This window comes from Carassius gibelio, chromosome B8 (genome assembly GCF_023724105.1).
Source record: "Carassius gibelio isolate Cgi1373 ecotype wild population from Czech Republic chromosome B8, carGib1.2-hapl.c, whole genome shotgun sequence".
NCBI classification, from domain to species: domain Eukaryota; kingdom Metazoa; phylum Chordata; class Actinopteri; order Cypriniformes; family Cyprinidae; genus Carassius; species Carassius gibelio.
In genome coordinates, this window is record NC_068403.1 from 23,647,912 (window position 1) to 23,792,090 (window position 144,179).

At 36.6% G+C, this 144,179-nt stretch overlaps 5 protein-coding genes across 8 annotated transcripts; 1 reads left to right on the forward strand and 4 right to left on the reverse strand.

Annotated features, from left to right (window-relative positions):
* Positions 1-704: 704 nt before the first annotated feature.
* Positions 705-6,054, reverse strand: LOC127963419 (uncharacterized). The gene is made up of 8 exons (XM_052563326.1): positions 5,831-6,054; positions 4,991-5,133; positions 4,725-4,890; positions 4,571-4,631; positions 4,380-4,492; positions 3,730-3,805; positions 2,724-2,883; positions 705-2,301 (listed from the first exon to the last, which is right to left on the reverse strand). Exons 1-8 carry the CDS (start codon positions 5,833-5,835, stop codon positions 2,165-2,167), a joined length of 861 nt encoding a protein of 286 aa, XP_052419286.1. The 5' UTR covers positions 5,836-6,054; the 3' UTR covers positions 705-2,164.
* Positions 6,055-6,402: 348 nt separating this feature from the next.
* Positions 6,403-25,687, forward strand: fkbp15b (FKBP prolyl isomerase family member 15b). Of its 4 annotated transcripts, XM_052563322.1 has the most exons (30): positions 6,403-6,611; positions 9,556-9,662; positions 10,433-10,511; positions 10,759-10,828; positions 11,611-11,685; positions 11,757-11,855; positions 11,940-12,089; positions 12,693-12,761; positions 12,841-12,984; positions 13,174-13,301; positions 13,391-13,439; positions 14,143-14,268; positions 14,423-14,513; positions 14,685-14,761; positions 17,058-17,100; positions 17,249-17,358; positions 17,437-17,535; positions 17,738-17,832; positions 17,966-18,068; positions 18,982-19,014; positions 19,341-19,512; positions 20,334-20,470; positions 20,562-20,717; positions 20,863-21,015; positions 21,449-21,541; positions 21,901-22,008; positions 22,204-22,311; positions 22,423-23,051; positions 24,515-24,647; positions 25,203-25,687. In XM_052563322.1, exons 1-30 carry the CDS (start codon positions 6,562-6,564, stop codon positions 25,281-25,283), a joined length of 3,567 nt encoding a protein of 1,188 aa, XP_052419282.1. In that variant the 5' UTR covers positions 6,403-6,561; the 3' UTR covers positions 25,284-25,687. The 4 variants fall into 4 exon arrangements, with proteins under 4 accessions (XP_052419282.1, XP_052419285.1, XP_052419283.1 ...); XM_052563325.1 differs by lacking the exon at positions 24,515-24,647; XM_052563323.1 differs by lacking the exon at positions 18,982-19,014.
* Positions 25,688-25,711: 24 nt separating this feature from the next.
* stambpb (STAM binding protein b) lies at positions 25,712-32,428 on the reverse strand. Its single transcript, XM_052563327.1, has 6 exons — positions 31,784-32,428; positions 31,199-31,359; positions 30,735-30,804; positions 30,548-30,643; positions 26,962-27,032; positions 25,712-26,856 (listed from the first exon to the last, which is right to left on the reverse strand). The coding sequence occupies exons 2-6, from the start codon at positions 31,240-31,242 to the stop codon at positions 26,805-26,807; spliced, it is 333 nt and encodes a 110-aa protein (XP_052419287.1). The 5' UTR covers positions 31,243-31,359; positions 31,784-32,428; the 3' UTR covers positions 25,712-26,804.
* A 1,736-nt stretch (positions 32,429-34,164) lies between these two features.
* On the reverse strand, positions 34,165-41,418 carry tgoln2 (trans-golgi network protein 2). The gene is made up of 4 exons (XM_052563744.1): positions 41,177-41,418; positions 39,104-39,957; positions 38,938-39,021; positions 34,165-35,724 (listed from the first exon to the last, which is right to left on the reverse strand). Exons 1-4 carry the CDS (start codon positions 41,223-41,225, stop codon positions 35,722-35,724), a joined length of 990 nt encoding a protein of 329 aa, XP_052419704.1. The 5' UTR covers positions 41,226-41,418; the 3' UTR covers positions 34,165-35,721.
* A 10,446-nt stretch (positions 41,419-51,864) lies between these two features.
* On the reverse strand, positions 51,865-118,655 carry tcf7l1b (transcription factor 7 like 1b). The gene is made up of 12 exons (XM_052563741.1): positions 117,820-118,655; positions 117,640-117,712; positions 116,652-116,779; positions 77,058-77,141; positions 61,492-61,624; positions 61,281-61,383; positions 61,106-61,189; positions 58,456-58,596; positions 58,008-58,167; positions 55,446-55,553; positions 54,659-54,710; positions 51,865-52,753 (listed from the first exon to the last, which is right to left on the reverse strand). Exons 1-12 carry the CDS (start codon positions 118,003-118,005, stop codon positions 52,302-52,304), a joined length of 1,704 nt encoding a protein of 567 aa, XP_052419701.1. The 5' UTR covers positions 118,006-118,655; the 3' UTR covers positions 51,865-52,301.
* Between the last annotated feature and the right edge of the window lie 25,524 nt (positions 118,656-144,179).

Here is a 144,179-nt window from a genome sequence, read left to right on the forward strand (position 1 = left end):
TAATCCATTTATGTGCCTTTCTGTAGATCAGCTTTGATTAAGGCATCCAGTACATTACTACTTTTAACAACAAATGATGTGCCTATACATAAACACATTGTACTATAAAAAGTAACATTATCCTTATATCTGCACGATTTCTCTCTTAGGATAGCCTTTAACGCCTTATTTAGTGCCTTTCAGGTACTTGACTTGATGCAGACTTTGTAAAGTTGTTGAGATCTCTTCTAAAGCTTTACAGGAGACAAATGTGAGACCTCCAGATTATTAAGCTAAAGAGAAATATCTGAACACAGTGTGTGATGAACCTGAGATCTCTTCTAAAGCTTTACAGGAGGCCATTGTGAGATTGTTAGAGTTTTTCTCTCAGGAGACAAGTTTGAGAAGCAGGAGACTCAAGCTAAAATCAACATTCAATCTTAAATTAACCTCATTTCTGTCTAGGAGAAATATTTGAGATGTTAAAGAGATTTCACTTTTGATTTTTCTTTCCTATGGGTACGTACTGTACATCATATGAACCCAGAAAGCATGTTTCCATTGGTTGCCAGTGAAAAGTAGTTATGTATTCAGATTATTATAATGTTTTTTTTTATTGCAAACAACAAAGGCATTTGACTAATTATAAGTAACTTTGACACTGCATGTCAACTAGCAGCCATCACAGTGGTAGAGTAGACACTTTATTTTGAAGGTCCTAACAGTCTACTTAAACTCTAATGAGAATTAGTTGACATGTAGTTGTAAAGTAACTTATAGAATAGTGGATTATTGAAATAGATCATAACCCTTTATTATGCTGTAGCAGATGTTTCACCGATGTAGATTATTACTATTATTCATATACTACTATTCACAATTGTGAAAACACAAAGGGGGTTGCACCATTAAGGATTTAATGAAACACAGTGGAGATAATAAAAGATTGGTTGATCTAGTTTTAGTTCATTTTTGTGATTAAAATCTTCATCTGTGTTTAACAGGATTAAAATTGATCTATATTAAAAGGATCAGAATGATGATTTAACCTTAACTGTCCCTCACATTTTTGAACATAGACATTATAGTGCTTGATCCAAACTTACATTTGTATAATTCATGAATTAAAACATTTTGTAACATGACATTGATGTACAATTTACATGGTAATACAATGTCTGATTTTAAAATGGGTTTTAAAGGAGGAATTTTGAGATTTTATGTTTTCAAGTGATATATAACTTCTGATGATTTCTAAAATGTGATAAAGAAAAAGGCAACGAAGAAGTCTTAATTTTAAACGAAGGTCAAAACTCCTTTTATAATGTAGATTTTTGAGGGTGCACTCTTGTCATAAATTAGTCTACTACTTTTCCTACATAATTTTAACAAAAAACATTGGTAAAATATATATTCGGGAATCTTAGATCTTTCCAACGATATATAGTTTGTCAGGATTAGATTAGATTTAATTGTAATATTGTGAAGTCAATCTAGGAGTCCCGTATATGGGACGGGGTGACAGTTAAAGGGTTAAATGCAAGTCTGCTTATTTTTGGTGCAACAGAATGATTTAATCTGGATTTAACCTTAGTTTTTGTTGGTGCAAAAAAAAGTCCTTCTGTTCACAAATGGTATTTAAAATGCAGTAATTTAAAATAAAGATACTCTTTTAAAACAGCTGTTTTCTATTTTTATAGAGGTATTTTAAATCTCTATTTTTATACATTATAAACTATCTGTGTTGGCACAGCACTATTTTTTAAAAGTCTAAAAAGCAGTGATCAAAACTGATCACAGGTAAAAACATGATTTTAACTACATAGCCTACTAAATATTCTCTGGTTGTACATAAGTATTGATTTATTTTTAAAACATTTTCCATAACCAACATTTAAACAATAGTGCATATTTGTTGATAATTGTTGATTGCAGTTTTATTCATCTAGCATATATGAGTTCAGTTAGGATCTGAATCCCTCTGCTGTTTATCATCATAATGCACATTCCTGGCTACATTTTAATTATTTGTTGTCTCTGTTAAAGTAGGAATAGACTTTCCAGACAAAGTGCACTGAATCATTGGACACAAATAACTACTTATGGAACAGACTTTCCATTAACGATTAAAACCCTTTTTTTTCTTCTTAATGTGGCGTAAGTATGAGATGTGTTCAGGTCTGTGTCAGTGGCCTCCCCAGCACTGTACTGATCCTAAACTCAGGCTCAAGGCTGGACTGACACTGCTGCTCTTTGGGTTTGGGTTTGGGTGTGGTGTGGTTAGGCTCGGCAGTTTCTGATCCACTGATCCCCACCCAATATCTGTGGACAGATGAGGGGGAGAGACAGAAAGAAACGGAAGAAAGAAATAGACACACTGAAATACAATATGCTATATCATATTATATATGAAATATTATACTCACACTCATGTCATTCTAGTATAAACCTGTTTGACTTTCTGCTAAACACAAAAGAAGATATTTTGAAGAATGTTGGTAACCAAGTTGTTTCGTGTCCCATTGTCTTCCATTGTCCGATGTGGATAAAAATAGTCAGTGGGACCAAAACGGTTTTTAAAATATCTTCTTTTGGGATCCACAGAAGAAAGAAAGTCATAAAGGTTTGGACAGACATGAGGGACAGTCCCATCATTTTTGGCTAAACTATCCCTTTAAGTTTGTAACTGAGAAATTATTTTATTTAACATGGGTCAGTTTTTCCCAAAACACATGTATGCTCACGTTTGAACGCCAGGCTGTGGGAGAGGTGATGTGGGGTGGTTTTAGGAATGGGATTAAAGCCAATGCCCACCCACCGTGGGCTGCCAGCGCCCTCTTGTGTAGAGTTCATTCCTCTCTTCCCTCTCTTTTTACGACCATTCAATTTCTTCCACTGGTTGGCCTGAATATAAACAATCAAAGACAGCAGAATTATGCTGGACAAACACACTTCTGCGTGTTCCATGATTATCCATATAATTAATCCAAAAAATATTTAAAAATAAAAATGTAAATAAATCACTTACAGTCAAACCAAAATTTATTCAGACATCTTCAACATTTCTCATATTGTCAGTTTATTCGCTATATTTTCAAAAATAGTAATAAAATGTTTCAAGAACTCAGAGTTAAACTGTGTCAGAACAAATTCATCTTGATGATAGAAAGGTATGAATATGTAACACAATTAAATAATACCAATTTAGCTCGACCAGTTACCAAGCAATGCTTCATTTGTTCAGTCTGTGGTGTAAAAAGGTTGCATCAGCAATTGAAGAAAAGTCAGGTCAAAGTGTCTGAATAATTTTGGTCCTAAATTTGACTGGTAGTCCACTGTATGAAGAATTTTTGGGTATAATATGTCACAATTTACTTTATTTTGCTATCTTCACTTACATAAATGCACTATAGTGTCCTGCACCCACTAGTTAAAAAAATAAATAAAACAAATATAACTGGCGTCTGAATAATTTTTGGTTTGACTGTATTTTTTGAATAGACATTTTAAACAAAAGTAATAATTATACAGAGAGACAAATCTATGTATTTATTGTTAAGGAGTTGAATATATACAAAATTAAGTATTAATAAGTATTAATACTAACAATATATATTTTAAATGACATACAAAATCTTTATTTTTTCTTAAAACTTTATATACAAAGTTTTGGCATCTACCAATTACTTTTATTTTCTTCACATTATTATGGCTGCATAATTATACCAGAAACCTTGCCTGGTCACTCACCGCTATGGACGGCTTTGTCATTTGACAAGATGGAAGGCAGACTAACTCTTTTATAGAGATGTTTGGAGATCTAGACCTTCGTAGTGAAAAACAGATTCCACACATCAGTTAAACGTCAGTATTAAAAAACAGTGTACATCTGACTATTGAACATAAGTTTGCAATTTCTTTTCATGTAGCCATACGTTCTATTATTCCCAGACATGTCCTGGTCAGGACTTTCTTAAATGGCCTAAGATGACCAGGTTTTGAATTTGTATTCCTATGGACCCTTTCCACAGACTGATAACATGTTTTAACGGTCATCAGATCACAATTCCTGCAAACCTTTTTAGAACTTCAATTAAAAAACATTAAAAACAAGTATGTACACATTTACAATGCTTTAATTTTTCATACATTTAATGCATGAGGATTGTAGAGAGAACATCAATAGGAAAACAAAGCCAAAACACAGCCTTTTAAGGCAATTTAGAAACCCCGGACATGCCAAGACATGTCCAGGAAAAAGAGGACATATGGTCATCACATGTTTGATATCAATAACTCATAAAGGTGGTTTAAAAACACTATAATATGCAGTGCTACTTTTCTGATTTATAAAACCTTGTTGATACAATGGGAAGCACTTATTGTCGGGTCAGGCCTACTTGTTTTGAGGGAGCCACTGAGGCTCATGCTGCGGGTTGGGAATCCACACGACCACTGGACACTGTGGCAACTCAGAGCGGCCCATCAAAGCACTGATGTCAACTGGATTTAACTGCAATCACGAGTCACGATTTGCATAATTCAGATATGATTACTGATATTTTGTTAGTCAAGTGGAGCCTCTACATACCTTGACCATGTTGTTGGGTTTATCGCTGGGCAACATGATGTCTGGGAAGGAAAGATGTGCCCTGCCAAACCATAACCAGAGACTGTGAGTAGTAGGATTGAACAATACTAGTTCTGATCACTTTTGTATTAATGCAGTGATGTATTAGACTTACCTCTTAATCTTCTGAGTGTCTTGTGTCTGTTTGCTGAGAGAAACACAAGAGACATCATTCAAAGACGCCTCAGACGTGTCAGCACCGTACAGTGGCCTTTCTTTAATCGGTCTCCCCCGTCCAGCCCATTCAGAGACATTCACAATACTCAGAGACGGAAAGTCCTCTGCTCGTATTACAAGAGACCAGAACAACAATATGGCATTATACAGACAAACATTGAATGAAAAAGGGACTGGATGTAGATGACTGGAATGGAAACGCACCATTTTTGGGAGAGTGTTTCCTCACACGTGCTGGAGTGTGGCGTTTGATTCCTCTGGTGCAACGGCGCTCGGTGTCCCAGCAGCAGGGGTGCGAACACAGCACCCTGAAACAATGGGCTCCATCCACACTGGCCTCAAAGTCCCTGAAAAATGAAGGGAAATAGATGAGATTTCAAAGAACTACAATGAACCTGATCAGATTTGTGAGTGGAAAGACTTAAAGCAATAGTTCTCCCACAAATGAAAACATACAGTACTTTACTCATCCTCAGGCCATTTAAGATGGGTTTGTTTCTTCATCGTAACAGACTTGGAGAAGTGTAGCAGTACATCACTTGCTCACTGAATGGGTGCCGTCAGAATGAGAGTCCAAACAGGTGATAAAAACATCACAAGAATCCAGACTGTGCTGCATTGGATCCACTGGTGAGCAAATTATGAAATGCTGAATTTTACCAAATCTATTGGAATGAAGAAACTCATCAACATTTTGGATGGCCTGAGATTGAGTAAATCTTCAGCAAATTTACTTTTTGGGGTGAAATACTCCTTTAAAGTGTATTTTTTGGCCTATTAATATTCGAGCATATAAAATATTATTAGTGAGAACCGTTCGAATAACCACACATGCTTTTATTAATTTAACTTACTGAATAAAAGGACAATGTGAAAATAAAAAAAAATAAAAAACAGAACAACCCTTTAACGTCCTATTATTGTGATAATCATTTATTTCCTTTAAGAAAAGTGCTTAGCTAACGCTTTATTTGAACTGGATTCGTTTTCTCCATTTGGTGTAATTGTAATATAATTATATAATATACATTTATATACACTTACCTCATTTGTAAAAACAAAAATTAGAGCACATCCTCGCGAGCGTTAACAAACGCGTGTCTTCGCTTGTGTAGAGTTTGGTTGCTTAGCAACAGGAGAAGTTCACTGGCCTACTTTCACTGTAAAAGCGTTATTGCAAATCATATAATGATGCTGCTATGGTATTAGTTATAAAAATCTAACTGTCGGATCCATAATACAAATGAAACAGATTCTCGAATTAAGATTATGAAACATTTCCGCTAAAACTTATATCAGTTTTACTATAGTTTCACAACAGTTGATGCATCATGGAATAAATGTAAATAATAATATGAAATATAATAACATAAATAATAATTAATTATGTAAGTAAAACGTAAGTAGTACACGAGGAATAAATAAAGGAGATCCATTTTGCTTAATAACTTATTTTAAATTAGTTTCGTATTATTAATAAATCTAAACCACTCAGTACAATAACTGTAAACGCATTAAAAAATATTTACATTTTTTAAATGTGATTTAATCACTTTTTAGTTCTCGCGCGCGAGTTTGCGTAGAAGTGCCGACGTAAGTGCGTGCGGTCAGGTGACGCCTCAGCTGACACCAGCAGAACCAGGAAGCGTCTGGAGAGAATTATTACACGTTAATATTCACTCGCCGCATGCAGGCGATCATTACTTCACACCTGGAACAGAAGTACATCTGGCACCTCAGTTCGCCTCGTGGTTTGAATAAGATCAGTCAGAGCCATGTTCGCAGCAGACGACGAGGACGGAGACTTTCTGTCTCCCGCTGGAGGGTGAGTTCCTGCCAGACAGACACTGTCTTCGTCAGACAAACCTCTTTCACTGTGTAAATCAAGTTGGGGTAAATGTGTAACACAGAAACTGAAACGAAGCAACGGTATGGGGAAGAAAAAACAGTTCTGGTGCCAAAGAGAAGAGAAGTGTCACTGACTGGCTAATAATGAACATAAATGTAACATTAGCAGATATAGTGCAGCTTTTTATGTCTGACAGATCAACTTGAAGACACTTTAGTTTCAGAGCACATAAACAGACAAGTGAGTCGTCTGAAATGACATTCAGCTCTTGAATGTTACATGTTCTCCATGACGTCCTTGATCATGTGATCTTCAACAGTTCTTCTGTTTGAGGTGTTGATGTGATCAAGTCCAGTCCACTACAAACATCTCAGCCTGTGAAGTATTTCAATGCCAGATTGAACTCCACAGTGTCACAGCCCACTTAAACATCACTAGTGACACCAAAAACTACTGAACATGAAATAGCATTAGTCTCAAAGAAATTGCAGAACTAACTTTAAATTATGTAATTTAAGGCTTTCAGACATTTTGAGTGTTATCTATAATTAGTTTCTATGTATGGATTATGTGATACCCTGCTGTATCATATTTGATGCTTCTAATACTGTTAAAGTATTAAAGTTACTGTTATACTGTTAAAGATTTACATTACCGGCTATCAAGATTTAATTTAGCTTTTTGTCTATATAAATATCAGCAACTGCACCATAATTCATATTTTTGCTCAGTTTGGGATAATAACACTCAGATGTTTTTTCTTCCTCGAGTATGAGCTCTATATTCGCCTGTATCATGATACTGTAGAAGCCATAAAAGTCTAATCAACTTTTTTTTAAACAAATTTTGAATAAAATAAAATAAAAAGTGGCTGTTATTTAAATGTCAGGCTTTACATTACTTTATGACATAGTTTTTTGTACTAATTATTAGGGGTGTCACGATTCTCCAAATCCTCGATTCGATTGCATTTTCGATTCTAAGGTCACGGTTCGATTCGATTCTCGATTTTTACATTTATTCTCTTTAAAGCACAGATTGTCATTTTTCAAACTAGACTTTTATGTAATATAATATCTGACCTTTGTTTGCAATGTACCACATTACACTGTCAAATTTAAAACTTTTATTAACAACATAATGTAACAATAACTTATATCTTTAGTCAATTGAAAACTTAAAATAAACTGCCATCCAGTTTCTCTTTTGTAAGTGCAGTCTTCTTCACAAAAGATGACATTCAAGTTCATAACAAAACAAACAAAAACAATAAAAAATGACTAAACTAACCTTCAAATATTACGATGTATCTATTTAAAAGATTAAAGATAAAACACTTGTTAAACACTTCACTGTCATTCATTTAGATGTATTCATATATATATATATATATATATATATATATATATATATATTATGTATGTATGTACAGTATGTGTGTGTGTGCATCATTACAGTCTGTAAAATATGTGTATCTCTTATTACAAGACTGCAATCACTAGCAATCAGAAGAATTCCAGTTAATCAAGTATCTACAAAAGATCTACTCTATAAACAATGCATTAAATTACATTAAAGACAAAAATAAATTAAACAAGCAAAAGAAATGATTACTTGCATGTATCTGGTCCACTGATTAAGTCATGGGTCAAGTCAAGTGAATTATTAATCATTTTCTAACAGGCATCGAATACTGACTTTAGGAAAAGGGGAATAACCAATGACATTTGTGATAACAACTAAAACAGCAAGCCCCGCCCCACGACTGACAAAAATAAAATTGTTCGCGCGAGCAGAGGTGAGATGATCGAGCGCGAGGATGTGGGGAATGAGCATGCGCGCGCGAGTGCTTTTATTGCGCGCAGAGTACATGTCGCCAGCATCAGTTTAATGCTCGGTTATTTTTGTCATTGATTTGCCGTCATACAACATGGGGGCGTGGCAGCATCGACGATTCCATTTTTTAATTCGAAGTTCGAGACTGTGACTTAATTTCGATCGATTTCGATTTAAAATCGAAATCGTGACACCCCTACTAATTATAGTACTGTACTGATTAATTTATTATTTAAATGTATTATTTATTTACTTATTCTTATATATTTTTAATCTGATCATTTATTTATTTACATTTTATATTTTTATCACTAATTTCTATTGTTATATTTAATTATAGCTTTTTTAAATCATTTATTTAAAGGACATACAAAAATGCCCATTGTTTAAAATTTTTCTCTAAACATTTACACACACTACCTAAACCATTTTTGTGGCCCCCAGACCCCCTTTTTAAACCTCTGTAAGTGTCACTCAATTTTGGAGCCACTACATTTCTTCTCCCTGGTGTTATATCCATAAATTAAATTCCACGCTGGCATCCACGTGTGTTAGTAGCGAATATGAAGTTGTTGAGAAGGATTGTAGAGAGGTGGAGAGTCGGCGTGTTAATGCCGCTCACATGCTGCTGGTTACACGTCCCGGATCAGAGCAGGGGCGCTCACAGTCACGCGGAGTAGTCCCTGCCAGAGCTGCTAAAGAGAGCTGATATTACATGCAATTGGAAATGTGGCATTAAGCTCATTGACTGGTTATCAGTGCATATCTTCCGGCTCAGAAGCAGGTCAGCTGAGCATGGCAGGACAGCAGGACAATGACTACAGCTGGAGACAGATCCATGGGTCAGTGGCGTACGTGTTATAGCTTCCTGATGATATCGTGGAAGTCTTACTTGTTCTGGTTTCATACGTTGTTGCAGGTGTTCACTGATGTTCTCCGTTTAAAGTTGAATCAAAAAGTCATTCGAAGTCAAAACTAGGTTAGCTTTAATTTGAGAATTGAGCGTGGTTCAGAGACTCATGTGATCTCACACAAGTGGAGCAGTGTAATGGTGGGCTTACTTGCTGCTCTTTTGTGACTCCAGAGCAAAGTTAGCCTCTCTGTTTGGACTGGACCAGGCAGCAAGCCAGGGGAACGAGTCTTTCCAGTACACAGCTCCCAAACAGCCCCGCAAGAACCCCACCAACCCAGGTAAGACTGCAGGAGCCTCTGCGAGTGTGAACTGATGCTTAAAAAAAAAACATTGGTGAGGAGTTAGAAACTCCTTAGCATTTATAATTACAAACTATATCTAACACAATAGCCAATCTGCAAGCACAGCACCAAAAACCTTCCAAACGAAAGGGGGGTTTCTAAAGGTTCAACAGCAAACAACGGACAATTGATTACCAGGATCCAAGAGAAATAAAATGATTTCTTCATTTGCACACGCTGAATGTGTTAGTTTAGTGCTTGATTTGCTAAAGGAACAGTGTAAATCAGCAAGTGGCACAAACACACATGTGAATTTAGCACTGATGTCAGTTTGCATCGGGCAAAACATATTGACACAAACCTACATATAAATAGTCTCTGAAACTGTGAAACAATAATGGCACCACAATATTGTAAGAATGAACTGCATCTGCTAAAACGGTGGAAGTGCACTCAAACATCTCATATTGATATAGCCTAGGCTGAAAATGTTTGGGTTGATAAGATTCTTTTGTATTCGTTTTTTTGACTTATGAAGGCTACATTAATGTGATTAAAAATACAGTAATATTGTGAAATATTATTATAATTGAAAAGATCTGTTTTGTGTTTAAGTGTAAAACATATTGTGAAAATATATTTACTATCACTTTTGATCATTTTAATGCTTACTTTTGCATGCCTTTGAACTGTAGTATAAGAGAAGCTCATAGTGAAAAATAATAAATATAAAAGAACGATAAAACTTTATATGTTTTGTTTTACAGGACCCATAAACCAAAAGGGTGCACCTCCACCAAACTCTCCTGCTGTTCTCTTTGCTACTGCAGTCCATGCATACAGATAGTAAGTTGGAAAAGACGCAGAAGCTTTTTTAATTTTGTGTATTATTTGTTGTTTAATTTGAAGTGTAATGAATAAAGCATGAAACATGACCTGATCTGTAGTGCTGCACATTTTACTTTCTAAGTCTTCCGAAGCAAAGTGCCATGTACAGTGTTTATCTTGAGCGCTGGTTGTCTGAAGTGATGTACAGTTTGCAGACTGATGTTATGAATCGAGATAAGCAGTGATCACGGTGTTTTCTGTGCAGTGTTAACGGACAGTACGTGAAACAAGGCAAGCTTGGAGCTGCAGTGCTTGGAAATCATTCAACTAAAGAGGTTAGAATGATAACGTTTTTCTTCTTTTGAATGAGTCATTCTTAAAGGTACAGGTTGTAGGACCTGCCACTAGAGGGCGCACTATCAAAACAATAACAATCGCGTGGTTTGATGAGGCTAAGAAGGAGCGTGGAATGATGGGATTTGTTGTCTTCTACCCAACCACTGACGGCCATCAGACAGACGGAAAGATAAATCATGGATCTAACGCGAGTTCAACGATTTGCGCGAGTAGATTACATACAAAGTCAATGCAAAGATGCGATCAGAAGATGGATCAGATGCGTCCTCGCACGGGTCTAGGGACGCGATGCCTCGCGTTTGGCGTGTATGCCCCATAATACTAATCTTGTTGATCGTTATAATAGCATAGGTTTTCTGTAAATATACGATTCAAAACAACTCACCTGTCGAGTAAAACACAAGCGAGATCGGCATCTCTTTCTAGTTGAAGTTTGTCGCAAAGCTACTTCCGCATTTGTCAACGACACTGTTGTCACCATGTGATTTCCAATACAGTAGGTGGCAGTATGCACCTGATAAGCCTTGTTGTAATCTGCCATAAAACTAAGAAGAATAACTAACGTCATTGACAGGCGACTGCACTGCGCCGTGTCACTGTTTAGAGTGTGAATTTACAAGTAGTTGAAAACATTAGAGATATTGTTAGTAATCAGCTGGACAAAATATATAACACTAGCCTAGTGGTTTTGGGATATTTTACTGCTAATGTTTTACAAATTGTACATTTAACACGTTTGCATGTCTGCGCTCTTTTTCAGTACAAGATCCTGCTGTATGTCAGTCAACAGAAGCAGGTGACGGCCGCCAGGATCCACAGCGGCTTCGTCCTCACCGTGAGCTCTTATTCACATAATTCATGTTAGACAAAGCTTGGTTGTTTTCTAATCGTCTCTCTCACATTCAGGTCCAGCCCAGTAACTACTGCACGTTTTACGATGACCAGAGACAGAACTGGTCGCTGATGTTTGACTCTGAGAAAGCAGCGACAGACTTCTGTAAAGAGGTTTGTATTTTATGGGTTCTTCGTCGTGTGGTGTTGCATGAGCAGCTTCTTGTGGTTTGTCATTCTTTGTTTTATGGCTTTCAGGTTTGTCTTGCCAAGGTGAACTGCAGCGGTGCGTTCGACTCGGTCCTGATCCAGGATCTCGTTCTCGGTGAGGGTCAGGCTGTGGAGAACGGAGACTCTTTAGAAGTGGCCTACTCTGGCTGGCTACTGCAAAACCACACCATTGGACAGGTAAAGATGTTTTATCAATAACCACATTTACCGGTGCACAGTGTCCAAAATGGCTTTGGTGAGTAAATAAGAGGCCATTATGATCCAAAATGTAGTATGCGCTAAGCAAGTCAATGTATTTGCATGATGCATATATTATGAGATTATACTTGAATTCTGTTTAAAATTCTGTTTAAAGTGTAAACATGTTTTTTTTTTTTTATGAGAATTGTAGAACAACATTAAGGTTCCGTAAGTTCACTTTTTAAAAGAAGTATCTTGTGCTCACCAAGGGTGCATTTATTTAAAAGAAAAAAATTTTTTTCAATGTTTTTCCAGGATTCTTTGGTGGGTAAAAGTTCAAACGGACAGAGTTTATTTGCTATATATATATATATATATATATATTATAAATGTCTTTGCTGTCACCTTTGATAACTTTAATGTGTCCTTGAATAATAAAAGTATGTATCTTTATATATATAAATACAAACTTTGGGACTGTAGTTTATGTGCATTATGAAATATATATTGATAAATTATTTTATTTGAAGTAATGTGTAGATAAATAGTTTTATTTGTAGCTATCTAGCTTTGTAATATACTCTTTCTTTTCTTCTCCAGATGTTTGATTCAAATCTGAATAAAGACAAGCTGCTGAGGCTGAAGCTCGGGGCTGGGAAGGTCATTAAGGTGAGGGGGAAGTGGATTACATGTGTTATTATCACTCAGATGCAGTCTAAAGCTCTCTCTCCATCTGTCCGTCTCTCAGGGCTGGGAGGAGGGCATGTTAAATATGCGGAAAGGTGGAAAGCGACTCATGGTGATTCCACCCAGTCTGGCGTATGGCTCTCAGGGCGTTGCCAACCGCGTCCCACCGGACAGCACGCTAATCTTTGAAGCCGAGATTCGTCGGGTACGTCATTCTCACATTCAGAGCTTCCCTTTATTCGTGTTTGACTGTATAATGTACATTGTATAATGTCAATTCATACTAAAGGTATGTGCTTGTGCATCCTCGACACAGTTTATAGTGTTGTAGAATATGTGAATTGAGATCCAGCCCGGCTCTCTTCATCTGTATTCTCTCTTGATGCATGCTCAGGCTAAGTTTGCAAAGGATGGAAGCTCAAGAGATTCGGCGGCTCCGTCTCCTGCTCCCAGCGTGGAGAGTCTGACCCCCTCCGAGCTCAACCAGCCCCTCAGCACTGTCCCACAAGCCAGCAAACCCAGGTGTGTCCCACAGGCCTTCTGTGGCAGCTTGACCGGAGATTACTGTTCGCATTAATATTATTTGATGGAGGTTTCCTCTTTGTTTACAGTGAATTGCCTCTTCGAGCGAAATCCGACTCCCTCAGTGAACAGCTCGGTGTAAGATTTGGCTCTTTTCAGTTTAACCACACTTTGAGTTTTAGCATTTTGTTTTATTAAGGCATATTTTTATTGTAAATAAATACTACAATAAAAACACTTAGTGGTTAGTGGAGAACATATGTATTCGTAACAAATAGGTGTGCAAAGTATATAAGGAATGTAATTATTGGCCAACATTAAAAATTATATTAGCCTATCAAATCAGTATCTGTCAATATTGATGTGTTTGTAATTTTTCAGGCCTATATTTTCTATTTTAACCTTTGTTGACTTAGCTTTAGACTTACTCTTTTCAAAAGTTGAGGGGAAGATGGCACAACTGTGTTCAACATTGATGATAATAATAAGAGATGTTTCTTGAGTATCAAATCGGGATCACGTGACACTGAGGACTAGAGGAATGATGCTGAAAATACAGCTTTGATCACAGGAATAAATTACATTTTAGAAAACCATTTTAAATATAATCACAAATATTTAGTACTTTACTGTATTTCTGATCAAATAAATGTAACCTTGGTGAGAATAGGAGACTTTCGAAAACTTATTTTATAGTCACTTTATTAGTAATCAGTCATAGTAAGAAAATAATTATTGACTAGAATTTTAATATCAGTGCTTCACTGATAATAATAATAAACCTTCTGCAGTGGAATGAATATGTCTGTGTGTTGTCTGACATATTCTGCAATGTCTTCAGAATCCTGACGCCACTAAAGCTAAACTGATTTCTCGCATGGCCAGAATGGGCCAGCCTCTGCTGCCCTTCATGACCGGCCCGGCCCCGTCGCCCTCACAGCCTGACTCCAGCGACTCCGAACTCGAGGCAAGGCTTTTGTGAGACATTCTTTGAGATCTTCATTACAGTGGTCTCCTAACCAGACACAGCACAAACATCTGCTACTGTAATCTATGTTTGTGTCGTATAATAAAGAGATCTAGTGTGATCCTCATGCGCTCTGATCCTGTTATTACTGCAGGACCCGAGTGTGTCCAGAATCAAGGAACACAGCAGTGCACCATCACCGCAGCCTGTGCACATCTCCTCATGCCCGCCACCTTCACTGCAGGGTAACTCCTATATCAAATCAGTCTAACATAGTGTAAAATAATGCACTTTTTCAATAAGATATACTCATAATGAAATTTAGCGTAAACCTACAGAGCCAGCGGACAAATGCTCTTCTGCTATACAGTTCATTTTAGTTTTATGACATTGTATTCACTCTCTCTTCATTCCAGCTTCGGCCCTTCTACCGGCTATTATGGCAACAGCCAATCCCCAGCCCATGAATCCCGGAGCACTACATGCCTTTCAGGTGGCTGACTCACCAGTGATGTGAAAAATCATTCTGTCATCATTTACTCACCCTCAAGTTGAGCCGAGTTTCTTTCTTCTGTTGACTTCTAAGTCAATGGGGACCAGAAACCGTTTGGTTACTGACATTCTTCAGAATAACATAGAAACTCGTGCATGTTTTGAACAGGTTGAGGGTGAGTAAATGATGATCACTACAGGTGCTGGTCATATAAGTATAGTTGATTTATTTCACTAATTCCATTCAAAAAGTGAAACTTGTATATTATATTCATTCATTACACACAGACTGATATATTTCAAATGTTTATTTCTTTTAATTTTGATTATTATAACTGACAACTAACGAAAATCCCAAATTCAGTATCTCGGAATATTAGAATATTACTAAAGACCAATACAAAGAAAGGATTTATAGAAATCTTGGCCAACTGAAAAGTATGAACATGAAAAGTATGAGCTTGTACAGCACTGAATACTAAGTTTTTTTTGCTTGAATTACTGCAGCAATGCGGCGTGGCATGGAGTCGATCAGTCTGAGGCACTGCTCAGGTGTTATGAGAGCCCAGGTTCCTCTGATTAGTGGCCTTCAGCTCTTCTGCATTCTTGGGTCTGGCATATCACATCTTCCTCTTCACAATACCCCATCATTTTTTCTATGGGGTTAAGGTCAGGCGAGTTTGCTGGCCAATTAAGAACAGGGATACCAAGGTCCTTAAACCAGGTACTGGTAGTTTTGGTAGTGTGTTCTGGGGCCAAGTCCTGTTGGAAAATGAAATCTGCATCTCCATAAAGTTGGTCAGCAGCAGGAAGCATGAAGTGCTCTAAAACTTCCTGTTATATGGCTGCGTTGACCTTGGACCTCAGAAAACACAGTGGACCAACACCAGCAGATGGCATGGCACCGCAAACCATCACTGACTGTGGAAACTTTACACTGGACCTCAAGCAACATGGATTGTGTGCCTCTCCTCTCCTCCTCTAGACTCTGGGACCTTGATTTCCAAATGAAATGCAAAATTTACTTTCTTCAGTGAACGTAACTTTGGACCACTAAGGAGCAGTCCAGTCCTTTTTGTCTGAGAGACACTGTCTGTTGTTCAAGAGTGGCTTGACACAAGGAATGCGACAGCTGAAACCCATGTCTTGTATACGTCTGTGTGTAGTGGTTCTTGAAGCACTGACTCCAGCTGCAGTCCACTCTTTGTGAATCTCCCCCACATTTCTGAATGGGTTTTGTTTCACAGTCTTCTCCAGGGTGCGGTTATCCCTATTGCTTGTACATGTTTTTTCTACCACATCTTTTCCTTCCCTTCGCCTCTCTTAATGTGCTTGGACACAGAGCTCTGTGAACAGCCAGCCTCTTTTGCAATGATCTTTTGCGTCTTGCCCTCCTTGTGCAAAGTGTCAATGGTCGTCTTTTTGAAACTGTCAAGTCAGCAGTCTTCCCCATGAATGTATAGCCTATAGAACTAGACTGAGAGACCTCACCATTTAAAGGCCTTTGCAGGTGTTTTGAGTTAATAAACTGATTAGAGTGTTGCACCAGGTGTCTTCAATATTGAACCATTTCAATTTTCTGAGATACTGAATTTGGTATTTTCCTTAGTTGTCAGTTATAATCATCAAAATTAAAAGAAATAAACATTTGAAGTGTATCGGTCTGTGTGTAATGAATGAATATAGTATACATTTCACTTTTTGAATGGAATCAGTGAAATAAATAAACTTTTTGGTGATATTCTAATTAGATGACCAGCACCTGTATTCTTGCTCCTGCTGTTAGTTAGTGATCTGCTGCCAGTTGCACCAGCTGTGTAGAAAATAGCTTAGTTGCAACCCGAAGAGGCACAAACTCGTGCAGTATGTCTATTTGCATTGTACAGTAAAATTTGAAATGTAACTCCGCATCAGTAAGCTCATGTTTTACCAGACAAACTTCAATTCTTTAGACATAGTTTTTACGCTCACCTGCTTTTTGAGAGAGGACATGTAAATAAATGATTGTTAGCATCTCTTTAACACACACTTGATTTATTAAACCGTGCATGCATGTCAAATAAAATGTAATGTTTCGTTTCAGTATTTCATTTTTATATATATTTTTAATGCGGTTTTTAATGCATTACTTTAGTAAAGTGCTTACTAGCTACACATTCTGCCTCAAGAACAAATGGTGCAACCAAATGAATTACAGAGTTTGTTATTACAGACTAACTAGTAATTCATTAACGTATATTGTACAAATGGCTGGTGCAAGTATAAAACCTCAGTTGACTGTGATTTCCTCTTTTCAGCCTGTAAGTCAGATGTACCCCACACAGGCTGTGCCTTACCAAGGTAAAGATCATAACTGTGCTCTACAAAATCTATACAACCTACGAAATCTTCCTGCTTTGACGTAAATATCACATTTATTTGTCGCTTACCAGCTGCAGATGTGAATGTTTTAAGGTTGAGATTGTGAATGATTGTCTGTGTCTTTAAGGAACTAGTGATGTCACATCCTTCTTGATGACAGAGGCTCGACAACACAACACTGAAATCCGATTGGCTGTTGGGAAAGTAGCAGACAAACTGGACAACTTGTCTTCGAAGGTTGGTATAATACAAGTCAGTGTTTCTAAGTAACTGTTACATTATACACTTTCTGAGAAATCTCTCTCTTTTTTTCAGATTGATGACCTACAAAAGCAAGGCAGCGTTTCGTTGGGCTTATCGAACGTATCCATGGAAACAGCAATGATCATGCACAACATTCAGAGAATCATACAGGTAAATGAATCGGCAGGTGAGCAGTGATTGGCCGATCAAACCCTCATTCATATTTTTCAGTACTTGCCGTTTTTGAGGGAACTACAGTCGGGTTATGAGTTGATGGAAAGCTAATGAAAATGTCAAATGAAAATAAATCAAATTTCAGTCAATCAAAATGAAATGCTTTAAAAAGCAGAAATATTTTGTCGTGTGACTTCAGGAGAATGAATGTTTGAAGAAAGAGGTTTTTGAGAAAAGCTCCCGCATCGAGGAGCAGAACCGTAAGATCGGCGAGCTCATCAATCAGAACCAGAGGTCAGCACTCTCACTTCATATTTGACTTCTTACTTTTTTCTATCTTTCCATGTTTTGTATTTTTACCTAGTTACCTGCACTTATCCCCGTCACTTCTTGTCCTGTTTTGACGATCATGTTTGTGTTTGTGTAGGTATGTGGAGCAGAATAATCTGAGGATGGAGCAGAGAAACGACTCTCTAAAGAACAGCAGTGAACAGAATCAGGCCAGAATACTGCAGGCAGAGCAAGACAAGGTAACTCTATTAAACAGTCCAATCCCTTACACACACACACACACACACACAAAAACAAACTAACACCAGAGCAACACTGTTTCAAGCTTCAGTGAGCTGCCATGCTTTATGCTGCCTACATGAGCTGATGACTACACCAGGTGCTTGATCGGAAGTGCTCTTCTTAGGCAGCATCTTCACATGGCATACAGTAGACTCAACTCCCAGCGTGTTTTTAATAGAGTTGCTCCAGGATGGTGCAAATTTAACTCGAAATCCAACAAACTCTACACTTTCGCAGCAGGTTATTGTGTAAGTTTGTCTGAATTTCCACCATTTTTAAGGAGTGGCGAAGCAGTATAATGGACAGAGTATATATAGCGCTGGGACTTTGACACCATCAGGTTTATAAGTGTTGGAAAGGAAAGAAATGTTCTGATATGGGTAGCGCTGGGCAACGATTAATCGTGATTAATCGCATGCAAAATAAAAGTTTTTGTTTATATAATATATAATTGTGCACAAAAATATTCCGATTATTTCTCTCTTACTGTCACTAACGCTAATTATGTAAGTACATCATGATTATTGGTGGGTTTACACTGTAATAATCAGTCATTTTTGAGCAAAGCTGCAGTACATTCAATCATTTTAGGCGTTTTTTTTTTTCTTTTTTGTGAAGGATATGCATGATTCTGCCTTAGTTTTTGACCTGAACAAGGCCTAACCATTTGGGAAAGCCATTATAGTCTCTCTAAAAGAGAATCTGAGTTCCTGAATTCCTGTTTTTACCACAAAAACCACTCTCTTTACACACTCATTTTAATCTGGCGTTCATGAAACAGCCAAAACTCCTAAATAGCTCTACCTTTAATCATGTATCTCTGCTCTGATTGGCTGAGAGCCTTTAGTGGTGACTGCTCTCTTTTCCCAGCATGCTCTGCCACAGGAATTGAGTTGGGATCAGGTGAGCAAAAGCGCTGTCTCGCCTCAGACATTTCTTCATCGTCTTCACTCACTGTTTCCCATCACTTATTTCAGTGAAGCATTTCCCTTTTCTCTTTCTGTTCACTCTTTGTTTTAACAAGCACCACTCACTGACCAATCAGCATTCAGCTTTCAGCAGAGAGAGATAGATAGGCCTACCACCATATTTGACATATCATCTTGTCACCGGTTGTGTTTCCCTGTATCTTTTTTTCTTTCCATTACAATCCCATCATCATTTCATCAGAGTAGTTGTGTTGTAGCATGAGTTAAGGATGAGCTGGTTTCATGTGGTCTCTCTGGAAGGCTCGTTTGACGGAGGAGCTGGCGTCGTCCACGGCTCGCGTCTCGGAGCTGCAGCTGGAGTTGAGCTCTCAGCACCAGAAGGCCGCAGTGCTGCAGACCAAACTCAACTCGGCTCTGCAGGACAGTCAGCAGCACAGCACACACGCCACAACACTGGAGGCGCAGATACTGGGTGAGAACCAGCTAACCATGCAAAATCTCTTGTCCAAAATCGAAATCTGCAAAAATATGTACTTAACAATAAATATGTGGGTGAATTTCACAATAAACATATATAGGTCACATTTCACAAAAAAAATTAAAGAAAAAAAAAATAATGATTTGCGTATTTGTACATTATTTTTAATTAAGCATATTCTCATTACCATAATAAATGCAAATGTTTTACCTTTTATTTTTTTAAATTTTTTTTCACTATTCTCAATTATTCTTATTATTGTATTACTGTATTCTTAAACAGAATTTAAATACTTAAACAATTTATAATTAAAGGCAATATCATAAATATTGTCATGATGCATAAATTAATTTGTGGGTAGGTTTTATGAAAATTATCATTCAAATAATGATAAAAGGCAAAATTGTCTCAAGTTAAAATATGCTTTTATTCTTATCTCTTTTTCATTTTGGGGTGAATTTTTTTTGTTTCCTGGTTAATTTTTCTTTTTGTTTTCATTTTTCTTCTGTTTTATAGTTTGTTTACAATTTATTTTGTTTTGTTTTCTTGTTTATTTTGTTGATATTCTTGTTTTTCTTTCATTATGTATTTTGTTTTTTCATTTGCTTTGCTGTTTTGTTTTCATTTTTGTATTTTGTCTTGTTGTTTATGTGGCCTTTTTTAAATTATTTTTGTTTTGTCTTTTGTTTGAGTTTTTTGTTAGGAACTAGTTTTGCTTTTAGTAAGGACAAATTAGTCAAACATTAGTGACTGGTACTAGCATGGAAAACAGCTGGTTAAGGCTTGATGTAAGTGTCTGTATCTGTGTGTTTCAGAGCTGAAGGAGACGGCAGACAGAGTGCAGGGTCAATACAAGATGGAAAAACAGAAACGAAAGGAACTGGAGCACAAACTCAACAACTTGGAGGAAGAGCTACAGGACTTGAAAACCGAGAAAGACAATCTGGAACGAGTGAGTAACTCACTTCTGACTGTGTGTACGTGTGTGAGGGGAAAACAACAAATAATTGAATCCTCATCTTGTGCATTAAACTCTGATTCAGACTCTCTCTGAGAGGAAGAGGAAGTGGCAGTTGGAGAGACAGCGCTGCGATGAGGAACTGGAGGAAGTGAGGAGGGTGGGCCAGCAGGAGTTAGACAACCTCAGGAGCCAATTACGTAAAGCCAGAACAAGCACAGACCAAGCTACAGCTGAACAGGTACATGATGACAAGAACAGATCCATGCTGAATTCACGGCACCTTTCCTTCCCTGTTCCTAACAGTAACTGAGTGTTTAAAACGGTTGACACTTGATACATGTTTTCTAAGTAAGTAGTTTGATTGTGTGGCTGTGTGTGTGTAGCTGTCTCAGCTGCAGGCCGATCTGGAGCAGGAGTGGCAGGTGAAGTGTGACCAGGCTCTGGCAGCGGCTCGTGAACAGCAGAGGAGAGAGATGACTGAACTCTCCGAGCACAGAGACACACTGCAGCTCAGACTCACACAGCTGCAGGACAAGGTTCACACACACCTCACCATGCGCCCAATCAAATCCAATACTCCTTTCTCACTCACTCTGGGGAGCTGATTCCAAAAGAAGTGGCTGTTTTGCTCGAGCATACCAAGCCTTCTCACGACATATGCAGCGTTTTGTAGCATTTTTTCTTTCGACAACCATTAGTACCATTTATCAGCCAAAAAAAAACAGGATTCCTGTCTTCCTCTGAGCAGATTGCAACTAGTTTTTCGTTTCTCAGCCCATTTTCACATGGATGTGTATTTTTTTTTTCATGATGCACACACATACACAAGAAAGTCCACGGTTGTTTATAATACTTTGGAAATGAAAAGCCTTCTTAAACTCATTCGTATTTAGCCTTTTGCTTAATCGGTTGAACAGACAATCACTTATCTAATCAAAAGGTTTTTATTGTTTGATCTCCTGTCCGTAGTTTAATACACTCAAGCAGTCCCGTGAGTCAGAGGAACAGCTTTCACTACAGCAGCAGGACCAGAGAGAAGAGCTACAGGCCTTGAGAGAAAAGGTGAGACGTTGAGAGAAACCAGATTCACCGCTGTCTGGTTTTCTAGTCAGTATGAAAATACTTTATCAAGTCACGCTTGTTTAAAAGACTACATTTTTCTTGTTTTACATGGAACTTCTTTCATTCTTTTAATGTTAGTCTGTTGGTTTTGTGATGTTATTTTTCTTGCACCGAAAATAGTCTTTATTTAGTTTTACCCAACTCTCTGACCCTTTTTCTACTCTGTCTTCAAGACTTCTAAATATAAATGACTTTTAAACAATAAAAATGTGTAAACCATAAGTCAACAGTTGGCGAAGTGCTTCAGGTCTTCAGGACTTGTATGGGCTGTGTAACATGTCGAGAGCGGTGTGTTTCAGTGCTCTGCGCTGGAGCAGAGAGCGGCGTTGCTGAAGCAGCAGGGAGAGACGAAGGTTTCTGAGCTGGAGAGGAAGCTGACGGAGCAGCAGACAGACACGGCAGAAGAGGTGAGACTTCTACCACTGCAACTGTATCACATCAACAAAATGTGTCATTATAATTGAGAATAAGAAGAAGGTGGAATATGCTGTATTGTCAGTCTCAATATGATGCTTCAGAGCCTCCCAGTTTGGAGCAAATCCTATGAGTAAGCATAGTCTGCGTGGATCACACTTTCTGAGCGCAGATGTGTTTGTTTTCAGGTGAAGCGCGTGATGAATGGAGTGTTTCAGTCTCTCAGAGGGGAGTTTGATCTGAGCGAGACCTACACAGGAAGTGATGTACTCCGAGTGCTGGTCAGCACTATCAAGGTCTGGCAAACCTCTGTCCAACACAATGTCAGCTTTGTGCTCCCAATCTCAAAACACTTCATTCTGCCAATAAAAGATGCCACAAAGTGTGTTTTTCTCCTCCAATCACAGAATGTCACCCTGCAGCTGCTCACAAGAAAAGAGAGATCTTCATCTGAACACAGTGAAAAAGAAGAGGAAGACGAGGATGAGGAGGAGGAGAGGGAGACTGACGCTCAGCCTAGACGTGAGCTGCATGTAAACGACTCCGGGGAAAAGGAGGAGGAGCAGAGAGAGAGGGATTCTGCAGGCCTGGATGAAGATGCACCACAGCAAGTGGAGAAGAAAGATGGTCCACCAGCAGAGGAGAAGAAAGACGAAACAGAGGAACTCGAAAGAGAAGAAGACAGGAGTGAAGAGGAAGTTGTGGAAGAGAAGAGTGAAGAGAAAGTTGTGGAAGAGAAGGAAGTGGAAGTTACAGAACGCAATGTGCAAGATCAGGAGAACAGTGAGAGCGGCGTAGAAACTAAACACCAAGAAGAGACTGAAAGAGACGTCACAGCCAAACAGGAAGTGACCACAGAGCCACCTGAGGAGATTCGTCCCACACAGGAAGTGAAGGTAACTGATGAGAGTGTTTCAGGGCCTTCAGATGAAGCAGAAAGCACACACATGACATTAGGTGGACCTCCCACGAACCCGCCGCCCCCTCCTCCAGCTCTCCAGGACGAGTCCAGCGATACGTCTGCACTGCTCTCCAGGTACACACTCACCCGCTAACACGATCTCTGGGGACAGTAGATTCATTTTCCAGATTGTTTAAAGAGGATGCACCCAAAAATGAAAATCAGCATTTACTCATCTTCACATTGTAAAAAAAAAAAAAATCTAAACCATATGAAACCAGCATAAATGCACAATTATTTTTCTCTTGACCTAGATATTTCGCAAAGTGTTCAAGCTGTTCTTTTCCACACAATTAATCATAGGGCCCTATTTTAATGATCTAAGTGAATGGTTTAAAGTGTTTCCGAATCCACTTTGCTATCAGTGCTTGCGACATGGTGGATTCGCGATTTAAACGGCGCAATATTTAGGCGCAGAGACTGAACACATCTCTAGAGAGAGAACGGATCTGCTCATGCACGAGCAAATAGTTAGACTAAGTCTGATACACGCAATGACTATCCATTATGACATGAATGACCATTTTATAGTTATGTGGCCTACACAATAATATTCTTGTACACTGTAACCCTTTTATTTTTAATATTTGGCCTGTTTGTGTGCTGCTGTGCGTCCCTCTGTGTAATAAGCAAAGTGACCGCGTGTTGTTGACCCTCCCAGAGGTGCATTTTCTATTCACATGCTCTTTAAATAACATAAAATGCATGTATATATTGCGCCATTGACTTCAGAATAGGTTTGAGTTGGTCTATGGTGCAGACTATTTTCAATTCCTCAAAATAGCGATGTGCCAACATTGCACCTGAAGGACTGAACGCACCTCTTTTTTTTTAGCGTTGGGCTGAAACTAGCAAAAACACTCAATGCGCCGGGTGTATGATAGGGCCCATAGAGTGATCAGGGGAGGCTTCAAGCAGGACAGAAAAGCTCCATAAAAGTTCTCAATTTGTCTTTGTATGCTTTAATCAAAGTCTTCTGAAGATCTAAGGGCCTTGGTGGTAGGAAAAATGTTGTGAATAACTTGCTTTTGCATGACTTAAGAAGACTTGGAAAAAAAGTGCACACATCCTATGAACCACTTTCATGGTATGTAATTTGTCACGTTTGTTTGTACTCATGATCGTTGTGCGAAAGAGCAGCTGGAACATTCTTCAGAATATCTCCTTTTTGTGTTTCACGGAAGTCAAAGAGTATTAGATTAAACTGAAGGTGAGTAAATGAGGCCTGCGTTTTCATTTCACAGTAAAATAGGCCTAACATTTATGTAATGGATCATCATCTCATATGTGAGAGAAGATGCACCGTCTCATTCCCACAAAATCACATGGCGGCACAAACAGTAAACAAAAAAAAAATAGTTTTGATTGTTGGTAAACCTCAGAAATCTTTGTGACTGTATAACACTGTAAATTAACGTAAGCGTATCAACTAACAGAATCCCGCTTAACCTTCACTGTGAGCATGTGTGTCATCCAGACGCTCTGTCCTGTTTCTCTCTGTCTCTCGTCTCATCTGTGCTCACCTGCTACTCTCTCAGTCCGTCTGAGAGGGTAGAAGAGGAAAATGGAGAGGAACCATTTTTCCAGAGTCCCGCCCCTTCACAGCCCCCATCCGCACCCGCACACACACCCGCAGCGGCCGATGAAGAGGAGGAGGAGGAGGAGGAGCTGGTGAGCATGCCTCTGTCTCTCTCACACACACACACACACACTCCACATCCATCTGCTGCTCTTCTGCTCTTCATTCTCACAAACTGTTTGATTGTCATTTAAAACTGAAAATGTACTTTCTAGACAAATCAGTCGTTTAGAAGATGTGTAATTAACCTCATTAACTATGTGTCATCATTAAAGGTCTAGATTCTCTCCTAATGTTGACAGTTCCCCAGTATGCTGCTTCTAGTGTGTGAATGAATGCGGTGTAGTGGTTTAGAGCTGGCTACCAGAAGATTGTTGGTTTGATGCCCACCATGAACGCGCTGTGACTCCAGATCTTGTGATGCATTGATTCCATAATAAAAATTCAGTGTTTCTATTATAGTACTGTGTAATGCATAGTACAACTGAGGTTATGAAAACATGCACAGAGCTATAACCAGGAGTGTGAGTTTGGGGGCTGGACTCAAAGGCAGAGATTATTAGTCAGTAAATGCCATATACAGTGTTTTTGTTCAGGAACTAAAATGAACGGTGAACTGTCTGATGCTCTTGTGTGAATCTGCTCAGAGTCTGAAAGGACGCCCCCCTCCCGCCCCTCTGTTCGGTGATGACAGTGATGATGCTGATGACCTGGACTGGCTGGGCTGATGGGAACCTCCTCAGTCCAGTGTTAAAAACCAGACCACTGCTGGCAACAACACCAGACAGGAGGAAGTGATGTTTGTGTGCTGGGACGGTCCCGGGAACAGAGAGTAACCTCCTGTCCAAAACCTTCAAAAGCATTTGAATGAAATCTCTCTGGCAGTATGGATCGACTGCTGCTCATAAACTGATTTACTGCACGTGCTTTAAAAAAAAGAAAAATCATCTTTAAATCTACAAATACTGACTCAAAAACGGTTGATTTTTATTTTTTTCAATCTTAATTTATGATATCCCCATCTTTAACAGGGTTTTGATGTGTAATTCAGCTTGCTGTCTCTGTTATTAATATTTATACCTTGTACTAACCGCAATTAGTTGCATATTAATAAAGAAATGAGACTGTCTGTTTATAGTTTCTTTAGTGTTTGACTGATTTCTTTATCAGGTCATACTTTAAAAGAGGGAAAACTGTAATAAACAATGTGACATGATAGAAAGTTACCAGTCAAATACATCAATAAAGGGAAGTAGTGATATGGGATACAGTAAGAAAGAACACACCAATGAATTAATGATATTAATATGTGTGCGTTAAGTATTAATAATTCAGTAGCCTGACATCAATCATTCAGCCTTTATCATCTTCACCACATATAACATAAAACACTAGCTGGGGGGGATTTTTCTAATTTAACCGCTTCCTCCTTTCCCTGATATGAAACTGTACAACTGTTTGTATAAAAAACAAGCTTATCAAGCCGTTCACAAAGAACGCATTTTTGCATTCCATTGCACTGCTTTTCCATATTTCTTTATGTAAATATGTGGTAGATGGGAATGTTTGACAGTCACGCTCGCATGTCAAGACACGTGGCGAATGACACACTTCTACATTCACAAGGCTCAAGTTAAAACTAGTTCTGTACACTATAGAAACGCGTTTCCACCATGAGAGAGAAACACCCTAACTGCTGCTTTTAGCATTTTTTCTTGTAATTCTGATTTAAACTGATAATTCAACATCATGGAGTGATTGTCACCAAAACTGAAGCTGCTTTTACAAAATATATAAGAAATGAATTAGGCTGATAATGGCTGGCATTTATGACAGGTGCAGCCCTGCAGGAGTGACCCGTTCAGCTCAGTAGCCTACTTTATAAAAGCCTTTGCTCTAATGTCGTTTCTGCAGATGTGATATGTTAGTGTGTGTGACGTCACTAAGAGCATAAATAAACTTGGTGGGCAACAAAACGTTTGTGTAAGGCTCACTAGATCATCAGGACAAAGCAAACTGAAACTAGGATGCGCTGCAGTCCTGTGGAGGTGTTTGCATTCCTGAGCTCCCAAGGGATATCATAAAATAACTAGTTTAAAAAAAAAAAAAAAAGTGCTAGTTTTAGATGAGTGTCTGTCCGTTAGAAACCCACCACCAGTAAAAGCTGCTGTCATACGAGAGCGAGTCCATCAGAGGAGTTAGCGAGGACAGATAAAAAAAAAAAGCTTTATGGTGCCACTGTGTGAACATCAGAGATGGATCATCGCAGGTCTGGCATCGAGACTATATGTGGCTCCCACCCTGAGGGGGAAAAAACAAGACAAAAACTTTATCATATATGACTCACGAAACAAAGCTTATGTCCTTTCAAACCACGGGTAACTAACAGAGGTTGATGTCACTTACAGTAAAAAGAGGAGGTTCTTTGGGGTGAGATCTCCTCCATGTCTTAGTCTGTCAGTCTGAAGAAGCCCGTCCTGTACAGGTGCACAAGTATTGGAAAGATATTGACATCCCTTAAAATGTATCCTCAATACAGAAATATAGAAACTCAATATAGGATTATTAATATCCATGACTTTTCCAACTTAAAAAATCACAGGCGACCTAATATATTTATTTTTAAGATGTAAAATTCAGTGGACTTCCAGTGGAATGCCATGCGTTCGATCGGCATGATAAGAACTGACTCTGAATATCCTCATTCATGAGATCATTTGGTTTTTTTTATTTTTTATTTTGGGACCTCCTAAGATGATTGTTTTGATATGCTACTGAGATCTGGAGTAGAGATGGAAATAAAGAGCAAAGAAACAAAGCAGGAAAAAAAAAAATGGCTGAAATGGCTATAAAAGAATTCATTGAACTCCTCAAAAGAGTTGTTTATGTTGTTCCAAACTCATGAAAGCTTTGTTCGTCTTCAGAACACAATTTAAGATATTTTGGATGAAAACCGGGAGGCTTGTGTCAGGGTCCAGAAAAGTATGAAAGACGTCGTCAGAATAGTCCATCTGCCATTATGAAGCAATGAGAATACTTTTTGTACTCAAATAAAACAAAAAATAACAACTGTAATCAACAATTTGTCTCCTCTGTGTCTCTCCACATGGGTATGTGATTAATGACAAAATGTAACCCTTTACGTCATTAAAAGATGAAATCATGGAATTTAGAAGAGAATTTCAAGGTTTTTCCAAGGATCCTAGACAAGAGATCAGGAAGCTGTGGAATGATGTAAAGGAGTTAAAAGGAACTTTTGGAAATTTGCGATTTGTTGAGGTAGATGAAAAACAGCAGCACTCAGCGCAAACTGTAAGCTTTCTTATACAACAAAACAAAATGCTGCACAAAAGGACCGATTATCTGGAAAATAAATCTTGGTAAAATAATATACGGATCTATCGGATTAAAGAAGGAAGTGAAGGAACCGACATTGTGGGATTTGTGGAATCCTTTTGAAAGAGGTCTGTGGTATCACTGAACACCTGACAACTGCAGCAGAAACCGCTCCTCTTCATTCTCTGTGTCACAGTAATCTGGACCTCCACACTGCTTCTGTGTCACTGTGAATGAGTTCCTGGCACACAAACACTCTCCAGCAAATATCAAGTCTTTCTGTGACAGGTCTCACAAGTACTAAACTGCTATGCATCTTCTCTATGCTACACTTTAAATAATATATTTAAAAAAAAAGTAGAAAAATAAGAAATTTATTGGATAAACCAGTTCACCAAATCACACTGAACCATCAGAAACCATTTGCAGCTCCAGCAGCACCGATCTAGTTTACTCAATCAAAACTAAATTTGGGACGCCTGACAGTCACTCTGACTCGAAATGAGCCGTAACACCGGCGTATGATCCTGTGATGCCGGGTTTGCCAACTCATTCAGCGCTCCAGTTCCTCCGAAAGTCACTGAATTGAAGAACTGATAAGCTGCTGTTACAAACATGAATGAACCAAGCACTTGAAAGAAGAGGCAAAATGACAATTTATGGTTTCTCATTATGTAAAAAGGTGAGTTTATTAAGACTAGTTCATTTATTTTAACTGGTGAAACAATTGTGAACCAGAAGCAAACTGTCCAAGAGAACCTGTTCAAGCAAAAGAACTGGATTACAGGTAATAATGCTCAGTTTCTTGCACAGACTGATTGTTTCACTTCATAAGATCCCAATTTATCATCAGGGGCCACTGGTGTTAATTTTGTGCTGCCTGTTATGCCTTTTTGACTCTCAAAGTGCCGGCAGCTGCTGACCTACATATGAATCACCAAAGACCTTGGTTTCAGCTAAACATTTTCTTTGCTGATCTGCTGAAGAAAAAAGTCACAGAAATTTTTTACAGCAAACATTCATCTTGGTCTGAAAAGTCTTTAGGGAATCACTTTGAGTTTGATAACAGGCAAAATTAGGTGACTCGGAACATTTAATTATGGTAAAAATCATAAAGTAATGATGACTCATGTCACAAAGCCATTTCAAAGCCATTCAAAGTCGTTATAGATTTCAAATCTTTTGCCCATCTCTATGTACGTCACTAGGAACACTTTGCATAATAATCTCCGCCTACCGTCTCCGCTTACCCCCACACAGATGCTCTGGCTGGTGTGATAGCATCATGTCAAGGAGACCGTTTGTTTTATTTTCACTGCCAAAGAATGAAGATCAGAAGAACCAATGGCTTTTGCTGTGTTCACAACATTTCACTGATGAGTTTTCGAATCTCGGGGAGTTCAAGGCGGGATTTTCAAAGCGTTTGGCCATACAAGAGGGTTCATTACCAACTTTATTTGGACCAACAAGCATCTCCGAATAAACAACCTGTAAGTATGATTATATAGTTATGTGTTTGTTTTCTCCCGAGCGTCTTATCAGTATGTGTGCTGTCTGCAGCCTGTCTGCGCTGATCGTCATGTACAAACACGTCATTAAAATGAAGTGTAACTCTGTGAATACTCAACGAAGAGACATGAGAAATCTTGACATGTCTACTCTAAAACTAAACAAGTGCTGCCGAAAACAGATATTCTGTGATAAAGTAATCCATATGAAAACAACGCGATGTCTCACGTCTCCCTTCGTTATATCTAATGTGACCACGCCCCCGCGCTGAACGCGCTATTCAGATTCAAACTGAAGCGCGCGGCTTGAATACACCCACACAGAAGAAAAAGCAGCGAGACTGTTCAAGTTTTTTATTTTACTGTTTGCTTCGCGGTGAGAGGAATAAGACATAATTCACCCCAAACAGATGCTAACGCATTGTTTACCGTGACGTTGTGTGCGGAACAACCAATCAAAACTGACTATGTTAGTTGACCAATCAGAACATAGTATGCTACCGAAAGGTGGGGTTTAAGGAAACTGAATCTTTTGAACAGCTTCGCGCGAACCGTTTGGGGATCTCTGAGAATTGAGGTAATTTTAAAATGATATTTTGACAAAATGACAATGTTTTTTAACCTTGGATGGATTTAAACCTAATGTACAGGACTTATAAACAGTGATAGGAAGCTTAGAATTTTCATCTTACTGGCTCTTTAATATAGTATGTTTTGTGTAAAAAGTTATTTTAATTTTCTGATTTTCACAAATTGTGAAAAACATTTACTACTACTACTACTACTACTACTACTACTACTACACACACACACACACACACACACACACACACACACATATATATATATATATATATATATATATATATATATATATATATATACTGTATATATATACACAGTATATATAGAATGTAACTTTTTATGGTAACTGGGTATTTGGGGGCTCTTGGGATTTCCATGGTAATGAACCTAGAATTCCTAGAATTATAATAAAATTACAGGAATTTGAGGGAAAAAAATATCTAAAAAGCATTATTTCAGAATTTGGGAAATGTGTTAAACGGTCATAAAAACAATGTGAAGGGGAAAAAAAAATCATTTTATTCCATGAAAAGGTTTGCCAATGTTTGGAAAACATGTCTCACCTTTTTGCTGATGATCTCAGCATATATTTTCTCATATCTCCTTGGTAAATGTTTCTTCAGCTGCTCTGCTTGAGGAAAACCGGTCTCCTTTAGCTTCTGTGTGAGGAACAACATCAAAACTGAGGCAACTAATATGATATGAAGTAAATTTGAAATTATCAATCTAGAGTTCACTAGACTATGTTACCGTCTGTTTCTTCTCAGGAATGTTAGACAGTTTATATTCTGGATCCTTGGGGAGCTTTTCCATAAAAAGCCTGGTGGGTTTAAAAGAACCAGAGTGAAACTGAATATTATCAACACTACACACATAACGGAGACTCCCATTAAAGTTAAAGAGATACTCCCCCAAAAATGAACATTATGTTGTAAATTACTACTCGCTCCCAACCCATTTTAATTTCTTTCTTTTGCAGAAAAACCCTTTTTCAAGTCTCAGAATCAGTGATAAAGTCACACAAGTTTGGAACGACATGAAGGTCAGTAAATGATAAAATACCTTTTATTTTCAGTTAAATGTCTGTTTAAAATGCAACAGATAGACCTAGAGCATCATTTAGGTCTTCTCACGTGACGTATTTTTTTGTTTTATAGGACAAAGGCATGCTATGTGTTGCCCTCCTCGGCGTACACATGGGTCATGCACATCACCTCCATGCCCGAGCAGAAGTATCGGCAGAGGGGCACTGCTTCATCCATGTCTAACGCACTGCCCTTCTTGGTCTAGGCCCGCACCCGTTCATCTGGGGTCAAACTCACATCGGCATGGTCCAACATCATGTTGCCAACGTCCTCAAACTACACCTCCAACCCTGTGATACAAACGAGTTACAAACAAAACTGGATTTCTCTTGCACTTCGAAATAATTCAGCGTCATACAGATTTACTATGCACATATATCAACTTAATGAATGACACATTCGTTTATGTATAAGTCTTAAAGGTACAGCAAAAAAAAAGAAAGAATTCTTACTAGTGAGCATAATCGAAGACATTCAAAGTATTCTATTATCTTTGGTATAATATAAACTGCTCAGTGAACAAGTAATACTATTGGATCACATAAAGATAAAATAAAGTGTTACATCTCCAAACAAGTGATAGATCACTTTACATTATTTTGTATCATATCACACAATATCCAACAGCTGGGGCCGCATTTATTTATTTTTTAAATAGGTGAATTGTTATGATACAGTGTGAATGTGAACTTTATAAGTTTTATAAAGTTTTACCGTGATAATAACGACAGTCTCTGTTTTCCAGATCACAAACACATTAACTGAGGAAACTCGTCCATCGCCTTTAACTCTATTTCAATGAAATAAAGGCACATTCAATTGCATTATATGGATCTGTATCCATCCTTTTGGCTTTAATCTCCACCACTCACTCACTTCTTCTTCCCGTATGATGCAAACAAACATCAGGTTCTGTATGGAGCCGCTCTCACATCGGTTTGGTGTTTCTCTGTTGACAGACGCTGCTGTGTTTCACCATCGATCAGATTCAAGGTGTTTCAGTTAATATGTAACTGATCAACTTGTTACTGTTTACCTACTGTCAATAAACCAGGACGCATTCTTAAAGAAGTTATATTTTTGTTGTTACTATTAGTAGTAGAATTTTGGATCAAATAAATGCAGGCTTGGCGAGCATAAGAACAATTCTGAAAAAAAAAACAGTAAAAAAAGTAAAAAAAAAACTCTTACTGTTCAAACCTTTTGACTGCTAGTTTATAGAGCCAAAAGAGTCTCAATAAAGATAAATGCACACACTTCATTCACATATGCACACATAGGATTCATACATGCACACACATAATTCATAAATACACACAGAGGATACACAAATGTGCACAAAATTTACAAATGCACACACAAAATTTAAAAAGCACAGAACATTCACAAATGCATACAAAATTCAGAAATGCACACAAAATTCAGAAATACACACACAATTCAGAAATGCAAACAACATTTACAAATGCACTCAAGATTCACAAATGCACAGGACAAGATTCAGAAATGTATTTCTGATGCACACACACATATATCTTGATTTACAAACTGCTTGCGGTCTGTGAACTTCACTGCATTTTTTTAAACAGGGAATTGTCAGCAACCAATCAGATATCTCCCTTCTTTTAGCCAATCACAAGAACGCACTCCACGTGGGGGATTGTTTACTTATGAGCCAATCACATGAATGCTTTCACACAGCATGATATGCCTGTGGTGCTGCATATTAAAGCCAATATGAAATTGTATGAAAATACAGATGTTTAGATTACAATTCAGGTTTACTTTTTTATAATTTTTATATCAATTTATAAATGTCTCAATACATATAGCCCAGTGACTGCAGAAAAAAAGTTAACCATGGATTCATAAATTTGCAATAGGAAATTATTTAATTTTATTTAAATATTTTAATGAAAGAAAAAAAAATACACCTTTTTGAATATTTAAATACATCTAAATATACTTTTGGATGCAATATAGAAGTCACTTTAATTATAATAATTCGGTCCCTACATGAAGAGAGAGTTAGTGGTCCACTGCAAGAGGAAAGTGACTCTCCGGCTGCGCAAAGTGAGTCACCGGCTGCATGAGGAAAGTGAATCGTTCGCTGAGGAAAATGAGTCGTTCGCTGCGTGACTCGTGAGGAAAGTGAATCTTTCGATGAGGAAAGTGAGTCGTTCGCTACGAGAGGAAAGTGACTCTCGGAAAGTGAGTCTCCTGCTGCGCAAAGTGGGTCGCCGGCTGCGTGAGGAAAGTGAGTCGTTCGCTGCGCGAGGAAAGTGAATCGTTCGCTGAGGAAAGTGAATCGTTCGCTGCGTATGGAAAGGGAGTTGTTCGCTGAGGAAAGTGAGTCGTTCGCTGATTGGCTCATAAGTAAACAATCCCCCACGTGGGGTGCATTCTTGTGATTGGCTAAAACAAGGAAGATATCTGATTGGTTGCAGATCATTCCATGTTTAAAAAAAAGGCATTTGTGTGTCGAGCCAAGTCAGGGGAGTCTCAAAATTCACACACGAATGCAGTGAAGTTCACAGACCGCAAGCAGTTTGTAAATCAAGATATATGTGTGTGTGCATCAGAAATACATTTCTGAATCTTGTCCTGTGCATTTGTGAATCTTGAGTGTATTTGTAAATGTTGTTTGCATTTCTGAATTGTGTGTGTATTTCTGAATTTTGTGTGCATTTCTGAATTTTGTATGCATTTGTGAATCTTCTGTGCTTTTAAAATTTTGTGTGTGCATTTGTAAATTTTGTGCGCATTTGTGTATCCTGTGTGTCTATTTATGAATCATGTGTGTGCATGTATGAATCCTATGTGTGCATATGTGAATGAAGAGTGTGCATTTATCTTTATTAAAACTCTTTTGGCTCCATACTAGTTTACATATTAGTTTTTAGATGCAGTCGATTTAATAAAAAAATTTATATTTCAAAAGGCTTATTTAGCTTTATTTTAGTACTTCAACTTACAATGTTGAATTAAAAAATTCTGAAGTTTATTTTTAATTTCATGGAATGTTTATTCAAGTTTTTAGTTTCATTTTTTAGTCTCAGTTCACAATAATAACCCAGGTGACAAGAAGACACCAGTCAGAGGAAAAGTCAAACCTTTATTCCATCTCTTTTCATTGTAGAAAGAATATCACTTGTGAAAAAGATTCAGAAGTGATAAAAGATTGACCACAGTAAATAGGCAAGTTAACCCCCCTTCATATATGTTTACCCACTCATTAATTCAAAATAGCTCAAGAATTTCAAGAAAACCGGTTGTGCAAAGCCACTGGTTCGATGTCAAATCATCAATCACAGGATTAACAGAATACAATGGGAATTACAGTAGGCACAACAGTGTGTGACCATGTTTGAAATCACACCAAATAAAACATCCACAATATTTTCCACTTATAGTAAAAGAGAGGAGTATGGATGTCTATCCATTTGTTTCTCATTCCTGGGCATCATCTAGATTTGGCACAGAAATCTTGCTTCATAAATCAAGCGTGGGTAATTATAATCCTACTGTACACCAAAAACAATCTTCTTTCAAATGCACCATTGACTGCTGCGAACAACAACGGCAGTTTCTTCATCAGCTAAACAGTGGACTGACTCCAGAGCTGGATGGCTTCTTTCAACATTAAAGTCACTGGAGTCAAAGCTTTCAGAAGAATGAAAAGTGCAAAATCAGGGCTGTAGTTTTTTTCCCTCAACGACTACAAATGCAGAAAAAACATTTGGAAAACCCCAAATGAACCACTGACTGACAGATTCAAATACAATATAAACAGACTCAAACCCCTCTCCAACACCTGCATTCAATTTGCAATTAATATCCAGCTTTTATTGCTTTAACCCCTTATAAATTATAGTATGATTTGCTAAATTCGAATGACATTTTTCTCTGACTCATTAAATTAGTTTTGTTCTCTGCCTGTGAAAAGGGCAAATATGAATCTGAACTACTAGTCTAACTGGGCTAGCAAATAAAATCCTTTCTGCTGAGCTCTTCAAAGCTAATTTAGCATTCACAGAGCAATTAAGATGTTTTCATGGTGCTTTGAACATCTTCAACATAAGAACAAAAGCTTGCCACTCCTTTTCTAATCCACACCTGTAGAAAGAATTCACCCGTCCCAAAAAAACGAGAAAGGAGTGTTACAACAGCCCTCCGAACATTTTAAAAACTCAATCATTCCCAATCTCCCATTAAACATCAAGAGCAGCCAACATTTACTTTCAAAAATATACATATCGGTTCCTTCTGTATTACACATTTCGCCCAGCAATAAATTGAGAACAAGAAAAAAAAAATAAAAACTGAAAAACAACCACGTAACTAACAAAAAAGGCTCGGAAATTAAATTGAACAAGAGGCCACAGAACAAAATGTACCGCAGTTTTCGTAAACACGCTAAACCTGACTGAAGATCCTGACCCCAGACGTTTTAGAACTACGAGAGACACTGTTTTCATATACCTGACATGCTACGGATGGATGACTGTTTGTCATTATTAATATAATTTTGGATGAGTTAGTGACAGTTTCGCTGAGTGGTGATATAAGTCTCATTATGGATCATTCAAGTTTCAAAATCACAGTTGAAATATTTCGATTCATCCACCGCTGACTCATCTGACTGGGTTTCCTCACTGGAAAAAGAATACAGAACACACAGTTACATTTCAATTCAAATGTAAGAGAATTGATTGATTTAACAACTAGACTAATAAAAACTATAATAAAGTGGCAATAACTGCTTTTCCACCATCAGACAGAATGGGATCGAAGAACGATAAGGAGTTCAATTTCGGCTGACGGTGGAAAAGATGCAAAATCAGAGTGTTGTTCTCATGATTTCAATTATATTACATTATATTGTAGCACAACATAATCAGGTTACATTCAACTAGCGAGCTTTTTGTTTAGTTGCATAATCGAGTTTAACTTGAATTTGGGTTAGTGCCAAATAAGCATTTATAACAGAAAGCATTTAAAAACACAGCTTAAAACATTTTTTTGAAAACCTTTCATAACATTAAGAAACCTACAATTTTCTAAAATTCAGGGCTCTCTCAAAGGGTCACGTGGTGTAACAATAAAAAGTGAAAACTAATAATTTTTTCCTTAGACTGATTTATTATAAAACTTAAAATGTACTCTCATATATATTCAAGATGTTTTTTTACAAATATAATAAAAGTTTTGGGGAGTTTTCACACCACGTGACATTTTACTTTCTGAACGAACTTTGTCTCGTCATAAAAGGTCAAACGAGGGTCTACACAGCTCCTCTCGATGAAATCATGTCCTGTTTTATGTTTTTCATTTCATTTCCTTTATGTTGGTCACACAACATGACTGTAAAATTTTAAAAACTTAAGTCCGCTAAAATCAAAGTGGTTTTGTTCAACATATAAAAGCTTTATTAAGGCGGTCATGAACTTAGAAATCGGAATTCTCTCGATCGTCTGAAATACAAGAGGTTGAGGTTTGAGTCATAAAAACATTCTGTACGTTTCAGAACTCAACAAACGCAGGTCTACGCAGAAACCATGCGATGAAACGTTATTTTTAATGTAGTTCCAGACCGTGTCGGTAAGAAAGTCATCCTTTGTTCTGGTCATTCTCGTAATCACTATTGCATTATCTGTCTTTACAGATGCACTGAGCCATGCGTTTCTGACCTGCGTCACTGCAGTGTCCATCTATAATGAACGTACGCTGTCAAACATACACTTCATAACTGTTAGTCAATCAAAGTTGTGCGTTTTACTTCCAAATCTTCGATCTGCAACTCTATTCAAACTAGGGATGTCAAATTTCGATTATTTCCATGATCGATCGTCGTTTAAATTAACGATCAATTAATCGATTAATCGTTAACCATAATACTGCAAAATGCATCTATTGCAGGCACGCAGTCAGCGGTATGACAGGATGTGCAAAAGCCACACACACACACAAAACGCTTTCTCACTTGAATTAAAGAGGTTTTAGTCTGAATAAAATGCTAGTAGCAGGATTATAAAATGAATAGATGCGATTATGATCATTTGATAAAATGAAGAGAGCGCGCCATACTTTTGAGGTCATTTTACTTTGTTGACAGTTTCCAATCCCGCACGGAGAACGCTGAACGCGCATCTTTAAATGGTTTTGTGGTGCTCGTTGTTGTATTTTAAAGCACAATTGCAATGTTTTCAACTGACATTATTGTATAAAATTATCCGAAATGTGGAGCGCGTGTGACTGCGCTGCACATTAAGTGAACTACATCGGCGCTGCTGCACCAAAATACAGTTGCTCACATTAATTTGATCCTGCTGGATTCTGTCCTAGAAAATGTCAGATTTTTAAAAATCCGGCATACAGCGCATTAGATCGTGACAGTGCATGCGTGCAGACGAGGATGAGCGAGCGCGGCTTTGGCTAGATTTATTTGGAGGTTATTGCTCATGTCTCATTCGGCACAAATCGAAATGTTTCCATATTCGCAATGTATTTGAATGTTAAACTATTATTTATAATGTAAACTAGGCTTGTACTTAACACGCATTCGCATATAGACGGAAAAGATGATCCTCTTCATATGAGCAAAAACGTCCTTGGCATAACAGCAGAGTGGACCGGTATACTACGGTCTATTTAAACTGAATGCTCCAGGATTATGTCGGTCACAGCGCCTATTAATCGCTGTTTTGAATCCAGCAATTATTTATTTAGAAATGATAAGATCTGATTATGACAAGTGTGGTATAAAAGCTTTGTTTATTAGAGGAATAATAGGTTAACTGGAAAATGTTAGATCGCGACCATGCTTTTGGACCCCATAGTCTTCATTTACGCGGCTTTTTTCTGGTTTGCCGGTTGGTCACGAATTTCCACAAATTCAGTATATTTAGGCATTGTTTCTTTTCCTAAATCTTCATAGTCTAACCCTCTAATTTCCCAGGTTTATTTTATTATCTTTCGCTTTTAATAACTGTTTTCGCATCTCTTACTGTGGTAAACATGGGAAGGGAAATTAAAGATTTCATGAATTAAGAATTCGTTCAATTTATTAATTTGTTCCCTTATTTCACTTAAATCATGGGTTATTTAGGGAACAAACTTAATGAAACATGGACAATTGCCACATTAATAATTCGTAGGAATGAATTAACAAGTTGTAGGAATGAATAGACTACCTGTCCTGTCACTGTGTCCCGCAGCCCTGCAAAGCGCACGATATAAAACAGTTATCTGATGAAATGATTAGTAACTACATTTCTATTGCATTTAATATTGAAGAACTTTTATGTTGTTTCTATTTTAATGTACTTTAAAGTTTAAATCACATTAAAAGCTTAATTTGTACATTGTGAATGAATGATGATGCTTTTATATATCGTCACCGTCACTCACAGCCGCTCGCACGTGTTGAGTGCGCATGAGCCGCACGCAGCCCAACATTGAATCGGTTAACCGACCATCGATAGCCTTAATCGATTGCATCTCTTATCGACAATTAATCGATCATCGATTAATCGTTGACATCCCTAATTCAAACAGTGCGTTTTGATGAGGTGGGTTAAAAACAAGACTGGAAATAGCCTATTGCTTCTTAATTACGATGTTTTTTGACATAAAATCTATATAACATTATAAGTGGCCATCAGAGAACAAAAAAAAAAGACAGTTCATGACGCGTTTAAACTACTTCATTTTATATTTTTCCTTCAATATGATATCATGACAGATTTATCACCATGGAATGTTTTACTTTATGCTTAATAAAGACATCATAAAAAAAAATCCTATTAATGTATGATGTATTGTTCTAATATTTTTAAATAAGATGAATGGATAGGAGTCTTATTTACATTCTGGTCGAGTTTGTGGTAATCGGATGTCTTGGGTCTCCGTGTGCCTCTTGATCTCCGGCCTTCAACCACGAAGGCAATGATCTGCCGGCAAAATTAAAGAAATGACGGTCATTTAACTGCCATTTGACATCTTTAAAATACACAAGCAAACAGAGCCACGGACCTTGCGCTTGTTGTGACTGGCGATATACAGCACAGCCACCAGTATAACGGCACACACCAGATAGGCAAAGAAGTGGCTGTTCTCTGTATTCTCCTCTTGTTGATAAACGTTCGCTTTATTGTCCTTCTTTTCTGTTTTGCCCTTAACTGTGTCCTGTTCATTTGATTCATCAACCCTAAGGTCATCAACGTCTCCATCTTCTTCAGGTCCAGGTGAGTTCTCGGTCTCATCTCCATCACCTTCAGAAGGATCAGGGCTGTTGTCGTCGTCGTCTTCAGGCTCATTGTTTTGTTCAACTGTGGTCAGTTTCTTGTCACTTTGCTCCTCTTGACCGGTTTCATCATCTTGGTTTGGTTGTTTTCCACTGTCTTCAGCAGGTTTAGTGCCTGCTTGTCCATCATCTACTTTATTTTGTCCTGCTGTGGTCGTCTTCTCTTTAGACTCTTCTTTTAATGCAGCTCCTTCAGATTCATTGTTGTTTTCTTGCTTGTTTGTTTTATCTTGGGTATGTGTCTTCACGTCGTCTTCATTTCCTTCATTTTTTGATTCACCTTCATCTTTTTTAACAATTTCCGGGGCGGGGGCTTCTTTAACATCTTCAGTTGTGGTTACACTCTTTTCATCGCTTGCTTTATTAGTTTTGCTTTTAGTTTTTTCAGGATTTTCAGGGCCATCTTCCTTATTGCTGGCAGGTGGGCTCTCCGGTTCTTCATTTATGTTTTTATCAATGCTGTTACCTTGATCCTTTGTAATTGAAGCCTCTCCTTCATTACTTTTTAGCTCATTTGCAGCTGTGCTGGGTGAAACAGTTGTACCCTCTTCTGCATCAGAATTCTTCACTGGTTTGGAGTGAACTGGAAAATATCACAAATCAGAAACATCACAATCAAATTTTGGTCATAACACACACAGTTTAAGTTGATTGTTTTATCAAAACCTTAAAGGAAAGAATCGTGTCCCTTGTTCTTAGCAGGGCTCGACAGTGTGAGCAGTACACTATAAAAATGCAACTAGAGATACTGAAAAACAATAAATAATTATATTTTGATTAGTCAACATTAATAAAGAACTAGTACAACAATTAGCTTATTGCATATTGTTAGTTAATGTTAACCTGCTTTAACTAATATTAACTAATGGGCCCTTGTTTTAAAGTGTTACCTATTGTTCTTCCATACTTTTAACATTAACCTTTTGTACGCTAATCTTGAAACATTTGTTTACTTCATATTTGTGTGTGTTTCTTTTTAAATAAATAATTTCTTGAATAAAATATTTTTTTATAAAATTATTTAACCTGTTAGGAGGACAACACTTTTTTTTCCACTAACTAAATTATACATTGTGATACCGTGACAAAAGCTTCAACGATTATTGTGAAAACCTTCACATATATAATGTGACTATACATCATTTATTAAATAGTCTTGAAACAAAACTATTGAACCTTGTGTACTTCCTGTATTCTGATCAATTTAATAATTGTGTTTGTAAATGTCTCCTTATATCCCTAAAATTAAGCTAAAACACATAATTTGAAAATTTGATTATTTTAATGCGCTCCTAGATTTGTGCGCTCTTTGAGGAAAAGCTTTGGGTCAGGCCCAGCTTACACTTGCAGGATCATTGCCAAGGCGCCTGTAAGCTTTTCTGGTGGCATATCACCTTACTCATAGCCTCCATGTTGGTTTTCTACTTATTTTGTTCATCTGTCTTTATGTTTTCTTACCGATGTATTAAAAGATTACGGTAAATAGGACACACGCACTCAGATATGGCAACATGTGAACAATGGCGAGCACAACCAGGAAGTCAATCCTATTTACATACATTTCGAAAGCAGGAATGTGCCTCCAAAATTGTTGCGTGTTACACAAAGTGGAAAAAATGTCGTACTTTAGCCAACAACACGTAGAACAGTAGCGGAGATATTCTTTTTATCTCCAAATACTGTGCGCACCAGGACGATGATTTAGAGGTAAACATGTCATGAGATTTATCAATCTATATTGTCTCCCAATCCCACAAACATCATGCGAATATTACTATAACTAATGCAATACACTAGCTTACCTTGATAGAAGCAGAGGACAACGATAAACAGCGTTGATAAGCGCATCATGGCTTCAGACAGTGACACAGTGCCACGAGTTTCACAACGCGTCGACGAGGACCAATAATCCTTTATCTCGATCCTGACTGTGAAACCAAAGGCTGTGTCCTAAAGTGACGTGCGCACACTCCGGAGTGCGCATTTGAAGTGCGATCTCGTCACAGCGGCGCGACGAAGGCTGTCCCAAAGTGAAGTGCGCGCACTCCGACGTGCGCATTTGATTTGAAGTGCTATTGCGTCACGACTCAAGAGGAGCTCTTCAGTATTTTTTGTGCATGTCCTGCCGTGTCATATTTTCTAATGTTAAGATTGCACCCCTATCTTCATAAGTGTTTACATTTCCTCTTGTTTTAGGACTTTTCTTTAGAAAATGAGCCTGCTGGGGAAGGACTTACAAAATACAAATTAAGCAAGTTAATACACACATTTTTTTTTCCTGAAATTAATTGTGCTGTTGTTGTTAAAGGGATAGTTCACTTTAAAATAGAATTTTGGTATGTTTACATTGGTAATGGTTACCTCCAGAACGGTTTGACCTAAAAATATCAAAATGGGAAATACTGCGGAAACAAAGAAACCTACATCTTGGATGCCCTTGAGGTAAGCTAAAACATATCAACATTTTATTTGAAAGTGAACCATCCCTTTAACAGGCATGATTTATTTGCTCTGATTTAAGATTGCAAGTGTTCTGGGACAGGACAGGTGAGGGAGTGAGGGAAGACGTCAATATTTCAGAGAGAGAACGAGGAGAGAATAGACAGACTGTTTTCTCATCTTGAGATAATGGTTACAAATTGGGAACATTCAATTTCGGTAACACTTTAGAATAATGGTCTATTATTTAATGTTACTTAATTTATTAATTAACATGAACAAATAATGAACAGTACATTTATTACAGTATATTCATTAATCTGTGTTAATGTTTGTTAATGAAAATACAGTTATTCCTTGTTAGTTTTCATGCTAATTCACTGTGCTTTAACTAATGTTAACAAGCACAACTTTTGATTTGAATAATGCATTAGTAAATGTAAAAATTAACAAACTTAATAAATGCTGTAGAAAGATTATTCTTGCTTAGAACATGTTAACTAAAGGACCATTATTTTAAAGTGTTACCTCATTTTCTGTATTTTATTTTTGTGATGCAAGTTAAAAATTAAATTAATATGTTGAATTTTTGTAATGCCATTTATTGGTGAATAAGCCTGAGTATTTTCTGTACATTTTGTATTTTTTGTTGTGCAACATTAAAATAAATTGTTCAATGAATTACTGAAAGTACTTTTTATGACTATTTACAACATAGCTTATGTCACGATCATCAGCTGGAGTACCTAGGAACTCCTATAGGGGGCACTCCACTCAGGACTCTGGCATTTAGTATTTCCATTCCCAACTCCATTTCCCATAATCCTGTGCTTAGGGCTAATAACCAGGCAGCAAGGAAGTCGACTGGAAGATGAAGTCGGGTGGGGGCTGCCATCGTTTAGCAGAACTTCACTTGCGTTAGCATTCCCATTGACTCCTATTCATTTTGGCGTCACTTTGACAGCGAATAACTTTACATCTGAGGTGTTTAAAGACTCCGTTTGTCCATTATTTATTTCTAAAGATACACAACAATGTATAAAGGGATCCATTACCTTCTATGTTACATTATGGCCCCGTATAAACAGTTTTGTAAAAAATAGGCTAACGATTGCGTCATAACCACTCGACTCTCTGCCGCATTACCGTACAGACAAGAGGAGAAGCTCGCAGGCAATTAACTTAATATGGCGTACTGGCGTTACATTTTAAAATACTATACAAAATAATTAATCGGAATACTTACTCCTGCTCACTCACGCTAAAAAACTCTCCGCTCAAGCTCACCGTCTCTGCAGGATTAACGATGGCAGTTTGCACGCACAGCTACTAGAACATTTACATCTGTCAGACAGGTTGCTGACGTCATCAAGCTTCGTTTTGAGTCTGCACGTCAGAAACGGAAGTGCTAAAAAACGCTAAAAATGGGCTTCAATTGTCTCAGTTGAGTTCCAATGGGGTTCCAATCCACTATGTCCATTTCTTTTACTGTCTATGCTAATAACCACCAGGTGTTCCCCATTACCACTCCCCTATATAAACTGTGTTTGGACTCTATAGAGCAAAGTCTTGTTTAGTTCTGTCTGACATTTCCGAGCGGTTTCCTAGTGTTTGTTCCTTCCTTTCTTGTCTGTGACTCATATAATGGAGGTCTATGGTCACCACCTCAAAGAGCATGCACAGAGGAGTCCAAATTAATCAATTCCCCATCGTAATAACACATTGATTGCAATCGGTTTGTGTAAGAAAACGTATTTATATTGTTTTTTACCTTTTGTGCACAACCACGTCCAACTGATCTGAGGGTGCACGTGCTTTCTGTTTTCGTGTGACGTTTGCGCGTGCTCTGGCTTAAGGGGCGGTCACATTAGCCTTTGAACATGCGAAATTATTTCGGACGCCGCTGCAAATATGGGCGGGAGCAAGATATAATGGTGTGTGTGGTTCTGTGGGCCGCGAGTTGAAAAAGGTCAGGAACCACTGGTCTATAGAGTCATCAAATTAACATTTAAATTAACAATTTTTGACTCCCCCCCCCCCCAAAACTAAAATCGCTATTATATATAATTGTTTTCGAGCATGAGACTTATAAAGTATTCAGAAAATAATAGTGATGGACATTTTTGATAGCCTTATTACTGAACATGCCACATTAACTATTTAATAGAAATAGAGAAAATAAATATTCTATATAGTAGGGATTACATGTTTAAAGCACGGAGACTCGAACCTGCGCCCTTCAGGTTACAAGTCCAACTCTCTAACCATTTATAAATGTATGCTAGATGAACAAAATGTCAGTCCAAATAATTATAATATAAAATTACATTTAATAAAATTGTAAAATATATGTCAAATTTAAATAAATATTTAAAATAACGAAATTTTTAATTCTATCAAAATAACTATTTAATAATTATGTATAAATAATAATAATGTATATATCATATTAATAAATATTGTTGTGAAACGAGGTGGAAGTAGACTCTGAGCTGTAGAGGGCAGTGTAAGTCCACGAGTTTGTCAAAAGTCTTTCGTTCACTGGATCATTTGTGTAATTCTGTCTAAATTACATCACCAATTCAGCTTTTTTTTCCAATGCAGCTCTCCTCTTTTTCTCTTTCCCTGTCTCTTAAGAATAAACCCCTTTCATTAAGGCTGTACTAAACTTCAAATGCATCAAGAACTATGAATGTGATCTGTCAGTTCATTTTATGTGAACACAATGTTAGAGAGAGTGAGATGTTTTTAAGACTGATTGAAGTTCAGCTCAGAACTCAGAGCATGCATCGACGGGACTCTCCAGAGACGGACTGGAGCTCGTGCTCCAGGAGAACAGAACAGACTCTGAATCTAGAATGAGCAGATCGAGACTCACAAATATGGCTTGAGCGTGCTCCTGAAGACGACCAAATCTGAAAAAGCAGAATGGTCCAGCAGATTTATGATGCTTCTAGTGTCTCTTTCACAGCAGATGTCCTCTTTAAATTTAATAACAAAACTCAGTGCTTGATGTTTCTCCAAGTCCTCTGTCTGGGTTGCTCACCCTCATGCGGTCTCAAACCCGCATGTCTCTCCGCCTTCTGTGGAACACAAAGATTGAGCAGATTTGTCATGTTTTGCTTTCGTTATGTGGGAAAGCGCAGCATGAACATTCTGCCTGACATTTTCTTTTGTGCTCCACACTGAAAGTTATACGGGTTCGTTACAACATGAGGGTGAGAAAATGACTTCTTTTTTTGGCAAAACTGGCTCCCATGAAATAAAAAGGCCTTTGTTTTATGTCAGATCACGTGTGAGTGATTATCTTTCCAATGTAAATATGTTCTACAGCGAAACGATTGGCCTAATCTTTATTATCATGTATGACCTTAACGACTGCCATGAATAATTTGTTACGGCGGCCAAAGATCTTGCACAACATGCAAATCGTGTTAATGTTAATCATTGTTTTACTCCTCAGCTGGAGACAAAACCCCTGCAGCCTCAGATACTCCACCAGGTCTAATTATAGGCCTGACATTTAGTACTGAAAACCATCGCTCTAATTCCTCATCTGCCTTTCCTTCTTTAAGGTCAAATGGTGGTCAATAAAACATTAAGAGGAGGTTTTGGGCACGCGGCCAGGTGAAACCTGTCTTCACAAGGAGCCAGCAGAGACGCTGCCAGAAGTAATGAGAGTGTTGATCAAACAATCAATGAATATGTTAACAGGACCGCACGTACTGTAAGTGTCCATCACCGAACATGGAACAAGACTTTGGCGTTTCCTACAGGTGGAACAACTTATGGAAAATATTTTAAGGTCAAGGAGCTCCAAATATGCCTTTCCACTTATGAGAAACCCCCTTTCAACATGATAAAGGCAGCTCAATATTTTCATTTCTAAAAATCCATTTGTATTGTGTATTATATTTGATAATAAAGAGACTAAATTAATTATTATTATTATTACAAATTAAATTTATATTTTTAAAAAATCTGTAAAAAAATACGGTACAATGTTCGGCATTAATTTGAACAATAGTTTTTACAGGTATTTTGACTTTTACCACATTGCGTTGTGTTTTAAAGTTAACGGAAATGTTTGTAAAATAAATCATGTATCGTCCTGTGTAATGAGCTGTCAGTTATTTTTCAGCTTTATTTTTACATTATTTGTAAGAATATATCATAATGCATATTTATGTGGTCACTAGGTTGTATTAAAATATAATATTTTGTGCAATAACCCAAAGAGAAACATTTTCAGTTCAGTCCAGAGAAGGGTTATTATTAACTAATAAGCTAATACCAAAACCATAAAAAAATAAATGTTGCGAATTTTTTTTTTTTTTTTTTACTAAATTCAGATTTAAACCTTAAACTTATTCCATTTCAGCTATTTCTTATTTAGTTTAACTTGATGTACTAAAATAATTAAAACTGAAAAAAATATTAAGAAAAATATTATAAAATACAAAATTACAAAATTTCTTAAAACCTAAAACAAATTCTAAATATTAACAAAAGAATATAACATTATCCCATAATGTAAATTCTTTTCACTGTAATGTATTGTTCTAAAGCAGTGTTATAAAATATTGTATTATATTGACTGATTGATTTTTGTGTGTTTGTTAACACATCAACATTAGACAGACCTTGTGTGAAAATCTGAAACCCTGTTATATTGATATTTGCTGTGGATTCTTATCACACACAGAGTTTATACACACTACCAGTCAAATGTTTGAACACACACGACTGGATTTATGTTTCTCATGAGCTTAAAGCTTCAGCTTAAAGGTATATATGCAAAGTAATTTGTTATTATATTTATGTATTTATTAAATGAGTGGTAAAGGAAAATCAGCAACAAGTGTGCAGCATACACGTGATCACTGAATGAGCTCCAATCCGTCTAAAGACTTGACATTGCTCTCCCTGTGCACCGTTTCAATGAACCATCAAAGCATTCAGTGAGTTCAGGTTTATTGATAAACTCCCTCGCAGAACATGAAGTCTTATTCATGTTCGGTATTCAGTTCCAACCGTTTTCATCAATCGCAAATCCCATCTCTGATTCATACATCAGCAAAAACCACATATGAATCGACCGTTCTGTTAATCAGCGTACTGAAAATGATGACGTTCAGAGGCTGACAATCAGGCCGCCGGTCTATTCACTTGGCCTTGCACTCGAGAGCTCCTCAAGCTGATTTATGTATTCTTTCGTCTTAATATTGATTGTCGGAGTTGAGGAATGTAAACACAATGTCAAGTGATTCAGACACATCAAAAGCCGAACCTGGCACGAATTCAAGATCAAAGCCGGGCCCACCGGCAGACGCTTGGCCAGGGGCCAGTGCGCTCTAATGAGCTGAATTAACATGTATTAATTCTGACCTTGTGAGGAGCAGACAGATGTCTCTTATGAGAGAGGGTCCTTTGTTCAATACACACGTTTAAAGGGGAAGGTCTCCTGCTGTCTCCCGCCGGCCGCATCTGATTATTAAAGAGAGTTCAAAGTAAGAACAAGGGTGTGTGAGGGGTTAAATGTTAACAACAGCAACAACAACAACAATCATAGCATCAAACATTAGGCAATAGAAATTGTACACTATCATGTAAAACTTTGTGGTAAGTACTTTTGACCTTTCTATTCATCTAATAATCTTGAAAAAAAAATTATAATCGTTTCCACAGAAATAGGAAGCAGCCCACCTGTTTTCAACAATGATGATAATAATAAATCTTTTGCACTTTATTTTACAGTACGTGTACTTACATCTACTTATAGTGTACTTACCATGTATTTATCTAAGAATGTTCTGGTAATTCAAGGTAACTACATTGGGTTACCTAGTTATTAAATAGTTATTGTAATTACTATAATAAGCACATAGTATGTACATGAGGAACAGGACTGTAAAATAAAGTGCAAACAATAAGTCTTTCTTGAGCAGCAGATCAGCATATTAGAATGATTTCTGAAGGATCGTGTGACACTGAAGACTGGAGCAATGGAAATGAAGTTTTGCATCATAGAAATTAATAAAATTATATTTATATTACCAACCCAAAATGTTTGAATGCTACTCCATATTAACTAAACATTATATTTTCTAATATTAAATATCAGTAAGGCTCTGATTACCTGCATATATATAAAATTGTATAAATCTACTTAAATTGTATATTTTATTTCAATATTTGTTTTTACATTTCTAAACTAGAATATTGTTTTTATTTAATAATCAAATCTATATATTTAATTATAGTTATCTATTATTTAAATTAAATCGAATTTAAGATTTAAACAAATATATTAGAATACGTCTATTTAAATTAGAATCTTTTTAATATATTATATATATATATTTTATATTATATATTATATTATATTTTTATTGGAGCTTTAATTTTTCAACACTTTAGAATCAATTATTTAACTTCAGAATTAAACAGATTTATTTATTTATAATTGCATAATATAAGTATAATTTATTTATTATATAAATATATACCAATTATCAGTGCAATAAAATATAAAATGTGCAGTTCAAGTATAAAAACCACAAATACCGTTGCTGCTTAAAATACTAGCAAGCTGTAGGCCCTATTCAAGATAGAGTAAAGGTATTGTAGAATAAAATGCTAATGCAACGAAGTGCAACACAATTAAAGAATGTCTGAACTCATCAGGTAAACACAAAATTGTGCTGTGCCTGCAACTGGAAGAGTTAACAAGCACTTTTCCAAGAATTGACTTGGAGAAAACAAGCTGAGAGAATAATCACAGATATCTTTCTCCAGCCAATCTCTCTAACAGGCCAGTCATATTAAAGTCACTCAGCCCGGCTCGCTGTGGGTCGTGTAGTGCTTGCATGTGTGTGTGTGTGTGTGTGTGTGTCGGTGGGCGTATGGAGAATAGGCCAGCGCATCAGAGTCCTATAGCCTTAAGGAGCCAGGCTTTCTCTGTTGTCTGACAACTCATTACCTTTAATTTGGTTGATGGGTCTAGAGCTAAGGGTACACACAGAGACACGGGGCTCCAGAGAGCATCGCAGGGCCTGGGATGATGCAAGCCATATTTCTCGCTCCTCTAATGACTGCCAAGCAAAATAAAATATAAGCTTTTGTGTGCATGTGTGTGCGTGTGACTGACAGGTCTGTACCTCACCTGAGGGCAGAGAGGGAAATGAGCACTCAACGTGTGTCAACCTGTCTATCTGCATGCTCGAGCACGCACACACACACACACACGCGCGCGCGCACACAGCGTGTCACACCGATACATCTGACAGAGGGGGCAGTGCAACCGTACGCTGTTAAAACCGCTCATAGTTGAATCATATGGGAACCAGCACACACTGTAAGACATCATTAAGCAATTAGTGATAATGATGTGTGTTGTTTCCTCACACTTGACGTGATTGGCTGTTGCTGGCAGTGTGAGGCAGCTCTGGAAGGAGTGAGTCTGATTCTTGTTGTGGCACATTATTGCAGCTCAATATTATTCATCCAGTGAACACACACAGATATGTTCATGGGAGCATGGCTGTACCTGCCATTGAGGTCTCCTTTTCCCCCCAAGGTTTCTATAATCAAAATGATAACTAAACAATATTAAGTCTAGTTTGGTGCTGCAAGTCTGGAAAACTCGGCCTTTTATCGCACAATTATGAGAAACTAAACCACAATTGTTAGATAAAAAAAAGAAGAAATTCGCAATTATCTTTCTTGTATTTTATTCTGTGGTGGAAAAATATATATAGTCTAAGCTATAAACTCTTTGAGGAAAAAAAAGTCACATTACATGTGTATGTATCTCAATTACAACTCTGTAAGAAAAAATAGAATTGTGAGAAGTAAACTTAGAATTCTGAGTTTACGTCTGATAGTTCTGTTTTTTTTTCCCTCTCTCTCAGAATTCTAAGAATAAAATGACCAAAATATGAGGTAAGGGGGTGGGGGCAAGAAAAGAATTGGAAGATCTTAACTTAGAAAAAAAAAAAAAAAAAAAGAGTCTGATTTGTGAGATATAAAGTCAGAATTCAGAGGGAAACGTTAAAATTGCGAGATGTTAACTTGTATTGCAGCAACTCACAGTACAATTCAACTGTTAATTTTGTGGCAAAAAATTTAAAAAAGGAATTGCAAGATGCAATCTCAAAATTGAAGATGAGATCATGTTTAAGATGATCAATCAAATCAAAGTAAACAGACTGTTTACCAGGTTGCCAAGTCCCCAGTTTTGTGCTGCTTTGGGTTGATTTCTCCCTGCTTGGAATATTTTTACTAGTGATAAAACTGAACAAGGATGGTACAGTTTGAATAGGAGGACTACTAGTAGGCTACGAAGCCACTGAACTGTGTTTATAACCACTACAATGTGATTGTAAAATAGTTCAGTATGGAAATATAGCTAGAATTCCGGAGTGACGTTACAGTTGAGGTTATTTGGACAACCGTTTTACGAGAAAAGCGTTGAAAGATGACTGAAACGCAAATGAATGTTAATCTCATTTCTCTATTTTGAACTGAAAATATATAATTTACACGATTGGTGTAATGTGCCTTATAAGCAACCTCAATTTAGCTTCAATTTCAGCGTAATTGAGCATCAGCGGGGCTAATTTCACCCCGACTTACTCTGAGGCCTCGCGTTTGTTGAGATGCTGATTTTCTGAGCGGGATTCCTTGGACTTTAAGACTGAAGTGTGATGAGGATACCCCTCAGGAGCACCGGGGTGTCACCTCCGCCCTGTTTCAGCTGAGGGGAAAGTGAAAGGGACTGTTCTTGGCATCTCTGCCCGTTTCCAGAGTCCCTAAAAAGCAGAGGACTCTACCTTGTGTATTTTTCACTAATTGAAAAGCCTAATGAGCTCCCTGGAGCTCCGTCCTGTTCCCGCGCACTTAATTACCGCGCAGCAGCGGAGGAGAGAGAGAAAGAGAGAAGCCAGAGTTTGACCTGCTTTTGTCGTTGTTTTGGGACTTTGCATTCCAGGAAGGAACAGATGTCTATTTCTTTTTTATTTTTTTTAAACCCGTGTTTATTTTTGGCAGAATTTTTTGTCGCTCTGGCTCATCTGTTTATTTTCCAGTGCGGTTTGCCTAAATTCCACCTATTAAAGATTTAACTCTAATTCCTCTTATATCAGCAGAGGTTCTCAAGATGATTATGCGATCATTGTGTGCCGTAGATGTTGTTTTTAGAGGAGCATTACAAAATCCCTGCATTTTGAGGTAGCCTAACATCGTAGCGTTTCCCACGAATACGGTAGACGACACTATTAGAACTAATAATTATTATTTTTTGTCTGAATTATTAGATCCACTTTTATTAATCTTATAAACTAAAAAGTCGAAACATATCTAAATAGTCACTGGCCTGTTTATTTGGAAATGCATGATCTCCTTTTGACTGGATCCATATTTAAACATATGTTGTAGTCTAATAATTGACCATGAACTGATATTCAGCTAGTTGCGTTTTAAACTATCAGTTTAATTAGCAAAACATAATATTCAGCAGTCTCCCACATTTTGCATGCAGTTGTTACTGTCTGATGCCCCCCATTACAAAAGAAATTAATAGGGTGAGAAGACATGAAAATAAAATAGTTGAGCTAATACAATTATGTGTCAAGAGATTTAGAACCTTACACAAGATAAAAGCTGCAGTTTTTAATTTTCTATTAATCAAAGAATCCTGAAAAAGACGTAAAAAGATATATTGCAGTTTTCACAAAAATATTAGGCAACACATCAGTTTCAAGACTGATTGATTATAAGAATTGTTTCCTGAGCATCAAATCCTGAAGGATCATGTGACACTGTAGACTGGATGGAGTAATGATGCTGAAAATTCAGCTTTGATCACAGAAATAAATTACATTTTAAAATATATTTCAATAGAAAACAGGTATTTTAAATTATAATAATATTTCACAATATTATGGTTTTTACTGTATTTTTTTTTAAATCAAACATATGGCGAGCAGAAGAAAAGGAAAAGACATCCAATGAATTAATAAACTTGACCCCAAGAATACAATTAAATCCATTTTTAGAAACAATTTACAAGTTTTATTTATCAAGTTCACACACTTCAAAACTGGGGTAGAGGGGTCATTGCAAAGAGGTCTAATAAATTGCCAGTACTATGAATTAAACTCCAAAACTACCATTAATTACAGGCAAGCTTAAAGTTTTTTTTTTTTTGTTCCTTCTTGTCTTTCAAAAGTAGTTTTTAATACATGTATTCTTTATACAAGTTTACTGAATAAATGCATCAGATAAGAAACCAGTTCCAAAGTAGACATTACAAAAAATACATTGTTTTATACAGACACAGAAAAGCAGATGATCAAATATTGACCAATTATATTTATTTCCTTTTCACTTATCAAAAAAGTTAACCTGACATCTATTTCTCCAAAAGGTAAAAAGCAATATACAGCATTATTTAAAAGACATTATGAGAGAATTGCTTTTGAAGAGTCAGTCAGCTGATTTGGTTACCAAAGAGAGTGGCTGGGACTGGAACAAAGCATGATGGGAGTGAAGAGCGGCCTGGTGGAACGGGGAGGGTGGAGACAAAAGAGAGGCATGCAGGGAAGCCAAGGGGAGTGGCCGAGACAGAAGAGGCGGAGTTGACTGTCTGCCTGAGGCGCTGGTTGGCTGGGAGGAGGAGGAGGATGATGATGATGATGATGAGGAGGAGGAGGGTTTGCAGAGCAGAGGGAAGTGATGGTGGCGGTCGGGTTTGGTGGTGAGTGACAGCGGCTGGGCCTGCTCCGAGTGAGTGGGGGCGGGAGCAGCGGGCGAGGCCAGGGCCACTGAGGGCGTGGCTGGAGAGTCCAGCATGCTGCCGTGAGACGAGGCCGGGCTGTCAATCATCTTCTCCTGAGGGAGGTACTGCACACACGGCTTCTTATTCCGTGCCGAGAAATCTGAAAGAGAACGGAAATCAGTTTGGAGTTAATATATCTGTTAAACAACATCAGAGATCAGACCAAATCTACTAAGAAACAGGGAGGTCATGATACACTCAGCTGCAGTTTTTTTATCTTTTTTTTTTGATCCAGAGATATTTTCAGGACACATTTTCCCACCAAATTCTCATTGGTGCAATGCATCTGAACATTTTAAGGGGCGACCTCACTACACTTTTCACTCCATTGACTTCTATTCATACACCTTAATGCTAAAGACTGGAAATGCAAGTTCACGCAAAGACGTTGCGCAATTTGCTACATGCCAAAGTTCAAGTATGTTGAACTTGAATCTGAAGAGAAGATTGATATGCCAAGGTGTGACCTCTTAGCTGAATTTAAAAAAACAGCTTTTTTTTTTGCATTTATAATTATTTATTAAATGTTGAATTAGTTAGTTTTTTTTAAAGATGCCACCGAATGTGTTTTCATACTTTTTTTTTGCAATATCCTAAGAAATTTCACAAGTTGTGATAAGAAAAAGGCAATTTCCATAATTCTGATTAATTCACATTAGATTCTCAATGTAATAGCCATTTTTAATTGATTATTTTTAAGAAACACTATGTACATTTTGGCGCTCTAATGGTTTATAAACAGAACTGCATGCATCCCGTGGAAGAACATTCTAACCGGAGCTACTTCTCTAAGTTTATGTCTATGGTGATTCACACAGGTATATGTTACTCCGCAGCGGTGACGACCCGAACAGGCTACACTAGTACCGTTGTGATTTGGGATAAGACAAAAAGGCAGTTTGATAGATGAATTTATGATATACTCACTCATTATATACGTTTTGCAGATTACGAACACAGAAAAAGTTACAGTGTTGCTTTAAATCGACATATTGAACTGATTTTTACGTTGAAATTTAAAAAACATTTCCAGACATTTTTAATAATAAAAACTTTCCACTTTTATAACTCTTAGACCAAATCTTATCTAATCAGATCAACTTCAGAACACGGCCGACAAATAAGTTGATTAGTAAAAGCGTTCTCGAATAACACGCAAACGAAATTGATGAAGAACACGCCACAATGGATGTAAGGCTATATCTCTGCAATGCTTTAGCGTATTTAAACCAAACTTGGTGTGTGTTATAAAAATTATGACCTGAGGGTATCTGCACAGTTTCAGCACAGCACCTCCTAGTGGTTAGGAAGTTTGTTGGCCAAAAAAACATTACATTGCATTACATTAATAAGGATCTGATGGAAAATGTACTTAATTTCCATGTTGCTTCCTTATGCAAAATATTTGATTTTGAGGTGAAATATGACCTAGACACGTTCTTCTCTGCAGCTTAAATGGGACATACCCATACAATACTCAACACAAAATGGAAATGGCGTTGTGTTAATTTACTGAAGTCACTGTACTCAAATGGTGGACGTAGTCGCAGATGAGATCACAATGAAGAGTGGGCTGACTTCTACAGTTCTGACTGTCTGTCTAAGAGCACACTAACATGGACCAGTCAAAATAAACACTTAGCATGCTTACATCTCACTTCAACATTCATCAGATTGGTCCACTGGTTTAAACAGACACTGATTCACTGAACTGACATGGCCTCTCATTGCTGATGGCGCAAGATGATGAAAATACAGCAAGACGGTGTGCAACTGCCAAAGACGTCCATTTGTTGCATGTGTATGTATACCAATGATTAAACAATAGAGGGAAAAAGACCTTATCCTGTGTGAACAGCCCCTAAGCCTGCAGACATACTGTACCTGCCTGTGCTAGCACTGGACCTCATAAGCTGCATGTTAGCAAGGAGGAGAGAGCGCGGTTAGAAATGGACAAGGCGAGAGAGAAAAGGCTGCGCGAGTGTGTGTGTGTGTGTGTCCTCACCCTCTGGTGTTGAGTCTGTCTTATTATCTCTCTTCCTCTTCTTCCGCTTGCCCTGAAGAGGAAAAAAATACAGTGAGAGAAACAGAGGGCGAGAGAGATGGAAATAGAGTTAGTGCGATAAATACAGAAGGAAGTAAAATAATACAGAATGGACAAACAAAAGCATCAAATTAGTGCCGTTTATAATATAAAGAACATTTGGTACTTTCCATGAATCAGTTTTAAAATTAGGACTAATATTCTTTAACAAATGATCAGTGAATCGAGGTAGTGAAGAGCTTTCAACCTCGGGTGGTTAAAATGAATATTAGTTTGTTCAGTTTCTATTAGGTTTGTGTCTCTGCTAAATGCCAGTCACTGTGTGTTTTCATTCTAGTAAAAAACATTAAATAACCATTCAAATTAACTAAAACTAAAAATAATAATTACATTGACAACATGATTACAAATCAAATCGATTATTAAAACAACAATATTCCTTCAAAAAATAAAACATAATAAAACTGTAATAGTATATTAAAAGATAAAAAACAACACTGGTTATGAATAAACTAAGTGTGCTATCTTTTAGTAGAGGCTATGTAGTTAGGGACAAAAAAAAATTGTAGTTTTTTTGATGCATAACACATTATAAAAAAAAAAAAACATATAATTAGTTTCTCTAACGCTTTATAAAAACAGCATATGAAACCCAACTGTACCGTATTGATAGAAACTGTGCTGTTTGACAGCATACAAATGTGAGCGTAAGGCTGTGTGCGCACATGTGCTGAAATGTCTGACTCACATAGTTATCTCGCGCGGACCAGCCAGGGTAGAGTTGAGAGTGCAGCTGCCTCTCTTTCCTGGCCAGCTCGTAGTATTTGGCCTGTTCCTCTCGAGATAGAGAATGCCACTGCAAACACACACACCACAGTCAGCCAAAGGCCAAACACACACACAGACTGTACAGATACTGTACATACACACACTTTACATGCCATTTACACAACACACGTACCAGTGTGACCACACTCCCATGCACTGTATGTACACGCAACAAACATGCAAAAATAGTTACACACTAATATTTTAAAGATATTTTCATGTTTTTGAAAGTCTCTTATACTCACCAAGGCTGCATTTATTTAACCAAAAATACAGTAATAACAATAATATTGTGAAATATTATTACGATTTTGAATATATATTAAAATTAAATTTATTTCTGTGATCAAAGCTGAATTTTCAGCATCGTTACTCCAGTCTTCAGTGTCACATGATCCTTCAGAAATCATTAAAATATGCTAATTTGCTGATCAAGAAACATTTCTGATTATTATCAATGTTAAAAACAGTAGTGCTGCTTCATAATTTTGTGGAAACTGTGACACACACACATATATACATATATATATATATATATATATATATATATATATATATATATATATATATATACACACAGTTTTGTTCAAAATAATAGCAGTACAATGTGACTAACCAGAATAATCAAGGTTTTTAGTATATTTTATTGCTACGTGGCAAACAAGTTACCAGTAGGTTCAGTAGATTGTCAGAAAACAAACAAGACCCAGCATTCATGATATGCACGCTCTTAAGGCTGTGCAATTGGGCAATTAGTTGAAAGGGGTGTGTTCAAAAAAATAGCAGTGTCTACCTTTGACTGTACAAACTCAAAACTATTTTGTACAAACATTTTTTTTTTCTGGGATTTAGCAATCCTGTGAATCACTAAACGAATATTTAGTTGTACGACCACAGTTTTTTAAAACTGCTTGACATCTGTGTGGCATGGAGTCAACCAACTTGTGGCACCTCTCAGCTGTTATTCCACTCCATGATTCTTTAACAACATTCCACAATTCATTCACATTTCTTGGTTTTGCTTCAGAAACAGCATTTTTGATGTCACCCCACAAGTTCTCAATTGGATTAAGGTCTGGAGATTGGGCTGGCCACTCCATAACATTAATTTTGTTGGTTTGGAACCAAGACTTTGCCCGTTTACTAGTGTGTTTTGGGTCATTGTCTTGTTGAAACAACCATTTCAAGGGCATGTCCTCTTCAGCATAGGGCAACATGACCTCTTCAAGTATTTTAACATATGCAAACTGATCCATGATCCCTGGTATGCGATAAATAGGCCCAACACCATAGTAGGAGAAACATGCCCATATCATGATGCTTGCACCTCCATGCTTCACTGTCTTCACTGTGTACTGTGGCTTGAATTCAGAGTTTGGGGGTCGTCTCACAAACTGCCTGTGGCCCTTGGACCCAAAAAGAACAATTTTACTCTCATCAGTCCACAAAATGTTCCTCCATTTCTCTTTAGGCCAGTTGATGTGTTCTTTGGCAAATTGTAACCTCTTCTGCACATGCCTTTTTTTTAACAGAGGGACTTTGCGGGGGATTCTTGAAAATAGATTAGCTTCACACAGACGTCTTCTAACTGTCACAGTACTTACAGGTAACTCCAGACTGTCTTTGATCATCCTGGAGGTGATCATTGGCTGAGCCTTTGCCATTCTGGTTATTCTTCTATCCATTTTGATGGTTGTCTTCCGTTTTCTTCCACGTCTCTCTGGTTTTGCTCTCCATTTTAAGGCATTGGAGATCATTTTAGCTGAACAGCCTATCATTTTTTGCACCTCTTTATAGGTTTTCCCCTCTCTAATCAACTTTTTAATCAAAGTACGCTGTTCTTCTGAACAATGTCTTGAACGACCCATTTCCTCAGCTTTCAAATGCATGTTCAACAAGTGTTGGCTTCATCCTTAAATAGGGGCCACCTGATTCACACCTGTTTCTTCACAAAATTGATGACCTCAGTGATTGAATGCCACACTGCTATTTTTTTGAACACACCCCTTTCAACTAATTCAACTAATTGCCCAATTGCACAGCCTTAAGAGCGTGCATATCATGAATGCTGGGTCTCATTTGTTTTCTGAGAATCTACTGGTAACTTGTTTGCCACGTAGCAATAAAAAAATATACGAAAAACCTTGATTATTCTGGTTAGTCACATTGTACTGCTATTATTTTGAACAATACTGTATATATATATATATATATATATATTTTTTTTTTTTTTTTTGTGTGTGTGTGTTATGTATATATTAGGAAACAATGAATCATTTCAGGAACCAATAGCACAACGGTTGATTTAAAGGCGAGTAGGCGATATGTTGATGTTGTAAGACATTAACATTTACACAACAAATGTATGTTTTCAACTGCATCCTAATTTTGGATCAAATTTACCCCCAGCATTTGTTTCTGATCACTTGTGACCGGTTCGCTCAAGATGGGTGTTCTTACGAGGACTACACAGTTTACTCACCCTGCGGCCAAGGATCTGGTTGATGGCGGCGCTTTCTTTCAGCGTGCACTCGGCCACCACTTTGGCCCTCATCTCTTTCATATAGAGCATGAAGGCGTTTAGGGGCTTCTTTATGTGAGGTTTCCTGTCCTCCTCCTTCTTAGTTGAGACTGGAGACTTTCTGCAAACACACATGACAGGTGGGTCAGCCTTTGTACCAGGTGTGTGTGTGTGTGTGTGTGTGAAATGACGGTGAGAAAAACTGATATGGATGAGTGGGTCTGTAATGGTGGTGAGCTTGTAGACAAAACAGTGATAATCGTATTTTCTCCAAAATATCACTAAGTGGAGGTGAAAGTGTGAAGCTAATGCTAATAGCCGCTAGTAATAAAACAGGATACCTGTCAGTTTCCAAAAAGCTGTAAGACAATATAAACAGGAGGGAAGTGTGTTGTATGCGTGTGCTTACGTGTTAGCTGCTGGACTGAGTTCTCCATTGGGCTCTTGTTTAATAGCCGGAGAGACGATGGCTGGGTGAGGGATGCCTGTCTGATGAAGGCCGTGAGGATGATGAGGTACGATATGAGGAGAAAAGCGACTGGACACCAAACTGCAAAGAAAGAAAGTGGCAAGTAAGGATTACTGCCTTCTGAAAGCAAGAAAACAAATCTCTGCCCTCCCATCTTACAGGAATTTGGACTTTGCTAGACTTGAATCTGCATTTCCTACGTGAGCACCAAGGCTCAATGTGTGCGAACCACTAAACCATCACTCCGACTATATTTACACCTGTTCCGCTTGCACACCTTGACCTTTAACCCTTAAAGGGACAGTTCACCCAAAAAAGAAAAATTTGTCACACATCAAAGCTTGAAACAGAAGAGAAGACATAGTTGAATTAAGCTGTAATTTTTGTTTTCTTTGCGCAGTTGAAACACTGATGTCACATGGACTATTGTAACAATGTCCTTCCTATCTTTCTGGGTCAGAAAGCTCTTGGATTTCATCCAAAATATCTTAATTTGTGTTCCGAAGATGAATGAAGGTCTTACAGGTTTACAACAACGTGAGGCTGAATAATTATATGACAAACACCCCATAAAAAAACTCAAAACTCAATGATAGGTCTTAAAGAAGCTGATAGGTCACCCAAAAAGGAGTTATTATTAACTCACCCTCAACCTGCATACGTTTCTTTCTTCTGTGGCACATAAAATAAGATATTTTGTTGAATGTTGGTAACCGAACCCTCACAGGTACCCATTGGCTTTTATAGCATGGAAACTAACACTATGGAAGTCTGTTTGGTTACCAACACTGTTCTGTTTTTAGCAGACGGAGGAAACAACCTGAGGGTGAGTAAATGACTGAATTGTCATTTTTGGGTGAACTATGCTGCGTCTAGACTAAAGCACACTCCTATTTCTATTCACATGTCATATTCAGTCCAAATAAAGTACCAGCTGAAAAGCTCCTTTATCTGCTCCTGTTACAGGTGAAGAACGGGGTTACTGTGGTAACGCTAAAAGCGCGACACTCCAGACCAAATTTTCCAAGGAAACCACTTCCTACGACCGGCTGAATGGGACACGGTTCTGATCCCAGCGCCTAGAGCTTCTACTGAGGTGAACGCACAATGAAGGCCTGTCATCTTCCAGAAACAGAAAAAATCACCAATTTTCCCCCTTCCTCTTTGACTCTTATTAAATGAGAAAAAAAAAACACTCTTAATTTCAGTTGGCGTAGGCACAAGGATACCAGGAAGAGACTTCATTAACTGCATGTGTGGTTTCCACATGATGACCGCATGAGCTTCTGCAGACTAAAAGCAGTCTCACCTCAAAAGGAGAAGTTAGACTGAAACTATGAATTTCGGTAGAAATCCATGTGATCGGGAAGCTGCTGGGTTTGAAAGCCATTTTTGTGTGAGCTGTGCTTCATATATTTCTACACTATTGGCAATATACAATGGATCTTTTTTGCTTGTGACATTTCAGTAATGTTCAATCATATGGCTGTCTTTACTATAAAGCAGATATTGTTTTCAATTCAGGCCCAAATGGGAGGAGGGGTCGAATCAAACACACTCAGAATAACTACAGAAAGTGTAGTCCTTCTTCCAGTGGAGAAACCAGCAGGGCTGGGCTTGCTCTCGCTTGTTCTGACAACGCTTGTAAAGGTCTGGAGGAGGACGGACTATTGATCACTATGAACTCTGTATGAATAATTCAAGAATCCCTAACACACAAAACACAACGAGAAGCTCAGTACAGATCATTCTTATTTAATCCAGTGCTAGCACTAAATCAAGAGACGTTCTTGTCGATTCAGATCCATTTCATCTCGAGTTTGTACAATTGTGGAATAAACCTCAAACAGACTCTTGCGTGTTTCTAGGTTTGGAAACAGCAGAGATAAATGGTGCAGCTGATGTAAAGAGGCATAACGGAAGACCACAGTAAATGTTTTAAGGAATCCCCAGCTAAGGTTACACAACCATCCAAAAGAGGAAAGATTAAGAAAAACATAGATTACGGCAGTTGTGATTATTAACATACTGCATTTCTCAAACAACTTAAAAATAAGATTACAGATTCCTTCAGTCAACTAGCAAACAAAAATTAAATAGTTACACTTTTTTTTAGGTGACATTGTTACAGTGTATTTACACAAACAAGTACTTATAAGTACAAATAAGTAATGACATGTATGTACTTACTGTAGGGATAAGGTTAATGTTTATTTTAGGTTTACTTGCTTGTAATTACACATAATTTACTGTTATTACAATAGTACATGTAACATGTGTAACACCTTAAAATACAGTGTTACCGAACTATAATGGAACATTTATCACTCAAAGCAATTTGTACTTGTTTTCAGGTTTCACTATTTTAATTTTGTATGTTGCTAATGCTAATTCATTGTTGGGTTACACGTGTAACAAGGACACGGTCAAATAATTTGTTACACTTGGATGCATTTTACAACAGAGTATAAAAGATCTGACATGTCATCGCAACCTTACTGCCAAATTCAAATGGAAATACATCAACAAACTTTTTGAAAAGAGTCCATGTGTAATGGGAGAATCAATCTGCAAAACCCACACAACTCACCTGGACATGGATGCGTTCATGGCAAGAGCTGGGTAAGGGTGACGGAAACCCGCGGCGGTGATGGGATACATGGGTTGACCCTGCCTGAGATGCGCAGAGAGAGACAGTGAATCAGAGAGAATCCGTATGAATCAGGGTGTGAGGATAGTATCCATTTAGATTGTGGGATACTCACTGTGGGACGAGCCACCCTAATGGGTGAGGGATCTGCCCCATGGCCCCAGGGGACAGGGGGTAGTAGGGGGACAGCTCTGAGGGGTGAGGGGTCCGAGGAATACCTGTACCAGAGAAATACAGTCAGTCAGTAACACAACAGAAGACAAAAAAAAAAATAATATGAAAAATTAACTTAAAAGAATTTCATAGGTAGGTAGAGTGAGCAGTACCTGTCTTTGGGTCCAGGATGTCCGGCGAGAGGTGGGCTGGAGGAGTTCCTGGAGAAAAGTGTTCATTGCTGTAGGTGATGAGGGGGGTCAGGGGGTGCATGTGAGCATGCTGGACCACCGGGACCTTATTAGACTGAAAGAGAGAACGAGAGAGGGTCAGGCCCAGACTCAAAAGATCAAAAGAATATCAGCATTATTTGTAATAATTACTATTGCTACCAAGTAGTGTTCGTGAGTTGAACAGTTTGGAATGGGAATAATTATAGCAAATAATTGATGATTCAAAACTAAGTAAGTCTATGGAGTGCAAAAGTACCTGTCCACATTTTTTTTTTTTTTTTTTCCAGAAGTAATTTTCCCATTCATTTCTCCCATAAAGATAAAAAAAAGTATTCTTTACAGAGTTATAAGCCATGAACCCAAACCATCCAGCTACAAGTTGCATGTTGCTTTCGTCAACAGAAAGTATGACTAAATATCATCGTCAACGAACCTTTATCATGTGATGAAAACGAGACAAAATGTAAATGCTGATCAGGTGACGGTGATTATAATTAAATGTATAATGCAATATTGTTGATGAAAAAAATAAAACTAGACTAAATTAGTTTACTAAATAAAAAAACTATGCTAAAATGTCTCTTCATTTTCGTTGACCGAGACAAAACAAAAATGGTATAATGTTATTTCGTCTTTAGTCGTCTTATATTTATTTAGCAGTATTTCTGTTTCCTGTGACTTCGGGGCGACATCAGGTCGCACTGCGCAGACGCAGGTGACATCATTTCCTCAAGCCCAACTCGCAGCATTATTCAGAAGACAGCAACAAACAAAGTTAAGCAGTACGTCTGTATATAATATAAATAGTATTTAACTATTAAATAGTATTTATTTATAAATAGTTCAAAATCAGTTCTCCTATTGAGAAACTTGATGTTATTTTTATCTCCAGAATCCTACTCTTGCACTATTTCACATTTGATTATGTTTGCTTTTTTACATATAAATCTATGTATTATAAATGTGAGGCTATTTGCTGTATAGCTTGTAATGAGCTTCTTTGCTCTCTATATTACTGCCGACTATTTACCTGTCTTGAATAGCTGAGAATCTGAAGTAGATACTTGAACAAGACTTAATTGAAAAGTACTCGAAAGACACTTGCCATGGTTTTAATTTAATGAATTGTGCTGTGTGTTTAGCAGATTAAGTGTGTCAGCTGTAAAAACACACCGGTTCTTGTGTGAAAAATGGTTGTTTATGTATGAGAGGATATATAAATGATGAAATATATCAGTATGTATGTGTGAAGCGCATGAAGCAATCTGTCCGTGCTCCAAGGAATGCTGGGAGAGCTCAGCTTCACACCCAATGCCACGCCAAAGCCCTGTGTACACAGCATGTGCTTCACTACACACACTCAACACAACACGACACGTTACACATCAGCAGTGCATGATGCACACGTACAGCATGGCATCATGACACTCGGTTAGTGTAATGAAACCCGAATCTTCATGAATAACTGAAGCTGCACAAACTAGTTCACATTTGTCTGTTTGTTAGCAGAAGCGAGCGAGAGATGTTGTGGTTCAGGCAGCACATCTGTAGGACTGAGGAATGACTGCATCAATATTTCATCACCCTGAAAACATTGCTGAAACCACAGCGATGTGATTCTGGAGTTTGGGCATGAGCAGAACTGCTTTATAAGGTGAGGAAAGAAACTATAGACCATCTCACTCGTCACTCCACAGCCTTCATTTCCATGACAATCTGGTGGCCAAAATAACGTCGAATACTGTCAAAATGGTTTTACAAACATTTTAAAAGCATAATGTTATTTATTTTTAGAGTTACAACACTGATATTCTAGTGTGATATGGAGAGACATTTATTTCCTATAAAAAAAACAACACCAATATTGAAGTTAATCATTATTTTGTATTATTATTTCATAGCCTAAAACTAATAAAATGGTTGTTTAATATCTAAAATATTGTGGAAACTATAAAACCAATTTATTTAACAGTATAACAGTGGTTCCCAACTTCCAAAGTGGCCCCTTAAGTTTATTTAAATGGATTTAAAATATGGAAAACAAGCAATAAAATAATAAAAAAAAACATAGAAAAAGCTGAATATATGAGGAAGCCTGTTTTTCAAAATGTGTGATCCGTAGACCTGGAAAAGTCATAATCCAGGAGCATTTTTATAAAGTACAATATCAATATACATTTGTCTAGTCATGCCCTGCTTTAAAATGCTTTATTTGGACAAAAAATAAAGCAAAAAATATTGTAAAAATCCTTATCCTTATCCAGTAGATCCTAAACAACTGGAAAAACCGCAGGGCCTTTGATTATTGTTGTACATGGTAAAAGTATAAAATGTTGACAACAAATGCAATTTAAATATGAAAACTGAGTGTGCAAAAAAACGCTATAATTAGTATGCACAATTATACTAAATTGACCAATATTCTATATTTTACCAGATAATAAATTAAACGTGACACCAAATGTGACGCAAATGGATTTGACTTGAAAACATCCTTTTGAATGCAACAATGTTTAATAAAAGACTTAATGGTTGTTAAAAAATTATACGACAGGTGTTTGGCAGAGAGACAGAGGAAAGTCAGCGGAAAAGGAAAGTGGAGAAAGATATTTGAAAACAAGCTCTTATTTTTTGAACAAGTTGATCAATGTACTATAAGACCACGAATGTCTTCACTTCATGTCTAATATCTCGTTTCTGATGTCGTGGTCCAAATCCTGTCAACAGGGGGCAGACGACAGCGATGACGGTCAATCTGTGGCACTGAAAGACCAACAGCTTTAAAATTCACTAACAAGCTGTCAATTATTTCCCAGCAGCCACTGCCAAGTTGAGCGCACTTTGGTATTCACTATATACAGGGGACTAGTGTGAGAGTATGTGAACAATCAGAGCTAGAGAAAGGAAAGCTAAACGGTGTTAGTGTGGGTCTGGAGCTGGCGGAGGGCTGTGGCGATCCGGCCAAGAGGGTACGGCTCTGCTGGGACGGCCAGAAGAGAGGAGGAGGCTGTGTTCACTCAGCCAAACATGATTCTCAATCCTTCACATCTGAGATAAATTACTAGGCAAACAGCCCCTGGGTACAAGAGTAACCAACAAACCAAACAACCTCATGAGCCCTGTGTGTGTGTGTGTGTGTGTGTGTGTGTCCTGCTCTCTCCTATCCAGTGAGAGGTTCTGAGTCTTTGAGCAGTCTTTTCAAAAAAGGACAGAAAAAGAAAAAAAGGAAAAAAGGAGAATGCATGGCATGCTGGGATAGCTGAGTCTTGTTTGTCACTGAGGAAGGAAGCGGATGTAAGAGTGGGCAGAACATGACATCAGCATTTAGACACACACACACACACACACACACACACACAATCAAAGAAAGCTTAAGTAGACTCTTAGTATTTTTAGTATTACAGCAGCTACACACCGAAATACAAATACAAATCTAAATCTAACAAACATACATACCATAATAGCATAATTACTGAAATTTAATGAGCGTTATTCACTAGAAAGACAAAAAATGAAAAACAAACAATTAGATTAATAAATATCCAATAGATTCTAGTTATTTTCAGTCATTTTCTGATGGGAAAAACGAGGCAGATGCGAACCTGTACTGCCAGCATGAGCATCACAGCTCAATATTTTAATAATTAAACTTTTATCTCAGAAAGCATATTCAGTGACCATAAAATCTAAGTTTAAAAAGAAAAATACATTTTGCTAGATTTATGCAACACATAAAAATCATTTTAATTTGTTACCGTCTTTAATGTTTTATGTTTGAATAAATCCGTCCAAGTTTTAATGACAGCCACTATTTAAATGTGTAGTATATTTAGAAAACACTAACTGCAGTAACTGTAACTGAATTAAGTGGAATTTAAAGCAGGTGTACGGCACAAATCAGTCAATTTTAACTTTCAATATTATAACGTAGTACAAACGGACTTGTGTATTTTACAGCATTAGTTGAGAGATTTGTTAGATTTTTTACCGAAATCGAATCATATCGCAAGCTTGTGAATGAGAATCGAATCATCAAATGTGTGTCAAAACCCAGTTCTATAAAATAGTTTTTTTTATTATTATTTACTTCCGCTTTATTTTTTATCAATTTTAATGATAAGAAATAATCAACTGGATTCTTAAATGAAATGTTTTGCCCTTCACAGAAATTCTGTTCTGTATTAAAAAAAAAATCCGTAATCAAAAGACTACAAATTAAAAAATTAATGAAATTCATAAAAATATTTCTCTCATCTCTGGCATACAAAGTGTTACACACAAAAAAATGTGTACTGTTAAAATTCAAACAAAAGAAATTGTGATTATTCCTCTAATCAAAACTTTAATTATAATAACAAGTATTTTTGTTATTATTATTAAGGTACATTATTGAGGTACATTCTACTGTACAATAGTGCAATACTTTATTTTGGAAAGCTATATTGAAGAGCTTTACAGAAATTATAAGACCTTATTAACGGGCTTGAGTATCCAAAAACAGGTCCATATGAACATAGAGCACACACACACACACACACACACACACACACACACACACACACACACACACACACACACATATATATATATATATATATACATACATACATACATACATACATACATACACATATATATATATATATATATATATATATATATATATATATATATATATATATATACACACACACACACACACACACACACACGTATATTTATTTATTTTCTAGATTCTACTGACATCTCAGTGTCTTTTTTTGCATGGGACTCGGTGTTGTTTAGTGCCTTATGCAACAAATCTCAAAAGTTTGAGAGAAAATGAGTGAGAACAACAGAGGATCATGTACGGCTGTTCCTTACTTCAGGAGCCACAATTCTCCACTGTGTTGTATTAAAAAACTCCCACGCAAACGGTGGTTGGCTGTGTACGGTATGGATCCCAATCCCCAAGCCACAAAGCTTTCCCATCTGAGGCCTCGTCGCTAGGCTAACTCAATCAACTGGCCTAGCTTATCACATGCTGACACACAGTAAAACAGTGAGTGCTTTTAAACACACATACACACACACACACACACACACTCAAAAAGGTGGTGCAGCAGAATATCAAGCAAACCTGTCTCCTGAATTATTGAAGATTCTGGAGTGAACAGAATAACACATTAGCATAGTGACCTTATGGGCTCAATCTGACAAAACTCAACATGCGAGTGTTTTTGTGGAAGGACGTGGGATTGGGAATGAAATAAAGGATGAATACTAACAGCGGATTGTCCTGTTTGTTTAATCCAGCTCTGCTGTTTTGAGAACATACCGTGTTGGGTGAACAGAATCAGGAAATGATGCACAATGTTGCCTGTCTGAGCACCACAACACCTCGGATCAAAAGGAAATAAAAAATGTGGTACTTGTGAGTTTAAAATCAGAATAAGTCTCATTACGAGATAATGTCACAATTACGAAAAATGAAAAACAAGTTGCTTTTACAAGAATGTGTTTTTTTTTTTCTAGCAACAGTTTCCTGTAATTGTAACTCGTGTCACTGAATCTCTCTCATAGAGATCAGTTTCTTGTAATTGTACTTGTAACAACAACAATTGTACTTGTACAATTCAGTGTAAAAGTTGCAAATGGGATAAGTAGCAATTATGAGAAATAAAGTTGCAATTCTGATAAAAAAGTGTGAGATGAGGTAGAAAAGTTGTTGCAACTGTGCGATAAAAAAAGAAATAAAAAATTCTGATGTTGCAAATGTCATATATAAAGTAGCAATTATGAGAAATAAAGTCACAATTACAAAAAAAAAGTCGCAACAGATACGAGGTAGCAATTATGAGTTTGAAATATAAACTTTAAATAGGAAATGTTTCAACAGAGAGATGAGGTCGCAATGTGAATAAAAGAGGTTGCAACTGTGCGATAGTCACAATTATGAGAAAATAAAGTTGCAAATTAGAGGAAAAGTCACAATTGAAAAGACATGAGGTAGTGATTGTGAGAAATCTTTGCAATTCCGATAAAAATTCACAATGGAGAAATTAGATAATTGTGAGAAAACTACAAAGAAACAAACAAAAATACCTTACAACTATATAATTTCTTTATTATTGTGTTTTATTTATTTATCTTTTGTAACAAAAGCAAACATGAGCTTCCATATATTGGGCTTCAAGTTTTGACAATGTTATATTCTAATTTGGGTTTTTATTGGCCGAAATATACACAATTTAATAAGCTATTGTTACTGGCTGAATAAATTAATTTCAATAATAAAAAGATGTCTAATGATCAACCTACAGTCAACACATTAGAAGTCACCACTGATCTCCATTTTTAGTAGGACACGTGATATTTTTCAGGTATGCTGTGGTGACTTCTTGTTTGGTGATAGTTTTCGCTCCCTGCACGTCATATTCATGGCGCCGTTCTCCTCCATAAATAAAAAACCTTAAAGACACACCTGAGCTCACCCTTCAGTCACCCTCTTCACGCCCTGACGCAAATTCCCCTCATCGAGTCTGATATTCAAGATCAGATGTTTTCTCAAACAATCCTCCAGCCAAACGCCAAAGGTTAAGCAAATCCCTTCACTCCAGCCATCGGACACAAAATGGGCCAGAGAGGGGCGTCCGGGCGGAGGAACGCCACAGGAAAGAAGACTGCACTCTCATCAAATCCTCAATAGTTGCTGTTCAAGTACAGATAATTTGATTGCCATTACCCGACTACACGTCGCATTTTCTGCTGATCCTGTAATGCGAGTGCATGCATTTTATAACGCAAATACAATAAAGGCCTAATGGCGAGGCTGGGCAGTGAGACAAGGCACTCTGTGTTTTTTAAGGACAATCTCATGGTGTGCTTTAAGGTTAGAGAGAGTTCAGGGGTTACTGTGACAAAGCGAGTCTGAGCCTGAAACAAATACACACACACACACGCAACTGAATGCACTCTGGCTGCCCGAAGACTCAATGATGACATTGTCAGTTATCTGTCTGCAAGGGCATAGTTTTGGTTTCGACATTGGGGGGGTTAATGTGTGATTGTTTTAGTAGAGAATGCTCATTCATAAGGTTTATTTATTTGTTTACTTATATTTTACTTTTGTGAAATTGTGTTTTGTGAAACCATCTATGCAAATAAAGTAACATCCTCGTTAACAATTATTTGTTTACATAGGATATATAGCCTATATATATATATATATATATATATATATAGCCTATATATATATATATATATAGCCTATATATATATATATATATAGCCTATATATATATATATATATATATATATAGCCTATATATATATAGCCTATATATATATATATATATATATATATAGCCTATATATATATATATATATATATATATATAGCCTATATATATATATATATATATAGCCTATATATATATATATATATATATATATATATATATATATATATATAGCCTATATATATATATATATATATATATATATATATTAGGGATGCACGATAATATCGGCACAACATCGGTATCGGCCGATAAAAGCTTAAAATGACAATTATCGGTATCGGCCGATATGAATATTTCTGCCGATAAGCCAAACCGATATTCTCCAAGTGAAATAATTGACCTGTTTTTCAGATGTGAATGTCTGTCTACATTTGTAAAATAATAAATTGATGGTAGAATCAGTACAGAAGAGATACATGGATTTCTCTTCAGTAAAATTAAAGTTTAAATATATCAGTATATATTTGTATATATATCGATATCGGTATCGGCATCGGCCAAAATTATTTAGAAAATATCGGCATATCGAATATCGGCCAAAATCCAATATCGTGCATCCCTAATATATATATATATATATATATATATATATATATATATATATATATATATATATATATATATATATATATATATATATATATATATATATATATATTTAGTCACTTATAGGCTATAGTTTGACAATAGTTCTAATTCAACATACCATGGGAAGTCAATCTAACTTAACATTTTCTTATATTGATATTAGTTCTAACTCCTTAACAGTTCATGTGGCTCTTAAAGATTCAATATATGCCATCTTTTGGAATATCTGATGGCTCTGTACCTTGGTTCTTAACTGTAGCATTTGCGGTAAGACGACTAATTACTTTTTTTTTTTATTGATCAATATAGCATTTGTTATGAAGAGACAACTGCATGCACATTTAGAACCAATAGCTACAACATGCCACAATTGTAATATAAATCTATAGGGAAAAATATATTCTCTTAACATATCATCTAATATAAATTCTACAACAAGTTAGAAAATTTTACACAATAAGCAAACATTATAACATGATACATTTTAGTGAAGGTGGTCATGATAACTTTACGATTTTAATATACGTGCTGTTTCAAGGCTGTTTTCATCTATTTTTCCTCAGTCTTTTTAGTTTATTTGCCTTTTTTAGATACTTTGTTTGACTTTCTCTATAACATTTTAGAGTGGCTGTTTCTCTAAATAATTCAAGTAGATCACATATTTGACCATCAGCTTCAGGATAGGAATGGCTTGTACAAATCTTATCACACTTCTAGATCGTGTCGGTAAATGTGCGCAGAGTATTTGGTGATTTGTGCGAAGCTCATGAACTGTGCTGGTCATACTGTGCAGATAACTGCTCCATTTGGTTTGTATGTAACCAACAAACTACTCCCCTGTCTGTCTGTAATTATTGTGTCACTATTTATTATGTCTATTATGTCAGACTGAGTAAAAATCAATCATTAAAACCGACTTATAGCCGCTAATTAGATGAACTGTTCTTTAAAGGCTGGGAATACCTGCTAAATAAGGTAATGCTTTAATAATGTATTGCTTTGATTAGTCATACAACTTAATCATATTTATTGTCAAATTAAGGAAAACTCAAACTGTTTACAGAGTCATGAAACTCAGTATTTGGACATTAAAAGGCACTCTTCAATTATAATATCAATAAATACATTAAAAATGCACTATTAACCAAAGACTTTAAGTATAATAAAAAAAATGAAGTTTAATGTCAATTTATTATTGTAAAAAAAAAAAGAAATTAACAATCATAAAATGTCAAATTCACATTGAACTTAAGAACAGACAACTGTAATGTCATATATATATATATATATATATATATATATATATATATATATATATATATATATATAAATATATACACATACATACATACACACACATATGACATTACAGTTGTTTGTTCTTAAGTTCAATGTGAATTTGACTTTTTATAATGTTTGCAAATTTTTTTTTTTTACAATAATACATTTTGACATTAAACTTTTTACTATTCTTAAATTCCATGTAAACTATACATTTTATACATTTCCGTTATTTTATTTTTAAATAAATGTTACATTAAACAACACTTTTTTTTATTCTTAACCCCTTTGCGTGCAAACATCGCTGACGGCCCCAGTTTATTATTGTTTCACTTTCACAGCACATTAAACATCACTGTCTTACTTCATCTGGACAAACTGTGCATCAATGGAAAGTTTAAAGACTCAAGCTTCGATATTTGACCAATATTTTGATAAAACATTGTTGCAGTGACAGATATTTAGTGATTTATGTCAGGAGTGCAAAATAATAAATCCGTATTATGCCACATTTTGAATAGAAATTCACAACTCACTCATATTCAGTCACGTCAAGAGCGGTTTATTTGTGTTCACATAGACTCACTGAACAGCGTCAATAAGGATTTACAGACCAAACATGCATATCTGCGGAGATATATGGATATATTTACTGATGTTTACTTCATATTTCTTCAGACAGAATCGTCATTTCTATTCATTTTCCACGGATTTACGCGATCAGATGATAAACAGCCTCTCCCAGCGATCTGTGTATGTGTTTGCTATGTTGTCAGCTCGTGCGGTGTGTGACTCAGACTCTGATTGGGTCTTTCAAACGTCAATCTTAGAGTTTCATATCTGGACACCGCCCCATCGTGTCACATGCTTCCTGCACACTTCCTGGTAGTTATCTGGCCAAAACAACACTGAAACACCTCTGTACACACAAAATATCCGAATAATAAACCCGCGATTACGATAGTAAAGCTTGGTATGAGAATTTCTTGAGATCTGGGGCGTTTTTATAAAAAAAATCGAAAATGTACATCGGAAATGCTAACTTGTGCAGCGATGAAAAAGGCTACAAATAACATATTTTTACAACAGTAAACGACCAAATTCCACCCCTGATCGCTAAAGGAAGTTATTATAAACACTCGATCGGGGTTTAAAGTGAGTTTTGAGTAAAAGTGTACTAATAATTTCATAAATTGTCAGATGTAGCTTGATGCTAACGTTAGCACCAATGCTACTAATAGCAGGTGCTTTTCTTCTTCATAATGCATTTTTGTCTCAATAATTCACGTAAGGTCGTAAGAAAATGTTTTGTTGTATTTTTATAGTAAGACTTTTGATAAATAAGGGCTAAATGCAAAGAGAGACTGAAGTGAGATCGCTGCTTTGTTGCTTTGTAAAGCCTGAAAAACCACAATCAAGGCTAATAAAGGTGGAATAAAAACAAAAGAATAATGATAAAAGAATAATGCGGATAATGTGTCATACTTGGCGGAGGTGTGAAAGAACCATTTGGTGAGAACAATACAATCATGATTCGGGCAGTTTTCAACAGTGAAACATACACAAAGAGCACAGGAATGTTTACATGTGAGATCTTACAGAGATGACAAGGGCCATAAATCAATCTGATTAGCCTTCTCTAAAAACACACATGACATGGCCTTAGAAAATATTTCATAAAATTCACAGTTTTACAGATTCGATTATGAAATTTTTTATGAAGTCTTGGAAGACTTGTGGCCTTAGCTACACTGTGTTTTCAAACTCATTTCCTACATCAAAATTTTTTTAAATACATTTAAAACATATGTTTTTAATATTTTTATTTTTGTTTTTATGTTTGAGCTTATATATCTCTATTATCATAACAGTCTGAGTGATTCTGATTCCTGAACAGTAAACTTTAAAGTGTCAGCTTTGTGAACAAAGGTTGATTATGTATCTAGTCAGAAAGAATCATGAGCAGAAACCTTTTTATTTTGGGTATGTAATTTCGGTCTCCATGCCAAAAAAGGGGGGTTACTAGTAAGGGGTTAAATTCAGTGTGGATTATCTATAGCATAATGTTCAATGATTTTTTACAATAAATTGTACATTATTCCTACTAGAGCCCGACCGATATATGATTTGGCCGATATTATTGGCCGATATTAGCCTTTCACCGATATATCGGTAACGCAGTGTTACAGATAATAAATAAAAGATTGGAGATTAAAATAATAGCATATTTGTTTGTGAAAAATTTACTTAAGACAGAATTAACATTTACTATGGTAAAATAAATGTGTTAAAACTAACCCCGCATTACTTTTTGCCCTACACTCCCCTATATTATGTCACACTTTCTCTAGTAAGTTTAGTCTGTGTGTAGCAGAAATCCGTGAATACATGTTCCAAAGTGAAATAAACTTAAGTAAACAACAGAATACAGTTGAATGGAATTGAATTAAAGCTGAATAAACTTCAACTTTACTGTTCAGTGCACTGATGTCAGACTCATTTTGGATAGTAAAGTTTGTTAAATGCCCTGCCTCCATTACACATCTCTGTCAAATGTTTGATTACCACATTTGAGTTATCATTGCAAAAAATGTGTTTATGTATATATATTGTTTATGCATATACAGTATTCTATATATAGTAGCAGTCAAATGTTTGGACACACAAATTGTCCAAACTTTTGACTGGTACTGTACTATAATATACACAAAGAATATCGGCCGATATATTGGTTTTCAGCCTTTTTTAACTCCCTAATATCGGTATCGTCCCCACAAAAAACATTGTCGGGCTCTAATTACTACTACTCAATCACTTGTTAAATGTTTAAAGTTTGATGATCATATCTGCATGCAGAAAAGTCACTCTTTACTCTGTTTTAAAACCGGTTTAGTACGGGTCAGTCTCCCTGACTCACCCTATGAAGTTCCTCATGTTGTGTGTTTGAATGTTTTATCCTGACACATTCTCGCGCACACACACACACATACATTTACATGCTTCACCACAGAATGAAACGCTCCGGTTAAATTTATCACCTCTCATCAGCTCACCAGAGGTGAATCAAACCACACAGGTCTGCTGAGGACACAAACTACCATCCTGCAAACCTCCTGACCTCCAACCTGCCTGACTGGAATTCACACAGATCTGCCCAACAGGAAAGCTCACTCTTATCCAGCAGCGATCACTGTACACTAAGGAGTGGCATACATGTACCACTCATTTTGGTCTGAGCCAGAATCACTGAGAAAACAGCTTTCATTAGTTGGTGTGTACCTACAGGCAACCCAAACAGCTTGATTATAACCAACCATGTCCAGTGTAAAATAATTAATTTTATTCTCAAATACGTTGTAGGCTGGAAACACTGGACTTTTTTTTCTTTCCTCTTCAGAAAAGCTGTTCTCATTGCACACCAAACAAAAGCAAATGTTTTGCATGGATATCCACATCAATTACACAAATCAATGCAAGCTCAGATAGCCTTTATGTGCATCAATAAGCATTAGCTGACACAACTATTAAAAACACATCAGGGATTTGGTATGGGAAAAAACAAACAGCTGAATGAGATTTGCTTAAGTTCAGTGTGGCCTTGTATATGTCAACTAAAATAAACATGAATCATTCACAATAAGATCATAAATAAAATACATGGAATTACTTTTCATGCTTTTAGTAAATTTCATGCTGACTTTACAGGTATAGTTCATTGGAAAATTAAGACTTCTATTCATCTGCAGAACAAAAAAAGGCGATATTAAATCAATTTAAAGGCTGATCAAAGCACATATACATAAAGCTCAATGTGTGCAGTTTCCATTTACTTTATCTGTTGTGCTTGTATGTGCATTGTTCAATGTTTATATATGAATAAAAGAAGTTATTGTCTCTCTTCAGAATAAAATATTTGATTAATATGGATTGATTGTACCCAAAAAATGTGATGTAAAACATACTCAAATAAATTTAGTTCGGTTTACTTTTATTTATTTATTTATTTATTTTTTACATTTTGTAGCTTTTACATTTTGGTAGCATTGACCTTCAATAGATCCCAAAAAATAATAGAATATTAAAAATGTGTTCACGTTCTGAATATGAATCAAAAGTATTTTAGGTTTGGAATGACATAAGGGAATTAAAGCTTCTTTCTGCCATGAGATTTAAATTCAGAATTGTGAGAAAAATAACAACTGTGAGATATGAATTCACTTATAAGATACAAAACAAAACTGCAATCTACAAATGATTCATTCTGACAAGAGAAGTCAGAATAACCTGATATAAACCGAATTATGAGATATAAATGCAGAATTATGAGATATAAACAGAATTAGTGGTCGACCGATATAGTTTTTTTGACAGCCGATGACGATATATCCGAAAGCAGGGGCCCACGATATAAATATATATATATATTTATTAATATTTAAGGATTTTACATTATTTGACAATGGATTAAAAAAAATTAATGTGTAAAATAAACATACTTCTACTTTAGATGACAAAGTATTTTTCACAAATAATAATAAAAAAATGTAATAAAAATATAATTAAAAAGTAAACACTTTAACCAACAGGGCATTCAGTATTCTGGGAAGTCTGTGTGCATTGGGAATCATGTTTTTCAAATAAAGCCACAGTACAGCACACAGTGAAAATGGCATAAATATGACAGTGGGCAAATGCATTAATCGCAGCATAATTTGAAATCACAAGTTTAAAGCATTCAATTCACACGTACCGACTGTCACTCAGAGAACATGCGATCACGCTGGATAAAAAACTTCACAAGATCTCACAGCTGGATTTGACTAAGTTAGCAAGATTTATGAAATTAAATGTTTATTAGCCATTCAAAGATTTGTTTAAATTATATAAATGTTTATTTGGTTAATACTGAAGGCAAATGAGAAAGTATTATAATGTTTGCCTTTCTATTAATAATAATATAAAAGCAATCGTTATAATACTTTTGTATGCACTAAATCCTTTGTTTAACCATTCTATCTGATTTTGAGGCAGACTTCTGTTAGACAGAACTGCTAACGACGACAGCAAACAAGATTTGGAATTATATTTGCTTAAAAAAAGAAAAAAATGAACGTAACTATAAAACTGAACGTAACTTTTTCAGAAACTATCATAAATATGCCATTACAATAGAAGAAAAACACAATGAAAATGAAAAAAATGAACTCGGTTGCACAAATTTAACATGCTCTTCAAATATACTTCATTTTTGTTAATGTTTTACAAAGATTCGTTTTCGCTAATCGTGGATTCTGAATACATTATCACAGATTTCGCTTACGCTTCGCAGTTTTTCGTTTGGTGTTTTGACACAAACCTCTCGTGGGGGCGGGCTTAACAGTGATCTACTCTGATTGGATAGAGAGCTTTTGATTAGAGGTGCTCCGATCACGATCGGCCGATCATGCTCTATGTGAAATCACGCACCTGATGGAATTAACCGCTGATTAGAGAACCGGCTTTACTGACGACATGCGCATAACGATCTGCCGATCATGATCGGAGCACCCCTACTTTTGATGACCTGGAAGTTCAGACGTCACACTCAGTGGTTCGCATATTGGAAAGATGAGCTCTCAGGAGAGACACGGAGCGGCATCATCTTCCTCCTTGTGAATGACTATAATAACCCGCAACGAACTGTTGCACACTGTAACATTAATAAAACTTGTATCGATGTTATTGGTTACTTGAGTAACACAAGCTTACTTAAAGCGGAGGAGGAAGATGATGCCGCTCTGTGTCTCTCCTGAGAGCTCATCTTTACAGACTGAGACGATTGAAGGTCAAATATTATTTACACATTTAGTAATTTTTTACACTTTCATTTTTCTTAGTAATGGTATATTTATGATAGTTTCTGAAAAAGTTACGTTCAGTTTTATAAAGTTACGTTCATTGTTTTTGAAGCAAATATAATTCCATAACAAGAGAGAGAATGTGAGCACTGTGCCACTATCAGCGCCGTCAAAATAAAAGTCCCACCTCGAACACATCAGCCAAGCAGAAAAACGTATCGGCTGATGCTGATATTTAAAAAATGCCAAATATCAGCCATTAAATCAACCTTGGCAGTATATCGCTATAAAAGCATGACTGCGAGAAACTAAAAAGTCAAGAGTTGTGAGATTACTTTATTTTATTACTCTCTGGAAGAAACAAAACTGAGATACATTCTGGAAAAGTCATGGTGTTTGTGCCATCTGTCTGTACAATACATGTCCATCCCATCTGATGCAATGACATATAATGTTTCTGCATACTTATAGTGGCACTGTGTGTATGTGTGTGTGTGTGTGTGTGTGAGATACTCACTAATTGTCCTGGAGTAGGTGATCGTGAGTCTCTGAGTGCTGCCGTGCCAGGAATGTCCAGAAGAGGCCATTTCATCTGAAGATACTGTAAAACACATCAACAAAACACAGATGAGACACCAACATCGCATTTCATTAACATCTCGCGATCAAAATTCAATAGAAAAGTTCATGCACAAAACAAGTGCAGAAACTTCACCTCAGTGGGTGGCAAAGTCAACCAACACGTTTTGTCAGACCTGTTTACAATAGCACCTTTAAAAACGGAGGAGTGTGTGTGTGTGTGTGTGTGTGTCTAGACAGGCCTTGCTGATGACTAACCGTCGAACTGAAAAGAGACTTAACTGAATCTTCCAGCATGAGATCTGCTTCTCAGAGGCTCATAAATAAATCGAACGGTCACCAGAGAGCAATTCTACTCGCAAACACCTGTGTCTGTATCGTGTGTGTGTGTAACGGAGAGAGAGTGATAGTGTGAAATCTGTGTTTGTCGGAGAATGTGTTCCTCCCAGAGCCCAGCTGTGTGTGTGTGTGTGTGTGTATATGTCATGTAGGGGACAGCTGAGAATAAATCCCATGGAGAGAGGTGGGAAAACTGGACCGTGGTAAAAACACAGCCACATCTATAAAACTTAAGTGAATGCCCTGCACTTTTGACCTTTCCCTGTATCACTTCAACTAGCGAACAGTGCAAACTTTGTGTGGCTAACATGTGCCAAACAGGTGCACTGAGACTAGCTAACGCACAATGCACTTTTTTAATAAGTGCAGAGGTTATGTTCAGATCTTCATGTTTTGCTCTATTTGGTCTTATGGTCATAGCTGAAGTCTCAGTGGAGTTCACTTCAGACATCTGGTTTGAATATCAGCGTTTAACTGCCGGATACAGCAGGTTTTCATGTGCATGGATTTCTTAAGGCTGCTCAAGAATTTCAAATTCATTAAAACACATTTAGTTTGAGCTAATATTCTCATACTAGTATTTGAAGGAGCGTTTGAGCAGAGCGCATTAAAGTCAGCCGGAAATCAAAACTAACCCGGTGCATTATCTTAATGCGTGTTCCTGCTCCTAAAGGTACACTGAAAAAACAAATAAAAGGAACGACAATAAAAAAAACAAAACCTAGGATTTAGTTTGCAACCTTAACCAAAATTAATTATGTATATAAAATGTGTTATATAATTACAAAAACGTTAACATTGAATTTAATGTGAAAATTGAGATAAAAACACTCAATAGTGTTTTACTATGAAATTTACTCCAATAATCATAATATAATAAAATCAGTTTATAAATAAATAAGGTGGAAACATTACAACTTGTAACATTAGCATTAGATATTAAAGTTATATATAATTTTGTTGCAAAAAGTAAATAAATAAATACTTAAAATAAATACTTTTAAATGCTACAATTTTATTTAGGCATCACTTTAAATTATTAAAAAGTATTGCATATCAACCTTAATATATCTTTTTATTTTAATTAAAGGGGACTTTCACTTTAATTTTGTTATTCTTATTGTCCTAACAGCTTTGATTGCAACATGACGTGACATTTCTTCATAAAGCATTAAAAGCTTTCATCTAAACGCAGTTTTATCACATTTCGTGTGGTTATGTGCAAAATATAAAAATAAATAAATACATAAATAGATAAAAACAGAGTTTGTCTCATTGTTTACTGATTGGATGAAGGCCTCTCTTACAATTAATCCAATTGTGTTTCTTAATTTCTTATTGGCTAATTTATTCACATTGTTGGTGCAATCAACATCTGACTTGGTCAAAACAAACTCTCCAATCCACCTGCTCTGATTAGAAGCACAAATAATCAATAGTCATTGGCTTTGGCCAAATGTTGTTATTTCCCTTTAATAAACATGATCACTGGATTTTATTAATCTGTGTTTATATATTAAATTGGATGCCGCTCATGACTGGAAATCCAGCCGGAAAATGCAAGGTTTGAATTGAATTAATGTGGGGTCCGGTCCACTCTGGAACCTTTACATCTTCGACCTTGCTTTCAAGCACAGCGTTCAGAGGAAGGAAGTTTACACGGCCGCGGTTAAAAATGGAAAAGACATTATAGCACAAAAGGAAGAGGGGAGGGAGCGGGAGGACAGAGAAAGAAAAAAAAACACTTTCAGGAATGAGTTTTGTCTGAACAGGCCAAGGGTATTGTTTCCTGACAGCTGGGGGACTCGGGGGGAAGAGCGGGCCCCTCATTCCCATCCAAAAGAGAGGAAATTCTTCGGGTTGACATCAGTCATCTCCCCCTACTATCCCTGCCACACACACGTATATCCCGAAAGCTGATGTTAGGGGAGGAATCCTGGGCCCACACAAATGCTAAAGAGAAACAGAAGGCAGCCATTATTACTGTCTTTAGCTGCTCATGTTTTATCCCCCTGCAGGAGTCCAGGCCAAGATATAAACACACACAGATCTACATATTAAGTCATAAAAAGTATTGTTAACATGACAGAGGCTTCCAGTAAAGAAGCCTAGTTCCAGTAAGGGTCCCTAGATCTGTCTCCCATCATTACCAGTGCTTTAAAACAAGACGTCACATGTTTAAACATTAAACCCTGAATTCTCAAGCCTAAAAACACACGGTACAGTGAACCTTTTTTTTTATTTTTTTTTGTGCCTTTTTAGTGCCATTTTCAAATGTGTAATTTTACAAACTTTTTTTAAATGTTAAATGTGGTCATTTTGGTCAATTAAAGATTTCTAAAGTAACTTTTTCAAACATATATGAATGAATGAATGAATGAATTAAAGTTTTACGCGTTTTTTTAATGTAGGATTTTTATAATTGTCTAATTTCAAATGTGTAACGTTACATAAATATTTAAGAAATTTTAAATTTGATTTCCATAAATGACTTTCAAATATTTAAAAGTTTTAAAATTTATATAAATATATTATAAATATATAAATATAAAAAGCTTAAGATAGTTTAAATTTCATAACATTACATATTTTTATTTTAACCTTTTTTTTAAGGTTTCCATAATAGTGAGTTTGAAATATGTAACATTACATAATTTTTAATGTAAAATTGAATGTCAGATTTCTATAATAGTGACATTTTCATATAATGTTGTTCACAGGAAATAATGTGGAGCAGGACTTGATTTAGATTATTAAATAGAGTAAAATGATGAGATGTGTTATTATTCACAAAAAGTAGTTCCAGAAATGGAGAACGTTACCACAATTGGATTCAAGATAAAGAATGACAACACTACTCACAGGATGGTTTGCCTTGACCACCCAACACTCCCGTCAACTAAAATTATTCCTAATTCTCATTTTCTGGCTTTTCAGCCATTTTCAACACCTCAGCCTAACACCGTTCTCTCAGCATCCTGTCCATTTAGCACTTGGGCTCTATCCAAACACTGGTGCCGCTGCGGTCAGGCCCTGGCCCACTAAACCTGTCCTCAAGTGGGCTCAGAGGGTCAGCAGTGAAAAAACAACTCTCAGCTCCTAACGACAAGGTGGTTACAATCAGAAAAGCGCTTTGGGCAGAACGAGAATGCAATCCTGTAGTAAGTGTTTACAACGACATGGGACTGGAAACACACACATAAACTCAATTCTCCAGTTAGCTTTTACAGTAGACTTCAGGCTTCAGTGCTTAAAACAAGACACAACTGGCATGAAACAGAGCGCGTGGAGAAGATATTTATCAACCACTGCATTGATAACGGCTTCAGATCAAGATTATATTGTGTCATACTCACACAACCTTGAGGAAAACGACTGCAGTACTTTGTAGCAATATGCAGCAGTCACATGCAACAGGCAATGTGTTCATTACATTACTAAAACACAAGAGAAATGGACCGTTCTGGCTTTAAAATCTGCAACCAGGTGCATTTATATAAACTATGACAAACCAGAAGAACTGATTAGCTAATATAAGTTTTTTAATAACATATAATTTCATATTCTATTTTTTGCTGTTGTTGTTGCTCTGTAAAACAAACTTGAATTTTAAAACCAGCAACAAAATCAAATGCATTGACCAATGTTACAATCCTTTTTATTATTATATTATCATACAATTATATAATTATATAAATTATATCATTATAATATTTAAAATGTAATTTATTATACATCTGACACAAACTATATTACAAGGTTTGTAGTAATTATATTTTTATATTATACTACATATTCATATACTTACTAATGTTTATTATTATTATTATTATTATTAACTGTTATGTCAAATGTAAATTTAATAATATCCGTTACACAAGCTATATTACAAAGTGAAAGAATTATTTAAAGTGATTTTAATTATTAGATATATTTTGTATTTATTTCATTTTGATTAAACGCATAAATGTACACACATTATATATGTATTTATAGGTCTATAAAGCAAGCTTTTAAAAATCTACAAACATTAATCAAATATATTTACTAATTTTGCAATAATTTATTATAATTGTTCATACATAATTATATTTAATATCTATAATGAATACTACAAGGTGGAAATTGTTTATAGTGATGTACATCTTTTATATCATAATATATTATACACATTTTATATATAATTTAGAAATATTTATATATCACATGAATGTATATACTGACGTTAATTTTATTATAAATGTGATTATTTACTTAATATCTGTGATAAACTATTACAGCATGGAAGAATTACACTATTAATCATATTTATATTATCTGTAAAGCAAAACTGAGATTTTTAATCCGCTATAATAAAATAAAGTTGATCTCTTACTGTTATTGTTATTACAAATATAAGTATTTATTGAACATCTGTGTTTTTTTTTAATCATACTGCTTTTGCTGACACTGCATTTATTTAAATTCTGAATCAAACATTCCAATGCATTTGGATTCAGGGACATTTTCCATTTATTAGAGACTCTATATTGTGCTGGAAACTTTCTCTCCAAGTGGCACAGACTCATCCTACACAGCGTCTCTCAACTTCAGATCTAGGCCTCACACACGCCGTCATCCTCCAGCTATCTGATCCATTTCTCTCTCCTCTCTAATTGTCTTCCAGCTCTCTGCCTCGGCCTCCAGCGCTCGGAGCGAACATCAGTCGAACGCTCTCCTAATGAGAGGCAGAACACAGATGCCACAAAAGGTGGTGGAGAATATTCCAGAGAAAAGCCAAGCAGCGGGCCTTTGGTTTGGTGAACAGAGAGAATATGGCATATGCTCTAGGGCCCGCTAGGTGCCAGCGCCAGAGTCCAATTGTTCGCCTCCTTTCATGGAGAGAGACACGAACGGGGGGCCAGGAGGCTTTGTCAGCTCGGAGGAGACGAGGCAGCGCTGCCAGGGATGCTGTGAGGCAGATGTGAGGGACATTTGTTACTGAGGGAGAGCGCGGCGCCTGCCAACAGCTCCCAAATAGAAGCGGCCTGACAAACTTACAGCTCCGCTGTGGAGGTAATGAGGGGCTGACACGCTTTCAATTACCCGCTCGAGATCTATGTCGCTCACTTTACCAAGTTTTTAGGCTAAAAAGTTTCATCTAAAAGCCTGGATGATGATATTTTACCATCATTCTTTAATAAAGCATGTTCCTTAGAAAAGAAGATAATTTAAGTAAATTATTACATTTACTTTTAATAAATAAAATAAAAATAAAATCAGTTTAATAAATTAGAAAAAAATATAGTAAGTGGATGGTTTATAAGTGAAAGGCAAGCCATTTTTTTTTAAATAGCACTTTTCATACAAAGGTAATCTACATAAATATAATTGCAAAGTCAAAATGTACATAAGAAAAAGTAAATAGCAGCTCATTTTGATGTTAAATCATAAAAACTGTAAAAAAAATGTGTGGGTCAAAAAATGTATTTAAACAGACTGATATTTATGAAATCATAAATTGATTAAAAGTGAATGCAAAGTCATTTAGAAAAATTCATATAATTTATAAAAATATAACAAATATTTATATAACAAATACTTCTTTCTACATGAAAACTATTCTTTTGAAGTTGCAAAGAATGCGGAGGGGGAAAAAAAGCAGTTTTCAAATAAATAAATATATTTAGCAGTAAAATCTGTTTTGAAGGATCATGTGACACTGAAGACTGGAGTAATGATGCTGAAAATTCTGCTTTGCATCACAGAAATAAATGACACCTTAAAATATATTAAAACAGAAAACAGTTATTTTAAATTGTAATAATATTTCACAATATTAGTTTTTACTGTATTTTTTGATCAAATAAATGCAGCCTTAGTGAGCATATGAGACTTTCAAAAATATTAAAATATCTTTGAACATTAGTGTGTTACTATTTTTGCACGTTTGTTGCATGTACGTGTTTTTTATCAAATAAAAATTCAACTTCGGGGGCTTTTTTACAACTTAAAAATATCTTACTGAAACAATGAGTATCCACAGTTTCATGGTACAATTACGTAATACAAATGACACATTTTACAGCATAATTTAATTCGGCATAGAAAAATGACCCTACTTTTAACCACAGCTGTCCTCTGCACCAGCAGATAATGCCAATCACCCAGCGTGTGGCCTGTATTTATTTAGGACCCCCTGATGAACCCAAATGGGCCTCCCTGTGGCCAGTGTGATAAAGTGTTAATCACATCTCTCAATCTCAGCAGATATCACACACACCATCCAGCCCCAGATGACGGCCTATTGTCAGAACAAGCCGTCATCTTAATACTAGTCATTTACACCTACTGTTAGTCCAAACTGACCGCACAACCAGAGCTTACCAAAGGTCACGCACAATAGAAGTGAGAACGGCCCGCATGCTTCAAACCAGGCGTCTTTGTTTGAGTGCGTAGTGGATAATTAAATAACTATACAAATCATTCTTATGCAAACAAGATACAATCATGCTAATTGGAGAGAGAGATTAGCTATCAGCGAATCTGGGCGGACCTGAAGCAGTTCTGGTGAGATCAGCATCAGCACCCACAATGCTTTGTCAGATCGTCTGGAATGTAACCAAACTTCAGAGATTAAACTTGAGCAATGATAGCGATTTAGGTAAAAGTGTATGGCATCCAAAGACGAGGAAGCCCAAATGTTAAACAAGTGCTCACTGGCACGCTAAATTAATGATCAAATCATGGATCTAACTTTACTAGTTTAACTTCGAATGTCACTAGATCCACATCCATGAGCGATTTCCCTCGACGGGAACACATTCCCATAGGTAAACGCTGCCACATTAGCGAGTCCGCTCAGCATGCAGGTGTGTTTGTTTTGGCTGTAGGAGTTATTTACAGCAAGGCTAGACTAAACATTTCAATGAGGCTATTTATTTGCGCTTTTCAGACCATAACAACGTCTGAGGCTGTTTTCTTACTCAGTACGATTGATTTTCCAAACCCAAATTCGATCCCACCCTGTTCTCCCTTCCTCCGCAGGCCTGTTTTCACATTGTATCATCTGGGTCTGAATTGCAATATCTAGTGCAGTGAATTGGAATTTACAGCATAATGCGGAATGTCACGGAATTTTGCCAAATTTGAATTAATAAATCAAAAGCAGAGCTGCACATGGAATCGAGTCAGCATATTGAATAGTGTCTTTACAAACATGATTAACTTTGCATTTAAATGGTGTAATATCATCAGTTTGTTATGATGTAAAGTGTTTTTTATTGGATATTTGTGCCCTTGTTACTTATGATGTTAGAGTTGGTGATTGGTCCACATGTAATGTCGATGACACTCATTGGTTGGGAGTGCAATGCCTTAAAAACGTTTTGAATTTAATAGTAGCCTATGTATCGGCCTGGTGAAGGTCAGTGTACCGAAACGTTGCTTTTGTAAATAAACACCGATATTTAGCTATAGTGTGCGGGATCTTTTTACATTTTGGACTTTTTCTATTATTAAAGAACAACAAGACTACTATTGAAATATGAAGTCTGTTCACATTCAGCGAAATTTCTAGAGCTGCTCCAAAAGTCACTTCATGAGTATTTCACCATTTCATTTGATAAAACAATCGTCAAGTAATTTAACGGAAATATCAGTTGTACAATACAATGCACTTCTCAAAGTATTGCAAATAATAATACAGTGTATTAAAACAATATTACTATTACAGTATTAAGGAGTATCACACATATTTTGTCCATTTTTAATTTGAACAGTAAACCTATTTTGTTCATCACTTTGTTTGGCAAAAAAAAGAAAGTTGTTTGGTTTTATTTGATTACATTTTAAAAGATGAATTAGATTGAATTTAAAATTAAAGTTTATGTATTGAATTTGTTACCACCATATTTGGTAGTAAATCTGTATTTACTGTGCTTTTAAAATCCAAGGCTTCTTACTTCACAAAAAAAAGTTGTTAGTCTATTTAATTCTACATTTGTTAATCATTATTAAAACAGACCACTTTCAATAGCTGTGAACTACCCTAGAAGCTGGCAGAGAGAAAAGTGTCATTACTTTTTTCAGTTTTATTTTGCCATTTTACCACTTTTAATGACAGTAATAGTGGAACATAATACTGGATTGTAACTGCATCCACATGAACGCAAACCTAGGCAAATAAGAACTACATGCTCAAACTGACTAGAGGTCACCGTCATGAAGTATTCCTCAGTCTTTGGGCCGAGTGAAGTTAAGTGCCTTTGACAGGGCTCTCCTGCTCTCATCGGGCGTCTATTGTGACCCGCGCGGCCTCCTTGCACATCCATTCATTGCCTGAAAACACTAAAAACCAAGTCAAAGGTCAACCTGCCAGAGTGCACACATCTCTATGGCAACATGGCCCTATTAAGGCCGAGCTCACGGGCCTCTCAACATGCTCTTATGCACAAAAGAACTATTAGTAAGGAAGGACGGATGGAGGTGCGTGTGAGCTTCTATGAGCGCAAGGGAAGCATAGAGATGGGGCAACAGTTTAACCGAACAATTGAGAGATTCCAAGGTCTGACCAGGACTGATGGATGGATTCGGCTTTTAACCCTCTGGGGACGGATTGGGCGGTACCGCCCAAAATGGCATACTTTTACAAATGTGTAGTTATCTCAAAAACTATTAATGCTAGAGAGATGCGGTTTTTTTTGCCGTCTTCCTCAGATTCCGCTGAAAACAGCGGTGTTCAGTTTGTATATTAAACACTTCCCTTATTGCGCAATACCACTGCGTAAACAGGCCAATGAAAACGATTGTGTTAGGCAGATTCAACACGCAACAGCCAATGGAAAAATTGCCGCTGGGAGGAGTCTTTTTCTAACCCAATCAGAGGAAGGTTATGTCTTCTAGCCTTTCAGAGGACTGTGTAGCTCTGCTGTAGCCTTGTAAAAGCTGGCTGGACTTTAGTAAAAGACATGTTATCAATAAGCGTTCAGAGAATCAGCATCAGGGTGGAGAAAGCAGAAAGCGATCGGAGTGTTACAGAGAGCGATCGGAGTATTAGCGAGCACAAAGAGCTAAATTCGAGCGATCGGAGAATCCGCATCACGTGGAGAAAGCAGAAAGCGATCAGAGTGTTAGCGAGCACAAAGAGATAAATTCGAGAGAGATACAGCATTATTACAGAATTGTTTTATCAAAATGACAAGCAGTAAAAGATTTACGGCAGAACAAGCTCTGGAACAATTACTGGAAAGGCCTGGAGAGGCCTTTCTTTGCTCACTGGCATGCCTAGGACTGTTTTTAAAAAAAGTTAATTATTTAATTGTTCTTTACACATTTGATTAAACAATAACACATTTCTGTCAAGCAAAGAGTTTGAAAAAATATATTTTCTTTGTTCAAAAACGGTTCTATATTGTGTGTTTTTCAGTAATAAATGACAAAAATCTAATTTTCGTTTTTGAAATTCTCTAGTTTATTGTAAAATTTTTCACTCATACTTCCTTTATATAAACATATTGCATGCATGCTTATGGTAGCTTAGGGTCTTCTGAATCCATAGATACCAATCCTTTACATATCCTTTACATATGATTTATAAGCCCAAATATAAAAAGAGAAAACAGACCAAAAAGGGCTTAGTTCCAAAAAAAAAAAAAAACGCCTAGGACTGTTTGTAAATAAAGTTAATTATTTAATTGTTCTTTACACATTTGATTGAACATTAACCCATTGCTGTCAAGCAAAGAGTTTGAAAAATATATTTTTGGGTCAAAAACTTTTAACTATTGTTGTGTGAGGTAGGATTTTCAGTAATAAATGACAAAAATCTAATTTTCGTCTTTGAAATTCTCTAGTTTATTGTACAATTATTCACTCATACTTCCTTTATAGACATATTGCAAGCATGCTTATGGTAGCTTAGGGTCTTCTGAATCCATTGATACCAAATACATGGTGGTCCATCCTCATTACATATGGTTTATAAGCCGAAATGTAAAAATAGAGAAAACGGACCAAAAAGGGCTTAGTCCCCTAAGGGTTAAGGTAACCACCAGTCCATCAAACGGGGGCCAGGACAGCATGGAGAGCCCATTTCCCACTCCATTGAAGACCACTCTTGTTTATTAGCTACGAAGCAACACAGGGATCATTGAGAAAGTTCCTTTTAAAAGCATTCATCACACCGTACCCGGAATCTGTACTCTTTAGCATGGAAATAAGAATCTGCTTACAGTACATTCTTATTAGAAAAATTACACACTTGTTTTATCCACTTAAAATGGACAATTTAAACTGATTCATGGAAATCAATCAAACGTACTACATCCAACTTTTTTGTTTGTTTGGAAAGTTTAAACCAGAGACTAGGGGTGAACCAAATAGTCGACGATTCGATGCTTCGATTCGATGCTCCTTATTCGACTACCAATCTCGCAGTCGAATATTCGCGGGCTGTTATGATTATGCCATTCTGACTATATGTGAGCACTCAAGTGTGATTTTACATTGAACTTGCGGTTTTCTCCCAATAAGTTAATATGCAGCCTATTATGATCAAGCCATGAATAATAATCTGAAAAGAAAACAGCTATAATCCGTGACCAACAGAGGAGCATCTTGGCGGCAGAGATTTAAAACTTCACCAAGACTCAAACTGACACAGGCAGAGACTGGAATTTTTCGATCTGGTAGGGTAAAAGTGATTTCAAAACATTTCAGCCGGTCTATATATATTTACCTATACAAGATGCATTTGGTTTTGAGTCAAGCACTTCATTGTAGTACTATGGTGATATCTCTTCAGCGCACAGCGCGAGCAGGACAATCAACAAAGCAGAATATTAATAACTATGACTGGACTGTCACACCCATACCATTATAATGAGAAGACCATTGTAATAAAACGTTGTGAATTTTTAGAGTTTAGCTGCTGTGTTTCTAAAAGGAGTTTGCATTCAGAGCCCCACAGACACATTCATTTGCATGCGGGCTCTTTTTTCAGATAGCCTATAAGTCCTAATGTTAACATTATGTTGTATAAATAAAGCGTATTCTACATGAAATTATGAGTTGAGTCCCTTTGATTAAAAACTTTATCAAATGCTCACTCTACTGGTCATCTTCAGCGATTCGACTATGACAATCCTTAGTCAGGGGCACCCCTACCAGAGACACATCTTGTGCCGCGTTTACACCGAAATTACCCGGAACATTTGTACCAGGAATTTTTTTTTCCAGAAACTTTTTCCCCCCAGACCTGTTGCTTTCTGCGTTTCCACCGCGGTGTAAAGTACCGGGAAGATTAGGAAAATAGACTGGTGACGTAGGTCTGCGCGCGATTTTCAATAAGAAGTACCGCTGATTAAAAAAAAAAAAAAAAAGTATGCTGATTTTGGACATGCATCCTCGGTAGTTAGTTCAGACTTTGTGCATTCGACTCGGGAGAGTGATGTCCGCGACAATGCGAATCCTGTAATTTTCCTCTCTGTGTATTTACAATAAAACGAAATAGGATATAAAATACCACTGCCTCCTTTCATTTTCATTTAAACAATAACAGCTGCAGAAATGTACTTAGTTCAGGGATATGTGTAACGTTATATACAGCCATTACAATGAAACGAAATATTAAATAGACTTGCCTTTTTTATTTTCATTTTAACATATAGATAAATTGAATACAGACCAAAAAAACCTGTCAGATTTACCCCGCAGCTGAATTATATTTTATGTTTAACCACTAAAGAGACATCAGAGCCAGTGGCACATATCAGAAGTTCTATCCGAGGTGAGGCTGCTCTCTGTGGATACATGAGGACTGAGCTCCCGCTGATCGAGTGGAGCTCATTGTCGCAGAGATCGGCGAAACACATTTTTAAATAGGCGCTGTCTTTATAAATAAACAACAGATTTGAGTTTTAAACAATTAAATTCTTACCTGAAATACTTTTAAAATTACATTTCATGACACAATAACAGTAATATTTTGAAAATGTTGATCCGAATAAATGGTGGTTGAACTCAACCAATGCTGCATGAACTCAACCAATCAGGATGTTTAGCGCCAAAGTCCCACCCCCGAAAGTTCCGGAACTTTGAAAAAGAACCACCTCGCCAGCAGGGACTTTCTGAGGGGCATTTTTTTTACCCAGAACTTTATTTAGTTCCTGGTTCCTGCGGTGGAAACACACCAAGTACCAGGCCAAAGTCCCTAGTTTCTGAGTAAAGTTCCTGCGGTGGAAACGCGGCATTTGTCTTTACTGAATTTTATTGTCAAATTAAAGAATTAAAAGCATTGCAATATTAGGTCCCTATAGGCCTAATATTAATAGGGCCGTGTTTACTGTATAACACTGAATGTCACACAATTTGACAATTTTTGGAACGATACATCATAAGTAGGTCTGTACACTTCAATCAAAACATGATATGGACCAGTATTTGTAAATATTAAGCCATAAGAAGACCACTTAAATATAATTTGTGTTTGTCTCTGAACGAATGAATGTCGCAGATGCATGTTTTCGTTTAAAACACAAATACTGAAGCCTGTGTGATGCCAGCTATGTTTATTTAGCCACGTCACCTCAGTATGAGTACATGAACCATCTCAAGAACTCAAGAGTCACTTCATGAGCATTTTAGTTTTTTTTTATTACACAGTATTTCTGAAAAAAAAAAAGAAAAATCCGGAATCCACAAAAAAAATACTATTTAAAATAAACAGAATTTAGACAAAAATAAAACAGAATTTAGGAAAAAAATAACAGTGATTTCAATGGGCCCTACAATATTAACGGTCACAATTATACTGTCAGTGAAATCATGTTAGAGTTATAAATCTTGCATTATTTAATTATTGTTGGAAACTTGGACAACCAAAACCAATATTCTGATATTTTGCTCTGATAGCCACAAACAATAAGCTATATTTGAATTTGTGCAGTTAGGATGTTATCATATTAAATCTGTTCCTTTTTCGTTCATTTTTAAGTGTCCTTAAGATTCAGTCATCCTCTATGACTTCTTCTAGATGCAAATCAGAATAGACGGAGGAGATAGATATATATATATATTTAAACAGTACAGTATAGCTGGAATAATACGATTGCATTGTGCATTGACAAGTTTTTCATTCACACCACACTCGTAGAATGAGAGACAGAGCTGATGGAGTCGAGTGCGATGGAATAATTGAGCTATTGTACTCAAGAACACAACGCAAGGTCAAATCTAAACCTTACGCATAATTAGAAGCACAAGAAAATAACCGGGGCATCTGCCGAGAGCTGGTGCGCTGTCAGCGCTGAGGGCAGGCGGCCATATTGTTTCAGTCAATTACCAGTGTGTTCTGAGGTTTTTCAGTACCTGGCATATCTTGTTACAGATTCTTCTACCAATATTAAACTCACAACAGGGGCAATACTTTCAACCACTAATGCTGATGGAAAAAGAACTTAATATTAACTGCCTTTCCTCAAGCTCTTTAGGGGACTTAAGCTTAAGAAACTCTTCAGCCTGCCAGGTTAAGACCGAAACTGGACTCAAACGTTTTTATAATAAACCCCAGAAAATGCAGAGTTGTTGAATGGATGACTGGATGATTACTGTAAACATCTTAACTGAGGTGTGTTTATGGGCTGAAACATGCTTGCGAATGCAAACACTTTTAGCTAAATATCACGTATCGTTATGTACCAATATGTGTCAGAATGTGATTCTTAACACAAATATGAGAAGCATTCTCAGTATGGATCATCAGATTTAATCAGTCGTGGGTAAAAGTAAAATATGCTCATATATTTAAATGTGTTAATGAGCTAATAAATTATAGAAAGTTGATCATGAACCTGCATTATTTTATTAAATTAAAAAAATATATATTTGCTTAGAGCATGCAATTTATTTTATTTTTTTTCCATGGCACATATGCATTGTTTGTTTTCTGCTATTTATGAATGCATTCAGGAATTTATTTGAAAGAAACTAAATACATACATGCATACAGAACTGGCCAAAGGCATATCAAAATATATTACCAAATTTGATAAGTATACGGTCTACATAAGTCTCATTTGTTGATGTTAGTTAACACATTAGCTGAAATGAACTGTTAACGGTCAGGATTACAGGATTTCTAAATCTTTATTAACATTAGTTATTAAAAAAATAACTTTGTTGTTCATCTCAGATCATAGTGTGTTAATGGTAACCAAACTTACGATTTTAAAAACTTAAAATAATGAATTTCAAAAAATAATGAATGCTGTATAAGTATTGTGTGACAAATTAACTCTTATTATAAAATGTTAACACGTGCTCACAGTTGATGCAGGGCCGAGTACCTGCATATTTTGTACATGCATATGTTAACAAATGTCATATAACGGTCCTGACGGAGAATACTGATGAGCAAATTAGCTTTGTTAACTTTGTTAGTGAAACTGAACATTTATAGTCCGTATGTAAATGAAAACAGATCCTGGTAAACAGATGCATCACAAAAACACAAAAATTAACTTTAAGTACATATACGACACAACAACATACTTGGTATTTATTTGCTTTGCATGCTTGCAAACTAGCATAAAGTATGTTTCTCCTATAAAACCTGTAAACCTTCATTTACAGTCTGACAAATTCTGTCCAGATGTGACGTATGAGGCACTGGAACTTTACAGGCTCCATTTTACAGGAGTGCTTAGTTTATATAGCGGACACAGACTTAAGATTACTAAATGAGGCACGGCTATCAATTTAAACCAGGCATTTAAAAAGTTTTCTGCGGCTGAAAACTAGAAAATTAATATTTGCTCGGGTGTAAATCTGATCGTGCAGCTCCTCAATAAGGGCTTGTGCTACGAGAGGCTGAACACACACTGCTACCATTTAAACTGGCCTTTTCACTGCCATGACACATCACTTTAGAGAAAGAGAGACGGACAGAGAGATGGTGGAAGGAACAAACAGGGCTAAATTAAACCCATTTGTTTCTGCTCACACATACCACAAGCCTTATGAAAACAGAGCACTGATTGTGTTCACTCTTAAGCCACTCTGACAGAAACACACACACACACACACACAGCTGTCTACAGACGGCTGGATGTATGTTTGGCTCCGCAGTAGAGGCATATAGAAACGGGCCCGGACCTCATGTGTGTGTGGGGACTGAGCTTTACAACCTAACACACCCTCTACACATCCTTCTTCACCCAAAAACACACATACACACAGCAGGGAAGCTCCCTTACTGACTCCAAAACGTGTACTTGCAGGCACGCAGTCATAACAGAGACAAACTGTGTGCACAAATATCAGAATATCTCACCAAAAAATTATAATTTATAGGGCTGCAACTAACGATTATTTTGATAATCGATTAATCTGTCGATTATTTTTACGATTAATCGATTAATCGGTTTATGTACTTATATTTTAGTTTTTTCAATTTTTTCCCCAAGTAAATTATTAATAAAGGGTCTTTATCATTCAGCATAGATTTTTAAGAGATTTTAACCATTTTGCATTGTCATATCCTTATCAAAAATATACCTGGAGTTGTTTTATTATGTTAGTAATCCTTTGTCGAACTCTTCTGCAATCAAAACACTGACCCATACTCTAGCAAAATTCACAAGGAGATTTCAAATATTGTTTTCACCATGGCAGTCCTTAGAGCTCCTAAAGTAGTTTAACATCCCAAACAAAGCTTAAGGAATCTTTGAGAACATATTTTCACGAAGTATAAGGATAAAACAGAATAAAATTGCAGTGCATTGTATTTTATTATTTACTGGGAAAAAGCTTTATAGCTTATGTTGTGAAATTGTAAATAATCCTTCGAAAAAAAGTGCCAATGGCATGAAACCTGAATGGAAGTAAAATCCATCAGAAGGTTGTCCAGAAAAAAAAAAATTGGGACACACACAAAAAACCTGCTGTGTGAAAAAGAGCAGTGAATACTTAGAAGTGCATTTTAAATATACTCAAACATTTACCTCTCTCATTCAGTCATAATTAGGCTGCAAGTCTGAATTATGAACTGGTAAACGACAAACTGATCACATAACATGTTTGTAAAGCTTTAAATGTTAACTGTTAAAAAGCAATGTTATCAGCTTTTACGACTAAACATTTGCAAACAACCTTGTACTGGAGAATCTGCACAAATAAAATTCTTAGGGGCCGTTCACATATCGCACCTAAAAACGCGTGGAAAACGCTAGTCGCGACGCTTTCTCCTTCTTTTCCAAAGCGCTCGGGCAGAAGCGCCCCTGAGGCGTCTGCCTTTGCTAAGCAACCATGACGTGCTCTCTCCATGACGTGCCCTCTCCATGAAGACCCGGAAATTTCAGCAAAGGATAAATGGATGCGGTGTGGACGCGCCTGGAAAAACGGGCGCATCGCACCGCGTGCGTGTCGCGACTGCGTCGCTTCCATTATGAGAGTGCATACTGCGCGCCTACATAGGAAATAACGAACTTGAGCACGCAAAAGAAACGATATGTGAACGGCCCCTTAAACAGTTCAGTAGTGCAGAGTTTACAGGTTACTCTTCATTTTGAAGGCTCAAAGTAAAGTACTCCCACTTCCCGCTGAATGCTGCAGAGACGCTGTTCGGGAAGCACGTGACATAAAACGAGGCCAGCTATTGGCTATTCGCTACTTCACCTGCTGTACTGGCTGAGTAAAACCTCCGGTGGCTCATTACTGCCACACTTTGGTCACCGCAGATTTGAAATATGCACGAAATGAGCCGCTTATGGCAAATAAAATGTATTTAGCGACGAATCGATTACTAAATTAGTTGACAACTATTTTAATAATCGATTTTAATCGATTAAATCGATTCGTTGTTTCAGCTCTAATAATTTACACTTTCTAATCCCATATGGTGGTCTCTCTTCCAAAGAACACAAAAGGAGACGTTTCGCTGAATGTCCAAGCTGCTCTTTTACCATATAATTAAAGCGAAGGGGGGACCATGACTGTCAAGCAATGTTTTCAGTAAATATCTTAACCCTATAAACCCTACTGTTTTGATACTCAAAGGCGCAAAGGTTTATCAACATTATGTCGTTTGATTGGGTTTATATTTTTAGCAAATAAAAGGATTTTTTGTAAAATTATAAAGGTCAGTAACGATATCACAGCTAAAAGACACACAAACCGCACCCTGATGGACATTTTTACAAAGTAAATATAAAATTATATTATTTACAGTATTTAAAAATGAATGATTATTTGTTCATTGCTCTGCATTTATTGTATTGCATTATGTTTGGCTGCAATAAAATAAAACTGCACTGCTTTCATCATAAAAGCATTTAAAAATATTAAGCATTTAAAGATTATTGGGAGATATAGAGTGACAACTTCTATTTATATGCAGTTTATGAAATTGAATCCGCTTTACTGTTAAAAAAAGATTTCAAATCCGAATTTCATCTTAATTTTTGGCCGCATAAATTTTAGCAATTGCACCAAAATTGCGTATTTTTTGATTAGTTTGGACCTATGAAAAAACTGAGGTGTTTCATTCCCTAGTATGAGCTCCATATATATCAAATTAAAGCCTGATGAATTATACGATTTAAAAAAAAAGAAGGTTTAACAAACTCTTCTGTCAAAAAAAAAAGATTTTTCTACCTATTATTTTGCATGTCAGGCTTTACAAGGTTAAGTATTAATCTGTTCCTTTAAAAAGCTATAATTTATCTTCATAAGACTAACAATACAACATTTGAGTTGAATGGACAGCTTATGATGATTTTTTTTTGGACCTTGACAGTTTCTGGTCCCCATCCACTGTTATTATCAAAGAAGAGCAGCATGAACGTTCTTCAAAACGTGTTTTTCTTCTTCCATTGAAAATCAAGGTGAGGGTGAATAAGGGATAATACAATTTTCAATTACCAGATGAACTTCTTTTGTCACCCACTGATTGCTTCATTCATGAGTAAGATAATCTTAATTCGTAACGCCCAGGGCAAAATCTTTGGCTTAGTCAACACCAGTGAGCCTTCTTCAAAACCCGTTCCATCATCGGTGTTGTTTTAGCACAGAACAAACAGGAAAGCTCGCAACACAAAGAGAAAAGCAAACAGCTTCCAGCCCCACTGACTGTGTGAAGGTTTTGGTCCAAAGACGATCTCCGTAGCATGGCCGTGGACCGGATCGAGGGTCTGAGGGGTCAGGATCCCCCTCACCTCCTCAACACGGCTCAAAAACTTAAAAAAGGATAATGGACGCGAAGCCAAACAGAACAGGAATCAGCTTTTCGCTAATGACTGTGCGCATGACACGTTTGAGAAATTAGCTGGACAAGGTAAACTAACAGGCTGACAAAGTCTATTGTCTTTATTCACGAATGAAGACTTTAAATGGGATTAGAAGCCTAGCGTTAGTTGAAATTCATTGTGACTCAAGGTGGATTTGAATGGTGGGAACATTTGGAAAACAAGCGTTATGTTGGCCTTATTTTTTCGTCAGCGGGAGTCAAAATAGAGACTTTGCAAGTAGTCAAAGAACAAGACATAACCACGCCATAAACCGTAAATGGCTATTAAATATATTTACCTCAGCGCGCTGGCGTCCTGAAGGCCTCGTAAAAGCTCCCAACGCTCTGCTCCCAAGTTGATAACGCATGTTAGGACTTCCAACTCAAATAGCAGGGTGATGTCATGTAAAGGTGGAATTCGTTTTTGTGTAGAAAAGCAAGAATGTGTCACACTATTAAAATGAGGTGTGAACAATGGAGTAGGAATTAAGATTTCTAGGAGCTTTAATACTAAATCTCCTCAACACCCTATTACACCGACAAGGACAGCCACTTAGGCTCGCAGGTATTTACACCGAACCCATCCAGAGAGTCTGACTAAGAGAAAGAGAGCATGAAACACACAATCACGCAAAGAAAGGAAAGAAAATACACTCAGAATAGAGGATAAAACAGAGATCACAGAAGACAAAGAAGACCTGCACGATCTGGTCAATTTTGGACAAATACAGTCATTGTGATTTGAACTGCATTATGAGAAATATTTATCGTGTTTTGCTGTTGCTTAGGTATCAAGGAGTAAAAGAAAAAGGCATAAAATCAAATTGAAAAACACAGATCTCGCAATAAAAATTACAAATGAGTAAGACAAGCCTTTCATCGCCAAATAAAGTCCAATTTTCACCCTTTGTTCTGAAGCCTGGAGGAACTTGCTCTGTATGGGTATTCCCTTTAATAATAATAATAGTTATTTATCTTATTATTAGCAGTAAAACTAGCAGTAGTAGTAGCAGAACATGACTTCACTTCAGAACGAAGAATTGATGACATAAAACAAACGTGTAAGCCTTTGCAGAAACTATTAAGACTGATCTTCAGGGTCAAGAACATGTTATTGAAAAAGCAAGAGCGGTTTTCTTCTAGAAGACTTGCTGAACTGCAGTGAACAGTTACATAAAAGAAAAGTTAAAAAGCAAATATTAGTCAATTGCAAATCTCTACCAATCAAACTCAGCGCTGAGGAAAAGCCTTTGTGGGAAGCACGTCTCCAGAAACCCACTCAGCTTTTGACCCTGAACCTTGACCTTTCACCGTTAACCTGAAGGGCAAACCCAGTATTGAGTGACAGCTGAAGCAGAGACATGGTGTGTTTGTACACAGGCCCAAAGCTCTACGAGGTGTTGCATTACCCCACGGCCCCAGTTCTCACTCGCTGACACTAATTCTGGGTCAAAGTCTCCTCGCCATTTAATCACATTTGTTCGGCAACTATTCTGCATTAAGCGAAACATGTCAGAGATTAACCGCTAAAGAACGAGGAGAGAAACAGAGAGGAATAGAGGATGAAGAAAGAGAGGAATGAGTTGTTATTAAAGCAGTGCTGGTTCCTGTTTAAGATTTTTACTGAGCTTAAGCTAATATACGTAATACCACAGCAGGGGACTGGAAGGAAAAAAGCTATAAAACACAAGTGTGTACACAGACTCAGCTGAACACACACACAACTGAAACAAAGTTAATGTGTGCTGTAATCTAAAACTACAACATCTCAAGAACAGCCACTATAAACTCATTTTATACACACACACAATTACTGAACAACATTTGCTCAATATATTTTTAGATTTTGGCACCGGCAGCCAAATGAGCGGCGTACAGTACATACATACATAAATTATATATATAATAGATTAAATATAGTACTATATTATATTCTATTCAATTATTGTAGAGGAAAAAATGATATGAGATCGGGAAACAATGCAGTCTGTACTCGAACATGCATCTCCTGCATGCACTCCGCAGCTCAAAGCATCATTACACTTCAACTTTATATCAAGTAAACTGAATATTATAGGAAATTTTACTTATTTTATATGATTTAAGTGAAAAAGGACATGTAAGGAGTTTAGGATGGGATTGGATTATATCCATCAGGACTCAATCCAAAAACAGAAAAGTACTATAATGTAGACAGATGGCTGGACTAAAGCAGTTGAAAAATCCAACAAGGATAGGGGAAGTCAACCAAAGCCATTTTCTTTTTCCTTTTGAGTAACGCACTGAATTAAAGTTAACAGACTCAAACTTGATTCAAATAATAATAAATAATTCCGTCCAATGGCAAAACATATTCAGCTAGACCTCATGCTCCTATGACAGCACATTCAAGAATGAGGCATAGAATCGCTTTATAATTGAGTGAGTAGGAGTGATGAGGAGATGCATGAGGAGAAAAAGATGCAGTACAAGCCGTAAAGTTTAAACAAGAGTAAGGTGTCTGTGTGTGTGTGTGTGTGAGTGTGTGTGTAGGCCTCAGCTGTAAGAGCTGCTGCTCTGGTTTCTTTGTACTGTCACACATGCCAGTCTAAAACTTTCAAAGACCTCATTCACTACCAGTGCTGCACTTGCCAACACACACACACTGTCCTTTCCTCTCTACACTCCAATGTAACGCACACATTCCTTCTTGAGAGCTGTGCGGACAACACACCATGGCTGCCTCACTCCTGCTCTGATAAAATGATCTTAGAAACTCAAACACAGGCTAAACCCATCTTAGAAATTAACAATGGAGAGTCACGTGTGCGGGGAATCCCAAAGCCTGAGCGCACAAGCTAAATCCAATTTGTTTTTGATATTTTAGCGCTAGGGAAGAGACAGTTTGAAAAGGAAGAAATGGAGCAATTGTAGGAAAACTAATGAGAGAAATCATAATACCTAATATGTGACCCTGGACCAAAAAAAAAAAAAAACTAATATGTGACCCTGGACCAAAAAAAAAAAAAAAAACTTAAGTGTTAAGTGTCAATGTTTTCAAATTGAGATTTATACATCATCTAAAAGCTGAATAAATAAGCTTTCCAATGATGTATGTTTGTTAGGATCAGAAAATATTTGGCTTAGATACAAATATTTGAAAAAAATCTAAATATTAAGAAAATCACTTTTAAAGTTGCTCATTTTAAGTTTATAGCAATGCATATTACTAATCAAAAATTAAGTTTTTATATATTTACGGAAGGAAATTTACAAAACATCTTCATGGGACATGATCTTTACTCAATACCCTAATGATTTTTGGCATAAAAGTAAAATCAATAATTTTGACCCGTACAATGTTGTTTTGGCTATTGCTAAAAATATACCCCAGCGACTCAAGACTGTGGTCCAGGGTCAATTATGACATTCACCTTTACACTCTTTATTTAGCATGATTTTAAATGTATGATACCATTGTTCTCAGATTCGGAAATGACTTGAAATATATTCAAATAATTTTAGTGAATTATGGGTTTGTGTTGGTGCTTGAGACATTATTGGTTATTCAATGTTTCTTTAAAGACTAGCAATAAAACGAATAAAAGAATCACATAAAACGTGCAAAATTCTGACAGATAGCTTGGCTCATTAATATATAATCTTTTTGTCTGTATTCACTCTGATTTGTTGACTGATTTGCTAAAATCAAAAGGTTGATGGCATCGGCGAGCATTAACCAATGGGACTGCCATTTACAGATTATTGCTTGCTCTCAAAACCTTCGTTTTACGTAATATGCTAGAATAATACATTTCATACTGAATTCTACCAGTCAACTGTAAATCCATTGATAGACCGCAGAGTAAACTACCTTGCCTTTAAAAGACTTTGGCTGGGATCAGCACAAGCTCTGTTATCATTACAGATTTGCGCACAAGCTTTGCGAAATTTTCCAAATGTTGATAAAAAAACTATTGCGAAATGAAAGCATGTAGATTAAAAATGCAATGTGAATATAATATATAAGGTTTTTTTTCCCCTCTTTTGTTTTTCTACAAGTTATATAATTATGAAAAAAAGTAAACAAGTTTCACCCAAGTTTAATTTGTCTTTTAATTGATGAAATTTAAACACATTTTATTTTTTCGTAAATAAAGGGGATTTGCTATTAAAATTTAAACATGGAAGAAATATTGTGGGATTTATTTCTTTAAAAAATAAAGTTTTATACAATTTTTCAATGGTAGTAGCAGTATCACATACATTCTATTACAATAGTAATATTTTGAAAGGTTGCCATAAATACCTTTAAATTGACACTGGTTTTACTCAAATGAAACTGTAAAATGCTTGTAAAGTGACTCAGAACAGTTCTGGTGATGTTGTTTATGTATTTACGTCCTCATTACTGCAAGTGTCATGCGCTTCAGTCGATGTTGTAAACAAACCCACAGATCCATTAACACAGAGACGCGCAGAACATGCAGGATTCATATTTCAACCAACTTTTGCGGCTTAAAATTTACAGATACTGGTCCATATGGAGATTTGATGTGATTCATGTATGCTAACTTTGACAAATTCAGTGACTGTCCATATTAAAATGTAAATTTTATTTTCATGACTGGATTTTGAGATTCTGTCCTCGTTTTCTGCTTCGCGGAAATCATAGCGCTGTATGCGTCAAGAACCGGGTTGACCGTGTACTCAGTACCACCGCTACTTAAAGAAACCTGGTACCATGACATTTTCATTTTTTTTTTGTACCGGCTTGGTACCGAAATACCCGGTCTTTTGACAACACTAATGTGTGTGATAGACAGAAACAAGACATTTATGTTGAGCCTAACAGATATGTCACACTGTTACAAATTGGAAGTAGGAGCTTTATTTGTTTGCCTACCAATATGGCCGCCAAGTGAACCAACCAAGGGACTTTGGCTGGGATTAGCACAGACAAGATATGTGTAACAGTCAGAAACAACATTTTTGTTGACCTTAACAGTTTTAGAGATATCACAAGGTCCTGCAATTAATCTACAAACTGGAATTAGATGAGAAAAGTGAGACTGTTGCTGTGTCTTAACTGAATCTAGCAAGACGGTGAAAACAACTAACGAGTCTTATTGATTTAGACAAGTTTACACTAAGGTTTGTTCAAAGGTTAGGCAGATTTCATCTGGCCAGAGGTCATCGTAGTCATGGAGATGTTTAGTTGGTTTACTCTCCATCAATTTCACCTCATTCAGACAATCCTGATCCAAATCAAGAAACCGGTTATTCCATTCCATATAATATAAAAAGGTGTTTTTTACAGATTCACAACTACTTCAAGATCTCACAGATCCAATGGAAATGGTGACTAGCATGGTTTTATACTTCAGAAAGCTGCACAAAGCTAGTCGAGTGTTTGGGGCTGTTGTTGTTGCAAAGCGTCTTGCCTGGAGCGGCCTTGTTAAAGGAGCTAATCGTTTACATCTGGAGTTCCTCGCAGAAGAGGCGAAGGAGTAGGAATGGAGGGGAGAAGCAGGAAAAACAGAGCAGGATATTCAGGAGGTGCTACATGAGCACAGGGGCATATCCTTTGACGACAGGACATACGTGACCTACCAAGAGCAAGACAAAACAAATAAAGCTAGAGGGAAAGAATAGCTTCATTTTCTCTTGGACGTGTAAGGCTGGAGGTGTCGTCTTATCATTATCATGCCGGCACTGCTGTGCTTCAGCTGTCTATACCAGTGCCGTGGCTCACGAGTGTTTTTGTGGCCTCTGTCTGACCTGTGGGCCGAAGCAGAGCCTTAAAACAAATATGATAGTGATCAGATCCTCATCTGTTTGTGATGGTGTGCAGCGGCCAGAGAGCCATGTGTATACATACAAGGACCTGTTCATGCTGGCCAATGAGACAACACTGATAATAATGAAAGTAGAGGTCTGGGGCTTATTAGGTCAGAAACATACTTAAAACAATATACAAACCAATGCATGGCATAGCAAGTGGACCAACTTATACTTAATGCATGCTCTTGCATAACTCTGTTGGCAACAAACCTCAGGACTGATAGAGATACTTTTAAATGCCTTTCCCGTTAAACCAGTATATATGCACTGCATCTTTTTCAAACTGTTGCTCCATCATGACAGTATTTGACCTGAAGAGAGAACTTTTGATGTCTGACATAAGCACACAAAGAACTGGATTATGAACAGTGGCCACCCACATTTCTACAGCTTATTTTCCACTAATTTAGGGGCTCATTAAAGAGTTTTATGTCTTAACAAACATTATAAACCTGGTTTTTAAAAATCAGACAAAGACAGAAACAAAATGAGACAGAAAAAAATGTGATGGCATTAAACATTGCAAATGACGTAAATCAAATTAAAAAGCTACAGTGAAGTATAAAACTATTGACTCATATACATTTATCATTAGCATTAAAGGTGCTGTAGGGAACTTTTGTAAAAAAATATTTTTTACATATTTATTAAACCTGTCATTATGTCCTGACAGTAGAATATGAGACAGATAATCTGTGAAAAAAATCAAGTTCCTCTGGCTCCTCCCAGTGGTCCTATTGCCATTTGCAGGAATGCATCGCTCCCGTTAAGAAACAACCAATCAGAGCAGCGGTCCGTAACTTTGTTTGTGTTCAAAATGTAGAAAAATGTATATAATAAGCGAGTACACCATGAATCCATTTTCAAAACTGTGTTTTTAGCTTGTCCTGAATCACTAGCGTGCACCTATAATAAGTGTTTATATGCGGACTATTTTGTATTGCTTCGGGGGTACCGCGGCGGAGTAACCCAGTACCTTTGTGATTCTTCATAGACATAAACAGAGAGAAGTAGTTCCAGCTACGATGTTCTTCCGCAAGACGCAATCAGTTCTGTTTGTTAACCGCTAGAGCGTCAAAAGTTACCTACCGCAGCTTTAAATGCAGTATATTTGAGTTTTGTGGAAAATCGTCAAAAAAATATTATATACATATATACACACACACACATTTCTGTTTGATCAAAACTGCCAGTGAAGTCATTCATATCCATTTTAAATAAATATAATAAAATAATTTTGACCGTTTAAGCAAGATGCAGCACAACTGTTTTTAACATTGATAATAAATGTTTCTGAGCAGCAATTCAGTATATTAGAATCATTTCTGAAGGATCATGTGACTCTGAAGACTGGAGTAATGATGCTGTTTTCCATCACAGGAATAAATTATACTTTAAATACAGTAGTCAACATTCGAAGTGGAGCAAAAAAGTTAATCAAAGTTGTTCTAAGACAAAAACGCATTTTGGTTTTAGGTTTTAGGACTTTGATGAAAGGTTTTGATCCACTCCAAATGTTGAAATGTGTAAACTGAGATAGAGAACAGATATTTTAAATTGCAATTATTTTTATCAATATTACCATTTTACTGTTAAAAACGCAGCCTTCATGAGCATAAGAACAACTTTTGAACTGTTAAGGTTTAAGTTGCTTAAAGAGAGTCTTATTCAATAATGTTTGCAATGCATCATGGGAGTTGGAGTTTCAGAACTTAGTTGTTCAGTATTCAGCTTCTGTGATTGGTGGAGCTCAAGGTGTTGCCCACTTCAGGATTGTGGGCAGTTCAGATTAAATTCTAACATATTATCATCACTTAATTTAAGCAAATCGGTCCGATCCATCAACACAGGACAATATAAAAATGTCAAATATGCAGACACATTTATATATACACCTCTACCATCACACCCATTTTCCATTTAGAAACAACTTTGCCATCCCATTTTTCATGCAACAGTGAAACAACTAGGTGTAATATCTCTTCCGTCCACACTTCTACTTTTCCCTTTCGTTCACCCCCTGCTCTTTTACTTGTTTCCTTATCATCACTATCACTTTCCCCTCCTTCCACCCACCAACTGTGCAGCATGTCAGGCCCACTCTGCCTCCGCTTTCCAACTCTCTCCGCTAAGCTTTAACTGAAACCATCTGCTTGGAATACCAGACTGATGAAGGTCTGGTTGGGAGTTGCCTTCGCTCACACACCCCTCCTCTTGCTCTCTTCTGCACAATCAGATTTTATTAGCGTACACTCCAGCACTTAGTGTTCTGGTTTTAAGAGCACTGATGTCTCTTAATGTGAAATAAAACCCTGGGCTCCAAATGAGGGGCCATACATGATCCGGAGGGGACCCGCTGTAGTCGAGGGGGTGGAGGGTTGCAGAGCCCTGCTATCAATCAGCCAAAGAGCCCTTATCACCCTGAAGAGAGATGGATGACCCCCACACCCCACAGGGGGTTAACCATGGCCTGCCGGTATGGGGCTTTAACCTGGTCTAACACTGATACCACACAGCCTGGGGGGGCAAATGGGTATTAGCAAGACATATGATAAGTGCATGCACACATATTTGTATTCTTAAAGTGCATGTGACGAGACGATATTAGCCTGACATACAACAAGCATGAACTCTATAACATGGACAGACAAACAGGCCTATATTTCATCATGGTCGGCTTTATTTTTGACCTGTGAGCAGCTGTGATTTCTTGTTGGACCAATACGAAGTGCATTGCATTGTTTCTCAAGCATTTTCCACATTGTAGAGGGCTAGTGTTTAGGCCGAGTCCTTGTTTACCGAGGTATACATTTCCCTATGGGTGTGAATGGCAAACATTCATGCTGATGTAGGCCAATATGACAAATTGAACACATTGTTCTTTCATCCCTCATAACCAGTGACGTTACGGTTAACTACATCGATTTTAAAATGTTTGTATTAATCGTAAAAAAATAAATAAATAAATAAAAATGGAGAAATAAACATTAAAACTAAAATTATAAATGCTATATTGGCTACGGACATGAACATTTAATAAATAAAAATACTAAAACTAATACTGCAATTACAAAAAAAATATATGGTAAAGCTAAATATAAATGTATTAAAAAAAATATCAAAAGTGACAAATTACAATTTTAAACTGAAAATAAAATAATTCTAAAAATGAATAACTACTAAAATAGTAAATAATCACAATAAAAAACACCGATGGAGGGTCTCATTTTTAATAGTAGATGAGCAGAACCACTTAAAATGAAATCTTTTTTTAGTTCTGAATTTATTAGATATTTGATATTAGGTAAAACTATTATATTCATGTGTAAAAGATGTTGTTAAATAAGTTTAATGAAACTACTATTCATAGATCAATTTTCAGTAGGCCTACATTCAACAATTATTTGACAAATAAAATGAAAAAAAGCTTTTAATAGACAGTTACATCACTATAAAAAATGATCGCTGCAATTATTTATCACAACTGAAAATTTTAGTAATAAAGTACGTGTTCATGCTTGACTTAAAATTATAAGTTGGGTTAACCTTTCTATTTGGATAAGTTATCTTTACACATTTTACAGTCATGTAGCACTGAAATATCTTCAGTTACAATAAATGTACTTTTTAAAGATTTCTGATTGCATTGATTATTGATTGATTCATTTCTGTTTTAAGCGATACTTCTAGCTCTCCGCACATTTGTGCACACATTATTTGAATATGACATCATTCCTGACTTAGGTCTGAGGAGTGTCACTCTTCAAATCACACTCAACAAATGCATCGCTCTCGTACAAAAGTCTCTACAGACCGTTAACGGAGACACATCTGGAATATTCCATCAGTGAGACGGGCCCAGGTCTTTGAGAGCATTACCATCACAAGAAGTAAACCGTTTGAAAATACCCACTACACCACCAGCTAACAAATATAGACACTGAACTAACAAATCAACTCCCACAGTAATGAAGGCCACTCTAAAGTACCTGTATGCTTATGCAGCCATCCTGTTTTTAGCCGTAATTTTTTAAGTTAGATCATAGTGGCTAGTGGGTGTATTTGCTGAGCTAATGTTGATTTTAGCCAGCTCCCACTAAATTGAGCAAAACTAACACGGGGAAAAAATGTGAACAGTTAAACTGTGGTCACATTAGTGACAATTTGGCTAAATCTCGAGGGTAAGGTGGGTCCATTGTGTATTGTCAATACTGTAGAATTCGGTTATAAAAACGTTATTTACTGTATTATGCAGGGCTGATAGTGAAAAAAATTCCTGAGCCTGAACTTTTTTTCCTTGCCCCCCGAGAGGGTATTATGTATGCGACGCACTTTTAACACAACTTGTTGGCCCCTGGGCCCAAATATATAAACAGCCTAAGTATGTATAACCCTGATCATCATTATTGACAAGTGGCTCTTTTTTAGATATTTTCATATTTGCATTATGCCCTCAGTATTATTCAAGAAAACACAGCATTTTCTTCTCAATATGTTCAGTGCCTACATTGACCTTATTAGCCCATCTTAGTACAATCACTGGAAGTAAATGCTGCAGATGCTACAGTCATACCAAGACAGGTCAGTGAGTGCCATTACTTACGTTTGGAGTTGAGAAATATGAGACACAATTGCAAACACCTTCGCGCATGGAGCATTGCCTTAACCTGTATCAATCTATTTGACAAAGACACGAGGCCCGACCCTTAACTACTTCTGATTGGCTCATGAGTCGTTGAGCGTTAAAGCTGCTCTCTGACCTGCGCATCTCACATCTAAATGACAGATCAGTACGACGACATATAGTGCCATGTAAAAAAAAAATATATATTTAATAAAAAAAAATCTAAGTTTCCGAGATAAAGTCGAAACTCCGAGATTAAAGTCGGAATATTCAGAGAATAAAGTCGAAATATCTAACCTCTGCAAAAAATAATAATAATATTAATAATAAAAATAAAGTCGGAGAATAAAGTCGAAATGTTCCGAGAATAAAATACTTTATTCCGTGCGGAAACAAGGCTATGGTTGTGACGATGACGCACTTGATTTATTAGCCTATGTAGCCTACTGCTGTTCTGTTTGCATAGACAGAACATAGCAAAACGTTTAGATATAGTTTCAGCTATTAAAACAGTTCCGTTTTGTATGTATGACACATTGATTTCGTTTCTGTTTTATTAAGTTCACTTCCGCAGTAAAGAGACGTCTGCAGATTTTGTTTGTCTGTAAATACACGGTGCGCTGTCATTCATGATGAAAATAAAACTAAATGTCATTCTCCATGATTTCAATGAATAATCCACCTGGTCAACATAATGTTTTATTCATTGATACTTTTAATTGAATAATGCCTATCACTTGAAACAGTTTTGCTGATTTGTATTTATTAAAACGATGTATTTTAAATTTATATTAGTCTACATCAACTTGTATTCCTTGTACATAACAATGAATGTGTCGGAGGGTAAGGGGATATTTGAATTATTTATGAATAAACTAGTGTATTCTAAATCAGTGACAAGATCCTTAATAGAAATCTCCACTTTGACGCGAGAAATGCATCTTTACAGATATAATGAAAGAGTTTTTGGTTTGATTTGTTTTATTTCGTTAAGCAATAATTTAAATCTCCCCATCTATGTATTTGATGTTGGTAAGGCATGTATTGTTTTGAGGATAATTAGTTTCTACTGGATAAAAAAAAGTGCAAGTGACGACTCTTGCGCCTCTGTATTGCATTGTGCAAGCTTCCACTCTCCGCACAAACCATTGGATATGCGCCTATACCTTATGTATATCTGACTAATAAAAAATCTTCCCATTACAACTTAATTAATAAAAACAGAAACGAAATCATTTTGCCATACATACAAAACGGAACTATTTTAATAGCTGAAACGATGTCTAACATAACAGCACATATTCTCTTCCGTGCTTTTAAAAACAGACATCAAATAAACATTAGACAATCTTTTTTATTATTATTATTATTATTTTTTTTTTTTTAACATGGCACTAAAACGCCGCCGTAGACCAATATAACCAACCTGATTTTTTTTTTTTTTTTTTTTCGCAGCCACAGTAGCCTACGCCGGAAATCCGGCGTGGTGCCGGAACGCTATCACCCCTGATTATGTGGAATGTCAAGGAATTTGCCAAATTTTAAATCAAATAAGCCTCTGCCGCCTCAAAATATAAACACATGAACAATCTCCTGAACTGCTCTGAGAGTCACTTCATAAGCATTTTATCATGTCTTTTGAGTAAAACTATCATTGATCATTTACAAACAGAGACCTAAAGGTCTCCACAACAACCCATCAAAATAAAAGTTTGGTTTAACTTGAAGAAATTGTGACAAATATATTAGTGAATGTAATGATAGTTTACAACTATTAATAAAATCACAAGTAAAACATTATTTTCAAGGACTATTTAATAGAGAAAAATATTTATCAGAATTTATTTACCAGACATTTTTAAATACACAACACAGTATTTCGAGGGATTAGAGATGATATTTATAGATGGATTGATTATAAAATATTAATGAACCCATTAAAATGGAATCTAGAAAACTAATGGAAAACTGAATACAAAAATAACAATTTGAAACAAAAACATACTTCATAAGGCCTTTTTTTTTTTAAACTTTTCATAATTTGCTGTTAGATTGTGTACATTTAATGATTTCAATTAAATAGACATGCTTTTTGATTGATAAAATGTAACCATTAGAGACTAGAAAAATTGAATTAGATTTTTTTTTATCTAGATTAATTATGGATTTCAAGGGCCCCTGTATGAATCACAGAACTGATTTTCAAATCAAACAGTTTTCTGGAAAATTCACTTGACTAACTCAAACCTGTTGTGACACAAATTCCCGATCATGTGGCCAACCAATAAAATAAATATCTACTCTACTGTTTATGAACAGCTGGTTTCAGGTGAAGAAGTTGTGTACCAGTCCCTGATATATATGTGTATTACTGGAAATAAGCACCACAGTCCGCGGAGAGTCTGATATAGACTTTAAAGATCGGATAAACAACTTGTGTCTTGTCAAAAACATCCCAGCGAGGAATTGAAGTGGGCGTCTCAAAGTGCCGCTTCTGCTTGAACCTGGCCGACTCCGAAGCGTCTGCTTCAGATTAATAAATTGATGAAAAAACATTTATACACATGCTCATCCCAAAAGCTTCAAAGGCCTTCTCATTGATGTCCCTGAACATCGTGAGTGTGTGTGTGTGTGTGTGTGTGTGAGGAGGGCTGGTTGGTTTGCCAGTCCTCACGGGGGGTTGAATCTCTCCTGAAGGGCCCGGCTCATGAAAAGCCAGCAAAGGCTATAAACAGAATATGTAATGGCAGGGACGGAACAGAGGGAGGGATGATGGGCAAGCTATGGGTGGCAGAAGGGGTCGACGCCAACTCCCGCTCTCCTAAGAGAAAGGAAGGAGGAGGGAAGGCCAAGGCTGGCAGTGTTTCACACAATTCAAAGAGTATGGAGCACACGAACGCTTGCACGATGCACTGGTAGTTTTTCTAGGACACGAGTTGAATGGTTGATGGGTTTAAGGAGAGTTTATGTTTGACAAGAGCCTTCAACATGACTGAAAAAGAAGTTTCTCCAACAGAAGTTTGCTGCTATGTATTGTGCAACATCTTTTCAAAACTCTCAACGCTTCAGTGCTAAAATAGAAATCTGTGAAGGACAGAAATGCAACCTGTTTATTGAGCTTCAATCATTATTTCGAGAAACTCAAAAGTCACCGTTTACTCAGTGTCCTTCCAAACACACATTTGATTCATTCAGTGTATGCGAGTTGATCAGGGTTTATATTGTTGAATAACAGTTGATTAAATCTGTTCATCAATTAAAAGGATTTGCTCTATTCATACAGATTTTTTGTACTTTTTGATGTGTTAAGGTTTTTATAAAGGTGTATTTTCAACGGATGGACAAAAAAAAGCTTTATCTGTGTTTCAAAGATGAGCTTAAGTCTTACGGGTTTGGGAGAACATGAGGGCGAGTAAATTATAACAATCTTACATTTTGGGTTAATTATCCCTTTAACACTTTACTCAATGGATTTGTGAATGTAATACACAAATTTGATAAGCTTGTGTTTTATAGAGGAGGCCCAAAACGTCATTAAATATCACTGAAATATGTCTTTCCACTGCTGGAATAACCAGCTTCGTAAGGCTGCAGTCTTGTATCTACTCCAAAGTGGACCATCTAAGACTAATAATAAATCACTTTCCAGTAATTTATACTAGCTTTAGCTGGTCAAACTTTCATCTAGTGTGTGATTAAACAGTAAATGACCAACTAATGACTAGCAAACCAAGTTCCACAACACAAACCAGATTTTTCCAAAGGGTCCAAAAAATTTACACTGGACAATAAATCAAGAGATTATGTGTGAAATTGAACTTTAAGAAACCACAACATTCATTTTTATGCCTCACAGCCATTTATTTGCATCCGTTGAAATACTACTCCGATTCAAATTCTACTAGTTGTCTCCTCAAACATCTAATGGAATGAAGAAAAGCATGAACAAAAACATGCAATTATTTTCCAAGACATGTTCCTTTAGTCAAATCTCACTCATTGACCATAGGAAAGCAGATTGTTTTAAAAGGTTGGAGAAAACGTGTAGAAATCAGTCAAGACTGTTTACACAGTTGTGATTACCAGCATTAACAAAGAGAACATTTGGCAACTAGATTTCAGGTTGCCATCAACAGATTTCTCTGTCACTCACTGGTGAGCAAACACACACGTTTGTGGTGTAAGCATAACATTCAGTCTATTAAAGGTACAGTTACACTCAAAGTAGAGGCAGAAGACAAAGAAACTGTTCATCATTTACTCACCCTCAAATCAGTCCAAACCTAAGCCCTCTATTATGGATTAATAAAAGCAGATGTTTAGAAGAATGTTCACGCTGCTCTTTTCCCATACAGTGAATGGTGACCAGGGGCTGCACAAGTCCAAAAATGTCAAAAATCACCATAAAACATAACATAGTCCATGAACACACACTTACAGTTCACTCCCACAAGAAATGGGCATAAAAAAATAAAACACACATTCGCACTCTAACAACAGCATGATTGACTCAAATGTGTGTCAAAGATTTTAAGTGCTAAGAGCTGCTGGCAGAGAGAGAACACCTGAATGTGGAAAAATGGCCAGTGGAGACCTGGAAGGCCGTGAAAGACATGTGGCTTGAGCTGTGATGACATGCTCAGTGTGTTTGTGTGCGCGTGTGCCCTGTGCTATTCTTCCCCAGAAGACAAGACTAAACTGTTTAAAATGTGTTTCCACTGAGGTGTGTTTGTTTGCCGATGTGGGCGCCGCAGCACAAAAGCTGCAGTTACAAGGTTTGGCGAGTCGCTGGGTCCAAAACCCGACTGCGTTAAAACAACACGGGATTGTGCTGAAAGCTTTTGCACTGGAAGGTAGAGACCGAAATCAAATGAAAAGGGAGTCTGAAAACCGATTACCACCAAGTCTTTCAAAAAATCGTTTCAGCGTGTAAATGCGCATTAAAATACAATGTTAGGAAACGCCACATGCCTGTGAAAAACATTGAGGACTGAATCCATTCAGTGTGTTTGCAACATGCATCGTGTCAAAACTTGTCATCAAAATGAAGAAAGGCATTGATGCGGTTTGTACAGGTTTTAATACAGGGCAATAAGTGTTTATCTTTAATTAAATTTGACTGTCTATACTGACCGAACTTTTGTTTTTGGCTTTTTGATGTGTTGAGAGCTGGATTTGACCTAATTTTTTCCAATTGAGCACCAAAGTTCAATATGAGATATCTTAGGGGCCGTTCACATATTGGGTCTTTTGCGCGCTCATTTTCGTTATTTCCAATGTAGGCGTGTGGTATGCGCGCTCATAATGGAAGCTCGTTTTTTCCAGGCGCGTCCGCACCGCATCGAGTTAAAAACATCTAAACTTTTCAGAGAGCCGCAAGCGCAACACGGGTCATGTGACAAGAACTAACCAATCAGCTTCATCCTTTCCTGTAACAACGTTGAAAGCTCAGCCAAGATGAAGGAACAGCTGACCATAGTTGTATATGGATTGCCATTTTGAAATAAATTTAGTAGCAGAGCTACTGCAAGCGATTTTTAGAGCTTCAAATCCATTTATCCTTTGCTGAAATTTCCGCATCTTCATGGAGAGGGCACGTCATGTTTGCTTAGCAACGGCAGACGCCTCAGGGGCGCAACTGTCTGAGCGCTTTGGAAAGAAAGAGAAAGCGGCACGCCTAGCGTTTTCCACGCGTTTTTAGGTGCGATATGTGAACGGCCCCTTATGCGTTCAAAATATCATATGTGACCCTGGTCTACAAAACCAGTCATAATTTATAATAAATAAACTTTCCATTGATGTATGTTTGTTAGGATCGGACAATATTTGTCTGAGATACAACTATTTGAAAATCTGGAATCTGAGGGTGCAAAAAAAAAAAATCTTAATCTGGAGAAAATTGCCTTTAACACGGTCCATACGAAGTTCTTAGCAATCCGGTTGTTAAGTGATGACGTAAGAAGTGCTGTTTCCGGGTCCAAGACTCAACTCGCTTCACTTGAGAATACGACTTCAGCAGCCGTTTATGAGCACTGTTTATTCATATTAATCATTTAAGCTAAATGCTTTCAAACTTACGGTATACACTACAGTCTCCGTGCTCACAGCGTCCCAAACACAAATAATTTTTATATATTTTTTTATATTTATATTTTCATTGTCTGCCTATCTGGGTCTTCGGTATGGAGTTAAAGGTTAAGATTATAACTTTTTCGCTAGTATTCTATCACATTATGAGGTTATATTAGCACCTTTTGTTGTTTTCTCGTGGCAACTGATAGAGCGTTTGGACACGGAAGCGCTGCTATGTGACGTCAGACTTAAGCGAATACATCTTACTAATCAAAAATTTAATTTTTATATATGGTAGGAATTTACTAAATATATTCATTTACTTAATATCCTAATGATTTTTGGCATAAAAGAAACATTTTTCATATTTTGACCCATACAATGTATTGTTGGCTATTGCTACAAATATAGCCCAGCGACTTAAGACTTAAGGTTTTGTTTTTCAGGGTCACATATTTGCAACAAAAGATTGATACTTTTCTAATGCCACACTAGTAACTGTAATGGACACATGAAACTGAAGTATTTAAATAATTATAAAATCCACAATGTAGATACATTTTATTTGAACACATTTTGCTCAAATAAGCACCAAAGTTCTCATATGTTCACAATCGGTCTCAAACACAAGAAAGGATTCTGACACTTTTCTAATGCCTCACATTTTTAGGAAGCCACATAAATGTGTACTTTATTTTCACAATGTGGCTAAATTTTACTTCGCCAACAGAAGCATTGTGCATGTACTCTGAATACTCAACATATCAAGTCCTCTCCATTTCCAACACCCCTAGCAGACGATTCCTGGAGCCAGGCTTGAGCATACATCTCAGTGACAAGCATCGAGAAGAGTAGAGCTGGTTGGCCGCCACACTCGATCCTTAAAAACAGTCCCACCGGATTATTGAGGAATGTCAGCTCAGAGCAGGCCCTAAATCAATTATGGGAATCTGCACGCCTGTGTTTCCCCACATCTTTCCCTTCTGTCACTTCATACCTCGGTTTCTTTCCATCTTCCACTTATTTCGGTCCTCTTCTTGCCTGTTTTTCACCGTTTTTTTTTTTCCATTTTTACTAAGAGCGTCTCTTACACAAAGCTTTTCAAAGTTATCTGGACTTTTGCCCTCACCTCAACATGAATAGAAATTTTAAATGTCAAACAAGCAGTGTGAGGTCTGAACTGCTCAATGGCTAATCTTGTGGATCTGACCATCAGGCCTCAAAACACTTTAAGAAAAGTTGTTTTTGGTGGGGGAGGAATTTTTCTTTCTCTTTTGATGGATTTATTTCATTAATATGTGATGAAGACCTTAAGCATTCACAATTGCATTCAAGGTTAGTTATCTGAATTAAAGTGTAGGTCTCAAACACACACACACAACCCACCAGATACAACAGCATTCAGACCCATATTTAAATGCCCCAAAGGAGCGACGTGCATAATTACACATCTCAAAATGTGCACATCATACACTAAATATAATACAACAACACAGCACCCAACAACAATAACCTCATTAATCTCAATGTCACATGTGTGTCACTGTCACTAAAGAATGTTAAGAGATTCTAGGGATTACGCAACGGCCTTTGTTTGCACTTCTTAACTAAAGCCACAGGTATTCAGAACTCCACATTCCCTTTGGCAAATCTTCCCTTCCTACAACTATAAATATTACATGAAATCTATGAATTCGCAGGAGCTTTTCAATTCCACCTCAGGGACACCAGAGCAACAGCACAAGAAACGTACATATTAGTTTAGAAAGCGACATGATTAGAAGTTTACTCTATTTGCGACTGCTTCAGGCTTTACTTTGGCATTCAAGGCATGCCTTAGCGAGCATTGTGTATTCTCAGATTCCTGGAATATGATTTGTGCGCTTTATGGTACCAACCAAACAGGCGCTTTGGTTAGAAAAGCATCTGCTAAGAAAATAAATATGAAACTAATCTATGCAGGGAACCTGCGAATGATTTGATTGCATTCTCACTGCTACAAATATGTAGCGCACCATATAAAAAACAAGAGACCAAAATACTTAAGACTTTTTTTTTTCTTCTGTAAAATAAAAATTGCCATGGGGGAAAAGAAAAAACCTTTTCTTCTGAAACAGACTAAATTTTTCCATTTTTCATCCCATGGTAGAAGTTCAATGGCTTTGATTCTGACGAAGAACATTCTCCGAAGTCTTCTATTCAATCCTGTTCCTCAGACTTTCTACTTTACAAAACATATTGAACCTGTTGAATACCTGTTAGAATGACATTGTCAAATTAGTCACATTCCGAATAAAAATAAATAAATAAAACAAATAAAGAGGATACAGCACAGACTCATTCTTTTCCCTGGCAAACATACTCTACATTTGTGCGTTTGCTTGAGCGACACACAGAAGATCATTCAGATTCTGACGGTTCCTCAGCTTTGTTTGGAAACTTCCTTATGTGATTTTTGACAGCTGTGACTGAGGCTGTCTGCGCGAGGGCTTAAGATTAGTGTGTAAATATCTGAAGTATGCCAACCACTCATTGTCTGACGCTGGGCTCGCTCTAGAGGTGCCGATTGACAGGCTAAGCTCATCTGCCTCAATGACCTCCCATTTGACTCTAAGATGCCTCTTTTTCAAAACAGGATGAGTCTTGCGTGGATATTTGTCTCACATCTGGATGTATTCGGTTATGGGGTCATTTTCTCTGGGAACCGAATCTTTTGACGGTCCCCAATCAGCTAAACGAATTTAAATAACTTTATAATCCTTATCCTGAATGACATCATCTGAATATTTGCTAGTGAGCTTAATGCACATTATGCTAGATTTAACAGAGGGATTCTGTGCTCGTGAGATGTGCCTGACATTGGCTTAATTCGCTATTTGAGTCTGTGATGGAATGATTTTTGTGAGAAAAAAAAAATCGTAAAGGAACATTCGCTCATTGCAGGTACAACCTGAGGCATTTTTTAAAGGTGGGATGAACCATGTTCCCTCAGGATAATTTAAGCAAAAGGCTCTTCCCACAGCAACACTCTATAGGCCGAGGAACAAAGGAGGATCTGGGTACCACAACTACTATGCAACTAGTCCGTGAGGAGGAGCCATTAGGCTAATGAGGGCCTATGGAGATCCCAATGAAGCCATCAGCATTCACTCAGAATGACAATGTAAGACTAACGCCTCAGGAACTGAATGGAAGGGATTGGGAAGGAGGGAGAGCTCGTACAGACGAGTGAAAAGAAACGGAGAGGCCAAGTAAAACTCGCGCGAGTGTCTAGAGGGAGGAGGTGGGGGCAAAACACAACTTTTCGCTCAAACGCTTGGCCGGGTCCAATCAAATCGCATTGCGAAAAAGGAGAAGGATTTGAGCTCTGGAATAAACAATGGCTGTAAACTGTGTTGATTTGGGGAGATGGCTCACGGTTTAGCCAAAAAAAAAAACGCTCCCGGTTGAGGCTTTCAAAGACCCAACCGTTCATTCTCTTTTTCTGCAGAGCGCTGACGCATAACACCGCGGTAAAGCCATACATGAATGCCTGCTGAGTTCTTTGCAAATTGGGTTGAAAAGACCCAATGCTGGGGCTAAAAGGGCAGTCAACCTTTCCCAGACACGGACACAAAACTCCAACACATCTATAGGTAGAGAACAGGCAAACTCTGCAGCCCTCGGACACCCAGATAGAATTTCACTGTGACAGACCTCAGACTAATCTTATTTTAAAGAAGGCTAAACAAGCAGCCTGAAACTACTTAATTACAGCCCAGTGGCAGACAGCACAGAATTAGATTCACTGAGTATTAGCTCAATTAGCCAACCATTTCACAGACAAACATGAGGAATCTTCAGCGCATTTAGACACCGAAATGTGGGGCCAAAACACCATAAAGTACTTTAGATGCAAGATTTTGGCAAATCTGATCCAGTAAATGGTGGCGATAACTAGACATGATCTCCTACACCACAAACACATGAATAGAAAACTGTCAAATACTAGTCAAACAGCTGAAGTACACAATTAAAACCAATTAAACCGTTTAATAGCCTCAAACATGAACTGATGCTAAAATGACATCAGCGTTGCACTTCCACATTCATATTCCATAAATAACTTCAAATTACAAAAACTGACTGGGGAACTACTAAATCTTAAGTACTAAAACTCTATTAAAAGAGGCCAGTTTTTTATACTCTCGTCTAGCTGACTGCAGAATGAACATGACTGCAGATACTGAAGGCGACACGACCTTACGATATTCAAAATAGTGGTTGATCAGTGCAGATTTTCAAATGGAATACTTTATAAGGAAACATGTTGGTTTCATTCTGCATGAGGGCCATTATAAACTCTCACATGATGCTTCTCGCCGCCTCTCTTAAAAAACTCTGAGGCACACGGTGTGTTCAATGGTACTCACCGTTCTTGCGCTTGGAGACAAGGCGCTGTTGGACAAGTAAGGATTGGCCAGATCGGGGATCATTAGAAACGGGTAGCCTGGATAATGGGGGCTCTTAAAAAAACCTCCATCTTGCTGTCTTCTCAAAGCTTGACAATGGAGAGACAAATGATTAGGGATCAATGCGTGGACACAAAAGTTAAGTAAAGAACAAGTATGGCAAGCTGTTTCGACATTTATTCGTATTACTGATATTTTTACGTGTACTGATGTGTCTAGTAGTTTATATTATATATATATATATATATATATATATATATATATATATATATATATATATTATATATCTTTCTAATACAATACTGGTTAGTACTTTTTCTTTCTTTTTTTTAAATATCACTAGTAACTTCTCATTAAACACTAGTACCCATTAGTAGCAAGTAACTTTTTAATTGCTACTGGTAACAAACTGCACAATTTTCCTATTGAATTCTATGTAAATTTGTGGTTAAGATATCATCTGTTCACTTCCTACTAGTATATATTCTAATGGATTCCGCTACCAAGTTTGGTTTTGCTATTAATTGTAAATGACATAGTAGAATTTTTTTTTTATCTAAAGAATAACTTCTATTCCAGATCTTATACTATAACTTATTGGATATTAATACCTATTTTATTACATTAATATCTTTCCAATTTTAACTGTAATATCTGTTACCTCACACATTTCAGTTGCTTTATTACTTGTAAGCTAATATGTTATTACAGGTTAAAATACCCAACTTATGATTTAAATAAAACTAATATAAATTACAATAGAAATAGTAGGCTAGCTAGAAGTAGGCTACTGAAATAATTTGAGTAGTTACACTATTAAAAAAAAAATCACTTATATAATGAATAGCTATTAGTGACATTAAAAAAAGATACTACTAGAAATAAAAACAAACTATTTTTTCATGAATAATTGTTAAATCGGCGTGCCATAGTATTAGTTTGCTCGTACCTTCGGTGAAATACTCTCGGGCTTTCTCATAACTTTCGAGATCAGCTCTTGGTTGAGGGCGCCTCTCGTTTTGCTAAAGGAAAGAACGACGAAAGGAGAAAAACAAAACAGAAAAGTTATTTTTCCGACGGCAACAACCACATCCACGCGTCTGTCAACACGCGGTGGTGTCTGACTTACCTCAGAATCGGATGAACTGCTGTTATTTTCCGACTCGTTCACTAGAGAAGATTTCACATCGTCCAGATCTCTTTCGGCAGACACGTTTTCGGAGATTTTCTCCTCTTGTTCGCCCTCATCTTTGAATGAGATCAGTTCATCGTTCGCCCCCAGCTCATCCCCTCCGCCTCCGTTAAGCTGTGGCATGTTTACGAGCGTCTTGCAACGGTAACAAAATCTAGAGTTTGTGTCGACTCTGAAGTGCACGAGAACGGCGCAGTCCACCCAATGCAGGAAAACACACAGGAGCTTTCAGAAGTAATCCTTGACACATGAATTTAAATCCAATTTGTCCATGATTACTTTAGGAAGCGATCACACAAAGCTCGACAGTTTCCCTGCAACAAACTCTGCGAACTCAACTCCAGACGTGAAGCGCCGTGTCCTCCGCGGACAAACTCACCAAACACGAATAACGTACAAAAAGTCGAAGCGATTCTACATTCCACAATCGAGCGCAAAACTTGAGCGACTCTTTCTTTAAAACGCGCAACCGTCAGTAAACGCGCGTGCTGATTGCAACAAAAGTTGCAACAACGGTCGCGGCGCCTCCGTGGTCTCTATCCCAAAGACGTGTTTCAGTCACATTAACACAGATTCCTCCACAGATCAGCTGCTCGGTTCTTCCACATTACGAATTACAACCGTCATGTTCAATGAGCTACAGCACGAACACTGAAAACGATGTTCGGACGCGAAGCGGCTCCGTTTCCCCGTGCGCTGAGCTGCTGATGGGGAATGCGCAGGCAGCAGAGAGTGTGTGTGTGTGTGTGTGTGTGTGTGTGTGTGCGCGCGCTCGCTGGACGAGCAGAAAGCAGAGGAGGAGTTAAGAGCAGAAAAACGACTCTCCATTCAACACACACACACACTCTCAGAGAAGTTTAAAGGAACAGTTTGTTCAGGCTTTGATTCTTGAAATAGTTCAGTGACACAGGGTTTGGGATGGCGTTATTTAAGCAATATCACAAGAGCTATGCAGCACGGCTGTAATTCGTTCGCATTAAATACAACAGCAGGATTGCTTTTTATAAAACAGTTCAGTTATTAATATCAAGTAGGCTACCTTACATCTCTAAATAAAATTGTCAAATTAGTTTGATTTTTTTTCTGCATGAATAAAAGGCTCCGAATGAAGCTAAAGAGTCCTTGCCTCACCAAGCAACAGAGTGAACACTGGACTGGAGCAGCTGTGAGTGGACCGGAGTTTACCGCTGCATTCAAAGCGTTCTGTAATCGCTCGAGCTCCACTCCGGGTTTTCCATTTCCCGCTATATTGAGGAAAAACCGAAAACCCGCTCTGAGGATGATGTATAGGCATAACTCTTGCAGAAATATCGTAGGCGCTAATTATGAAAAATATTCCCTAATATTATTATATTTACAAGTGTGCATTTCATAAGTGTAGATTATACCCAAGTTGTATCTTTGTAAAGGGCGTGTCAGTGCGACCCATGGCTCGAACAATACAGACCTGAATGGTATGCTTTTGCAAAAAGAAAAAAAAGGGAAAGAAATGAAATTATTGGGTGATTTAAGTAAATATAGGGTATTACATACTAAAGAGGTTTTAATTAATAAGTGTAAAATTAATCAATCACATCTCACACTTTTCTTTATACAAAAAAAAAATGTTTTGTTAATATGTTCTGTGCAAAATTAAAGTTTTGTTCGGGTGCATAAATGTTTAACTTTTCTGGCAAATGTTTGCGGGCAAAATCCCATTATTTCAATTGCGATCTACACAATATTGGGAATCATGGCCACGAATAAACATATTGTGGCATTGCATATATTTTTCCCCAGTCAAAACGCTGACATTCAAACACTGATAATAATATTTAGATTATTATTAAAATGTGTAATAGTTAATACTATTAATTAGACTATTCTGGCATTAATGTTATGGAGTGAAATCCAAAATATGATGGCATACAGTTATAATCATTCATTGTATCTATATTGCCCTAAACAAAAATTATTAAACGGCACATAACTTTTGTGTTTCTGACATTTGTGATGCCTCAAATCTTATAGCGTATAGAGAATAGACAGAAATCAAAGTTATATATAAACAAAGAATCACTGGAGTACATTTTACAATCAAATACTATTTCAGTCAGTCTGCTAAGTTTAATTCAGTGTGTTCCTTGCTGTTTCTTTCTAATTATTTGTGAAAATTACTAGCAATTTCTGAGTGAAAATGGCTTCAAAGTCATTTTTTTCAGTGACATGTTGGAGCGTTGCCCAAAAAGCTTGTTGAGGAGAGGAGTGCTTTTACTTTTCTAAGCCATCTGATTTGAGTTTTGTGAGGGGGGTGGGGATTCCCACAAACTTACATTGAAGAAGGCATGTATTTTTTTTTTTTTTTTTTTTTTTTGGGATGATGGTCAATAGCAGTAGCTCCTAATAAAAGTGAGTTTTTTGTTCACTTGTCATGGTCCATTGATATTTAGGCAAGAATCAATGATGTCATGCTTTCCCAGACTGTCAGTTCATGTGTCAGTGGTAGCCCCCCATCACCGCAGATCACAAAAGAACAACTAGGGCGTAACCGTCAATGAAGGAGCCACCCAGCAGCGTTCACCCCCATCCAAACTCTGAACCGAGCTTCAGCAGCCAGTGCAGAATCTGCACCCGCAGGATTCACTGGAGAGATCTACAGATTTCCATAGAACTGGAGCACTTTTCATTCATAACATCCTTAACATCTCTTGCACATTTGCATGCCATTTGCATGTTCACTTAATAAATATTTTGGCTAATTTGATTATGCTTTCCACCACCAATACCACCAAGTCTAATAGTCTCAGGGCCATTTAAATTTTCTCCAAAAAAAAAAAAACTCTTTAATAAATATACAATAATTAAAAGCATTTTAGTCATTTTATTAAGACATATGAAGTCATGCTTTATTGTGATTTGATTGCTAAAATTCTAAAAGATAATTCCTTTCCACGGCTGAACACAGACGGGCTCTTATGCAGCACTATTTATGGTTTTATCTGTTTGTTTTTCTTCTTATTCATAGTGGACTTTAATGCTCCCTGTCTGTGAGGGTGTGATAATAGGAGTCTGTATAAGTCTCTAATGACATGGTGTTGTGGTAATTGCTGGTTACTGCTGTGTGGGGCAGTGTGTGCATGTGAGAGAGGACGGAGTAGTAAGGTTGGGCTTGTTGTAGGGATAAATAGGTCTGTTAGTGAAGGCCTTACCCTCGTCGCTGATGAAATCCTCTCTCAGAGAACAGAGTGATCCCCAAACCTCCCACTGAGAGACGGCCCGAGGGTCACGCACACACATACACACACACACACACACACACACACACACACACACACACACACACACACACACAAAGGTGCACACATGGTTATGACCTTATACGGTTTGATATGTGATTTTTAAGCTCAATTTGAATGCTACTGAGACTATGAAATACAGTCAGAAAACTGAAGAGTTGTTAATCAGCTTTATGCACCTCAAGCTAATTGCACTTTAATATGTTGGGTTATAACTAATCACAACATGGCTGAAAGGTTAATTTGACATTACAAAATTGTTAGAAAGAGAATGAAATGTTAACTATACATTATGGTAACAGGGTTTACAGTTTACTTTTATATTTAAAGTCTTGTGATAAAGGTCATGTAAAATGCCTCTTTTAGAAAGTAAAAAAAGAAAAAAGAAAAAGAAAGCATCTTTTTACTATAAGAATGTAACCAGTTAAATAGAAAACAAATCTGATAGCATTTTAGGCTTTACTGGTTTGCTAAAATCGGTTAAAGTTACAGGAAACCATAACATACTTCATAAAATGATTTATAAAATCGTTGTAAAAAGGTTGATATTTGAAAATCATTCCTTACAAATGTAACTGAAATAAGATAAAGTGCTCAAAAACACGATTGTTTAACTTGGAGGAAAGTATTTTTGAAAGCACATGAAGCAAGTATAATATAAAACTATTCACTGTTAGAAATGGTATTTCATGGAAGCATGTTTTTACATTACTTCAACTCATCAAATTCACTGAAACCATTTCAACTTTATTTTTTGAGTTAAACAAGATTCATATTGATTTTTAAAGTCAGTTTAATAACAATTGAATTTAAAATCACTTCTACATCCAATTTAATTGTACTGTATGTGTAAAAACAAACAAATAAAGGAAGCAACTCAACTAAAGTTTATATATATATATATATATATATATATATATATATATATATATATACATGATTTATTTATTTAAAAATAAAAAGTCTGCATCAACACAATTTGGTGTGAGTCCCATATGTATTTTTGAGGAGCATTCCCACATATGAAAACAGAAGAGCACAATAATAAAAGTCAATTCTGGTAATTAAAGGACTTAGTGTGTTATGCAAGCACACCTACTGTGACTCACTGTACATTCAGCTCCATAATACAAATACAAAGAAGATATGTCACAATACGCGTGTGAAGTCAAGCACATTCTCAGTTACTGGCTCCTCCTCTGAGCTGCTTGTATGAAAGTAAATCTGCTTAAGAGCCATGATGGGAACTCTCCCGTGCGGTCTGAAGAAGCTAAAAATGGAGAATAAGCTGGCATAAGAATCCGCCTTCCCAAAGAATGCAGCGACGCTGATAGTTTGGACTAACTGTTACAAACGAGCACTGGAGGGTGCGTCTGAGTGCAAGCACACAAACATGTGTCAGTGCTTGTGTATTTATTGTGTTCTTGTTGTATTTACGTCTTGCAGGGTTTATAGCCGCACTGCCATGCTTGCACGGCTCAGCTCTGTTCTCTCTCTCTGCTGATGAGATGAGGTGATTACTCCGTATGGGTCATTAGTTCTTAAAGCGTGGTGCTTCTTCAGAGTATTCTGTGTCCAGGTCCATCACTTGGTTGTTTGATTCCACACAAGGGGGTTTGGTTTTATTCTAGTTTAAACAATGCAATATGGAAGTACCCAGCTTCTTTTTGGTCAAGATCTATTAAATATCTTATATATATGTTAAAAATGTTACAAAAGATTTCTGTTCCAAATAAATGCTGTTCTTTAGAAATTTCTGTAATATATATATATATATATACTGTATATTCAATTTTGCCATCACAGGTATAAATGGGAATTTAAGATATATTGAAATAGACAAGTTATTTCAAATTGAAATAATATTCCACAGTATTAATGTTTAGTCAGCCATAATGAGCAAAACACTATTTAAGAAATATTACTGAACCAAAACTGTTATGTGATTAATATTCTTTACTTTCTGAATTTTTTTGTCATCTGTCCTGATGTCATAAACAGGGGAAAAAAACTTGAAAAGAAACTTAGGAAAACTCTAAAACTATAGTTTGGCAAAAAATAAAATAAAACAAAAAAATGTAAAATAAAAACATGTTGTTGTATCATTTCTTAAGAATTTTTTTTTTTACCTGCACGGTTAATAATTATCAGATAAAAAATACAGATTTGAATAAAAACAGGTAAAAATTGTGGTCCGAATTCCTCAAAAAAAAAAGTTAAATAATAAGAATAATAATTACATGCGTGTACAGTTGTATTCAAGCTGTAAAGAAAACACGAAATCTTAATTTTTCAAAGTCTTTAGTGCATTTCTGGCACATAAATCTGGCACATGCCTTTTTAACTAGTTTATTAAAAGATTTGTAAGATCTTGCGCACTTTTCTTTCTATGTAAATATTATATTAGTAGCTATAATTTCAGCAATAAATGATATGTGGAACATTTTTCCTAATTATTTGCTATCCATCCATTTTAGTATTAGCATTTGTTTTTTTTTTGTTTCTTTCATGACCCAATCAGACCTGTCCCACCGGTTGAGATCCATTGCTGTAAATATTCAGTAAAGCAGTGTTTGTGCCTCTCCAGCACGCTTCCACGTCTCTCGCATGTCACACATTCTTCATTCCCAAATCACAGTTTATTATTGTCCTCCTTGGGAGGCAGAGAGTGACAGAGCGCATTATTAATTGAATTAATTTGAGTGTCTCTATAATCCTGTCAGTAGTTCAGCTGAATGAAACCGAGCGGAAGAGACAGAAGTAGCTCAATGCTGTTGTCAGCCATGTGTCAGCATGGTGCAGCCTGACTGACGGACCAGCACGGCCTCTCAGGGCCTCATTAGGACACCATTCCCACCCCGTGTGTGTGTGTGTGTGTGTGTGTGTGTGCTTTCTTATTATGTGTATACATACATTTGTGCATGTGTGTGAGTGTCTCGATGCAATCTGGCAGGTGTGTAGACCCACACCTCTCTGCCCAAGGTGGATCGTTTGCCTGAACAATACAAGCCAGCTCCAGCTTAAGTTGCAGGCATGTGAAAACTAGCCTGAAGGGACCGTTTCCAATATCTGTTCACCCTGCTACATTTACTGCTAATCTAATACCTTTTATTGTATTCAAACCGTCAAACCAGCACGCTCTGCTATTCTGTACACGCAATCGATCAGCCTTGCATTTTTGGCACGCCCTCCAAGCGTTGTTGATCGCACAACTGGACAACATCATTTACATTACACCGTACTCAGCAAAACTATCAGGTTTGGAAATGATGTTACAAGTATTCTGGGTTGTACCGACGACTTTATGTTGGTATGTTTAAATAAGCATGTAGATTTGCATGATCATTACATATTCGGTCCCTACTGACATCATTACCTGCAAACACACACACACACACTCACATGCACACAAGCCACACGAGGGATCCTGCAACTTATATTTTATTCAACAAATCCAATGTTTCATTTCCCCTCAGGTAGTCACTCATTCAACAGACATTGCTTTTAAATTATGAATGTCTGGTTTGTCTCTTTTACACACACACTGGCAAGAATACACACCTCCGTCATTGCCAGAGACGTGCTCATAGAATAAATAATGTGCTGGTGTGAAGTGACAGTGGTGTGTTAAAGTGGACACTGCTGTGTGAACCGCTGGGTTTTACCTCTAACATGAATATAGTATATTCAAACATCGCCTTCATGTCAACAAACGGATTTCAGCAGCTTGTTCAGAGTGAAAGCAAGAATTGGATTGTTTTTTTTATTCACCAGTCCAACTCAAATCTGTTGCATTTTTTCATAGTTTGGATTCAAAAATAAAAACGCTTGATATTCTGCCATGCACAATCTAATTAAAATCATTTTTCAAGTTCGAGTCTGAATAGTCAAATGTGCATGCTCAGATAAAAAACATGCATTGCTAAATTCTTGTGTATTGTTAACCAAATTTGCTACTGGATCTGAACATGAGCTGAACATTTAGTAGCGCTATTGCATTTAGCTACATGCTAAAATTGTATATTCCTACAAGAAGAAAATTCCAAAAGCAAACACTATCATAATATTGTGAAAAAACAAAAACACACAAAAATAACACAACGGCTCCCCAAGTATGAATCCTGACACGAGCACCTTTCCTAATATCTCTCTCTCTCTCTCTCTCTCCTGCTTTGTTTCCTGTCTCTTCTACACTATCCTAACTTAATAAAAGCAAAATGCCCCCCCCCCCTTACCTTCAAAAAATAACTTTTAATTAACTTTTAATAATTTTTACAACATTCACTCTCCTTATACAGTCTTTTGAATTTGATTGTTGATAGTTTTTTAAAGATGAAGCATATTTATATGGAGAGTAGTAATTGTAGTTCTTGAAACTAATAATTATATATTATTATTATAGATATTTTGATCAATTGTTGAAGAAATGTCCTCTTCTTTTCTGTATTTCACTTCTGTTCTAGCTTGTTTCCTACTTTAGTTTTCTTGCATTATATACAATGATTATTGTTTTCTCTGTGACAAATTGTTTATAATGTTTCACATTTGATAAATCACTTTAGATGAAAGTGTATATATATACATATATATATATATATATATATACACACACACACACACACACACACACACACAGTATATATATAGTGTACTTCTTGGCATCAATGTGCAAAAACTCTGATTACTCAGATTTGTATCCAATCAAATTCTGTCTTTGAATGAGAACGTCTTGCCCTCTAATATCACCTGCAGCTAACTAACAAATCCTGGGTCAAGATAAAGGCTATAGCCTATTTAAAACAAAAGGAAAAGAGTTAACTAGCAGAATAATAATCTGATTGAATATTGTGCAAAATGTGTACAAAACAGCATACTCGAAATAAATTTCTCAAGCATTTGTGTCTGCTTGTACACGTATGTTTACATCCTTATTCTCTTCATTCTATTCATTTAGTTGTGTGTCAGGGTATAAGTGGCCAAGAGAGATGCCAGGCTGAAACTAAATATATTCACTTCCACAAAATGGCCATTGATTTACTTTTTCTTTTGTCTAACTTTTATACTGTACATAATTCTAATTTATCTGATGACATACTGGGTTTTGTTCAGAATGAAATACTACATTACTATTTACTGAATAGCTGCACACTTCACAGTAATGTGACTTTTTGTGAATTGGTGGTGAATTTGTATGATCTCATTTGTATGTTTTCTTATACCCCAAATAAGGTTTGGTTTATAGCTTCATGCTCACTTGTATACTTTGGTAAAAATCACATTGTACAAATTCATATGAATTCAGCGTCTCGTAAATTACTGTTGGTTGGTACATACAGTAGCTGTTTTCCACAATCTGAAAGTGAAAGTGATGTGACATTCAGCCAAGTATGGTGACCCATAATCAGAATTTGTGCTCTGCATTTAACCCATCCAAAGTGCACACACATAGAGCAGTGAACACACACACACTGTGAACACACACCCGGAGCAGTGGGCAGCCATTTATGCTGCGGCGCCCGGGGAGCAGTTGGGGGTTCAGTGCCTTGCTCAAGGGCACCTAAGTCGTGGTATTGAAGGTGGAGAGAGAACTGTACATGCACTCCCCCCACCTACAATTCCTGCCTGCCCGGGACTCAAACTCACAACCTTTCGATTGGGAGTCTGACTCTCTAACTATTAGGCCACAACTTCCCTTAAATCTTCAGTCAGTCTGTTGTTCGTTATCTGGCTGGGCTCGGTGTTCATCTTCAGTTCTCTCTTTACAGCAGTTCAGTCAGTGTACTGTTCGAGTAAATGAATTACTCCGGGATTTTGGTTTGTTTGAACTCAGAGGGAGTTTCAGCCACATTAAAAAAGTTAACAGCTTAAGTCATTTGTGGATTCATGCATATTGGAGACGCGAACCATTTAAAATGATTCAGTTCGATTTGGTGAACTGGTTCAAAAAGATCCGGTTACATTGATTCATTTGCGAACCGGATATCACTAAACTGCAGTGTTTTGAACTCTCTCTCACAACAGACATGGAAGAGAAGACAATGCTGAATAAAGTCATAGTTTTTGCTATTTTAGGACTAAAATGTATTTTCGATGCTTTAAAATATTCTAACTGACCCTCTGATGTCACATGGACTACTTTGAAGATGTTTTTCTTACCTTTCTGGACATGGATAGTATACCGTACACACAGCTTCAATGGAGGGAACTGAGAGCTCTCGGACTAACTCTAAAATATCTTAAACTGTGTTCTGAAGATGAACGGAGGTCTTACTGGTTTGGAACGACATGAGGGTGAGCTATTAATGACATAATTTTGCATTTTGGGTGAACTAACCATTTAAGCATGCAGAGTCCATTTTCTTTTTGGAAATAATATTGGTGAATTTGTAATTTAAACTCTTGGTGGTCAGATCAAATATATAGTCAAATAAGAAATATTAATCATGACTGTTATGATTTCCTATTCATCCATCACACTAGAAATGGAAGATCAAGTTGAGTACATTGCACTGTGGGATACCATATTCCACACAGAAATATTTGGCATTGTATTAGGTCACTGGGGATTCCCTGCATATAGAAAAATTGCATAGTGTGCACAGCATACTAAATACAGCCGAAGTCTACATAGTCTTTGTTTGCATGAGGCAGTGATGTGGTTTTCAGTACATGTGTGTGTGAGGGATGAAATGTGTGCAAGTGTGCACTGGAGAGAGTGACAACGAGTGCAGGTCCCTCTATCATACGACTGCTCTTTCATGTGTTGCCAGACTGAACTAATGTAGGTCTCCCCATCAAAGCTCTGTTTAACTCAGTCTTAATGAGGGGTTCCTGTCCCTGCCCCTCTGCTTACGGTGTCACGGCTCCCACATTAAAATATCTGCTCTAGGTTAACCCATGCTTATGTTTATGCATGTGCGCATAGATTACAACAGAGCAAGAACTTAACTTGAAGTTTAGACCTTTTTGAACCTTTTTAAAATAAGATATGACATGTATTGCAATTGAATTCAAACTTACATTGCTGAGCACTCAAGATCCTGTTCAGTCTGAGGCATGACAACGACATAACTGGTACTGCTCACACCACTGCAAACAGATTGATAAAAGTTAACTTCACTCTCATCCGGGTCACTGCACCAATGCGAATGCTCCTAACTGCACTGCACCAAATGGGATACGAACCAGCATTAACCAGCATGGGAGGCAGGTGTGCTAATAAGGAAGCTATAGACTGCAACACAGATTACTGGCCCAGAGTCCCTAGTTCCTGGGGAACATTCCTGCAGTGGAAAATGACTTTTTGTTGCTAGAAGGCTTCCATTACAATTACCCACTTAAACACCCTTCCCACCCGGGTCATGGCACCAGTTTAACTGGTCCTACATGCACCACTCAAAGGGTGATTCGAACCAGTGTCCACCAGGATGGAAGGATTAAACAAGATATTAGATATTACACATTACTACCTTAAGGGTAAATATTAATACTCTAAGATAGTATCATGTGCTCTTCAAGGGCAAAAAAGATACAAAGGTTTCCCATTGAATGTACTACCTTAGTGACAAGCTGTTGTACCCCTTTAGATATACAAATTTTGCACTTTCTGAGAGTGTTAAAATGCCCTTTTACTGTACACTTTACACTGTAAATTGCACGTAAAATCATAGTTTTTACTTCTTAAACCCATACTCTTATTTTACAGTAATATCTCATGTAATCGTTTAAACATTTTTTTCTATGTATGGTTGTTATCTTGGTTATCTAAAGTGGTTTTCTGTAATTTGCTCATTTGGGTTACGGGTAAGAAACTATGTAATATACAACCTAGAGTTACTTATGTAAATCAGTTATAGTTCTGATAGCTGATTAGTGTCAATGCCATTGATTCATGTCAATTAGTGTCAATGCCATCGTGCTTTGTATAAATATTGCATGAAACCCAAATAAGCCAATAAAACATTTCCTCGCTGTGCACCTGTACATCAGTATCTCTTTCATCTGAGCTTCAAGGCTTTTCCTTCCTGTCCTTTCTAAAGGCTGACAGCCATCCTGAGAGGCAAACTGAACTGCAATCATGTGTTTTATTAAACAACTCAACATCCGTTTCACTCTCGGCAAGCTAGACCTGTGGGGTTTTTAACATTACGAGTGTCATATTAGATGACAGCTCTTGCAGTCTAAAGGGTATAAAAGAAAACTGATTAAAGAAGTTAAAAAAAGTCCAGTTTCATCCTCAGATCTGACTCTGCGTTGAGTGTGTTGAGGTATGATAAGCTGTATTTGGGTCCAACATGTTGACACGCAAAACTGCTAAACCACAATGTTGCAATGTTTTAACTTTGATGGGGAAAACAGATGGTCCTGAGGTTAACTTGAAGCTTATTTTATTTGAGTGAAGAAATGTGTTAAATCTTACAAGTACAAAAGAAAAGACCAGCAATCTTTGGCCAAATGCACTGAAGCCATAGAGAGAGAGAACGAAAGAAAGAGAAAAAGAAGAAGAAAAAAATAAAATAATGTAGGTTTGCCAGTAGTTTTTCAGGGTCTCTTTGATTGAAACACCAGACTGTGCTCCTCAGAGGCCATGGGCTGCTTTTAAGATACATTATATTCTGGGGCTTCAAAGCTTCGCAAAATGTAGCCTGTGTGCGAATGCAAGGACACTCGAAAACATTCTTGTGTTTCCAAATGGACGCAAAGAGGTTTGAGCTGCCATAGCTGCAGTCTTGCTAATGCGCTCCCGCAGCTTGTTTTCCCCCGAAAACCTTGTGCATTGCACCTTGCCATGTGTTCTTTCACCCAGTTCCCCTATTAATAGCTACTTCCTAGTAAGCCAGAGTAGGTTGTGCTCTTTGAAATATGGTTAATTAAAATATAAATACATATTAAACAAACAGTACAGATGTAAAATTCTTTGAAAACTAAATTTAAAGAAAATGACAACATTATTTGTGAATGCCGTATATTTGTGTTTATATTTAAGTCTTTCATGATTAAAATAAACTGACTTAAAGGGATAGTTAACAAAAACAAACAACAACAAAAAAATCTGTGGTTATTTTCTTTTTACAGAAATAATTTTGCTGCTCTGCTCCATTCAATAAAAGCACCAAAAAGGACAAAATATTAGTCCATATGATGCATTTAGAAGTCTTCTGGAGCCATACAATAGCTTTGTGTTTTTCACTTAAATTTCTGTATTCCCCTCTTGCTTTAAAGTTCATTTGTCATTTGTGTTTTTCCAAATTCAAACTGTATTGCACAAAGACTGAAAGTTCTGGTGCTTATAATGTTTATTCTTAGTCATTATTATGGTATTATGCATTATATGCAGCATGAACATTATTTTAAAAAACTGTTAATTTTTTTTCAAAATGTAATGTAATTTCTTTTCTTTTATTTTGATTTAATTAAAAAATATTTATTATTTATTTTTAATAACATTTTTTAAATGTAGTCATTTTTTTTTCATTTCGGTGTTGGCGCAGTGGATAAGACACATGCCTTTGGTGTGAGAGACCCGGGTTCGAATCCACTGTGAGACACCAATGTGTCCCTGAGCAAGACACTTAACCGTTGCTCCAGAGTTGTGCAACTTCTGACATATATAACAATTGTAAGTCGCTTTGGATAAAAAACATCAGCTAAATGAATAAATTTCAAATTTAATATAATTTAATTTATAATTGCAAATTATCATTTGCAGATGAGATGTTTAATACAGTTTGTCTCATGTTCTGACTTGTCACATAGTTCCTGTCACCACAGACAGTACTGATGTAAATATTCCTGTCTATTCCAGCATCAGCTACATCTGTGTTTTCTCAGCCGAGCTCATTCTATCTGAGAGTTGCCAGGGGATGATGGACCGGCCGCTTGTGCAAGAGGTTGTCGACCTTATTGGAATCTTTTGCAGAACCTCACGGGTCTGACATACACAGGATGTTTGGCATTAACTAGTGGCCATACGTCCGAGCGAAAGCATGGTTGATGGAGGACAGCTGGAAGTAACCTTATACTTCTCTCTCTCTCTCATTCCTCGGCTCTGCCACTCTCTCTTTTTTCCCATCACCACACATATGAATTCACCCTTTGTCTCAGATTTTAATGGCTATGCAGATAGATCCAGAGACTTCTTCCTCCCTGTGAGATAAGCTGATGAACCCTCAAATGGTAACAAGATGTTTCTTAGTTGACTTGCAGCAGATTATTTCATCAGTGTTAAAGCTTTAATAAACACAATCACAGTTTGCATAATCCCTATATAAAGTCAGCATGAAATAAAAAAAAATCACTCTGTCTATTTTTTATATGCATTTCTGGTCCTTATTGTGAATGATTTATCTGTGCTTCATTTTGTTTCAAATGTTTTGGATTGGAAATGTTTCATGTAAATGTCATAACAGTATTTTGCTGTGAAATGATTTCTCTCTGGTTACATGCTGGCAGCATTTACAGCCACTTTAAATCCCATTCCTCAAAGCTCCTGCTCATCTGCCTCTAATTTTGGGAATGAATTGTAAATTTTAATTAAAGTCCTTAGTAATCCAGTAAGTGCATCACAATATAGAACCAAAGATCTGATGGTACTTCCCTTGGATTGTTCTTCCTTAGAAGTTCTAATGGCCCCGATATATTATTATTATTTTTTTAATTATTGGAAGTTTTTACAAATTCAGAAAGAACTCTGCTGAAAATGCCTAGCTCTAGCTCCGCATTTTTTTCTTCAGTTGAGACTTTTTGACTGCTATGATACTGAATATCCACAAAAGTCTTACTAGTATCCGATTTAGCAAAATCTTGATGCAATACAAAGTACTTGCTCGGGCCCTTGTTTAAATGATTTGTTTCATTGTCATGCTTCTGTTGTCATCTAAATGTGACGTACTGAACTTGGAGTGTTAGAGATCGCTATGATCATGCTTTCTTAACTGCTGTTTTCCCATGCTGTAATTTTTGTTGTATAATTATATGTTAGGTGTTGGGTTGTGCACTAATGGACTAAAGCAAAGTGAATATTGGCATGGCATTACACGCTCTAGATAACTCACAGGATTGGAGGTGTCAATAAGCTCTTTGCTGGTTGGCTTGTGTGACAATGCATCATGCTATTGTTTTGCTATAGTTGCGAGGAAGTCCTGATTAAGGTGAATGTGTCGCCCAATTCACATCATTTGCATCGCCCAGCGTGTATTCGCATCTGTTACATATTTGCGTTGACTTTGTATGCTAACTATTTACACAAATAATCAAATCAAATAATCAGTATAGACCTGATGTAGCTCTGCCCCGTTTCAGTGCCACGCTTGTTGTCTTCTGTATTCCATTTGTATTTTCACAGTGTGAACGTAAGGTCGTGCAAATATATGTAAATTAACCATTCATTTTAAAAGTTTTGTGATCTTCTGACAGTTGTTATAATATCTGCTTAAACCATTACAATGGTCATGATAACTTTAACTCAATATGTAAATCCACTTCAACAGCTAATTACTCTTCAGCAGCGATGCTACAGAGCTACCGCAAAAACTGAAGATCAAGGACAGAAATCTAAAGATAGCAGCACGCTTGTTTCTCTGATGCACAAGGTCTATATCATCACGCAGGTATTTCGAATTTCTTTTTATTTGACCATGAGTATATCAGAGCCTTTAAACCACTCAGTTTTCCATTAAAATGATAAAAACCCACGCAGCCTGGTTCCTGGAAAGGACCATTGTATCTTTTGTGAATAGCTCTTGTGACATAGTTCATGTAAGGACCAAATGAAGGTACTGTAGAAGTGTAGCACATTAAGGTCTCGACGCCTGCCCTTAAGGTCAGCACAGGGACTCGGGTCAAGCATAGAATTGAAGAACATCCACCTCCCAACAGGCCTCTCCACACACACACACACACACACACACACACAAAAAGCTCTGCTCCTCATCTGTGTGGTCCTCAGATTAGCTGTTTCAGACCCGGCTTAACTTCCCTTCAGCCCTCTATTCTTCTCGTCGCTCCTACGCTGGGTTAAGCCTTGCAGGATGCGTTTGGACGGTCTGTTTTAAACATTGAGACAGGAGCCCCCCAGGGAGCAGTTGAGGGGATGTCAGGGGGCAGTTGAGGAGGTCAGCGAGATCCAGTTATTCTGTTTCCTACTGCTGGCCTTGGGAAACGCTGAGCCACCATCACATCCCGAAGCCTGTTCCCATGCCGTCTCTCTCTCTCTCTCTCTCTCTCTGCAGGCTCTCTTTTACAGCATATCATTCCTAACATACACGCAGATCTGCCCTATAAAGCAGCGTGTCTGGAAACCATCATCTTTATGTGCTGCTGTGTTAAAAGTCAAGACCATAAAATTACTAGATTACAACACAACCATTTTCAGGCATCAGGCAGACTGAGGCCTAGTCCTCTTCTGAGAGCACTTTCTGTTCTTGCGGGTGAGAGCTGGACAGAATAGCAGTAACCTGTTGCTCTTTCTCTTCCCTGAGAGTCGTCGTTCTAGAAAAGGCTAATGGGGACAGAACAGGAAACAAACATTCTCTGTGGGCACTGCTCTGATTATATCACTCTGGCTATTTTTGACACGGGAGAATAAAATGCTTTGTGCAAAAAACAAAAAAACACACACACTAAATCGTTTTCCCTGTCAGTAAATCTTACAAAACCTTTTAAGAATATGTTGGGGTACTATTTTACCTCCCAAAATCACAACAAAGAAATATGTTATATTTAGCTCAAAAAAGGAAACCTATTTGTGTACAATTGTATTATAAATATTAATATCATTTAAAATATTTATTCTGCTTTTCAGCTTAATTTATCTTGTTTAATGGATGTTTAGATAGTTATGCAAAGCAACAACATAATATAAATTACAATCATAAATATTATAATCAATAATAATATAATTAATAATACATGTATTTATAAATTAAATTATAATAAATTATAAAATATGTTGTAAATGTATCTTCTTTTATGTTTATATAAAATTACTTAAATAAATACTGAAAATATAATGATACCTTAAATAATAATTAATTGCAATAATAATTATAAAATATAATAAATGTAATTTTTTAAATGAATTACAATAAATATAACAATACATTATGATATTTTAAAATAAAAAATGCTACTTTATCTAGTATAAAGGATGTTTAGTTTAATGAATTAAATGTGGATTATATAATAATATAATAAATACAATAATACATTCAGAAATTCATGGGGAAAACAAGTAAATTGAATTTGTTTAGATAAAAGATTAAAGGCAATTTAATACAACATTCATAACAAATATTATTAGAATCATAATCAGAAGGAGCTTTATTGCCTGGTGTGTTTACACATTCAAGGAATTAGTTTTCATGACAGAATGATAGCGACAGAACAAAACACAGATAAAAAGAAAAAAATCTATTGGAACAAATAAATCAGGAATAACGATATACAAATTGACAATTGTATGTGCATGAATTACAATAGACAGTTTTGTATGTACAGGTATATTATGTGCAAATCTGAAGTGTAGATTAGTGAGGAGTGTGTGAGATAAATCAGTGTATGAGTGTATAAATAGTGTTGTGTGTTGCACAGTTATTATCAGCTGTTCATGAGATGGATTTCCTGAGGGAAGAAACCGTTCCTGCGTCTGTTCGTTCTGGTGTTCAGAGCTCTGAAGCGTCGACCAGATGGCAACAGTTCAAAGAGGGAGTGTGCTGGATGTGAGGGGTCCAGAGTGATTTTGACAGCCCTTTTTCTCACTCTGGATAAGTACAGTTCTTGAATAGAAGGGAGGGTTGTACCGATGATTCGCTCAGCAGTCCGGACTACTCTCTGTAGTCTTCTGAGGTCAGATTTAGAGGCTGAGCTGAACCAGACAGTTACTGAAGTGCAGAGGATGGATTCAATGATGGTGGAGTAGAACTGTTTCAGCAGCTGTGGCAGGTTAAACTTTCTCAGCTGGCGAAGGAAGTACAACCTCTGCTGGGCCTTTTTCACAATGGAGTCAATGTGAATGTCCCACTTCAGGTCCTGAGAGATAGTGGTGCCCAGGAACCTGAATGACTCCACTGCAGTCACAGTGCTGTTCATGATGGTGAGTGGGGGGAGTGCAGGGGGGTTTCTCCTGAAGTCCACGATCATCTCCACTGTTTTGAGCGTGTTAAGCTCCAGGTTGTTGAGAATGCACCAGACAGCCAGCTCTTTTACCTCCTGTCTGTAAGCAGACTCGTCACCGTCCTGAATGAGGCCGATGAGTGTGGTGACTTTATAAGCTTGACAGAGGGGTCCTTAGATGTGCAATCGTTGGTGTACAGGGAGAAGAGCAGTGGGGAGAGAACGCAGCCCTGGGGAGCTCCGGTGCTGATTGTACAGGTGCTGGATGTGTATTTTCCCAGCCTCACTAGCTGCTGCCTGTCTGTCAGGAAGCTGTTGATCCACTGACAGATGGAGGTGGGCACAGAGAGCTGAGTTAGTTTGGGCAGGAGGAGGTTTGGGATGATCGGGTTAAAGGCCGAGCTAAAGTCTACAAACAGGATCCTCACATAAGTCCCTGGTCTTTTTAGGTGTTGCAGAACATAATGCAGTCCCATGCTGACTGCATCATCCACAGACCTGTTTGCTCTGTAGGCAGAGTGTAGGTAGGTAATTTTGGGTTTCTTTGGGATGGGGATGACGGTGGATTGTTTGAAGCATGAAGGGGGACTTCACACAGCTCCAGGGATCTGCTGAAGATCTGTGTGAAGAAGAGGGCCAGCTGGTCAGCACAGGATTTCAGACAGGCTGGTGTATTATAATGTAATTTATATATTATAATAATATATAATAAAATATAATTAATCAATGTTTTATAACAATGAATTATAAGAAGTTAAAAATGCTGAGATTTTTTTTCTAAATAAATTTTCTAAAAACAAGGACAGTTTTAGATATTTTAAAATAATAATGTGACATTATAATAAATACAAGTTTTAATTAATTCATTTTTAATAAAAAAAATTTGTAAGTTACAAGTGTGTTAGTACAACATTTCTATTGCAGAGCAATAAGCATGCAAATTGGGATGCTGCCATATTTAATCTTGCATGACTGGATGTTATTGCAACACATGAGAAACTATCTGTGAAGTGTCAGCCTGTTTAAACCCAACACCCATCCATTAATGAAAGCCATAGAAATGCGAGCAAAATCAGGCACCTGAAGACAAGCTGCTCTGTCTGCCGATCCCTCAGCCAAACCCAGCAGAAGAGCAGGATTCAGACAGCCTTTGTGCATCTGTGAAAATCTGCATGGAAGAATGCAGATGAACAGGCCCAGCACGCTCATCTATCACAGCACCATCGGTCAGTTAGCCTTCATGAGGGTGCTCTCGCTCTGTGTGTGTGTTTGTGTGTGTGTGTGTGTGTGTACAAGTGAAGTAGGAGTGGAAGAAATAGGTGTGAATTAGGCTGAGTAACTGCCAAGTTAAAGTAGATTTCACCAAAAGTATCACTGCAAAAAAATAACTGGATATTTTTCAGCTAAAATACAAATTTCATTTTACATTTTACAAAGATATATCTTAATAAAAAAAAAAAATATATATATATATATATATATATATATATATATATATATATATATATATATATATGTATATGTATATATATATATATATATACATTTCACATTTCTTAAAAGCAAATCGAGGTCATATTTGTGCACAAAATAAAAATTAATTTATATATATATATATACACACATTTATAAATTATATAAAGATTTGTAATATAAGATAAAAAAAATTTTTATGTTTATTATTAAAACATATAAATGACATTTTAAGATCTAATTATAAGATTTTTTGTACTAAAATTGTATTTTTATACTTCAAAAAAAGATGATCAAGTGATTTTTTTTTTCTTTTTTAATGTGGCATATAAATTGCATCTGGGCACCATAACTCTATTTGTTTACATGCAGACATTAGCATTTAGCTATATATTAATTGAATATATACAAACTGCCACACAGCGTAAGTCTACGATGTGTTGAAAAATTTTAATATGCCATTTAACAGAGAAAAAAAGACAAACATTTTAACATCAAAACCCCTGCGCGTTCCCAAACGAGTCGATCCTAACGAGAGTATTCTGGATTCTCACAGCATGGGATTTCTGTTCAGGTGCCTACAGAAAGTCAAACAAAGGGTTTTCCCATCAGCTCTTCTTCTTTATTTCGAGGTTCAGTCTGTCTGCAGCAGCGCAATCATAATTCTGAGAAAACCTGAGTACCTGCCAATGAAAACAAGCCATTTTGGTTGGCAAACGTGTGTGTCTTTATCTCTCTTTCTGTCTGTTCCTCCGTGCAGCTGTGTTAAACAAACAGCCTAGTGCAGCTGGACCCCTGAACACAGCCAAAGGGGAATTTTAATTCCCCGTTTTTCTGTTCTTTGGCACCAGTCAGATTTATGTGCTCATAAAACCAGGAGAAAATCAGCCGCTCCATCCGCGTCGGAGGACCTGACCCCTCGCCTCCGCTTGTGTTTGTTTGAGGAGCTGGACAGACGTCGCAGGAAGCTTTTGGACGCGCTCGTGTCGGCTCCAGACTAAAGACACCCAGATTTCAGAGTCAGACGACTTAATGGAGTGATAATTGAGCGTAAGCTGAGCTAAAGACACACGCAAACAGACAAGTTCTGTCTCGGCGACTTATGAAATATCCATCACTGTCAGCAAAGCGTGGAAGTGACGCTTGCATAACAGCCAGATCTTTTTCCTCAGAGCTGATCTGAAAACAAACTCTGTGCCGCACACCAAACCACTTCCAGCTGTCCTCCAACCCACACAAACACGCAGCACAATTACCATCCCGTGCCGGCGGTGCCAGATTAGGTGATACGTTAAGCCTCCGGCCAGATTTTAGAGCGAAACTCTAGTGGCTCTCATTGTGCTCCAGCAGCCATAAGAAACCAGCGCACACACTGAGATACACATCAGCTCATGCACACTTCTCCTGGGAGCTCTGAGGCCGGGATTTCTGATGGTCTGGTGATGAAGCTGACCTGTGTGTTTTTTAGATGTGTAGTGGAGGTTTGTGCTACGCTCCAGACAACTAGGAAACTTGGAATTCTCTGCATCCTTCTTGGAAATATCCAGTTAAAGAGAGAAAGTCCAACACTGTCCAACAGCAGATCGAGTGAGAACACCTCATTTGATTAGCATTGCTATGAGCCTAGCACTGAAAAAGAGGTATTTTAATATTAATTCATTTTGGTGGTAAAATTGTTAGTCGAAAATCAAATCAAATACATTTGAATGTATACTCTGCAAGTAACAACCGATAACCACGAAAGGTGTCTAAATTTGGTTGCATTTTCATGAGCTTAACATAAAAAATAAAAAAAAATAAAGAAAAAATAAATAAAAAAAAAAAAAAAAAATATATATATATATATATATATATATATATATATATATATATATATATATATTATTATTAATTCAGTTCGTTGACAAAAAATGTTAGTAAAAAAAAGCTAAAATAAAAATAAAATAAAATGCATTTAATGTATACTCTGAAATTTAAAGCAAAAAAGGGGTCTCTAGGTCTTAATTAAAGTAAAAAAAAAAATCTGATTTAATATAACTAATTCTGCATAAATACAATGATTTATACCAGAAAAACTATTTTTGTATGTTAAATCAGGTAGCAATAATTCTTTAAACTAACAATAACAAGTTTTTAAAAAGGCCTTATTCTGTTCTATTCTATCTGTTTTATTTTGATCTATTATGTAATAATAAATAAAAACCTGCTACATGTGCATGCTCCTTTAGGCTAACTGAGACTTGAAATAACTCAAATATGAGTATGCTTTCACAAAAACGTTTTGAATATTTGATCAATTTTAGCATTTTTTTGTAAGTTGGCATAGAAATAGAAATTCAATTGTTTCTCCCCCTAAATGCATTTTAATTACCTTATTGTGAACAATGAATCTTATAGCATATGGCATATATAGTCATTGAAACGACAGACTTCTACTTGCTAACATTTTGACATTTTCTTGTGTGGTTTTTAATAGAAAATGAGAAATGGTGCCTTGCAAATAGCAGAAATAAAACAATGTTTTAATGTTAAAGCTATCATTTATTTTAGAAAGTAATGTAAACTTTATTGTTTTATTTTGATTTCAGTTTTCATTTTTTATGAACCCTGGCTTAAACTTTCTTTTAATTGATTGCAAGCTCACATTCAGATCCCCCTCCATCCAATCAACACCCAGCAGACTCAACCAAGTCCCGCCTGCGTTTATAGATTTTTAAAAAAAATATAAAATAATAATTTCTTTTAATAGTATATTTCACTAAAAATCATATTGTTAGTCAGTTTGTGTTTCGCCTTCACAATATCCTTCTGAGAACCATAAGACAAAAAGTTTTGTGAATTTTGTAGTTTTTTATGTCATTGCATTGGTTGGAGCATAAGAAACAAATGGAGAAAATTGTTTTGAAAAAAATATAGTTTATGCTATGTCTTTTGTAGAGAACACCGGGACTAAGTTATAAAAAAAATAATTTAAAAAATCCACAAAAATACCCAAAAAACAATACACACAAAAAAAGACATGTATAGGCAAAATACAGGGAGTAGTAACTTTTGATAAAAACTGTCATATTTCATAGGAGTATTGATCTATATTTTCTTTCCCAAGCATGCGGTGTGTCCTGCAGTCCTCTATATGTGTGAAAATAATGCCCTGTTTTATATCGAAATGTCATATGACAAACAATTTGAAGATGAGTCCGAATGCTGAAGAATTGTGTAGATCCTCTGACAGAACGTCCCTGAGCGGTGATCTTCAACTGTGCAGGTCAAACTACTCTTCATGTTCCTCAGTGGGAAAGCTGATGTTCATCCCTGTGCTCTGTGTGTTGTGATAAAGACATCCAGCCGGCACGCTCAATACAAACACAGGACTGACTGTGGCCGGTCAGGAAGCTGATGGTGAATCGGTGAGTTATGCTATTGTGTCAGAGGAGCCCCTCCAGAACCCCACCCTGCCGTCCTCCTGAGAGAGCAGATCTGATCATCACTGAGAGAGGGAGACAAGTGGGAGAGAAAAAGAACAAAAAACATTTCACGGGGGGCTGGACGGGCCTCTTTATCACCACTTGCATCCCACCTCTCACCTCACTCATTGAACGCTATAGAAAAACTCCCTGACCTTTGGCCTTTGGGACAATAGGGAGCGGGATGTTTCCCAGTGTGCACAAACCTGGCCAACAACAGGAACACGAGGGTGCTCATGGGAAAGCAACTGTTTACTGTGGGACAGGATGAGAAGACCTCTCTCTCTCTCTCTCACACACACACACACACACTTTTGCAAACTAGACAGCTGATATCTATGGCTAATACAACACAGCTACAGAACAAATAGCTAATATAAAACAGCAAATAGAAAGTGACTAATGCATAACGGCTAATAAAAACAGCTAAAAAGCGGATCATTTTTAACGGATAATACAAAATATCTAACATAGCGGCTAAAACATAATGGATAACAACGTTTTAACAGCTAATATGAAAAAAAAAACTGTTACATGGCTAATAAAACTGTTACAAAATAATAATACAAATCAGCCAATATGTAATTGCTCAAACAAAACCGCTAATGAAAAACAGCTGTTATGCAAAATGCCTAATATGTAATGGCTATGGCTAATAAAAACAGCTTTAGAACACATAATGGCTAATGAAAGCATACAAAACATTTAAATACAAATTTGGCTAATGCAAATGTCTAATAAATATACATAATGGCTAACGCAAATGTATGTAAAGGCTAATAACAAACCAATACAAAATGACTAATGCTAACAGCTAATACAAAACGGCTAATAGATGATGGCTATTAAAAATCAACTACGACAAAACTACTTTTACAGATGGCTAATTTAAAAAAAGCATTTTATTTTCACCACACTGGAAAATTAGTGCTCTATAACTAAATCATATTGTGTTAGTCTATATCAGTTTGTGCAGGCTAAAGCAGTTAAACTGTTTTTCTGAATAACGACACGTCCGGTTTAAAGGAAATTTAAAGTTTAGCCAAAAAATAATATATATATATATATATATATATATATATATATATATATATATATATATATATATATATATATATATATATAGTTTTCACTATTATAAGGCCATCTAAGATGCAGACAAGATTTTGAGAAATCTGGCATTTCATCACATGCTAACCAGTGGATCCTCTGTAGTGAATGGGTGCCGTCAGAATGAGAGTCCACACAGCTGATGAATACATCACAACAATCCAGAAGTAATCACTCCAGTCCAGTCCATGTCTTGGGAAGCCAAAAGCTGCATGTTTGTAAGAAAACTAATAAAATATCTCGCAGGTCAAAGAGCCAAATATCATGCCACATGACCTTACAGCTAAAGCTATATATAAATGTATTTATACCAGCAATGCATTGTGACTGTAAGGAAAGGAATTTGTCTTTCTCGTTCCCCTCATAAATCTGCTATTTTGTCAGTGGATGATTTAATGAGTAAAATCTCTCTCTGTCTCTATCTTCCTCTTTTGTTGACTATATCTAATAAAGCACAAAAAGTCTCTCTCCATCCGTTCTGGATTTCAAGGGCACAGTCAAAAGGGCAGTCGTGTCTTTCATCCACACATAAAGCTTGTTTCTGTACAGATCGCCTCTTTCCTCTGATGAAAGGAACAGTGCGGAACCCTTTCAGAATACAGAGTGCCACATAAACGCCGGCTCTCACTGAAGAACAGTCTGAGGACTCGTTCAGAGCGCAGGGCCCAAGTTTGACAAGCGACGTGATCACCCATGTGGACTGCTAATGTTTGATCATGTGTAATTGTGTTACTGTAATGAATGAGTGATTTGTTTTATTATGCAGTTTGTGTGTGTGTGTGTGTGTGTGTGTGTGTCCATGGAGGAGGATTTCCTGCTTTTGTTTCTTGAGGAAGCTAACAGACTGTATGAGCTCTCTGGATGACCTGTCACTCAAAGAGCTGAACGGCAGAAATACTGTACAGTGTACAGTTAGAAATAGCATCTCTGAGAATTATTGTGAAAGAGCAGCGCATATAACTGAGAGTGTACGCTTGCACTTCAAATCTTAATATGTGTGTCTGTCTGTATGTATTTAAAGCTCTACTTCTAGATAATGCAATATTGATGAAATAAAAGGCCACTTAAGTGTACAGGCGCATCTCAATAGATTAGAATGAACATACTTTCATTTTACTTTTGTTGAGATAGTGAGTGGGTTTTTGTTAAATGTGAACCAAAATCATCACAATTACAAGAACCAAAGACTTAAACTACTTCAGTTTGTGTGCCTTGAATTTATTTAATGCATGAGTTTCACAATTTGAGTTGAATTACTGAAATAAATCAACTTTTCCATCACATTCTAATTTTTTCGAGATGTACCTGTATATAAAGAGAGTACACTTTCATGACTGTTTCTTAACACACTTAAGTGCACTTTTTGTAATAAAGCCAAATTATGAGCTTTGGTTTAAAGTACAATTGAAATCATGTTTAATAATCTATGGTTGTGATTTAAAGAAGTACACTTGTTTGAATGTGTTAACAAGTAAAGTACTCGATTAACTGTATCGTTTTTCAATATTACATTTAAAGTTAATATATATGTAAAATGTACTGAATCTCAAATTCATCATTAAAAGTGTGTAATTATGACTATATTTAAATGCTGACATACAAGTTTCGATATGACAATGAAGTATAGTTCACTTAAATTAGTTTACAATGCTTGTTAGGAGATTTAGCAGCAGTACTCTTGAATCATATATTCAGAAACAATACAAGTAATTATGAAAATACATAAAGATGTACTTAAGTCACACCTAGGTGTTTGCAACTAATTGCAGTTAATATCAATTTTAACTACAAAACCTTTTCATTTAATTGTAAATAACAAGTAAGCGTCCAAAAACATTACACTTGAAGTATGAGTATATTCGGTAACACTTTAGTATAGGGTCCAATTCATACTAATAACTAGTTGCTTATTAGCATGTCTATTATTAACATATTAGCTGTTTAGTAGTGCTTATAAAGTACATATAATGCATGACATCCATAATCCTACCCAATACCCTAAACTTAACAACTACCTTATAAACTATTAATAAGCAGCAAATAAAGAGTTAATTGAGGCAAAAGTCATAGTTAATGGTTAGTTAATAGTGAGAATTGGACCCTAAAATAAAGTGTGACCGTATACTCTTTCTGTAATAAGTACTATTGTTACAATTACAATAAGGTTCATTTGTTTTTGTTTTTTTATACTTTTTAGCAAATTTATGTTTCCATAAAACAGTTTTAAACTGATTTACCAATTCAGGTAATCACTTTTCTTTTTATTGGTATGATATTGATATGATAATGATCAAAATGTAATAGTTAGCACTGCTTATTAAACGGCATATTAGTATTCAAATCAGCATATTATTATGATTTCTGAAAGATCATTGACTCTGAAGACTGGAGTAATGATGCTTAAAATTCAGCTTTGATCACAGGAATAAATTACATTTTTTAAAGATATTAAAATAGAAAGGTATTTTCAATTGTGATAATGTCACAATATTACTGTATTTCTGATCAAATTAATGCAGCCTTGTTAAGCATAAGAGGCTTCTTCCAAAAATATCAAAAAAACAATACAATTAGGCATATTGCATATACTCGTTTCTGCTAATTTAATTTTAAAAACATGGCATTAGCTTCAGTACAAGTGTGTCGAAGAAACAAATCATACCTTCTTCTAAAAGATTCCAGTATTAACTAGAGCTCAGGAAATCTGACAGAAACTCTGATAAATCTGAAGGGTGTACAGCAGCGGGTCACACAATCAAACACACTTATAGCCCAATAAACAATCACACCCTCGCTCATTATATCTGCGATGATAATTTACTCTGCTTTGCAACGTTTACCGCACATGTCATTATGGATTTGA

Coding starts and splice junctions, on each gene's coding strand:
- LOC127963419 (XM_052563326.1), bottom strand. Junction 4,493..4,570: donor AACCCAACAACATGGTCAAG/GTATGTAGAGGC, acceptor TCGTGATTGCAG/TTAAATCCAGTTGACATCAG. Junction 2,302..2,723: donor CCACAGCCTGGCGTTCAAAC/GTGAGCATACAT, acceptor ATCTGTCCACAG/ATATTGGGTGGGGATCAGTG.
- fkbp15b (XM_052563322.1), top strand. CDS start 6,562: ATGTTCGCAGCAGACGACGAGGACGGAGACTTTCTGTCTCCCGCTGGA. Junction 13,440..14,142: donor CCCTCAGTGAACAGCTCGGT/GTAAGATTTGGC, acceptor CAATGTCTTCAG/AATCCTGACGCCACTAAAGC. Junction 19,015..19,340: donor AGGAATTGAGTTGGGATCAG/GTGAGCAAAAGC, acceptor TCTCTCTGGAAG/GCTCGTTTGACGGAGGAGCT.
- stambpb (XM_052563327.1), bottom strand. CDS start 31,242: ATGAAGCAGTGCCCCTCTGCCGATACTTCTGCTCGGGCATGGAG. Junction 30,805..31,198: donor ACTTCTGCTCGGGCATGGAG/GTGATGTGCATG, acceptor TAAACCCACCAG/GCTTTTTATGGAAAAGCTCC. Junction 27,033..30,547: donor CTGAGATCATCAGCAAAAAG/GTGAGACATGTT, acceptor GCACCTGTACAG/GACGGGCTTCTTCAGACTGA.
- tgoln2 (XM_052563744.1), bottom strand. CDS start 41,225: ATGATGCGCTTATCAACGCTGTTTATCGTTGTCCTCTGCTTCTATCAA. Junction 39,958..41,176: donor TGTCCTCTGCTTCTATCAAG/GTAAGCTAGTGT, acceptor GATATTTTCCAG/TTCACTCCAAACCAGTGAAG. Junction 39,022..39,103: donor CCAGTCACAACAAGCGCAAG/GTCCGTGGCTCT, acceptor TTTTGCCGGCAG/ATCATTGCCTTCGTGGTTGA.
- tcf7l1b (XM_052563741.1), bottom strand. CDS start 118,005: ATGCCACAGCTTAACGGAGGCGGAGGGGATGAGCTGGGGGCGAACGAT. Junction 77,142..116,651: donor TGTCTCCAAGCGCAAGAACG/GTGAGTACCATT, acceptor TGTGTTTTACAG/TATCTTCAGATGAAATGGCC. Junction 61,384..61,491: donor CATCCTGGACCCAAAGACAG/GTACTGCTCACT, acceptor TCTCTGGTACAG/GTATTCCTCGGACCCCTCAC.